Source organism: Talpa occidentalis, unplaced genomic scaffold, assembly GCF_014898055.3.
Source record: "Talpa occidentalis isolate TD23 unplaced genomic scaffold, MPIMG_talOcc4v2.1 talOcc4.5, whole genome shotgun sequence".
In the NCBI taxonomy this organism is placed as follows: Eukaryota; Metazoa; Chordata; class Mammalia; order Eulipotyphla; family Talpidae; genus Talpa; species Talpa occidentalis.
The window spans coordinates 71,860,354-72,004,532 of NW_023604861.1; the positions used below are offsets into that span (position 1 = coordinate 71,860,354).

At 36.6% G+C, this 144,179-nt stretch overlaps 1 long non-coding RNA gene across 1 annotated transcript; it reads right to left on the reverse strand.

Annotated features, from left to right (window-relative positions):
* Positions 1 to 3,956: 3,956 nt before the first annotated feature.
* Positions 3,957 to 52,211, reverse strand: LOC129146945 (uncharacterized). Its single transcript, XR_008554349.1, has 3 exons — positions 52,161 to 52,211; positions 41,530 to 41,669; positions 3,957 to 3,986 (listed from the first exon to the last, which is right to left on the reverse strand). It is a non-coding gene; the product is annotated as an uncharacterized LOC129146945 (long non-coding RNA).
* Positions 52,212 to 144,179: the final 91,968 nt, after the last annotated feature.

Genomic DNA, 144,179 nt, shown 5'->3' on the forward strand with positions numbered 1-144,179 from the left:
TCCTATGCTTCTGAGTTCTGTTCTCATTGAACCATATGTTTATCCCCGGTAGTCATGGGAATTTCTTGCTTCAGGAAAGGGAGAATTACCATTCATTAGTCATAGATTTTTACATATATCCAGAATGTTGAATTGTAACACTTGTAGTAGTTGTTTTTAGAATTATCTTTCTAACTCTTTTAAAGACTAGTATAATTATTCCGTAATATGACTATCAAGGAAAAGGATGACTGACTTCAAGCTATTTATTGAATTCTTCTTATGTATTACTATAGAATGATATATATCACAGAGTTTTCTGAAGTAGGCCAGTATCTACTATATACATTTCTCTACCACAAATATTAGTAATAAATTCATACTAACCACTGCTGTTCATCATTCTATTTTAAGAGCATCTATTCCTTGCTATCAAAAGGTGTGTTAGATAGGTAATAGCTAAAGATAAAGGGCAAATAGATGTCAGATATTTTCTAGCATTATTTTATTTTAATTGAAAAGCATGTAATGAACAATATCCTACTTGTTATTGTATGAGTAAATAAAAGGAACATACCAATCATGTAATAAAAATAAATGGCAAGTATACTAGGTGCATCACAGTGCTTTCATACAATAAGTTAATTTTATTTGTAAACTTCAGCTGTCTTAAAAGTCCCTTGCAAATTTATTAGCAAAAATAAACAAACAAGCTGAGAAACTTAAAAAAGTATGTAATAACAACTCAGATTCTTTATAAATGTTTCCTTGATTCATATCACTACAAATATGATATGGTTAAATGGCATTTTAAATCATGGAGGGCTGTCATTATGCCACTTTGTTTAATGCTGTGTTTGTATATTAGAGAATAATGGACTTATGTTAACATCACTATTCAATGGTAATGTTCAAGTAATATCCCTTTGCTTATATTCTTTGCTTGAGTAAAAGGATTTGTTAGATTTCAACAGGGTGTGGAGGGTATGGATAAAACCCCCTGCTTCCATTAGCAGGTTTCTCTATTAGGGCTATGTCTTTCAGGAAATATTTATAATCCCAGTTTTAGAGCCACTGGAAGGTAGTCAGCTCTAAAACAGTTATTTTAAAAATTTTGATTTTTGAATTGGCTATGATATTAGAAATTATTGAAATCCCACTGAGAAAATGAATTTGAAATGGAAATTTCCAAATCAAATTTGAGGTTTGGCTGTGTTGTTGTAAGAAACTATATAATTAGCTATGTTCCTTGTGGCCATGATAAAATGAGAAAAGAAATATGTTTAAAAGTGGAAAATTAGAGTATCAGTTAGCCCCTACAATGCTGCAAATAACAGAAGCCCAACTCAAGATAGCCCAAATGATAAAGGAGGTTAATTGAACAAGCAATAAAATGAAGAGATGGGACAGACTTAGGGCTACTTCAGCTGGAGACTTCAGCCGCAGTGCCTTCTGTGTCTATAGTCAGTTCTCTGCAAGGTCCAGTAATTGCCTCATCCCAAGACAGCCTCCCACTGTGGTAAGATGGAGTTCCATACTTCCTCTTTAAGTACGTGGGAGAGAACATTTTCAAGCAAGTCTATGAGACTATAGGAACTATAGGTTGAAAGTATGGTCAATTTTCCCAGAAAATATAGACTATGTAGGGAAGGAGTAGATATATACCCATGCCTATTTGCACACAGGTATCCTTTTTTCTGAAAAGACTGGGAATGTGAGTAGGTAGTTGCCCACATTTTGCCATTATAGTATCAGAATTTTCAGTTTAGACTTGATATATACCAGTCAAATATATTAGCCTGATGTTTATTATTTTATATAGGGAAGTTATCAGGAAATTGAAAACTTTAGCATATGAAAGGACTTCTATTTTAACAGTAATAAGAAGAGATACTTAAGTTGTCCCTTATACAGCATGAGGTTTTTGGGAAATGTAGAGCTACATCTTTATTAATAATATTAAGGAGAAGTATGTAAGATACTTTATATTTCTTGCTGTGTCACTCTAATTTTTCACATGCAATAACCCTTCTCACTGCTTTATTCCTTTTCTTTTTTTTTAGGCTATAAAAAATTAAACAACAAAGAAAAATCTCTCAAGGACTAACAATCAGATCTGCCTGGCTGAGGAGGAGATTTTGGTTGCAAGAAGACGCTGAAACAAGCATTCTAAATCAAAGATTCTGGGGCAATCTGAGTTTGCATTTAAGATCCTTCTGCCCATAGCAGTAGCTTCTAAGTTATGTTCAAATGTGAAGAAATATTCTGTTATAACCCATGATGACATTAGCAATGTATATTCATAATGTAGTGGTGGATAGAAATTTAGGCTACTTAATTCAAATTGAAACTCTTCATTAAAAGCAGGACTGAAAATTAAATCTGTCCACATAATTGACTCAAGTATTTATTGCATACCCATTCCATACTAAGCAGTGAAAAGGGTTTTATAAAATAAAACATATAGAAAAATTAGTCACTTTCCATAGGTTAATTATTCCTTATTTCAAGTAAGATATATAGTATGATGCCCTCAATAGTTGTTCAATTTATATTGCAAATATCTTTACTATGAGATGATTTTACCAATATATATTGAAACTATGAGTAACTGTCATGAAATAAAAAACACTAAATGACTATAATCCTCATCGCAAAATATGAGAATTGATTTGACTTAATCTGTGGAAAATATGTCCTTTGGAATCTGTATTTCCCAAGATATTGCAGTTGGTTTTGAATGTAGTGGTTACTTTCTCTAATAAAATGAACTTGTGTATTCAAACCAGTAGCTAGGGGAAAGCAAATTTCTCTTCGGCCAAACAAAAGTCTGATGATAGGAAAGAAAAGTCAAGGGAATTTTTAAGTTTCCTTTTCTCTTTGTGCTTAAGGGATGTATGTGCATTTCTGCAGCACAGGAAAACATTCTCTTCAATAATCTTTTTTTGAATTTCAAACATAGACCTAGAAAGCACTATCACTAGCATGATTTACTCTGAATAATAATTTTCAGTTGTATGTAATGTTATGCTTTATTATGGAGAAGGACTGCTAATTTAGGTAAATCTTTAAAGAAAAAATGATTATGGTAACGTCTACTTCTGAACCAGATTTCTTGTTTGTGTGGTCAAATATTATATGGCTGGAGTTTTTTTTCCACTCTTAACTTTTCCTTTCTAATGTCTTTACAAAACCAGTACACTTTTGAAAAACTCTTTTATTTGTAAATCTAACTAGGTAACTAAAGTGTAACATGTTAGTGTTTTAATTTCTATTGATTTTCCTTGTGATGACACATGGACATTCTTGTTTAATTAGTGGTATGAGTAGTAGAATCTAAGGTTTCAAATTATTTGCCAAAGTCACTGGGTTATCTCCTTAAAGCCGATCATATGGGCTTTTCTTTCTACTATCCTATTACAGGAGGTTTTTGTAAACTAGTGTTATAAACGATTATTTTTAGTTAAGAGAAGCCCCAGGAAAGATTAAAAAAAGGGATATAAAGACATTTCAGTTCTTGATCTTATCTTTTTCTCATCTCAACCTTTAGAGAGTCTTGCTGGAAGAACACAAGGAAAGGCAGGAAGGCTTCTTACAGATCTTTGAGACCTCCTTCCACTCAAATCCCAGGGGAGCTAGAACGCTATACCTCTGTGGTTCAAAAAGTCTTTGGACCAGAAGAGGGGCCTTTATCTGCCAACATTTCAAACATATTCAATCAAATATTGATCTAGAAAATCAGCTACTTTTTCCTCTAGCAAAGAAATTAAATTAGTACTACCTACTGAAGGCCTATACATGGTCCTCAGGAAGATAATGATGGTACCCTAGGCTATTCCTAGGATCAAAAGTTTATATGGACACCAAACTGATTTAACATTTTCTGTAATGCATGGAGACAAAAGGGTGAAAGATCTGCTTGCCAATAGTAATGTGCTGGAGATTATCTCATGTGGCGAGTCCTTGCATCAAGAAGCCAGGTTATGGTTTTCAAATCCATCTCATCTCTGAAAATAAAAGGAATGGAATGTGGCCTGTTTCACCTCACTGAAAGGTTTTCATCACCAGAAATATCTGATGGCTCTTATTCAAGTTGACAGTAGCACATGTGTCTCTGACACATAAACAGTCCCTCTCTATTGTGTCCTGTGTCCAAGAAGGACTGATGTCATGTTATTAAAGAACAGGAGGTTTGTCTGCCTATTCTCCTATAAATATGAGGATATCAAAAAATGATAAAAAGCTGCCCAATTTCTAAAATCATTTGGAATTTTAAACATAATTTATGAAAAAATGTGTTCAAGTTGGTGAATATAAAAGATCCCCTTTAGACTTCACATAATAGAAAATTGTGATAGCCCAACTTTTTTTTTTATTTATATAAGAACCGGGGTACAGGCCAGATTCGCGGGACTTTGAGAGAATTCACCAGAGCCAGAGAGGGGAACAGAACAGGCAGACGGACCGAGGGCACTGCTGAGGGGAGCAGCGGACGAGGCAGGAGAGGTCTGCTGCACCATGTGGGGTTTTCCGTGGCCGGCGGGGATTCAAACCAAGCTGCAGAGGCTGAGCGCAGCTTCGAAGCGCGGTGCTCAACTGCTGCGCCACTGGGGAGGCCCAGGTAGTCCAAGTTTAATGAGAAATTTCAGGTTGCAGAGAACTTTTTCTCTTCCATTATAGTTTGCCCATAATTTAATTATGAGTTATCTTTTATTCAAAAAGTTATTTTTTCTTGAGATGACTGTGAGTTTATTGTTACTTAATCAAGAAAAAAATGGATTATAGACCTACACATTGTATATGCTCCAATCAATGTATTCATGAGTTGGTAAACCAGGAAAATAAAATAGCACTCTTCCTTCTTTGAACTTTGTACATAGTAGTAACGGGTCATCAGTATTGGGAACCTATTCATTACAAGGCAGGATTGTAGAGGTGAGGCAAGTGAACAGTCATTTTACTTGGTAAAAATCATGCTTTGCAAGCTAAAGGATTACCAATTGCTTTCTTAGGGAAGATGGAGTACGTTTTGGAAATCTGGCAGTAATTTTGGGTTTTTAATGGCATTGACCCTTTATTAGGGAGATTGCTTCAAAGATTATCAACATAAAGTCCCTGGCTTAACAGTTTGACTGATGATGTCAATAAACTAATTCTTTGAGTTGACTTGTTTCAGCAACATGCCAATGCATTCAAAGAATTATGGAAAGAAATAATGTTCTCAAGAAACTATAGTTTGTTAACCACTTTACTAAGTGATGAGAATATATTGATAGTAATGACCAAAAATATACACAGGGCTGGCTCTTTAAATAAGTACATAATAAATATAATACTACTTCTGTGCTAAGAGATGTGAGAGATACAGACATTTGGTAAATACCTACTTTGTGCAAAGCATTTTATTTTTATATAAGTCCGTGTAGAACATTGTATAATGGTTGAAAAGATTAATTGCAAGTTTAAATAATAAGGAGCTCTGATATAACAGGATTCACACATAAAAAGAATATATAAGAGTTTTGCTTATAGTACACTTAAGAGACTATGGTGTGATGTGAGTTTCAAAATAACTCATGCAGTTTTGAAACAATTAATAGAAGCCCAGGGTACAGTTTAAGTAAGGAAAAGGAATCTGAATATTTAACATTAGTCACAAGTGTCAAGCTCCTTTTCAAGGAAATACAACTTGAAAAAGCTATTGAAAATCGGATGGGGTCCCAAGATGCTGATTCCATGCAGTGAAAAGTCCAGGAACTGTATCTATGAGAAACATTTGAATGAAGTAAGATGCTTGGCAAAGAAAAGACAAGGGAAATTATGATAGTATCTTTAAATAATTAATATGTTGTCATGGAAGATGAATTAGATAATGTTGTATAGTTATATGTGACAGATCTTAGACCAACCAGAGGGTGGAAGTTACAAGATTAGGCTTAACATTAATGATGAACCCTTCAACAATAAAAGCTAGTTGGAAATGTAATAAGCCCCTTTGTGAGGTATGGATCCTGTGACATAAGAAACGTTCAACTAGTGACCTGAATAATGTGCTTTCCAGGAAAGCTATGGAAAATGTCCTTCTATTTATTGAAACATTACACCAAATATTTTCAAAGATCTCTCAACTCTGAATTTCTATGATTTCATATTATAATTGCTGGAAAATTTCATCTTCTAGATTGACCAAATATAAAATTTCATCCTTTTGCAGAAATTTAATGAAGGTCTACTCTGTGGGAAAAGAAGAATAAATAACAATCTACTGTCAAGGTGTTGTTCTCTACTAGTAACAACAAACATTTGAAAACAGAGAAATGACTCAGCATGAACTCAATGCAATGATGCAGTTATACGCAAAATTATCTGAGAAAACATGAAAGTACTCAGTCCTCACAGATGATGATGAGAAAGAAGTAGAAAAGCTTATCAGAGGAGTCCAGAGATAATTCTTTCCATTTTTAAATTTTGTTTTTGTGGGGAGGCATATGACTGAAAAGCAAAAGGGGTCAATAACTTAAAGCACATTTTTGACCTTCCATCAAGGTATTTCAGTTTACTGTGAAATATATTCATATTAGATTAGTAAAATATGTTCTGTGGCTTTCCAACATTGTCTTATATTCAATACAAAGAATAGAGAATATAGGCTGTGTTATAGAGCTCCATATATAAGTTACAGTACACACACACACACACACATACACACACACATAAATATACAGCCATCCATTGTTTCAGCCATTCATGTTTCATGAATGCATAAACACAATTGTAAATCCTAACCTTATTATATAATTGCACCAAAAATATATTTTTTCACAAAATATGTCTGTTTGGAGATGTATGTGATTTCCTTCTCAAGAGTTGCTTTATTTTTTTTTAATTTAGTTCCTATACCATACAATTCACCCTTTTAAAGTGTTTGATTTCATTCATTATAGTATATTCAGTTATGTGCAACAATTAATTTTATTGTAGAACATTTTTTTTAAAGATTTATTTATACCAGAGCTAGGGTGCAGGTCAGATGTGCGGGAGAGTGAGAGGGTTCACCAGAGACAGAGCGGGGAGCAGAACAGGCAGACTGACAAAATACACTGCTGAGGGGAGCAGCGGGCATGACAGGTGAGGTCTGCTGCACCATATGGGACCATTGCCAGCTGGCCGGGATTGAACTGGCACTGCAGAGGCTGCCGACAGCTTCACAGTGCGGCGCTCAACTGCCTGCGCCACCAGGGGAGGCCCTGTATTGTAGAACATTTTAATTATCTAAAACCCCATTCTCTTTAGCTATGACTCCCTATCCTCCCATCCCCCTGAGCCCTAAGGAACCACTAACCTATTTTTTAAAAATATTTTTTACATATTCTGATATTTCATGTAAAAGGAATCATATAATATGTTGTATTTTATGACTGACTTTCCACTTAGCAAAAAGACTTCAAGTTTCATTCATGTTGAAGAAAATATTGATACTTTGTTCATTTTCATGGCTAAATAATATTTTACTGTATTAATACATGTGTTTATCCATTCATCATTGACAGGCATATGGGCAGTCTTGAACTTTTGGCTATTATGTTACTATAAATATTTGTGTACATATTTTTGTACACTTTATTTTAGGTATATAACTAGGGGTGGAATTGCTGGATAATATGGTAATTCAATATTTAACTGTTTGAGAAACTGCCAGACTATTTACCAAAGTCTTCCATTTTACTTACCCACTGGTGAGATAGGGAGAGTTCTAATTTATCCACATCTTCAACATGTTATTATCTGACTTTTAAAATAAAACCATTCTATCCTTATCTATAACTAGCCTAGTCTTGCATGATATCTAGAGGTGGCTTTGATTTCCACTTCCCTATTGACAAGTGACATCAGGCATCTTTTCCTTTTGTGTATGTACTCTGCCAAATTATCTATTCACACCCTTTGTTCATTAAATGAATTCAGGATGGTGGAATAGGGAGAACATATGCTAACCTTCTCCCATGTTCACAACACATCTACAACTAAATATAGACCTATCTACTCAGAAGCAGACCTGAAGCCTGCATAAATAGAGACTCCACAAGTGATGATAAAAAGACAACATCTGCAATGATAGAAGAGACAGTTGTTCTTAGCCAAAAGAATCCCTACTATCATGGCAGTCAGGCACAATTGGGAAGATATCTCTAATGGCTTTTCCCTGGGGTGCAGGGGAAGACTATGCCTAGCACCTGGCACCCCAACCTGGCACTCCAACATAATGGAGACCCTGGGACCTCTGCATTGAGGGCCAGAGGGAAGTGAGCACTGTAAAGCCAAGGAAAAAGTAGAAAATAAGAACCAGACCTTAATAGGCCTGCAAGCAGACTCGCTTGCCTGGGAACACAAAGCAATTTCCTTAGAATTTTAAAATTTTGTTAATTTCTACAAAGAAATTCAATGAGATCCTGTGTGTAGATTCTGTAGATCAATACTGGGAATCTTTCCATCTCAACATCATTAACTCTTTCAGTGCATGAATATTTCATGTTTTCCCATGATTTAGACCTTCTCTAATTTCTTTTTTATTTTATTTTATTTATTTTTTAAAGATTTATTTTAATTTTTTTAATTTAAATTTTATTTTTATATTCCCCATACAATTACAACCCCCTTATTTTTACCCCAAGCCCTCCTTTCCCCGCCCCCCACCTCCCATAGAGTGTCTCTTGTTCATAGTTATTTGTTGATTTTGATATTTTCTTTCTTATAGTTATTCTTTTTCCTGGTCCCTTATTTAAGTTTTCTAGATTCCTGCTATGAGTGAGACCATCCGGTATTTTTCTTTTTCTTTCTGGCTTATTTTGCTGAGCATGATCCCTTCCAGCTCCATCCATGTTGCTGCAAATTGCATGTGTTTATCTTCTTTGAATGCTGAGTAATATTCCATGGTGTATATGTACCACATCTTTTTGATCCAGTCATCAATTTTTGGGCATTTGGGTTGTTTCCAAATCTTAGCTATTGTAAACAGTGCTGCTATAAACATAGGGGTGCAGGTGCTCTTTGGAATTGATGTTTCTGTGTCCTCTGGGTAAATACCTAGGAGTGGAATGGCTGGATCTAAATTTCTTTCAATAATGCTGTGTAGTTTTTAGAGTGTAAGCTTTGCAAATCACTTGTTCTATTATTTGCAAGTATCTTTTTTTTTTTGATGCTATCTTAAATGGAATTGTTTCCTTAGTTATATTTTCAAATAGTTGTTTTAGGTTATAGAGGCACAATGAATTGTTTTGTATATTGATCTTGTATCCTACAACCTTGCTAAATTCATTTATTATAATTTTTTGTTAGTTTCTTAAGATTTTCTACACATAAGATCATGTCATCTGTGAAAAGATGCTATTTTGCTTCCTCTTTTCCAATCTGGATGCTATTGTGATATGTTAAAAAAAAAAATCAATAGCAGAGGGAAAAGAAAAAGGCACCAGGCAGAAACACAAATATTTAGGTTACCATGAACTCACATAGGAAGAATAATATACCACCTAAAAATGGATAACAGTTTTATAATAGTTACTTTTCATGTGATGCTTTATCCTTGTTAACTTATTTAATGATCACAACATCCCTATGAGATTGATGTCTTTTTTTATTTTATAGAAATTTAAATTGTCCCACAGGCCATAGGTGACAAAGCTAGAGATAAGGACTTAACAATAGCAGCTGACAGTTGGATGATTACTTCACAACTTACAAAAGGATTTTCAATGACTCAAATGTCAATTAATCCTCCATATAACTAAACAGGATACATGCCCATATTTTACAAATGACAAAGCTGATATGCAGGTATATTAGATTGCCAAAATCCTGAATTAATAAGATGAAACCTGAATTAATCAGATGAAGATTTTAACTTTTGATTGCAGCTTTTTAAAGTCTTTGGAGTGGAAACTTCTGGAGCAGCCCAATCGCTTACATAAGGATAAAAAATAAAGCTGCTTCAGATAGGGTTCTTTGGAGACATGGAACATAAAAATACTATGAATAATCTAAGCAAAAAAAAAAAGGGAATTTCTGTATGAATTTGGGGCAGCTAATGGAAGTAAAGGCCAAACGTGACTATAAAAGTAGGGATATGGGGCCTCCCTGGTGGCGCAAGGAGTTAAGACACAATCTGTGAAGCTCACTGCAGTGCTGCAGCATGAGTTCGATTCCTGGTCAGGGAGGTACCCATGTGGCACAGCAGACCTCTCCTGACTTGCCTGCTGCTCCCCTCAGCAGTGCATTTCAGTCAGTCTGCCTGTTTTGTTCCCCACTCTGTCTCTGGTGAATCCTCTCACCCCCTGTGCCTCTGGCCTATACCCCAGTTCTTGTATGCATAAATAAATCTTTTTTAAAAATGTGGGTATATGGTTTCTATGGAAGGGTGGACATTTTTTCTAGTGCTCTGTGATCAAGAGGAGTCAAATCAAACTGTTTTCTATTCTGGTCAAGACTCTAATTCCAAGAAGCCTAATTTGATTGCTCTAGCTTAAGTCATAGCCCTGCTTGTCCACTTCCAAGTTCCATGGAGACTAGGTTCAATGGAGGGTAGCAAAAATTGAGATGTTGCTTTCAAGAGAAAATGGACATTGCAGCAGCCTAGCTTTTTTACTCACTATGTAAATGTGCATCATATGCTCTATCATAGGTCATAGATCTCTAAAATAAGGAAACTAAAAAGTGGGCATATTTTGGAAATTAATTTTTTCAAGATTTATTTTTATTTATACAAGAACTGGGGTACAGGCCAGAGGTGCAAAAGGGTGAGAGGATTCACCAGAGACAGAGTGGGGAGCAAAACAGGCAGGCAGACAGTCCAAAAGCACTGCTGAGGGGAGCAGCAGGAGAGACAGGAGAAGTCTGCCACGCCATGTGGTTATCTCCCTACCCAGCCAGGAATTGAACCCGCGCTGCAGAGGCTGTGGAAAGCTTCACAGTGCTGCACTCACCAGCTGCGCCACGGGGGAGGCCCCTGGAAATTAATGTTTTAAAGAATTCCTTGAGATTCATGTAGTGAAAGTACTCCATGAAAATGAAACGTATACCTACGGCATCTTAGAGTTGTCCCTAAATTTTTATGCATATGTAAAGTGTAAAAATATATATCTAGTCTATAAATATGTTTGTGGATATAGATATTACATGTTTATAGAGGTGTCACACATGTAAACACATATAGACATATATGCATGTACTATATGTACACAATAAAGAAATAAAATGATCTGTATAGTATCCACAAAGGAGTACATGAATTTTTTGACTTCAGTGGGAAAAATTATACCATTATCAACTGACTTATTTTTATTTTTCATTTTTATCTCCACCTCAAGACATAGAATATAGTTCTATTATGGGCAAACCATTATGAAAACATTCTAGGTTCAATCCTTTCTCAGAATAAAAATGGGCCTTAGTACAACAAAAACTCTTCCTACTGATATGACCAATGTTATAAATTGCTTCCATTGCTTCATGCAGAAATGTACCATGGACTGCTTAATTATAATTTTTCCCATTAGTGTTGTTTTTCTTCATTATTGTGCCCTTACTGTAAGGTTCTGCAAAGCAACTTACAAAAGAAAAACCACAAGATGCTGGAGATAAAATGAGAAAAATTAAGAGGAGATAGAGAGACAGGTAAATGAAATTATTAGTGTGAAAGATGAATTGCAAGACATCTGCACTTGTACTTTAATATATAAAGGGATAGAGCAATTAAAATATCTGAATTTAAACTGTGGTAAAAGAACATTTTAAGTGGTTGTAAGTAAGAGCACATGACAAATGCAGTTGGCTTGCCCCTGGTGAAAATATTTGCTATTCTAGCATTTCTTAAGGAAGACCTCTGTTTTCCTGGGTGGGCATTTCTATTAGTTTATCAGTGAAAATATTTGTGAATTTGGCTGCAGAGGATGAAGAGCGGTCAGTGAGCAAGGTGCAAAAAATGCAGGTTTTAATAAATAGGAATTCCAAAGGATTTTGCAGGTTTAGTAGAGTGGAGACACCTGCTCTCTTCCCTGCTGCCACAGTATGGAATAGGATTTTTGCACTGCCATGTCACATTGGCCCATGATAAACAAAACTATTTATTTTATAAGAAGCAATAGCAACATGATATGACAACTTGAGCTGGCCCAATGCAATTCAATTGTGTTATTTTCTGATAACAGGAGTATAGCTCGTGTCATCGCTGTATATCACTTTCTCCGTGCAAATTTGGTGTTTTTTTTTCCCAAGCCTAAAGGACAAATCCAGTTTTTATTGCTTTTATTATCTTTGATAAAAGTTACGTAGCAAGAGCTGCTGCTCCTTGCATTAAACTTACATTAAAAACTGATATAAAGAGACTTCACAACAGTTTATAATAAATAATTAGGCTGTTTTCGAAGATAAAATTATCTACACATGGCTTCTTTGAGAGGTGGGGAAGAGGGAGGGACAGACTTACATTCAAAGAAATGGTACTTTCCAAGTCTATTCTTTCTTTTAGAGCCCTTATTGGTTGAGATGCTTCTGTTTTGGATAACCTACAGCACACTTTGGTTATATAAAAAATACAGAAAGCTTTTATTTTGCCATAGAAGTCATAAATAAGCACACCTAGATTGCAAATAAAAAATGGATGTATTGATACTTACATAGCACACAAATGTTAGAAGTTATTTGTTTGTGAAGCTTCCATGGTTGAAAAGTAGAATTTATCAGAAAAGAACTTCTGCTGTTGTAATTTTTTCCTTCATGCAGAAAAGTGCAAGCATGTGTGCTAGTACTATACTATGCGTTTCATTTTCAAATTCTGCGTTAAGTTCTCATTGCCCCTGTATTGATAAATCCCAGGTGCCCATAAAAACCAGGAAATATCTGTCTTGGATATTAACAATTATTATATATTATGTACACAAAAACAGTTACATAAACTTGATGAACAAGAAGAAAACTGAAAGTAATTCCTTGGTTTTGCCGATTGGTTAACAATGAACAATTCTTTGCAATCATCATGACTAGTCAAGAGTGGAAATGAAATTTATGACTGAGTTTTGAGCATGATACTGCCTTTTAAATTTGTGTTGTCTTTTTTTAATACTTCAGGGCTTCAGACTTCTTGTTCGTTTGTTTCTTTTCTTTTTTCATTTTGTACCAACACAGGATCACTTCCATTGACTTATGAAGGGCTGAATCTTTTTACTCTGCCTGCCACACCCTGTGTGACTGAGCTAGAGTCATAGTGACAGAGCGCAAGGAACATGCAACAAGAAGCAAAAGGTAAAACAAAGCAATAACATCAACAGTTAGCCATTATGGTAACATAATGGCTTTTTATTCTAGGAGGGTTACTTGACTGTCTTTGACCTAGGTAGACTGATGACCAGGGCCTGCTTGATAAGTCAGCTCTCACTGGCCTCCCTGGCCTACTAACGACAGGTCAACCATCTGATCTGGGCTCCTCAGTGACAGGGTCAGAGGGCTGTCTCTACCAGCTCAGTCACGACATTGAAAGATGGGGCTATAAAATCTGCCAAGTATGACTTCTCACTCCGGAAGGGAGGATGCCACAATGCAAGGAATTTACATTCTTGTGAAGTGCTTTTTATGTGCTACTTGCAATTGTGGAGAAGTAACACTGGTGACAAGGAAACCAGTTGCTTAGAATAATTGAGATGATATAGATGGTGTATATTATGGTAGGAAAATAAATAATTGCTTTCATTATAAGGGCATAAGGGGGGAGACTGCAGTATTTCTAAGGTTCTTTCTAGTTTTGTCTTACAGAGTTATGACTTAGTTCCACATAAGTGTGTGTGTATGTGTGTGTGTGTGTGTGTGTGTGTGTGTGTTTGGCTGGTGGTAAAAAAGTATACAAGCTTTAAAAAGAAGAGCAGAATGAAAATCAGAAAAATGTAGGATATATTATTATTTCTAGGCACCACAATTCTAGTTCCATCTCTGATACTAGCCAACACTATCAACACTATTACCTTTAACTTCTCTGTGCCTAGTTACTAACCCATCAAGTATAAAATGGAAATATCTGCTCTGCTTCTGTCAATAGTTATTGCAATGCTTAAGGAAAAAAATAGAATGTACTACATCAAGGTACGGTACTGTAAAGAACTATCATATATATAAGCCTCTTGGGTTTGTATTCAAGGAAATCTCTACTATTTTCCTTCAGCAAGACATCTGTTACTGGAACATCTTTCCTCAAGGTTTGAGCTGAAATAGTGCTCAAAAACTTCATTCATTGTTTACTCATTCACTTAATAACTGTCATTAGGCAATCACTGTTTTGAGAGGTTTTGTGATAGATTACAGGGATACATAGAAGAAAAAGACAATACTCCTGCCCTGTAGAAACTGATATCTAAATGAGGTAAAATGTGAAAACTAACAAATTTACATTATGTGACACTTACTAGAAGGTAGGTGGCCAGGAGCTGCAAAGAGAAAGAAGTGCCTAAGTTTGAATGAGAATATCCGAAAAATTTTCACCAAGGAGACAACATGAGCCTTAAAAGAGGCATTGAAATTTGTCATGTCAGAGGTGCAGAAATTTCAAGGAACAGAACCAGAGGTCCTGTTAAGACTAAGAGGTGTTAAGACTTCAATGTGTGAAAAGCCAAGACCACTTATGGATTAGCCCTTATATACTAAGGCTAAAAAATTGGAGGGAGTGAGGAATATATGGTAATAGTCAACACTAGAGACTTTAGCAAAACCTTACTCAAGGAGGACCTTCACAGAGAGGAATTTGAACCTTATCCAGTAGATAATGGTTGCCAGTTAGGTAGTAACATGATTACATTTGCATTTTGGACTAAATTTGGGGAAACAACTACTAGAAGTAGAACAAAGTACAAAATTCTGTATGAAAAAAAGTATTCAAGCAATGTAGGAAGTTTTTGATAAGGAAGAAAATAATATTGTCTTAACATAGTTGTTTAGAGGTTGTTCTAGAATGAGAAAAAATAAAGTGAAGGATGAAAACCAGAATGGATCTAGAAAGTTGTAAAGGACCAGTGAGGGAAAGAAAGAATAGGGAGAGAGATAGGGGAAGTTGAGAGAGATGGAGAGAGAGAGAGAGAGAGAGAGGGAGAGAGAGAGAGAGAGAGAGAATTGGATGACTGATGAAGTGGCGCCAGACTGTGAGCAGAGCATGAGTTCACTAGTTCTTATCCACATGTTGCAGACTCTCCTGGCTCGCCCCTGGTCCCCTCAGCAGTGTATTTTGTCAGTCTGCCTGTTCTGTTCCCCACTCTTTCTCTGGTGAATCCTCTCACCCCCTGTACCTCTGGCCTACACTCCAGTTCTTGCATGAATAAATAAATAAATCTTTTAAAAAAAAAAAAGAGTTCATTTTTCTCTCTTAAAAAAATACAGTTTCTTGGGCCTCCCCTAGTGAAGCAGCGGTTGAGCGCTGGGCTGTGAAGCTGCCCAAAGCTTCTGCAGCACCAGTTCAATCCCCAGCCGCCGGCAAGTGTCCCACATGGCACGCAGACCGCTCCTGCCATGCCCACTGCTCCCCTCAGCAATGTGCTTCGGTCCTTCTGCCTGTTCTGCTCCCCGCTCTGGCTCTGGTGAATTCTCTCATCCTCCTGCTCTTCTGACTGTACCCAGTGCTTGTATAAATAAATAAATAAATCTTTTAAAAAAAAGTACAGTTTCTTATATAATTGATCTCTTAATAAGGGATTGTAAAAGGTTTTTATTTGCCCTTTGAAGAACTTACAGGGAAACCAAGATTCTGTGTCTTTATGCAATGCCTTGTGTTGCCCTTATCAAATTCTCCATTAAGAGAAATGAATGTTCTTAATGTTAAGCTAAGTTTTCTTTGTGTTTTTGTTTGTTTGTTTTTAGCTGTCTTGCTACCACCTGTCTTTATTTTTAGCTGTCTTGCTACCAACTTTTAAAGTTGTCTTGTATTATCATTTTGGTACAATAGATAAGTAAGTTTTGTTTCACAGTGACCTATGATCCTGTTTAATCAAGTGTTCAAGCTTTCATTAGAATGGCATATTTGAAAATGAGGTGCATAGAATTGCATATGATGAGACAGATTTAAGAATTAAGGTTGACATTGTGGAATGGATACTTACAAAAATCTCTTGGAAAGGAAAAATATGCCTGTTACCTAACTTACAGGATTCCAGTATTACAGATAGGTAAGGACAGTTACTTTTTTTTAAAGATTTATTTATTTACCCATAAAAGAACTGGGGTACAGGCCAGAGGTGCAGGGGGTGAGAGGATTCACCAGAGACAAAGTGGGGAACAAAACAGGCAGACTGACTGAAATACACTGCTGAGGGGAGCAGCAGGTGAGACAGGAGAGGTCTGCTGTGCCATGTGGGTAGATCCCTGGGCAGGGATTGAACTTGTGCTGCAATGGCTACAGACAGCCTCATAAGTTGTGTCTTAACCCCTTGCACCACCAGGGAGGACCAGGAAGGTTACTTTCTGGCAGGGCTAGGAAGCTGAAGCTATTTTGGAGACCATGAGAAGGGGTAAATGTATGTAAATCTATAGATGCTACAGGTAAAGTCTGATGAGAAAGTCTAGCCTTGACCTTTTGTTTTAAATTAAACACATTTCTATTTTTTAAAATTCAGATAAAATTGACATTACATTTCATAGTTTCAAGTGTACAAAATAATGATTTGATATTTGTATATATTATGAAATGATTACCGCAAGTTAATATTGGTTACCATATTTACATATGGTGTTACAAAATTACTTAGTTAAAAAATTACTTTTCTTTTAATAAGAACTTGTAATATTTACTCTTTCAACAACTTTCAAATATACAGCACAGTATTATGAGTGACAGTCACCATGCTATATATTACATTCACCAGATATTTATTTTTAGTTGGAAATTTACACTTTTGACCCCCTTCACCCATTTTACCTACTCTGGCAATTACCAATTAGTTCTCTGTAACTATGAGTTTGTTGTTGTTTCAGTTCCACATGTAAGGGAACTTTTGGAGACTCAAGTTTCATCCGGGGTTCCTTAGGAAAGCAAACTTTAAAGAAATTGTATGGGGAATATAAAAATAAAATTTATTATTAAAAAAAAGATTTATATGATCAGTTATCAATCTTGCCACACTTATGTAAATAACTAGAACAAATTTAATGAGACCTGGATTATTTTGCAGGCAAGAGTCATTTTCCTTTGATTAAAATGAGGAGAGATTTCAGAAAAAAAAATTGTATTTCAATGGAAAACCATAACCCATTTATGCAAGTTATCCAATTCTAGAATTACTGTTTTTTTTCACCTCTTAGTAAACTGGATCCTGCATTTTGACATCTTGCATTTTGACAGTAATTAATGTTTCAAATTTTTTTCCTACCCTCCTGACTCTCCATCCCTTAGAGCTAAAACTGATTTTATTCTATATCCCTGAAGCTGAACTGGATGATTTAACATAACTTCAAAGACGCTATCTTTACCACAACAGTGTGGACTATTCAGACAGTTCACTACAACACTTTCATCTTCTGCTCCTTGGTCTAGGACATGACTGTGACTGTGACATTACCACCACCACTTGCTAAAGACACTTGGGGGCCTCCTCTGGTGGCGCTGCAGCACTGGTTAGATCCCCGGGCCCTGGCTAGTGTCCCACAAGGCGCGACAGACCTCTCCTGCAGTGCATTTTGTCAGTCTGCCTGTTTTGTTCCCTGCTCTGGCTCTGGTGAGTTCTCTCACCCTCCCACACTTGTGACTGTACCCAGCGCTTGTATAAATAAATAAATAAATCTTAAAAAAAAAAAAAAAGACATTAAAAAAAATAAAGACATTTGAGACCAATATCTGGAAATTTTTCTTGACTGGTTGCTCTCTAAACTTAAAGGCTAGTCTGCACCAATTATTAATTAACCATTAAGTTTGTTTTTCTCCCCTACTCTAAACCAACCTCAAATTTCTAATATGAATCTCTCTTCACAACAATCAACCTTTTTTTTCTGGTCAAAATTCTAGAGACTCTTTAACTTAGGAGAACTATGGAGAACCACTCAAACACCCAGAATTAATATAAGGATTGTTTTAAAATAAACACATTTGTCCTGAAGGAGAAGAAGAAAGATGCTTTTGTACTGCTTCCATTAACCCCCCACTGAAGGGGTTTCCTGTGAATTCAGCTTCTATGGAGACATTGCCTGTTTCCTTTAGCCAAAAAGAAAGAAAAAGCTCTAGGAAACCTTTCTATTGAAACCTTCAACTTCCCTTTCCTCTTTGTTAAATTTGGTGTCTAAGCCTCTTTTTCTGTCTAATGAGTGAGTTACTCATCCTTAAGCACTGTCACACATATGCAGTGTACATTCATAAATAAGCCTTGTCTTTCATTAATCTGCCTATTGTCACTTAATTTGCAGTCTAATATTTGGATCACCAATTACTGGACCGAAATTGGAAAAGAATAAGTTTTCTTGTCAACAGTGTCATGGTGAATATCAGGATGTAGGTCGATGAATGAACAGTTGTGGTGCCTAGTACTTCAAATGAAAAAAAAAAAAAAAAGATCCACAGTGAGGCAGGGAACTAATATAGTGTGGAGGTTGGCTAGTATCCAGAAGGCTCCTCCCTGGAGCTTCCATGATCAATTCTTCACAACTCATGATTGCTTTTCATTCCTTGAAGCCCTATTTGTTATCATGCATAAAGGATAGCTAGCTTTCACAGCTGAATTTAAACTTAAACTCATTATATTGATTTATAAAACATTAAGATCATAGATAATTTATCTTAAGAACCTAGGAATCAGCAATCCAACCTCACGACACCAATAGATGTACATATAAATATTTATAACATGTTTAAACCTGAGAGCAAAAAACCCTCAAAATAACCCAAATATTATATAGTATAATCATGCAGTGGAATACTATTCATCAATAAAAAGGATGAACCACTGATACAAACTATTACATGGATAAATCTCAAGGGTATTAGACTGAGCTAAAGAAGTCAGACAAAAATGATGCAACATAGTTGCATTACATGAAGTATTAGATAAGGCAAAACTAGTCTATGGTGCTAGAAATTTTGAAATGATTGGTTAGAGGGAAGCAACTGACTGGGAAGGTCCTGGTGGGAATTTCCGGAATGATGAAAATGTTCTACATCTTGATTAGAAAAATAATTGAAATAAATGTAGCTCATAGAACTACACATTTAAAATTTGGAACTTCCACAGGATTTTACCTCAACAAGGAGAGTATTACAAACACAAGGGGAGGTGACACCACCATGGACTAAAAGTGAGAAAGTTAGTAATAAAGAAGAGTTGCTTTGTAACTGAATTTAAAATTTTAAAGAACAAATCCAAGGAATAGATAAGAGAAAAAGTAAGCAAATTTGAGTAGGAAAACAACAAAGGAGAGGGAATGCAAACCTGTTAAAAAATTTACTTTTCTTGTGATAAGAACTTGGTGTCTAGAGGGAATTGGCATATTTTTAACTGTCCTAAGACTATATGCATTACCTTATAATTACATTATTGCATATCACTTATATATCGGAGCGATGGGATGGAATTTACTGGTGCCAGAAGTGGTTGAGGATTCCTGGCAGTGTCCATTTGTTCATTTGGGGTCTCTGTTGATTTGTGTTTAATGTCCTGATGACGACATACACAATGATAGTACTGCTTAGAATGAAGGATTCAATCTGGGATGTGTTCCAGGACTATAGGGGCCTGGCTCCAGGGTAGAGGAGCTGGGAGTCTCAGCTTTCCAGAGGAAGTGCTCTAGTCACACTACCACAGACAACCTTCTTTAAAGTGTAAAATGTCACTTTTCATTCAGAGTCATGGCTGACTTGGCCAGAAGATTCACAAGTCTTAAGGGCATTTGAATGAATAAAATTCATATTCTTATTCAAGATCCTATCAAAACACTCGAAACATTTTATGCCTGCTATGCTCAGTCAGGAATCCCTTGAGATGTTCTCTATTTCTGGTTCTCAATTAAGCTGAAACAAGAACTGCTTTTTGCATTGTATTGTGGCATATTCATTCAACTTAGGTAAGGCATACATTAATGAAAATAGAAACTGAAAAAGAAATGAGATTGTATTATATTCCAAAAAATAGTGGGAAATTTGTTTTTGCAGTACTGGGAAAATGTTTGTGGGGTTCTGATGTTTCTAAATGGATGGTATGATTTTTACTTTCATTTTTCTGCTGCACAGCTCCCATCCTAGATAACCCCTCTTTGCATAGCACATGAGTGCGTATGATTTTAATTCTGATATTTTCTGTCACCTTACTCTGAATTCTGAAGCCATTATTTTTTTAAAAAAAGGTCTACTCAACACAAACACAGCATTCTTTTCAAATTCCCTGGAAATCTCTTAAGAACTATATTATTGCCTATTTCAATTTACAAAATGAATTTCACATTAGCTAGTTTTTTCCTAATATTTTTTCACATATACTGCTACCTATGTAATACATATTATCACAATTCACCACATGGCAGAATTTGGGATTTGAGTTGTTGTACTACTATAGTTTGTGATGCTTGAAAAACATGATAAACAAAATTCATATTACTGTTGACACTTATATAATGGGTTTCAGCTTATAAAAAGTTAATGGCTAAAATTTGTAAATTATATAAATTCTTCACAATTTTTATGCCTATACTTCCCTAACCTTTATTTAACATTTAATTTCAATTAATTTTACATATGGACATTTGTTACTCAACTTAAATTATATATTTTGTATCCTTGGTGTCACTTCTAGTGTGCTCTAGCTTTGACATTACTCATTTTCACCACTTTAAAATACATTATACTTTCTGATGTCATTACTTTATTGCATATCACTTTTTATCTGAAATTTTAACATTACATCTACAGTTTTGAAGGCGTATTGATGACTTACATGAATGCAATCAGATAATCTATGTAAGAATTCAGTTTTAATGTTACTTTCCATGTAAATATGTATTTATATTTGAATTCTCTTTGAATATGTACATCTATATGGTTTTTTGTGTGTAATGTATGTACTAAGTACAAGGGGTAATTATAAATAACACGGCTAACTGCACTTTGAAAAAATGGTAAGATACACTAGCAATTATGACCTCTGTTGTTTTTTTCACTTATTTGCTATTATTGTCACTAAATAATCATCATAGGTAGTCTGATTAATTTTTTCCTTTCATCACTGGAAGAGAGTTTCCTACTTACAAATTTACATTTAAGTTTTATTTATAAATTGGCAATTAGAAACTGAAACCATTGAGAAACAAAACAGAATACAAATCTAAATACTGGTCTGACTCAATTTGAGGGTACTATCCAGGCACAGCCCTTTCTCTGAGAATTGTGCCTTACTGCACACAGGTGACCTACCTTGTCCCTTAATGTCCTCTACTGCAGAGCTGACCTACCTTGATGTTTCAAGATGGTTGCCAGCCTATGATTGCAAAGTTGATTCAACAAGGCTAGAGCTATCTGGTTACTGCGCTATCAATCCAGAGGCTCAGCTTGGCAAGATCTAGAGCTTTACCACTCACTAACCATGCCCTTGAATGGTTTACTTAATATTTCCTGATCTGTGAAGGATAATATTGTCTAAGCTGGTGGCTATGGATGTTTTTTCTAAGAGGGACCAAGGGATGACAACCTTGTTAGTAAAGGATGAAGGGATATGTCTTGAAGATGCATCTGGAGATTCAGCACACTGTTTTTACTTAAAATTATTTGAAGTAATGGGAGTTATAAGGAAGTCAAAGATCACATCCATACTCTAGTCATTCATGACACCACCATGGAATATAAAATGAGTGGGAAGATTGTTTTGGGTAACCTAAGCATCACTAGGTACTCAGTGAGTACTAGTTCTCTTCACTGTAACTCTCCTGTAAGTTTAGATTTTATGCAGGTAGATTTAGAATAAAAACTCTAATACTCAGAGGAAAATACCAGGTAAACTGCACTTCTGATAGGCTGGTGCTTAGAGCAGAATTGTTTTCTCTTGCTTAGTCACATACACAAAAGCTCCACTTACTCCACTTACATGTTGAATTACAGAAGAGAACAGAATGGTTTCCAATATTAGACTATCTTTTTTCTCCCCCATTGTCTCCTCTGACTGTGAGTTTATGAAAATAACAAAAGTACATCATGCTGCAGAAAATTTGAAAGATTTTAACATTTATCACTTTTTAAACTTTTAAACAATATTTGCTTCCCCCCACCCCCTCAGATAGAGTCCCCATAAATGTTAAAATTAAAAAAAAATAGGGCCTCCCCGGTGGCGCAGCGGTTGAGCGCTGGGTTGCGAAGCTGCCCGCAGCCTCTGCAGCGCTGGTTCGATCCCCGGCTGCTCCCTGGCCTCTGGAGGAGGGTCCCGCATGGCACGCAGACCTCTCCTGCTGCCCGCTGCTCCCCTCAGCAGTGTCTTCGGTCCTTCTGCCTGCTCTGCTCCCCGCTCTGGCTCTGGTGAATTCTCTCACCCTCCCGCGCTTCTGACTGTACCCAGTGCTTGTATAAATAAATAAATAAATAAATAAATAAATAGATCCTTTAAAAAAAAAAATTAAAAAAAATAAACAAATCTTTAAAAAAAAGAAAGAAAATTTGAAAGAGACTAAATTGAAAAAAAAAGGAAATAACATTCATAAATAATCCCACAACCCAAATATTACCAGTATTAACATTTTATTCTTTTGGAAATTCCTAGGAAGGCCTACTCTATGCATTTACTCTTCTGGTGGTGTGGATACAAAATGAATAATAAAATATGTCTTGCAGGAGAGGTAAAGAAAAGGGATATTGCCAGCCTTGTACCTTTAATATGTAATGAGCAGATTCAGAATTCATTTTATAGTCTCTCTGTGGTTTCAAGTCTTTTTATAAAGCATAGCATTAACACTGTTTGTAAAATGTGGGGGGGAGGGAGTAATGGTGTTTCTTGGTCTCCCTGTTATTCCTGTAGGTACCAGGGAGGAACGTAAAAGTAACATAGCTCAACCAGTGGCATTAGAAAGGGTGGGCCTGAGAAGAAGTTTACTAACAGAGACCTTTCCCTGCCTTGAAAACCTGGCATTTCTCATATGAGTTCATCTTTAAAGATGTCAGAGTGCTTTTGCAATGTTTTACGGTATTTTCCATTTAAAATGTGTCATGTAAATCAATCATAGCTTCAATTTTTCTGTCAGACTCCTATAACCTTAAACCAAAGCTTTCAAAATTAATCAAAAGAGTAAGTCAATTTAATATTTCATGAGAGGATAACAGTATGGGGTTTGTCTTCAACTATCTCAATTATAAATATTTATTGATGAAATTTGGTTAATACATTTTTACAAAAGGAAGTTAAAACATGGATGACTTAAAAATATAGTCCTAATTTCTGAGTCAGGTTTTAAAACACATTTCCCCCATTTCTGTGTAAAATACAGAAAATCTTCCTAAAAATTGGAAGCGAAGCATTCTATATTCTTGCTGTATCTATGGTTAAGATCCATTCATTTAGTCACCTAACCACCCACCAAAGCAGGCTATAAATATTTATGGAATATCTATCCAATGTTAGATCTTTGGGCATTAGGTATACATAGCCAAATAAGAACCAGTAGTCTCTTACAAAGAGCTCACAGAATCCTGCTGGAGGAAGTTAAAGAAGATAATTAAAATACTATCTGTTAGAGAAGCAATAACCACAAACCTCATAGACAATTAAAGGAAGGACTAGCACTAACTCGGGGAACAAGGAAGACAGGATCATAGGAAGGTTTCTTGGAGGAGGTGTGCCAGGGCTGAATTATAAAAGGGAAGTATAATGAAGCTACAACTTGAGAGAATGTGGAGACATTTCAGTCAGGAAACTACATAAGGCAAGTAAGTAGATGAGAAAGTGGAATGTGCTCAGAAGTTAGTTCCACTTAACTGAGCCATAGAGGTGGATAGGAGCTGGACTATCAATAACACTAGTTTGAATAGTTATATATTCTGTCAGTGAACTGTCATGTATATACCTATTTCCCTGATATTCAGCATCTTGATAATTTACTGTTATAAAATATTTTTGATGACATCATTGTGCATGAGTCTTTGCCTACACTCCTGGCTATTTACTTAAAAAATATATTAACAGGATACCTTCACTTGCAACTAACAGAAAAAGCAATTCAAATTAACTAAAATAATAAAGGGAGTTTATTGCATCCTATAACTGAAAATACTGAATAGGGGAGGTTTAAGGGTTTGTTGATCCACCGACTCGGTGATTTCATCAAATACCCAGTTTCTTTCCATTTCTCTGCCCTGAATCCTCAGACTCAGCTTCACCTGAAGTCTAAGGCCCTAATGGTTATTGAATGGCCTCTGTCAGTAAACAAAGCTGTGTAATTTACTCAATGTAGCCAATGGAAGAGTCAAACAACTGTCAGATAAGAGGCTAATAAGGCTCACCCACATGGAACAAATTCCTGAGGTACACATACAATGCCATATACGGATCATCAGCTCAGGTTGGGTTATCTAAACCAGCATTGGTTTCTGTCTCATCAACTCTTAATGTTCCAACAGATAGCCATAACATATGAAGAAATAATTTATATATGAGCCAATGAAATGAAACAGTAAATATGGATAAGAAGAAATGCCTCATAACAAGCTGAATACTTTCATTTCTTCTTACCTCCTCCCTCTCTCCCTTCCTCCTTTCCCTTCCCCTCCTCTCTCTCTCTCTCTCTCTCTCTCTCTCTCTCTCTCATGTGTGCATGCAATCTCTCTCCTTCACTGCTGCTTTCAAACAAGTTAATAATAAAGTAATTATATATTCCTTGATAGTAGTAGTACTTTTCTGGGACTCTTTAGTGTTTGTACAATGAAAACACTTACTGAGATAATAAGAATAATACAAATAGTGACTGTTTCCTTCCTCCAAAGAGCTATATAACTATGTAGATAATTTTTGATGGATACACAAATATATATATATTTTTTCTTAAAAAGACATAACAAAGTGTTTCATATTACAATAACATATTACAACAATTTCATATTACAATAACAAATTACAATAACATAACAACATATTTTATTGTCAGTTCATAGAGAATTGTCTCATGCTTTGTAATGACAATATAATATTCCATTATACTGATATGACATAATTTATTTAGCTATTCCCCTTTTGATTTTTAGATTGTTTTAAAACTTAATTAATTTCTTCCTCAGATTTACTGTTTGTGTATAGAAAGACTAATGATTTTTGTGTGTTGATTTTGTATCCTGCTACTTTACTGAACTGATTGATTAGTTATTTAGTTTTTCTGTGGAGTTTTTGGGGTTCTCTATGTATATTATCATATCATCTGTGAATAGTGATAGTTTGATTTCTTCCTTGCCTATTTGGATTCCTTGTATGTCTTTCTCTTTGTCTTACTGCTCTGGCTAGGACTTCCAGTATTATATTGAAAAGCAGTGGTGAGAGTGGACATCCTTGTCTTCTTCCAGAACTTAATGGAAATGCTTTCAGCTTTTCACCATTGAGAATAATATTGGCTATGGGATTGTTGTATATGGTCTTTATGATGTTGATATGTTCCTTGTATCCCGAGGATTTCAAGGGTCTTTATCATAAATGGGTGTTGTACTTTGTCAAAAGCTTTCTCAGTATCTATTTCTATTATCATATGTTTTTTTTTGTTTGTTTTGGTATAATTTTTTTTATTTTTTTTATAATAAATTTTATTTTTATATTCCCATACAATGGCAACCCCCCCATTTTGACCCCAATCCATCCCCTCCCTCCCCCTAGCCCCCATAGAGTGTCTCTGGTTCATAGTATTTTGTTGATTTTGATTTTCACTTTCTCATAGTTATTCATTTTCCTGGTCCCTTATTTAAGTTTTCTAGATTTCTGCTATGAGTGAGACCATCCGGTATTTTTATTTTTCTTTCTGGCTTATTTCGCTGAGCATGATCCCATCCAGCGCCATCCATGTTGCTGCAAATTGCACGTGTTTATCTTATTTGAATGCTGAGTAATATTCCATGGTATATATGTACCACATCTTCTTGATCCAGTCATCTATTTTTGGGCATTTGGGTTGTTTCCAAAGCTTAGCTATTGTGAATAGTGCTGCTATAAACATAGGGGTGCAGGTGCTCTTTGGAATTGATGTTTCTGTGTCCTTTGGGTAAATACCTAGGAGTGGAATTGCTGGATCATATGGAAGCTCTATGTTTAGTAGGTCCAGAAATCTACACACAGCTCTCCATAGTGGTTGGACCAGTTTGCACTCCCACCAGCAGTGCAGAAGAGTTCCTTTTTCTCCACAACCTCGCCAACATTTGTTGTTGCTAGTTTTTTTTTTTTTTTTTTTTTTTTTTTTTGTTGCTAGTTTTTTTAATATGTGCCATTCTCACCGGTGGAAGATGGTATCTCATGGTAGTTTTGATTTGCATTTCCCTGATGACAAGTGATGTTGAACATTTTTTCATATGCCTGTTGGCCATTTGCATTTCCTCTTCAGAGAAGTTTCTTTTTAGCTCTTCTGCCCATTTTTTGACTGGATTATTTTCTTTGTTGTTGTTGAGTCTCATCAGATCTTTGCAGATTTCTGTGATCAGTCCTTTATCATTAGTGTTGGGTGCAAAAAATATCTCTCAGTTGGTGGGGTTTCTCTTTGTTTTTGTTATTGTCTCTTTTGCTGTGCAGAAGCTCTTTAATTTGATGTAGTCCCAGCTGTTTATCTTTGCCTTCATCATCACTGCTTTGGGTGATGTGTCTGTAAAGATGTCTTTGATGTGCAAATCACGTAGTGTTTCGCCTATATTTCCTTCTATGTATTTATGGTTTCAGTCTTATGTCTAGTTCTTCAATCCATTTAAGTTGATTTTTGTGTATGGTGTGAGGTAGTGGTCAAGCTTCATTCTTTTGCATGTAGCGACCCAGTTTTCACAGCACCATTTATTGAACAAACTTTCTTTGCTCCAATGCATAGTCTTTGCTCCTTTGTCAAAGATTAGTTGACCATAAATCTGTGGGTTTATTTCTGGATTTTCTATTCGATTCCATTGGTCTGTATGTCTGTTCTTGTTCCAATACCATGCAGTTTTGATGATTATGGCTTTGTAGTATAGTTAGAAGTCTAGGAGTATGATGCCTCTAGTCCCTTCTTTTTTTTTCAGGAGAGCTTTGGCTATTCGGGGTTTTTTGTGATTCCATATGAATTTCATAAATAATTGTTCTATTTCTTTGAAGAATGACATTGAAATTTTGATTGGAATAGCATTGAATCTGTAGATTGCTTTTGGTAGGATGGCCATTTTAATAATGTTTATTCTTCCAATCCATGAGCAGGGGATGTCTTTCCATTTCTTTGTGTTTTCTTCTATTTCTTTTTACAGTGTTTTATAGTTTTCTTTGTATAGGTCCTTTACCTCTTTTGTTAGATTAATTCCCAAATATTTGATTTTTTTGTTTCGATAATAAAAAGGATGGTTTTTTTTTATTTCTACTTCTTCAGATTTATTGTTTGTATGTAGGAAGGCAACTGACTTTTGCGTGTTGATTTTGTATCCTGCCACTTTACTGAACTGATTACTGACTTGAATTAGTTTTCCTGTGGAGTTTTTGGGGTTCTCTATGTATATTATCATATCATCTGCAAATAGTGATAGTTTGATTTCTTCTTTTCCTATTTGGATTCCTTGTATGTCTTTCTCTTGTCTTATTGCTCTGGCTAGGACTTCCAGTATTATATTGAAAAGCAGTGGTGAGAGTGGACATCCTTGCCTTGTTCCAGATCTTAATGGAACTGATTTCAGCTTTTCAACATCGAGTTGATACTGGCTGTTGGCTTGTCATAGATGGCCTTTATGATGTTGAGGTATGTTCCTTGTATCCCAAGAATTTCAAGAGCTTTTATCATGAATGGGTGTTGCACTTTGTCGAAAGCTTTCTCAGCATCTATTGATATTATCATATGGTTTTTATATTTCTTTTTTTTGATGTGTTGGATAACATTGATTGATTTTCGGATGTCAAACCATCCTTGTGTCCCTGGAATGAATCCTACTTGGTCGTGGTGAATTATCTTATGTATACATTGTTGGATTCTGATAGCTAAAATTTTTTGAGGATTTTTGCATCAGTGTTCATTAGGGAGATTGGCCTGTAGTTTTCCTTTTTTGTTTTGTCCTTGTTCGGTTTTGGTATTAGTGTAATGTTGGCTTCATAGAACGTGTTTGGTATTGTCCCTTCCTTCTCAATTTTTTGGAAGAGTTTGTGAAGGATAGGCACTAATTCGTCTCTGAATGTTTGGTAGAATTCATTTGTAATCCATCAGGCCCTGGGCTTTTGTTTTTGGGGAGGTTTTTGATTACCATTTCAATTTTTCTGCTTGTAATTGGGCTGTTTAGGTGTTCTATTTCTTCTTTATCTAGCTTTGGGTGATTGTAGAGTTTTAGGAATTTGTCCATCTCCTCTAGATTGTTGAACTTGTTTCCATATAACTGTTCATAGTAGTTACTGATTATTCTTTTGATTCCTGCTGTGTCCATTGTGATTTCTCTTCTTTCATTAATGATCCTGTGTATTTGTGCTTTCTCCCTTTTTTCCTTTGTGAGCCTGGCTAGGGGTTTGTCTCTTTTATTGATTTTTTTCAAAGAACCAGCTCTTGGTTTCATTGATCTTTTGGATTATTTTTTTAGTTTCAATTTCATTTATTTCTGCTTTGGTTTTTATTATTTCTTTTCTTCTACTGGTTTTGGGGTTTTTTGTTGTTCATTTTCTAGATCTTTGAGCTTCGAGATTAGGTTGTTTCTTTGAGTTCTTTCTTGTTTCTTGATGTGAGCTTCTATTGCTATATATTTTCCTCTTATTACTGCTTTTGTTGCATCCCATACATTTAGGATATTGGTGTCCTCCTTGTCATTCAATTCAAAGAATATTTAATTTCTTCTTTGATCTCCTCATTAGTCCAGTGGTCGTCCAGTAGTGTGGTTTTTAATCTCCATGAGGTAGGATAGTTCCTTGCCTTCTTTGTATGGTTTATTTCTTGTTTGATGCCTTCATGGTCAGAAAAGATCGTTGGTATGATTTCAGTTTTGGTGTATCTGTTGATGTTTGTCTCTTGCCCCAGTATGTGATCGATCCTGGAGAATGATCCGTTTGCACCTGAGAAAAATGTGTACTCCATTTTTTGGGGTTTAGTGTTCTATAGATGTCTGTTAAGCCCAAATGCTCTAGGTCCTTATTTAGAGCTTTAGTTTCTTTACTTATTTTTTGTCTTGTTGATCTATCCATTGTTGGTAGTGGTGTGTTGAAGTCTCCCACTATGTATGTGTTTTCTCTGATGTCTGTTTTCAGAGATGACAATAGTTGTCTGACATATTTTGGTGCTCCTTCGTTTGGTGAATATATGTTAATAGTGTTATTTCTTCTTGAAGTATTGTCCCCTTGATCATAATGTAGTGACCATTGGGGTCTCTTTTTATCTTTTTGAGTTTGAAATCTGTTTTATCTGATATAAGTATAGCTGTTCCTGCTTTCTTTTTTGGTCCATTTGCTTGTAGGATTGTTTTCCATCCTTTAACTTTGAGTCTATTTTTATCTTTTGTAGCTAAATGTGTTTCCTGGAGACAGCAAAAGGTTGGATTTTGTTTCTTAATCCAGCTTGCGACTCTGTGTCTTTTTATTGAAGAGTTTAGTCCATTTACATTTAGAGTTATTATTGATATGTTATCATCTGTATTTGCCATTGTGTTTGTCTTTCCTTTGATTTTATTTATTTATTCTTTTAATAAGCTTTTTTTTTCTTTGGCCTTCTTTCGTTGTTATTCGTCCCTCTGAGGGTCTGGCTTTAGGATTTCTTGTAGTATTTTTTGCAGTGGGGGTTTAGTTGTAATGAAATTCCAGAGTTTCTGTTTGTCTGGGAAGTTCCTTAGTCTTTCTTCATAGTGGAAGGAGAGCTTTGCGGGATAGAGTATTCTTGGTTGGCATCTGTTTTCTTGGAGTCTGTTGACTATGTCCCTCCACTCTCTCCTTGCCCGTAGTGTTTCTTTGGAGAAGTCTGATGTCAGCCTGATTGGTTTCCCTTTGAATGTTATCTGTTTCTTCCCTCTTATCAGCTTCATTATTTTTTCCTTGTCCTGGATTCTTGGGAGTTTACTATTATGTGTCTTGCTGTATTTGTCCTTTCGTCGTGGAAGTTTGGTGTTCTTCTTGTTTCTTGTATATCAATTTTCAGCTCCTTCTTCACATTTGGGAAGTTCTCTTCAATTATCTCTTTGAATATTTTCTCTATTCCTACATCTCTCTCCTCTCCTTCTGGTATTCCTATAACTCTTATATTTCCTTTCCTCATGGAGCCAGATAGTTCCCGAAGTCTTTCTTCGGTCTTTTTCCTTTGTACTTCTCTTTCCTTTTCTGTTTTGGTTCTTTTTATTTCTGTATCTTTAAGAATACTTATTCGTTCTTCCATTACATCTGTTCTCCTTTCATTGCTTTTTGCAGAGTTCTTTAGTGCCTCCATTAATCTTTGATCTCCTGCATTTCTTTTACTTCCCTCTTTAGGGATTCAATTTCATTCTTCTTATCGTTGATTATTGTTCTCATATCATTGTTTTCCTTTATGATTCTGTCGCTTTTTTAATCATGGCAATTTTAAATTCTCTTTCTGGAAGGCTCAGAAGTTCTTCCAAGTTACTATCGTTGCAATCTGGGGGGGTGGTTTTTGTTTTGTGTTGTGCTTTTTTCCTGAGGAGTTGTTAGGTTGTGTGTGGTTCTTCTACTCCCTACTGTCTGTTTTCTAATTTGTCGTATGCATTGGGACACTGTCTTGCTGGGACTGGCCGGCATCTTGTGTGAACTTCTCCCCTCCCCTCTGGCTCCTCTGGTAGCCATCTGTCAGTTTCAAGCAGTCTTTACTGAAAAAGGTCCCTGTTTTAAAATGCCGATGTGGGGACATAATCCCCTGTGCGCCTGGTCTGCCCCGGCGGTGGGTTCCCGCTCCCCCTCTGGGCTTGGACTGCAGGCCAGAAGGGATCTGGCATGGGCGAACTTCCCCGCTCACCTCTGGCTCCCGAGGGAGCTTTCTGCTGGTTTCAGGCAGTCTTTACTGAAGAAATGTCCCTATTCTAAAATGGCGATGCGGGACACACTTCCTGCGCGTCTGGTCTCAGGCTCACTCTTCTGCGCACCCAGTCTGCCCCGGCTGTGGGTGCCCGCTCCCCCTGTGGGCTCAGACTACTGGTCGGAAGTGTCCCCTGGCGTGGGCTAACTTCCCAGCTGGCCACTGGCTCCTCCAGGAGCCTTCTGCTGGTTTCAAGTTGCTAGGTGGCGCAAGAGATCTCTCCTAGAGCCCTTTGGGAGCTGTTTTTTTCACCCCATGGGACAGGGAACAGAGCGGGAATGGTAGGGTAAACCTCAATGGCTTTGGGGTGCTGTGTCTGCCTTGTGCCCCACCGTCGTGGAGAACCCACGCCCTGAATTTTGTGCCCTGGGTCTCAGTTCCAAAGCCCTCAGGTCCAGGACACGGGCTGTAGCCCAGTTCAGTGACCGCAAAAATGCCGTCTTTTGCACCCCGCTCCAGTGCCCGGGTGCCTGGTTCCTGATTACTCAGTGAGGGACTTTCACCTCAGTGAGGACCCCCGCGCATCTCCCTGCAAGCCTAGGTTGCAGGCGCGGGGACCTGGGCAGCCGTGATCCGCCTTTGCTTTTCAAGCGTGCCTTTCCGTGCAAGCTTACCGGCTGGCCCGGGGCTGTGTGTGGATCTCCGAGAGTCTCTGTTGTTCTCTAATGGCACCTGGAGCTGTTTGCTCACCTCAGCGGTGAATCCTGCAGGGTTCTCCACAGCTCCAGTTCATGGGGTGTGGTGGCTGAAATAGTTCCTTTCCACTCACAGTCCCACTTGATGCGTAGTTTGATCTTGTTGGTTGTTTTAGTTTGTTTTTTTCCTCCTTTCTGTTGGTTGGAGAATGCCGACTTTGTGGGTGGGGGAGGGTAGCAGGGTTCTGAGCTTTCCTCCCTTCTAGTCCTCTTTTGTGGCAACTTTCTTCTTCGGGTAGTTTGCTGGAGTTGTCCATTTATCTTCCGTGTCCCAGTTCTCGCTGGGACCTGCCGCTTTTCCTCCCTATTATCTTTTTTTTAATGGGAGATCTTACTCGCAGCGTCTCCTTGCCGCCATGTTGATCTGCCTCTTTCTATCATATGATTTTTATATTTCTTTTTGTTGATGTGTTGGATTACATTGATTGATTTTCGGATGTTGAACCATCCTTGTGTCCCTGGAATAAATCCTACTTGGTCGTGTGAATTATTTTATGGGTGCATTGTTGGATTCTGATAGCTAAGATTTTTTTTTTCAAAGATTTATTTATTTATTTATTTATTTATTTACTTATACAAACACTGGGTACAGTCAGAAGCGTGGCAGGGTGAGAGAATTCACCAGAGCCAGAGCGGGGAACAGAACAGACAGATTGACGAAGAAATACACTGCTGAGAGGAGCAGCGTGGGCCACGAGAGGTCTGTGTGCGATGTGGGACCCTAGCTGGCGGCCTGGGATCAACCTGCGCTGCAGAGGCTGCGGGTAGCTCTGCAGCCCAGTGCTCAACTGCTGCGCCACCAATGGAGGCCCCTCTGATAGCTAAGATTTTAAGCAGAAAGAAAAAGAAAAATAATGGATGGTCTCACTCATAGCAGGAATTTAGAAAAACTAAATAAGAGACCAGGAAAAAGACTAATTATAATATAGTAAAAATCAAAATCACCAAGCAACTATAAACCAAAAGCACACTGGGGGGCGGGTGGAGGGAGGGAAAGAGCGATTAGGGTCAAAATGAGGGGGGTGGGAATTGTATGGGGAATATAACCAAGATGAAAATGTATACATTGTGCAAAAAATGAAAAATGATGTAAAAAATATATAAAATAAAAAATGAAATAAAAAATGCAAAAAAAACTTAATTAAGTGCTCAGAAGAAGCACTTTCAAATTTAGTCCTGATTTATATGTAGCTAAAGAAAATAATATGCATTTGATATAAAAACAAGCTTTATTTTCTACATTGATAAGCTTGGTCTAAAGCAAAGAAACCACTGGAGGATGCAATATTCTATAGACTGCCTTGTGGAGAAAAGGATAACATCTATTCTTAAAAAGGGATCATGATTTTCCAAAATGGAGATGGAGATATATATCAGGATTAGGAGAAGAGTTTCCATTGTGGTTACAAGCTTGAAGACAAAGAAGAAGAAAACCTTTAGGAGGAGAGAGTTGAGCAGTATCGTGATGTCAAATTCCTCTTTCACTCTAAACTTTTGTGAGGCTGACCACATGCCAAGGACTATGTGAATGGTATTTTCATAATCCTCCCCCCCAAAAAAGACAGTGTTCCCATGTGGGATGACATATAAAATAGGGATAATTTGTAAGCAAAAAACCTATTTGCATGGAAGCAAGAGCTTGGAACCAGAGAAAACTAGGAAACTTCTATGTTATCTTATCACAGTTCCCATAGGCTCTAGAGGAAATATAGGATACATTTATAACAAAATTAAAATCTCAAAGAATGGGGAGCTGTCATGACATTTGTGTATACTTAATTTTTTCAAGAAGGTTTCTAGAAGTGGGGTTGTTGAGACAAATTATATAAATTGTGGCAATGGTGGCCTGGGTCTAAGTTTAGTGGGTGATTCATGTGCAACTCTGAGCACTCTTAGAAAGTGACTGACAAAATGTGTGCCCAGGGGTAAGTGTGTGACTATGTAAGTGCCCTCCTTTTGAGGTTTCTCAGGCTTTTTAAAATAGATCTATCATATGATCCAACAGTTCCACTTCTTACCATCTGAGGAATGCAGAAACCCTATGTTCATGCTAGAATGCTTACAATAGCCAAGTTATGGAAACAACCTAATGCTCAAGAACACATGAATTGATAAACAATGTGTGGTATAAATACACACTGGAATAATACTCAGCTATAAAAAGAAAGATGAACTGTTGCCATTTGCAACAATATGGATGGAATGGTGGAGTTTATGCTAAGTGAAATATGTCAGAAGGAAAAAGACAAATATTGGATGATTTCATTCATCTGTGAAATATAAGGAATGTAAAAAAGAATGAGATAAAATGAAACAAACAAAAATCCTAGAAATCTCACTGTAGAATTGAGACTATCAGAGGCGAGTGGGGCTGGAGACTAAAGGGGAGAGGGAGTACAGTGGACTCTGATGGAGGTTGTGGGGTGCTTAGGTGGCAGGTGTTGCACAATAACATACATCTGGCATGTTAACCATATACCCCTAAATTATATATAGTGTTGTAAACCAATGTTACCTCAATAAAAATCATACAATTCAAATGTCCTTTTTTTGGGAAAATTTCCTTTTTACTCCATAACTTGTAAGTATTTTATAATTGATGTATCTAAAATAATATCCTGCATTCATGGACTTAAACAACTAGCACTATTAAAGTGCTCATTATTCTGAAAGTAATTTACATACACAATGTAAACCCTATCAAAATTCCAATGGCTTTTTTTTCCAGAATAACATAACCCTAAAATCCGTTTGGATTCACAAAAGACTTTGTATAGCTAGAGCAATCTTGAGCAAGAAATAAAAGCAGAATCATCATACTTCTTTACTACAAACCATATCACATAACTACAGTAATAAAAACCACATGGTACTGGCATAAAAACAGACACATAGAATAATGGAACAGAATAGAGAATTCAGAAATAAACCCAGGCATATACAGTCAACCAATTTTCTATCAAGACTCCAAGAATATACAATGGGGAAAGAATAATCTTTTCAATAAATGGTGGTGGGAAACCTGAAAAATGACCTACTGAGAAATGAAGTTGAATAAGACATGAACGAAAGATCTGAAACTGTAAAACTCCTGAGGGAAAAATAGAAGAAAATCTCCTTGACATTGGTCTTGGCAATGACTTTTTGAAATTGAAATCAAAAGTTAGGTAACCATAACACCATGCACAAAAACCAACTCAAAATGGATTAAAGAACTAGACATAAGATCTGAAACTATAAAATACATAGAAGGAAATAGAGGCAAAACATGACATGATATGCACATCAAAGACATCTTTACAGACACATCACACAAAACAGTGATAGTGAAGGCAAAGATAAACAGCTGGGACTATATCAAATTAAAGAGCTTCTGCACAGCAAAAGAGACAATAACAAAAACAAAGAGAAACCCCACTGACTGGGAGAACATTTTTGCACACAACACTAATGATAAAGGACTGATCACAGAAATCTGCAAAGAGCTGATGAGACTCAACAACAACAAAGAAAATAATCCAGTCAAAAATCGGGCAGAAGAGCTAAAAAGAAACTTCTCTGAAGAGGAAATGCAAATGGCCAACAGGCATATGAAAAAATGTTCAACATCACTTGTAATCAGGGAAATGCAAATCAAAACTACCATGAGATACCATCTTACACCAGTGAGAATGGCACATATTAAAATAACTAGCAACAACAAATGTTGGCGAGGTTGTGGAGAAAAAGGAACTCTCCTGCACTGTTGGTGGGAGTGCAAACTGGTCCAACCACTATGGAGAGCTGTGTGGAGATTTCTTGACCTACTAAAGATAGAGCTTCCATATGATCCAGCAATTCCACTCCTAGGTATTTACCCAGAGGACACAGAAACATCAATTCCAAAGAGCACCTGCACCCCTATGTTTATAGCAGCACTGTTTACAATAGCTAAGATTTGGAAACAACCCATGCCCAAAAATAGATGACTGGATCAAAAAGATGTGGTACATATATACCATGGAATATTACTCAGCATTCAAAAAAGATAAATTCGTGCAATTTGCAACAACATGGATAGCGCTGGAAGGGATCATGCTCAGCGAAATAAGCCAGAAAGAAAAACAAAAATACCGGATGGTCTCACTCATAGCAGGAATCTAGAAAACTTAAACAAGGGACCAGGAAAAAGAATAACTATAAGAAAGAAAATATGAAAATCAACAAATAACTATGAAGAAGAGACACTCTATGGGGGGTGGGGGGCGGGGAAAGGAGGGCTTGGGGTCAAAATAAGGGGGTTGCAATTGTATGGAGAATATAATAATAAAATTTAAATTGAAAAATAAAAAAATAAAATTCAATACAAAACAAAAACAAAAACAAAACAAAAGTTAGATAATCAAAGCAAAAATAAACAAGTGGGACCAAATCAAGTTAAAACATTTCTGTACAGCAATGGAAACAAACAATAGAATTAAAAGGCAACCCATGGACTGAAAAAAAAATTGTAAATCATTTATCTGATGAGGGGCTAACACCTACAAAATATAAGGAATTCACACAACTCAATTACAAAATAACACAAATAAATAACTTGATTTAAAAATGGACAAAGGAGCTGAATAGACATTTTCCAAAACAAGATATACAAAAGACCAACAAGTATATATTTAATACCATTAAACATTAAGAAAATACATAACAAGCTTCACACATTCGTATGTGTATTATTCAAAAAGTCAAAAGATAATGAGCATTAGTGAGGATGTGGAGAAAGGGGATGGTGGCAATGTAAATTGGTATAATCATATGGAAAACATAATGAAGATGTCTCAAAAGACTACTACGTGATCCAGCAATTCCACTTTTGTGTATATATATCTAAAGAAAATAAGATTACTACTTTGAAGTGATAGCTGAATTCCTATGTTCACTGCAATATTATTCACAGTAGCTAAGATATATAAACAACCTAAGCATCTGTCAACAGATGAATGGATAAAGAAAATGTGGTATATATAAACAATGAAATATTATTCACCCCCCAAAAAGAAGGAAATCCTGCCTCTTGAGACAACATGGATGAAACTCGAGAACATTAAACTAAGTGAAATAAACCAAACATAGAAAGACAAAATATCTCCTCATCTCATTTATGTGTGAATCTAAAAAAAAAAAATTAAACTCACAATAACAGAGAATAGAATGATCTTTCCCAGAGGCATAAAGGTGAAGAAAAAAGGGGGGGGGATAAAATGGCTTTAAATTATAGGAGGAGTAAATTTATTTTCAGTTACAGTATGAGTAAATTCTGGAGATCTAATGTACAACATGGTGACTATTGCTGATAATACTATGTTGTATATTGAAATTTACTAACCATGTAAAATCAAGTATTCTCACTTTAAAAAAGACGCCAACTATGGAGGTAATGAACATGTTAATTAGTTTGATTGTGGTAATCATCTCACACTGTTACATATATCAAAGCATCACATTGTATAGCTTAAATATACATAATTTTTGTTTGTCAAAATAAGTAAAACTAAAATATTAATGTTTCTGAAAACAAAGTCCTCACTTTCCTCACCTTCCATGTTATTGTAAAAATGTAAAAGTGACTAACAAAATATATGCCATACTGTGTCCAAAGATGATCCCTGTATTGGTCAGCCATTGCTTGGTTTATATGTTTGTTCTCAAATTAATGGATTTGCTGATCTCTTAAACTAATAACTGCTAATTAGCAGTTTCTAATTATACTATAAAGCATATAGTAGGTAAAGTGTTGTTATACTATTTTCCCTCTTTAGAAATCACTGGCTTAGTCTATAGATTCAAAATTGTCCTTAAATGGGTAGAAATCAAAATTGTAATAAAGGATAAAATATTTTTTGGAATATTGCTACTATTGCAGATAGGACATGTTTTAGTTGACTCTTGTATTTTTGTAATGACAAATTAAAATTAATTTTAGGTATTTTAGCTGACACTGATATCTCAGTGGAAGAATGTTTTAAAATTTTTTTGTTATAATTTTAACTAGCAGAGTATAGGAAAGAACACTTTGAATTCTAAAGAAAAGGAGAAAGTCAGATTTATAAGAAACTCTTTCCCAGGTTACAGACTGAGAACATAGGTTATTGCTTTATCATTTCCATCAGAATATTTCATGAATATTAAAACTTCCTACTAAATATTTTTCTGGATACATTGTTTGAAAGGCAGTCAGAAGTAGCTAGCCAGAAGTCTAAAGTAGCTTTGGGTAAGTGCTGAATGACTGTATAGACAGCACAAGTTTTGAGCAAAAAAAAAAAAAGAAAGAAATAAAGAAAAGGCTGTGACAAGGCTGACTGCAAAAATGTGGGGAAATTGAATAGCTTCAGAAAATTTCAGTTCAGATAATAAAGAAAGTTGGGGTAGGGTGGTGGATGTTGTCTGTTTGTTTTGGGGATTCCATGAAGAAAGAAAACTACAGCAATTTTCCAAGGAGCTACAAATTGGCTGGAACTTTACCAACAGTGCTGGGTGGCCATAAATTGGCTCAAGTATGTCAAGGTCATATTGTGTCAATCCCAAAATCAAGGCCCAGGATGTCTTCACTTTGTTCATATGGCAAATTAAAATATTCTGCCATGGGCAGCACTTTTGGTAATTGCAAAAAACAATGAATCAGTAGAGATAACATATCTTGAATTGTATTTCAGTGTTATTGTTACACATACCATGAGTTTAAGTAAGTTTTTAAGCAACCCTTTTATATGTACATAAGTTCATAAATTCCTCATTACTCTGCATATTAAAAATCAATTCAAAAATTTAAGAACTTATCTCCCATCTTCAAAAAGTCAACATAATTCATCATATGCAGCTGGGTGTGATAGCCCTCCAAGCATTACTTTTAACATTATGAAGATGACTATCCTGTAAAATTGCTGAAATTAGATGCCCTTTTAATCCTTCAAAGAAAAGTACCATTTCTGATCTCTTCAAACATTATTTTAGAAGCTCAAATCTTTAGCAACACTGAGTGACCAGTAATTTATCAAATTTGTCTTATCTGCCACCTCTGATGGCATTGATGATGAGCATATATATGAACAAAAGATAAGTCAATTTTCAAAAAAAGAAAAGGAACAGAAACCTGAAAATCAGAGTTTGGATCAAGCAAATCTTATTGAGTTTAGAAATCTGTTAGCACATGGTATAAAGACTTGGTTATTTTATATGTCCTAATTATTATGTTTTCCGGTAGCGTAACAATGTAACTGGATAAATACCATACAAATATGAATATGCTAATTTTGCAATATATCTTATCAAACAGAGTATTAAGACACACATTTTATTGAGATATTTGGCATGTTGCCCTAATTTTAAATTTGCTTCTTCCTTTCAGGTATTGAACTAGATGAAGGGTATCAGTGTAAATAAAATGCTGATTAACTACTTGCAACTTCTTTGAAAGAAACCAGGTGTGTTGAATGTTGTTTACCCCTGAATCTGTTGGCATCACTGCTCCCGCCAATTCATATTCCTATTTTGTGATTCAAAGACTTGTTTAGGTCATTCTTGTGATTATATTTCTATTGTAGACTAGTTTATCCCATGAACGCATTATAAGTAGTTATCATATCCTAAAACACCAGATACTGTTTAATTGTAATGGTGCCTACTTTTTTTATCGAAACTATTCCTACTTTATTACTGTAAACAACTTTGATCATAATGATGCCATTCAAAAAAGCTGATCAAGCTGAGAAAAACGACACTACAATCGTAAAGTCACTCTACATGTAGCTATTAACATTTTATAGTGCATATAAGGAAGTGTTGTAAGTTGCAACCATAGACAAATGAGAAAATTAATTTTAAACACAGAACTATCACTTTGAAGATTAGAAATATGCTACTTAAAAAATTATTGCCAAAATATACCTTTAGATTTTAGCAGATGACCTTCATTACAACCAACAGCATATACTTGCGTTTTGCACTAGAGAGATTCAAATGATCTTTTTCCATGATAGAAAATGAGGGCTTTCATTCCGGGGAAGAAGTAAGAAAGAAACATATCATAACCTCACTTCAAAGCTAGTCTCTAGTTAATACCAGAAGAGACAAAGTTGCTGATGAGGGTTTTATAAGACCCATTTATATGGTACTTCCAGGATTTAACACACTTTTCAAAAGAAGTCAGACCTAATTATTGGGCACCTACTATATTTGTTGCATGTTTCAAAGTGTGGCAGAGAACATGGCCTTTGACATAGTAAGCCCATAAATCAATTTAGGAAAGATGAGATGAAAACATGACCAATCAAAGACTAAAATCTCAATTCCACAAGTATGTAAATAACAGTGTGACAATAATAGAAACAACACAAGGCTATTTGTGTACATAATAAAAAAAAAAAAATGAGAGAGAAATAACCACTACTGGAATTCAGAGGAGTTAAGCTTGGGGTGGTGGGATAGGTTCTATGAAGGAGTTCTTCGGCTGGGTCTTAAAAAACCCTTGATGACATCTTACATTTAAAATTTTGTAGGATGTCAGGAAGTATCTGAAGCCATGGGACAAATGTGACTTGCCTTCCGTGGTAGCAATTGCACCTAATAGAAAGCTAACTCAAAATATTTCTATATAAAAGTAAACAGGGATTTATTACTGTTATTATTTAAAGCATAAAAAAATAATGCAAAATTGTGAACCACTTTAGTCTTCTTGATGCTTAAGTGCTTCACATGTTATTGCTTGGAGTGGAATTTATCACAACATGGCATTCAAAGTTTGTTTGCTTTTCATAGATAAATCATAGGCATGGGTGTGGTTTTACTTTTTGAGGACATTATATATATGCTCTTACTTCTTGTCATGTAGAGAGGACAGGTCCTAGACATAGGCAAAGTAAAATGAGCTCAGTGGTCAACTGAGGTTTGTTTAGTCCTTGTCATTATAAGAACAGAGCTTTTTCTCTCATACCCCTCAGGGCCTGGGTAAGTGACACACAGATTACAGTGGATTGAGGATGAAACAGTAGGTAGAGACTGTGGTGAACAGGGGAGTGTGCCCTTAAATGCATTCAATTCAACAAGCAAATAAGCATGGTGTTAAACACTGGGGACTGGGTTGGGTAGAGGTAAAGTGTATCTTTGAGTTTTATGTAAATTGTCTGTTGAAAATTCACTGACATAGGACATCCCTGGTGGCCTAGGGGTTAAGTTTCAGCACTGTCACCACTACAGCCTGAGTTAATCCCCAGCCAGGGAGCTAACCCAGTGGTGCAGCAGACCTCTCCTGTCTCACCCGCTACTCCCCTCAGCAGTGTATTTTAGTAGATCCACCTGTTCTGCTCCCCACTTTGTCTCTGGTGAATCCTCTCACCCCCCCCACCCACCACACCTCTGGCCTACACCCTAGTTCTTCTGTGCATAAATAAATAAATAAATCTTTAAAAAAATTCACTGATATATATGATTTTTAGATAATTAAAAAAGGTTCAAAGGAAAACAAACCTCTTAAAAATAATCAAACAGAAAAACAACATCCAAGAATGATAAACAAATCCCTCTGACTTGTAGGTGGCCAGTTAGCAATCTTTGCCACTCGTTACCTCTCTGTGATAGGGCATGGGAGGGGTCAATGGAGGTGAGAAGACATTGCAGACAGGATTACATGAGGACAGTTTTGAGGCCTTGAACTATACACCAGACTTACCCCTGCTTTCCATGCATGTCTCATGTCCTCCTTGGCTGGACAGCTCTCTGCTCTCCCACATGTGTTCTGATCATTTAACAACATTTGCAACCACATCTCCACCTCATAGTCCCCTCAAAGTCTTCTGGACATGGATTTCACTATGTTAAATAATAACAGGCAGAGTTAAATAACATGGGCTTAGATTGTCTTGCAAGGGTTGCTGTTATTTCATTCATGATAATCACATTTCCCCAACAATTCATTCTTTTATTAATTCATTCATTCAACAAGCTCTTACTAAATGCCTTTTGTGTCAGACAGTGTAGTACATACTGAAATTATGAAGATGAAATAAATCCTGTATTGTAGCTCAATATGTGAGTAGCCAGAAGGAGTTCTCTAATACTTGATGGAGAATACAGGGTTTCTTAACCTCAACACTATTAAAATTTTGGGTTGTATAGTTCTGCACGGCAGACAGCTGTTCTTATAATGTAGGATGTTTAGTACCATCTCTAGCCTCTACTCACTAGATATTAGTAGCAATTATCTAACCAACCCTAGCCAAGCTGTGACAAAGAAAATTGTCTCTAGGCTTTGGCAATTATCCTCTTTAGGCAAAACTCACCCATTGAGAACCACTATACTAATATTTTTGAAAGGCTCCAAGTGAAAAATAGCTTAAGATCAAAAACTTTTAATAACAAGTTGTATTATAACAATATTCAGATGTGGGAAATTCAGCCCTAAGAGAGGTATTTGTATCAGCAAAAATACATTATTATTTGAAGAAAAAGTTCATTTTAAATAAGTTTGAAGAGATTTGGGAGGTTTAGAATGTTTTTAAACATTAAAAATTGATAATTTCTCAGGGGAGAAATCCTGTCTAACCTAGTTATCCTAAACTTTTTTGTCTAACTAATACCTTTTATCTTTAACACACTGTACTTATTAAGAGTGTTTGAATTATGATCCATTAGACACTGAGAAATTCCATATTGTACTTTCATTCTGTATTTATTCTTGGTTGATACAATATAGCATTGATATCCTGTTACCTACTCCTGATCAGATATTCTCTATAGAATATCATTGATGTTTGTTGTGATGGCTAGTGACTAGGAAGGAAAAATAAGTGCATTGTTTTAGGTCAATAGTCTTTGTTCATCAGAATCATTTGTAGGGCTTGTGAAACTATAGTTTCTGACTTAGTATGTTGGGGTAGAGTCTTAAAATGTGTATTTCCAACTGGTTCTTGAGTAAGGCTGTGCTGTTTCTCCAGAGATTTCACTTTGAGAATCACTGTATAGTGTAATGAGAGCATCAGAATAAGTTCTAGTTTGTGTTTAGAAGAATACCTTATGATGTGGCTGAAGTCTGACTGCTATCTGTGCTTGAAAGGTAGAGAGTAGGGATCAAAGACAGCACGAGCCTTCATAGCAGGGGTGACAGTAAGTAGCTTATGGGCAAATGTTAGTGTCATCTCTTTTTCATGCCATTGCAGGCTAGATACTTCTCAATAATTGATAGTCCACTGCATTCTGATGTTCAGGGCATTATGTAAAGAGCAGGCTGATTGTAAGTATCAGATACCTTCTCTGTCCTCAGTGAGTTTATAAGACAGTGGAAAGCCTCTTAATACAACACAGCATATGGTAAAGGTAAAATTAGTAGAAGAGAAAATTAAGAGGAGGGGGAAATAAATAAACATCATTGATACTATATAAATTATTTCATTACAAAAGAGCCTCACGGGGAAGGGATTTATATTCGTGTGTTCTGGAGACAAAAATCGAGACTAGAGGACAAACTATATGCTCCAGCTCACAGTCTCTTCCCACAGCAGAGCAGGGAGTCAAACCCAGGTCTGTGTGACACACAGCACAATGCTCTTTCCTTTCCTCTGATACAGTGAATCCAAATAACTTTTGCATACCATATGTTGCCGTTCTGAACAACACAGATGAATGAAAACCACAGGAGGGAAATCCCTAAATAAATAAGTAGCACTAAATGACTTCATGAAAAATAATTCTATACGAGTAATACTAAAGATCGAAAATAAATTTTTTGCCTTAGTAAGAGTTTGTGTCTAATTTATAAAAGCAATCAGATCAATTTTCTTAGTTAGATCAGATAGAACAAAGACGTCCCTGGTAAAGGAAGTTTTTTCCTATTCAGAAGATTCTTGTGTCCAAAGGAGTTTTATAGACTTTTCTTCTTGGTTCTCACACTTTAGGCTATATCATAATTACTGGATAGACTGGTTAAAAGGTAGATTGGTGGGTTGTCTTTAAACTAAGATTTAGTAGGTTCAGTCAAGAATCTGTATTTTTAGCAATTTATCAGGTAATGCTGGTGCTGTTCATCTGAGGTCACGTTTTGAGAATTTGGATGTGCGAGTTCCTTCTATCCTGTTCATGTACCACTCCATCTCATAACTTTTCAGAACAGACAATCTGTGTGGGGTCTGTTCTTTGCATCACCTACCTTTCCTAATTCTATATTCTTCTCCTTCTCTCCCTGAAAGTCAGGCAACCCCTTTTAGTTTTCTAATCCTTGTAGAAGCCTAATAAAGTGAAAATAGAACTGGATTGGGAATTGGGTGACTTGGGTTTGAGCCCTGGATCTGCCATTAATTATCTTGGGTATCAGTTACCTCATGATGAAATTAATATTGAGACAAGTTGATCCTTCAGGTATATTTTGCCCCTAAATTCTATATTGGTCCTTCTCTCCTCCCCCAATAGAACCTAATTCTCAGTGGGCACAGGAAAATTCTTAATTTTCAATTGCATATCAAAGAGCTTGAAGATATTCATATTCCATCCTGTGTTAAAGATCCCTATCTCACCCAGGGTGGTGGCTCCAGAATTGCTCAGGCAGCCACAGCCTTTGTTCTTCAGTCCTGGTTCTGTATTTGAGTTTCAAATCCCTCCTCTAAAAATGTATGTATGTGGCAGACCAGGTGCACAAGGAGTGCGTCCCACATCACCATTTTAGAACAAGGACATTTCTTCAGTAAAGAATGATCGAAACCGGCAGAAGGCTCCCTGAGGAGCCAGAGGTGAGCAGAGAAGTTTGCCTAAGATGCCGGCCAGTACCAGCAACACAGTGTCCCAATGCATACGGCAAATTAGAAAACTGACAAGAGGGAGTGGAAAAACCACACGCAACCCAGCAACTCCTCAGGTAAAAAGCACACCACAAAAAGAAAACCAAACCCAGATTGCAACAACAGTAACTTGGAAGAACTTCTGAGCCTTCCAGAAAGAGAATTTAAAATTGCCATGATTAAAAAACTGACAAAAGTCATAAAGGAAAACAAGAATAAGGGAAAAATAATCAACGATCAGAAGAATGAAATTGAGTCCCTAAAGAGGGAAGTAAAAGAAATGCAGGAGATCAAAGATTAATGGAGGCGCTAAAGAACTCTGCAAAAAGCAATGAAAGCAGAATAGATGAAATGGAAGAACGAATAAGTACTCTTGAAGACACAGAAATAAAAAGAACCAAACCAGAAAATGAAAGAGAAGTACGAAGGGAAAAGACTGAAGAAAGACATCGGGAACTATCTGACTCCATGAGGAAAGGAAATATAAGAGATATAGGAATACCAGAAGGAGAGGAGAGAGATGTAGGAACAGAGAAAATATTCAAGGAGATAATTGAAGAGAACTTCCCAAACATGAACGAGGAGCTGAAAATTGATATACAAGAAGCAAGAAGAACACCAAACTTCCACGATGAAAGGAAAAATACAGCAAGACACATAATAGTAAAGCTCCCAAGAATCCAGGACAAGGAAAAAATAATGAAGCTGATAAGAGGGAAGAAACAGATAACATTCAAAGGAAAACTAAACAGACTGACATCAGACTTCTCTGAAGAAACACTACGGGCAAGGAGAGAGTGGAGGGACATAGTCAACAGACTCCAAGAAAACAGATGCCAACCAAGAATTCTCTATTCCACAAAGCTCTCCTTCCACTATGAAGAAAGACTAAGGAACTTCCAGACAAACAGAAACTCTGGAATTTCATTACAACTAAACCCCCACTCCAAAAAATACTACAAGGAATCCTAAAGCCAGACCCTCAGAGGGACGAATAACAATGAAAGAAGGCCAAAAAAAAAGGTATTAAAAGAATAAATAAATAAAATCAAAGGAAAGACGAACACAATGGCAAATACAGATGATAACATATCAATATTAACTCTAAATGTAAATGGACTAAACTCTTCAATAAAAAGACAGAGTCGCAGGCTGGATTAAGAAACAAAATCCAACCTTTTGCTGTCTCCAGGAAACACATTTAGCTACAAAAGATAAAAATAGACTCAAAGTTAAAGGATGGAAGACAATCCTATAAGCAAATGGACCAAAAAAGAAAGCAGGAACAACTATACTTATATCAGATAAAACAGATTTCAAACTCAAAAAGATAAAAAGAGACCCCAACGGTCACTACATTATGATCAAGGGGACAATACTTCAAGAAGAAATAACACTCATTAAAACATATTCACCAAACGAAGGAGCACCAAAATATGTCAGACAACTATTGTCATCTCTGAAAACAGACATCAGATAAAAAACATAAGTAGTGGGAGATTTCAACACACCACTATCAACAATGGATAGATCAATGAGACAAAAAATAAGTAAAGACACTAAAGCTCTAAATAAGGATCTAGAGCACTTGGGCTTAACAGATCTCTATAGAACACTAACCCCCCAAAAATCTGAGTACACAATTTTCTCAAGCACACATGGATCATTCTCCAGGATCAATCACATACTGGGACACAAGACAAACATCAACAGATACACCAAGATTGAAATCATACCAACCGTCTTTTCTGACCATGAAGGCATCAAACTAGAAATAAACCATAAAAAGTAGGCAAGGAACTCTCCTACCTCATGGAGATTGAAAACCACACTACTGGACGACCACTGGACTAATGAGGAGATCAAAGAAGAAATTAAAAAATTCTTTGAATTGAATGACAAGAAGGACACCAATATCCTAAATGTATGGGATGCAGCAAAAGCAGTAATAAGAGGAAAATATATAGCAATAGAGGCTCACATCAAGAAACAAGAAAGAACTCAAAGATGCAACCTAATCTCGAAGCTCAAAGATCTAGAAAAACAACAACAAAAAAACGCCAAAACCAGTAGAAGAAAAGAAATAATAAAAACCAAAGCAGATAAATGAAATAGAAACTAAAAGTATAATCCAAAAGATCAATGAAACCAGAGCTAGTTCTTTGAAAAAATAAATAAAATAGACAAACCCCTATCCTGGCTCACATAGGAAAAAGGGGAGAAAGCACAAATAAACAGGATCATCAATGAAAGAGGAGAAATCACAACGGACACAGCAGAAATCAAAAGAATAATCAGTAACTACTATGAACAGTTATATGGAAACAAGTTCAACAATCTAGAGGAGATGGACAAATTCCTACAACTCTACAATCACCCAAAGCTAGATTAAGAAGAAATAGAACACATAAACAGACCAATTACAAGAAGCAAAATTGAAATGGTAATCAAAATCCTCCAAAAAAACAAAAGCCCAGGACCTGAGGGATTTACAAAGGAATTCTACCAAACATTCAGAGACGAATTAGTGCCTATCCTTCACAAATTCTTCCAAAAAATTGAGAAGGAAGGCATAATACCAAACACGTTCTAATAAGCCAACATTACACGAATACCAAAACCGAACAAGGACAGCACACAAAAAGAAAACTACAGGCCAATCTCCCTAATGAACACTGAAAATAATGAACACAAAAATCCTCAATAAAATTTTAGCTATCAGAATCCAACAATGTATCCATAAGATAATTCACCACTACCAACAGGATTCATTCCAGGAACACAAGGATGGTTCAACATCTGAAGATCAATCAATGTTATCCAACACATCAACAAAAAGAGATATAAAAACCATATGATCATATCAATAGATGCTGAGAAAGCTTTCAACAAAGTGCAACACTCATTCATGATAAAAGCCCTTGAAACTCTTGGGATACAAGGAACATACCTCAACATCATAAAGGCCATATATGACAATACAACAGCCAGTATCATTCTCAATGGTGAAAAGCTGAAAGCATTTCCATTAAGATCTGGAACAAGACAAGGATGTCCACTCTCACCACTGCTTTTCAATATAATACTGGAAGTCCTTGCCAGAGCAATAAGACAAGAGAAAGACATACAAGGGATCCAAACAGGAAAAGAAGAAGTCAAACTATCACTATTTGCAGATGATATGATAATATACATAGAGAACCCCAAAAAGTCCACAGAAAAACTAATTCAACTCATCAATCAGTTCAGTAAAGTGGCAGGATACAAAATCAACACGCAAAAGTCATTAGCCTTCCTATACACAAACAATAAATCTGAAGAAGAAGAAATCAAAGAAACCATCCCTTTTATTATCAAAAAAGAAATCAAATACTTGGGAATAAATCTACCAAAGAGGTAAAGGACCTATACAAAGAAAACTATAAAACACTGTTAAAAGAAATAGAAGACACAAAGAAATGGAAAGACATCCCCTGCTCATGGATTGGAAGAATAAACATTATTAAAATGGCCATCCTACCAAAAGAAATATACAGATTCAATTCTATTCCCATCAAAATTTCAATGTCATTCTTCAAAGAAATAGAACAATTATTGATGAAATTCATATGGAATCACCAAAAACCCCGAATTGCCAAAGCTCTCCTGAAAAAGAAAGAAGGGAATGGAGGCATCACACTCCCAGACTTCAAACTATACTACAAAGCCATAATCATCAAAACTGCATGGTATTGGAACAAGAATAGACATACAGACCAATGGAATCGAATAGAAAATCCAGAAATAAACCCACAGATTTATGGTCAACTAATCTTTGACAAAGGAGCAAAGACTATGCATTGGAGCAAAGAAAGTTTCTTCAATAAATGGTGCTGGGAAAACTGGGTTGCTACATGCAAAACAATGAAGCTTGACCACTACCTCACACCATATACAAAAATCAACTCAAAATGAATTAAAGAACTAGACATAAGACCTGAAACCATAAAATATATAGAAGGAAATATAGGCGAAACACTACGTGATTTGCACATCAAAGACATCTTTACAGATACATCACCCAAAGCAGTGATAGTGAAGGCAAAGATAAACAGCTGGGACTACATCAAATTAAAGAGCTTCTGCACAGCAAAAGAGACAATAACAAAAACAAAGAGAAACCCCACTGACTGGGAGAACATTTTTGCACACAACACTAATGATAAAGGACTGATCACAAAAATCTGCAAAGAGCTGATAAGACTCAACAACAATAAAGAAAATAACCCAGTCAAAAAATGGGCAGAAGAGCTAAAAAGAAACTTCTCTGAAGAGGAAATGCAAATGGCCAACAGGCATATGAAAAAATGTTCAACATCACTTGTAATCAGGGAAATGCAAATCAAAACTACCATGAGATACCATCTTACACCAGTGAGAATGGCACATATTAAAAAAACTAGCAACAACAAATGTTGGCGAGGTTGTGGAGAAAAAGGAACTCTCCTGCACTGTTGGTGGGAGTGCAAACTGGTCCAACCACTTTGGAGAGCTGTGTGGAGATTTCTTGACCTACTAAAGATAGAGCTTCCATATGATCCAGCAATCCACTCCTAGGTATTTACCCAAAGGACACAGAAACATCAATTCCAAAGAGCACCTGCAGCCCTATGTTTATAGCAGCACTGTTTACAATAGCTAAGCTTTGGAATCAGCCCAAATGCCCAAAAATAGATGACTGGATCAAGAAGATGTGGTGTATATACACCATGGAATATTACTCAGCATTCAAAAAAGATAAACACATGCAATTTGCAGCAACATGGATGGCGCTGGAAGGGATCATGCTCAGCAAAATAAGCCAAAAAGAAAAAGAAAAATACCGGATGGTCTCACTCATAGCAGGAATCTAGAAAACTTAAATAAGGGATCAGGAGAACGAATAACTATAAGAAAGTGAAAATCAAAATCATCAAACAACTATGAACCAGAGCCACTCTATGGGGGGTGGGGGCCGGGGATTGGAGGGATTGGGGTCAAAATAAGGGGGTCGCAATTGTATGGGGAATATAAAAATAAAATTTATAAAAAAAATTAAAAAATGTAATTTCAGTCAAAAAAACTGTATGCATGTGATTTGATAATTTTTCAGCTATAATATGTATATTATATTGATTGGAAATTATACGACTCTGGTCCTATTTTCTGCCAACCCCCCCCCAAAATTAATACTTGCCTTTTATATCCCCAAATGACATATATATTGGTAATTGTGAACAAATAGTGACAAAGCTAAATGTGATCTCCCATTTAGGGTATTTCATCAGTGAACAATTCCTTAATGATCAAAGAGAATAAAGGAATCATGTCATCATTTCAGGTATTAATGGTTGATCAGGCTGTGGTGATGCTCCTTTGGAATCAAAGCATGCTCTTTAAGCTTTCTTGCATGCTCTTTAAGAAATAGAATAAACCATCTTCACTGCATATGAGAAAAACCAAGTCCTATTATTTAAACAATAACAGAGGTTGGATACAAGTCACCCATCTTCTTTTTTTCTCCAATCTCTATATTTCTGAAATAAAAATGGAGTTAAAACAGATCCATATTAGCCGTTTTTAGGAGCCATCAGTCGATATCTGTATCACCTTATTTATCTTAGTTAGAGAATTAAGAATGGATTGAGCAAAAATGGAAACTAAAAAATGAAATGTCAACTTTAACGTTGGTCCACAACCAGTTATGAGCTATGACTTCTCTGTATGGAAAATAAGTTGGATGGTCCCTACTGTGTGTATATCACTCTTGTTACAATGATGTGAATGCATTTCTATTACTACATACTTGCTTTGGTGAATGTGAGTAAAGGACTGCACCATCATTCTTCAGAAAAGCAGCAGAAGTGGCAGAAGTCTTTGGAAGGAGTACTGGCAGTAGATGTGAAAAGAAGCAGAAACTCAGCAGTTAGCTTGGTACTGGGGCAAGTTGTCCTTTTAAAGAATTATCCTGAGGTTGTATCGTATCTTTAAGTAATTAGAAAATTAGAATTGAGCCCAGAGAAGAGAATAGTCCTTTGAGACCAAAGCAGTAACTCAGATTTTTTCAGAGGTGAAAATAAGGAGGAATATAGCATTGAGTTTAAAAATATTTAAGGTGAATGAATATACTGTACCTGTGTGAAAAAAGGAAATCAGCAAGGTTCATTGACACTGACTGAGAACACAACAAGGAAAGAGTACCCTAAAAGAGGGTCAGACACAAAATCTTCAGGTAGGTAAAGAAAGTCTCCCATTGACATGAGAGATGGATAGAAATAGGGGCAAAAGGACTGAAAACAGCAATCCCGGTGTCAATAGAAGGCTGCTTCAAAGTAGTCATTCAATTGTCTTTCCTAAAGGCCCTTCATCTAGGCATTACAAGGTACCTGAGGAAGTCCACTGCAGATTTTAGCCAAGCCAGGAGGCTAATGGTCAGAGCCACCTTGTACTCATTCTGCTGATATCCAATTCCTGATGTAAGAAAAGATGTGAGTTCGGGCTTGATTGGTCTGCAGCTTTTTTTAACTTCTAACAGCCATGAAACTGGACTTTTAGAAATCTTTGTATTATAACAGTGACTATACCTTCACCAGGTGAGTATCTTTGCAAACTACATGACAAAATAAAAATAGGTTGCTGCTGATAAAGCTTAATTTGCTCACGTTTCTATTTTTTGACACATCTTGTAAAATATACACATATGTAATAGATGAACAAATCAGCTTAAAAAATGGGTCAGCAATTACTCATCAGCATTGGAGCATTAATTTTATAAAATAAAATTATAAATATCATTATATCAATTTTATTTTCAACTTATAAACAATTAAACATTAAAATAATCTAACACAAGCATTCAATTTATAGGAAACCATCCAACCTATTGAGAGACTATTGAAAGTACAAAGGATGTGCAATGTTTAGCATACAATGTATAAAGCAACTTTTGAACCCTGCAATTTTTACAGTTAGTGACTAAGAAGTGTTGATGGTTTCAAAAAGAAGTCATTTAAGCTTATTTCCACTTCAGAATTTTAATGTATTTATCAGGGTTATGATTCTTCCTATGAATTCATCTTTAGTTATTCAAATTTAAAATTTGCCAGGAACAGTATTTCATGGGCAATGCTGAGCCAAAACTGCTAAGAAACTGGGGAAAATCCTAGCATCAAGGAAAAGGTGGATATTGGGATTTATCAGTCTTTTTTTAAAAAAAAGATTTATTTTATTCATTTATGCATACAAGAGCTGGGGTGTAGGTCAGAGGTGCAGGGTGGGGGTGAGAGGATTCACCAGAGAAAGAATGGGGAGAACAGGTAAATCTACTGAAATACACTGCTGAGGGGAGCAGCAGGTCAGGAGAGGTCTGCTGTGCCATGTGGACCAGCAGTTCTCTGGCCAGGGATCAAACCAGTGCCTTGGTGGCTGCCGAAAGCTTCATAGCTCTGGGACTTAACCCAGTGCACCACCACGGAGGCCTGGGATTTATCTGTCTTCCTTGAGATCTCCCACTCACCTAATAATTGCGAAGGTTCATCAGCCCTTTGACCAGTGGACAGTAGGCTTCTATTCATAGAACGAAATTAGATGCTGACGCCAGTCCTTTAAGGAAAAGAAATGTAGAGGAAGAACCCATTGACAGGTGTCCATGAACCTAGACAGAGAATAAGTAACATGGATACCAGAGAGAAACTCAGAATTTATGTGGAAATTATGGTAAAAGAATTTGGGTATCGGTTACAAGAAAGAGCAAGATCATCCAAACATGCACCCGCTGCCTGGAGTCTCACTCATCCCAGTGCTTGTTGGGGTTTCGGCCTGAGGTGGGGCAGATATTTATAGTTTATTCAACCTATTGTTTTTTTGCTCTTATAAACTTGTCAGGGCTCAGAGAATGTACATCTTCCCTGGAGATGTACAGGAGAATGAAGAATGGAAGAAACTTAAGTGGACTGAGTTTGAATCTTGAATTTGACATTGGAACATGTTTTTAAAAGACATTCTTTTCATAAATACAGAATGATCATGGAGTGGGGAGATGAAGAATTTTCCACCATCACTGTAAAAGGTGAGCGTGTGTGTGTGTGTGTGTGTGTGTGTGTGTGTGTGTGTGTGTATGTGAGTAGTAGAAGTAGTAGAGGAGCTCAGGAGCTAAACTGACTTTAGATCTACAAAGAAAAAAAAATAAATACACCAAGCTTTGCATATTTCAATCATGATTTTTACAATTCAACCTACCAATACCAATATCTGAGTGCCCTAATTACATACTACTCCTTTTTATTTTTTTCTTTCAATCAATTAATCCCAGCAAGGGTTCACCCTCAAAATCCCAACATAATAGGTAAAGATTGAGGTTTTAAATATGATTTCATTAATAGAATCAGCATGAATGACAGAACATATGATTTTTCTTTCTCTGTATTTCCTTCAGCCCATCTGGGTCCATAACATTCCTCATAGGATAGGAAATATGCTGTAACTAGTATTCTTAGCTTTTCCTCATGATTTTGGGTTATATATCCTGAAAAGGAGTCCTTTATGCAATATTTGAACAAATAAAGATGACTGCTGCTAATCCTCTTATTCACAATTCCAGAGGTTACTTAGGAAGGTGAGTTCCAAATTTATTTTGGCTGACCCAGAACAGCCTGTTTGGGAGAAAATTTCTGCAAAAATACTTGCTAAAGATTATTCCTGAAATATTGTTTACTTACAAATATCTAGAAACTTGGGTTGCTTTTTTATCACTTTAATACAAGGTTTTTTGACAGCAGCACCACTGGCATTTGGGGCTAACTATTCAGAGTGGTGTGCATGATAGGATGTTCAGCAGCTTCCTTGATTTTTCTACACGGTAGATGCCCTTTTGCCCCAGTTCCACAACTCTCAAAAGTGACTCCAGGCACGCCAATGTCTTCTAGTGCAAAACCCTTCCCATTTGAAAAACAATCATTTAATATCTTGAAAATACTTTGATTCTTTAGAGAAGATGACTAATTAGATTGGTTCCTTATTGCCAAAGAGATATCTGCACACAATATGTCTTACAACTTTAAGGAAACATTATACACATGTACAACACAAATATGATGAATATTGCCTATCATACATTGCTCTTGCCATCCAACCAACAAAATGTAATATTGTCTTGATTGTGGATTGTTGAGTAATTGAGAGCAGAATAATGATAAAGATAAAAAATTATTAGATGACCCATTAACCAGTATTAGAATAACTAAGAACTGAAATAACCACTAATTCTGTTTCTATAGCATGAACATTTTTGTATTTTATCCCCCTTTTGAGGAGCTATTTTTCATTCATAGCGCTGTTGTAAATTATGCACAGCAGACTTCTTCATTTAATAGGTTCAGGTCAGAGAGTGATTGTATTTCAGCAGTTGGTATTCAGGGATTTTGTAATTTATGAGGTTTATTAATTTAACAGATTATTTGCTTAAGATGCCACTATCCTTTCAGGAAGCTTTCACTGTAAGCATTTCTGGTCAAGTTAATAGATTTTAGAGAAGCTCCAATGTTTAGAGCATTCTCATATTTTCAAAATTATATAAATTCCATAAAATTTAGCCCATAGGAAGTGACTAGAAGGAAGAAAAAGAACTGCTTGTTCCTTTTGTGAGTGTGAACAAGCGTAGTGGGGAGACTGGAAGTTACAGGTGGAGGGCAGTGCCTTATGGTTCTCATGGAAGACTCAATAGGGAATGATAATGCAAAAAAAAAAGGTAAATATTGGCAAAGCAGGTGCTTACAGATCAGGGCCCCTAAAGAGAGCAATCCTCAGCATTTCTGAGAGGATCTCAAAATGGTGTACTGCTTCTTTAGTCACATTGCAAAATAGGCAAGAACAGAATGAACATGGAGATCTTCCTGCTAATGCAGCTGGGAAAAGTTCTCAGTAATGGGGGACTGGGAAAGACAGGCAAGTACTTTTGCCTATATTTATATATATGATCTTTTGTTACTAGGTTAGATTTTTTTTTAAAAGATCAATTATGAAGGGGATTCCCTGGTGGCTCAGAGGTTAAAGTCAGCACTATCAAGATAGCACCAGCCACTGCGACATGATTTCGAATCTTGGCTAGGGAGGTAAACCACATAGTGCAGCAGACCTCTCCTGTCTTGCCCGCTGCTCCTTGGCAGTGTGTTTCAGAGAATCTGCCTGTTCTGCTCCCCACTCTGTCTCTGGTGAATCCTCTCACCCCGTGTACCACTGGCCTACTCCCCAGTTCTTGTATGCATAAATAAATAAAAGTAAATCTTAAAAAAATTATTATGAGAAAATTAAAGCAGGGGCTCTAAATATGACCCTTGGCTCCTCTCAGTGTTCAGCAGGATCATTTTGTTGGCAGGTCTCTAAATGCAGAGTCCATCTGCTGGAGGACTTATCATAATATAAACGTGCTACAGATTGTCTTTCTACACAGAAGGGACCTTGTCTAGGTAATAAGCAGTTAATCAAACTGACAAAAATAGATCACATATTTTTCCTTTGAAGTAGATTACTCATTTTCTATATGGAAAAAGCCCATGACTTCTCATGCTAGCTTCTTTGTCACAGGCAACCTTCTAAGAATCTTCCTCCCAGTATCAAATAATGGTCTCCTCCCTGACCCCTGTACATTTTGCTAGCATTTCCTCCATCTACACCTTACTCACATCTTTCCACTCTGGCGGAACGACTTCCCATTCATGTCTATCTGCATCCTATCATTCTTGAATCTCTGGTTCAAGATTTATCTTGTTCTCAATCCTTATTTGAACTTCACCCTCCACACCCACCTTGAAATAATATCATTAATCTCCAGACATTTATGGTCTTCAGTGCAAGGACCGGTCATTTGTCATTGCCAGTTAGTTTGTATATTTTAATATTTTTGATGTACATGTTTTATATTCTTACTCATAGAGAACTTAAATATGGAGATGATTAATACTCCAGCATATCCTTTGCACAAAATTGATATTTTTAATATATTTAAGTGAAATTAATTGAGAGTGAGGTGTTTCCTGACATTCAGGCATCCCACTTCATTCTTTGTGGACTGCCCCTCCAATGCCAAGCATCTTGCTACCTTTATTACGACCATGGCTGGTTCTCTCTTTCCACTTCCTCCTGCAACCTCTACAATTGAATTGTTCCCCAGTAGGTAATAATAAAGAGTTATTCAGGCAGGTTTATTCCTGCCTATGAGAGAGTCAGATTTTTAATGTCAAATTAATATAAACAAGGACATATTCATGCACGCGCGCACACACACATGTGCACGCACACACACACGTGTGCTGTATAAGAAAACAGAATGAAGACTTTTTTTTCAATAGTCTCAGATTATGTCCTCTGGTTGCTGTCTTACAGCTATAGTCTATAAGTAAATGGGGAAATAAGATTATATAAGCTAACAAGTATAATGCTAATGATTTTAACACACATTTATTAAGCTTCTGGAAGGATACATGATGTATGTTTATTTTCAATAAGACTTTTGAAACATTTAGCTTTTAAAGAAGTTCACCCTGTTATCCCAGCTCTCATATGTTGATACTTGGTTTTTCCTCCATTTTCATTGAATTGGCATCAAAATCCCTGCAGGCAAGGCCTGAAAATCTACCAGGATATCCCCTGTTATAAAATTAACCTAAAGTCACAGTTTCAATGTGGTACCATTGAAATTTAATATTAATTTCATACCATCAAAGGATTTATTTTCTACCTTTACATAACAGAATGATTGTAACTTCCCCATCTCCCTTTTGCTTTTTCTGTGTAGTTATTTTTAATGTTCACTGGTTTTCTTGAAACTTAGCAATCAGATAAAGCTACCTTGATTGATGTTACAGAATCCTGGATTTCCCCTCCAAACCAAAGGAAGCCTTCCTCATTATCTCTGGTCTCTTCAGCTAGGCCAGACTCATCTTCAGGTAAATGTACTTATTCCCTTATCTCCTCAAATCAGCTATCCACTTTTCTCCAGCCAGGCTTGGCTGTAAATTGACAAGATCTCCAGTTGTCTTTGTGATTTCCCTGCAGAGTACAGCAGGGTCCCTTTCAGTTTAAAAGAAACAGGTGTGGGGGTAACTCTGCTCAACCTTTAAAAAATTGCTGTCATAAAAGACAGAGATGGAGTGGTAACTTAAATCTGCTTTTTTGCTTTTTATTTTTTTAAATAGCAAAAGCTTCATACTCTTATGGAATAGGAAATTTAGGCAAGATAAAATAGGCTAATAACACAGCACCAGGATGACGTGTTCCTACTATTTGTTCTTCATTTTTTGAACAAGATGAAACTATGATATTCAAGCTCACAGTTTTCAAAAGCCTGAAAGTAAACTTAGAAAAACTAGAACCAATGAGTTCGGAAGGAAGATTTGACTTTGAATCCTTCCAAACTTGGTAAACAACGGAAGAGATTTGTCATAACAAGAGGAGTGATGAAGTTGGAATATAAAAACTTGAGGTAGTCTAGCCCCATCTGACATTAACTATCTGAGAGATCTTTGATAGGTCATGAAAGCTCTCTGGGTCTCAGGAGTCAGTCACATATGTAAAAAGCAAAAATTGAACTAGATAATTTCTAGCTCTATAATATAAAGGCCCAACCTGATATCTGTACTATTTTATTTCCACTGGTACATAATAAATGTAGTTCTTAATTTTTCCTAGAGAAGATGAGGTAATAATTTTAGACTTAGGATCAGAAACGCTAACAAGAATGTTGAGTTTGGTAGAGATAATGATTGGAAAGCAGCTACCTATTAATATTCCATTCAAGAGCATATGTGAAATTACCTTTGTGTTAACCATCCTCCATTCCTTAGCATTATTATTACTTAAAAAATCATCTATCATTGCCTGTAGATTTGCAGGTTGACTTGGATTTGACTGATCTAGGGCTGGGCTTGGTTGGTTGTTCTGCTACAGGAAGTGACTAGAAGGAAGAAAAAGAACTGCTTGTTCCTTTTGTGAGTGTGAACAAGGGTAGTGGGGAGACTAGAAGTTACAGGCGGAGGGCAGTGTCTTATGGTTCTCATGGAAGACTCAATAGGGAATGATAATGCAAAAAAAAAAGGTAAATATTGGCAAAGCAGGTGCTTACAGATCAGGGCCCCTAAAGAGAGCAATCCTCAGCATTTCTGAGAGGATCTCAAATTGGTCTACTGCTTCTTTAGTCACATTGCAAAATAGGCAAGAACAGAATGAACAGGGAGATCTCCCTGAGTTAGGATGAGTCTTTGTTGTGCTAGACAGTATAGTCCAGGCAGTGTGTAAGAACATGCCCATGTCCTTACGTTGATGGTAGAAGTTTAAGGGCAATGCCTTAGTTTATAGATAGGAAAACTGAAATGCAGATGAGTTAAGTAACAAAATTCATCTTAAAGTAAGTAAAAGGACAAAGAAGTGGGGGTTGAGGACATGATTCATTGGTTTATGTAACTAGAACATCCATTGGGATGGTAAAACTTCAAAGTATAGCTGAATTTATTGGTTAAAATGGTGTTCTTATATCTCGGTGTTTCTCCATCACTTGGCCCTGCTTCCACCATATTGGTTTAATTCTTAAGCAGAATTGCTCCAAGATAGCTGCTGGAAGCACTGATCATTGGTGTTCATATTACAGAAGACACATACTTTACCTCATTGCCCATGTAATATTTGCAAATATTTAATTGCCCATGTAATATTTGCAAATATTAAATTGACTGAATTAGGGACAAGAGCCAGCCACCAAATATGACATAAGAGAAGTGAGACAAGGCCACTTGATGCCAACATGGAGGGGGGGGAGAAAATCCCTGAAGGGAAAAGAGGCTGAATTGGCAAAAACTTACAGATGCCTACTTGAGAATTTATCAAAAGTTCTAGAAAATTGAAGAGCCAGGACTGAATGATGTATTTATTAAGTTCTTGACTAGTACTCTTCAATATACCTTATGAAAATTGATGATGTCTTTCTGTCCTGTTTCAGGACAGAAATCAGGACTGCTTAATGATTAATCATTGACAAGTCCAAGGCTCACACAGGCAGAAATGATGTCCAGGTCATGTTCATTGCACATGTGTAAATTCTGGAAAGATATTCAGGCTGCTTTTTGAATGATCCATCACACTGGAGCTGATCAGACTGCCCACCCAACTGACTCGGTGCGTAAATGCCTGAAATGAATGACTTCTTGTGCCAATAAGCATAACTGTACATAATTACATATGCAATTCCTCTATGCAAGTGAGAAAAAATTCACATTAATGTTTTTAATTGAGGTAACAGTATTTTATAAATACTATATAGGTTTCAGATGTACAAATTCTCACATCAATGCCTATATATATCAAACCACATTCACCACCAAATATACAGTCACCATCTACCACCTTGTTTGCTGCATCTACCTACCTCCTCCCACACACAAAAACACATACACTCTCTTCACCTCTGGTAACCACCATTCTGTTGTCTAAATCTAAGGAGTTTTCATTTTGTTTGTTTAGTTACTTTTTTCCTTTATATTCCACAGATGAGGGAAATCAGGCAATATTTGTTTTTCTCCTTCTAACTTATTTCAATCAGCATAATCCCCTCAAGGACTATCCATGTTATTGAAAATAACAAGATATCACCTTTTTATAGCTGAATACTATGCTATCATGTATATCTACTACATCATTCTTTGCCCACTCGTTCATTGTCTGGAACTTAGGTTGTTATCTCTATATCTTGCCCATTGTTACTAGTGTTGCAAGAACATATATCTTCTTTGGTGAAATGACTGTTTAGATCCTCCACCCAATTTTATTTTTTAAAGATTTATTTATTTTTATACAAGCTGGGATACAGGCCAGAGGCTCAGGAGGGTGAGAGGATTCACCAGAGACAGAGCAGGGAGCAGAACAGGCAGACGACAGAAATACACTGCTGAGGGGAGCAGCGGGCATGACAGGAGAGGTCTGCTGCACCATGTGGGACGCTCCCTGGCTGACCTGGAATTGAACCCACACTGCAGAGGCTGCAGACAGCTTCACAGAGCTGTGCTCAACCCGCTGCGCCACCCGGGAGGCCCTCCACCCAATTTTTAACTGTATTATATTTGTTGCTGTCATTTAGCTGTTTTAAATATTAACACCTTCTCTGGGCCTCCCATGGTGGCGCAGCAGTTGAGCACTGGGCTGCGAAGCTGCCCGCAGCCTCTGCAGCACCGGTTCCATCCCCCGCCACCGGTGAGGGTCCCACATGGCACGCAGACCTCTCCTGCCATGCCTGAGGCTCCCTTCAGCAGTGTATTTCGTAGGTCTGCCTGTTCTGTTCCCCGCTCTGGCTCTGGTGAATTCTCTCACCCTCCCGCACTTCTGACTGTACCCAGTGCTTGTATAAATAAATAAATAAATCTTAAAAAAAAAAAAAAAACACACACACACCTTGTATGATATATGGTTTGCAAACATCTCCCATTGAGTATACTACCTTTTGATTTTAGCAAAAATTTCTTTCACTTCGCAGAAGCTTTTCATTTGTTTATATGTTTATATAAAGCCTCATTTGTTTATATTCTCATTTGTTTCCTTGCTGTTGGTGACAAATCCACAAAGATAGCACTAACACTGATGTCAAAGAGCTGTTCACCTATGTTTTCTTCTGTGAACTTTATGATTTCAAATCTAATATTCAAGTCTTTTATCAATGTTGAATTCATATTAATATTAAATGTAAGACTGGTCTATTTTCATTCCTTTCTATGTGGCTGTCCAGTTTTTCCAGCCCTATTTATAGAAGAAAATTTCCATTCTCCATTTATATACCCTTGGCTTCTTTGTCATAAATTAGTTGACCATATATGTATAACTTTACTTCTGGTATTTCAATTCTAACTCATTTATCTGTGTGCCTGTTTTAATTCCAGTATCAGACTGTTTTGTTTACTGAAGCTTTGTAATATAATTTGAAGTAATGGAAAATGACATATTTTGTCTGTTTTTTTTTTTTCATGAGGATTATTTTGCTATTTGACATTTTTGTGGTCCATACAAATTTTAGGATATTTTTCTTTATTTCTATGAAGAATATCATTGAGATATTAACAGGGATTGTGTTGAATCTGTATATTGCTTTAGGGTAGAATGACCACTTTGACAATATTCTTCAAATCCACAAGCACTGAATGTCTTTCCATTTTTGTGTCTTCTTTAATTTCTTTCAAGAGTGTCATAATTTTCAGTGTACATGTCCTTCACTTTCTTGGTTAAATTTATTTCTCAGTACTTTATTCTTTTGATGTGATTGTAAATGGTGTTATTTTCATCATTTCTTTATCTGCTAGTTCATTTTAATGCAACAATGTTTTATATATTGATTTTGTAGCCTGCAACTTTATTCATTTATTTTATCAATATCTAACAGTTTTTTGGTGGAGTACATTTAGTATTTTCCTGACATAACTTACCCCCACTATTGTGGTTGTTTAGCTCATCTGCTTTGCAACAGTCAATGGGCTCTATTAAAGACTTTTCTAAACAGAAACTCATTAGTTTCATCTAAGTTTTCTAGGGCCGATGTAACAAATTCCCATAAGCCCACAATACGAATTTGTTTTCTGACAGTTCTGGAAGCCAGAGTCTAAAATCAAAGTGCAGGATAGATCATGTTCCATCTGAAACCTGTAAGGGAAAATCTTTCTCTGCTTCTTCTAACTTTGGTGGTTTGCTTGCGATCTTTGCCATACTTGACTTGCATAATTCCAGTATCAGCTTTTATCTTCATATGGACTTCTGTCCATATGTGTCTTCAAACAGCTGTCCAGATAGAAAGAACCAGTCATTTTAAGGTTCTGTTTTTCTCCAGCATGACCTCATCTTAACTAATCATATCTGCAATTATTCTAACTCTAAAAAGGTACTTCATTTATCTCTTGGGGAGGGGGTGCAACTCAACCCACAATAGTCCTGAGATCTTTCCTCAAGCACATGCCCCTATTTCAACTACAAAGTGGCATCTTCACCTGAAGGTCTCTAAAGAATGGCAAGTCAGTGTTTGCTGCCTTTGTAAATCTGTCCTCTCCTTGATTTTCCCCATTGCTGTTAATAGCCACACCAAATAGTAGCCCAAGCCTGAAACTCGGTACTTCTTTCTTCTCTTCCTTCAATGCACATATCTAACTCTTACTAGGTTATATTAAACTTACTCCTGTACTCTCTCAAATCTGTATCTTTCTTTCTATCAATTTACTATACCTTCAGTTCACTCCCTCATCAGTTTTGACTGGAATGTGGTTTTCCTTTCCCCAGACTCTTACAGTTCCAACCCACCTTCCACATTCAATGCTGCTGGGGGCCATGTATCATGACAGCCAGTTGAAAGCTCTTCAACAGCTGTGAGAGACAAACTATGTAAAATACATTGATGGACAAGAAACTGGAAACATCAGGAGGAATTAAGTGAGTGAGTAGGGTAAGACGAAAGTCATACCACTAAAACTACACAAAGAAAGCCTCAGCTTTATAAGTTGCCTAGGAATACTAAATACTCAAAGTAGAGTTTAGATAAATAACAATTGTTGGTGAGTGGGGAAGAGAAATATATAACAACTATCTGTACTATCTGCTCAATTTTTGTCTTTATTTTTTTTTTTTTTTTTTATAGAGGCATGTTTTTATTTATTTATTTATTATATTTGTTTGTTTGTTTTTGTTTATACATGCACTGGGTATAGTCAGAAGCGCGGGAGGGTGAGAGAATTCACCAGAGCCAGAGCGAGGAGCAGAACAGGCAGAAGGACCGAAGCACACTGCTGAGGGGAGCAGCGGGTGGCAGGAGAGGTCTGCGCACCATGTGGGATCCTCCTCCGGGGCCGGGGAGCAGCCGGGGATCGAACCGGCGCCGAAGAGGCTGTGGGCAGCTTCGCAACCCAGCGCTCAACCGCTGCGCCACCGGGGAGGCCCCAATTTTTGTCTTTAAACCTAAAACCGCACTAAGAGCCCTCCCTGATCGCACAGGCGATTGAGCGCTGCTGTGAAGCTGTCTACAACCTCTGCAGCGCGGGTTCGATCCCCCCCGGCCCCCGGCCAGCAAGACTCCCACATGATGCAGCAGACCTCTCCTGTCTCACCTGCAGGTCCCCTCAGCAGTGTATTTCATCAGTCTGCCCGTTCTCTTCCCCACTCTGTCTCTGGTGAATCCTCTCACCCTCCCACGCATCTGGCCTGTACCCCGGTTCTTGTATAAATAAATAAATCTTTAAAAAAAAGAACTGCACTAAGAATAAAATCTATTAAAAGATATAAAAATAGTTGAGAGTGGATTGTAATTATTACAAATCATTACAAAAATAATATAAATAAAATTAAACATTTACTTTTTGATATTACATCTGATCTGTATCCATGTTTAGGGTTAAAAGGACTGAAAGGAAGACTATTTGCTCAATCATATTAAAACCTAACTTGCTGATATGCTGCCTTGCTCTAAATTGTGAGTTTCATAAGCACTAAAAATTGGCTGACCTACTTCACCATAGTAATTGAAAGGGATTATTACTGACAATTAGCAAGCAAGCAGTAGTAATAGATAATTTACTTTCCAAATATTTTGCAAGCAAGCACATTTTTTTTAAAAAAGAAAACACATCAGACAGTTGTTTCTTGGCAAATTACAATGTATCTTTTACTTCTTGACAAATAAGTCATGCTACAATATTTTTTTTAAAGCTTGTAATTCCAATGTAGCTGTTACATTTGTTATGTCTGTACACACTTTGTCATGATAAGTATTCAGTACAATGCATGGGGACTTAGTCACATCATCCTCATTATATCTGATAGTCCCATAATTGTGGCCTGGACAAACCTCAGGGAAGAAAACTTTTATAGCCAGATTTTGCCCTTAGAGGAAAAATAGTGCCATTTTCAATGTATTTGTTAAAACTCCTCCAGCCTCAGATATACTGTCCAAGATATTACTTAGGGATTTTGTTTGTTTTTCTTTTTTTAACCTAGTGAAAAATTACAATATAGCTATAGCATATATGACTGCCTATTTTGCCTTCCCCTATAATAGACCAACATCACTCTATCTTTAGCAAAAGCTAAGGTGAGGGTAGAAGTCTCTAGTGATCCAAGATATATTACTGGATATTATCTTGATTTATTTCTAAGAAAATGTATTTTTAGTTTAACTTAATCCATGCACATTACATTATATTTCTGGTCCATCAGCCTTTGTTTAGCACTAGACTTTTCTCTAATCATAAGCTTGTAGAAACAGTTCCCATGACCTTTTTTGTGTTACTATTACATTAAATTTAATGCCCAATACATTTCAGGTGCTCAAAAATAATTGATTGAATTTAATCCTCTTTGAATTTTCCTGTAAAACTACTGCATTAGTGGGTTCCTCTATGCCAATGAGTAATTTTATTTCTTTATTCTCAGTGAAACACATTGTTTAGGGTATGGAATAGATAAAGAGAATTAATATTTACAAATCAGAATCTCTGGAAGCAGTATGCTGCCCTTCATTCTAATGAAAAAGCTAGGACTATTCTAAGGTTACTGATCTATGTGACTATAGTTCCTTTTTCCTGGAATAGTCCTCAAAAATGTTTGTTGTATGATTTAAAGAATGAATGTCCTCTACATTCTCCTTCGAGTATCCAACATATTCTTAGAGTTCAGCCTCATTGCTGTGACATATATCATCAACCACAGGCTGTAATTATATTTTTGTACATGTTTTCTATCCACTAATTCCAGGTTTTTGCTCAGAATGTATTCAATAAATATCTAATGAATTAATGACTCAGTTGATAATAATTTACTTGCTATCTTAACAGCAGCATTTGACACTATTGATACTCTGCCCTTCTTAAACTATAGTCTTGGTTGACTTTTCTCCTACATTTTAGCTCAAACCCCTTTAGGAATTTGTCCTGAGCTCTATTCTCTTTCTATCTTCCTGCTTAATATAATCCATCATTTTTCACTTTATACTATTGAAATGTTGAAAACTCTACAAATTTTATTTCTTTCCATATCAACCTCAACCTTCTGATCTCTAGAATTCATTCATCAAAAATAATAATAGGTTGCCGAGTTCAAGATCAAAGTGACTGCTAATTCACTTCTCCTTTGACAGTTCTCTTATTGCTTTGCAAATGACCACTTTCTCACTGTGTCTTCAAATGGGCATGTTGGGGGAGAGACAGAAAGAGGGTAAGTTCTCTGGTGTCTCTTCTTATAAGGGAGTAACCTTATCATGAAGACGCTGCCCTCATAACTTCATCTACACATGATTACCTCCTCAAGACCCCATCTCCAAATACCACCATGCTTTGGGGTTTAGGATTTCAACATATGATTTTGGAGGCAATCAATTCAGTCTATAGTGTAGCACCAAGTAACTACTTGGATATTGGAGTGAAAAAAATTGATAAAGAATCTTTTCTTAAAGGGCTTACTTAAGGGAAGTAAACAGGAAACTAGTAAATAATATACCAGTAAACCAAAAAGTAAAAACAGTAACTTCATATCATGACAAATCCTATGAGGAGAAGGAGCAGGTAATATGACAGAGTGAAACTAGGATGAGGTCAGGAGTTTGAAGAAAAGAAGCAGAACTCAGTGATAGTCTTTCTGAGAAGGTAAATATTTGAGCCACAGAGATGCATGATGAAAAAGACACAAGTGAGGTCTAGAAGAACATTTTCTAAGTACAACTTTGAATTTGGCTATTTTAAGAAACATAATTTTATAGCCAAGACTATAATTGGCATCTCTAGTTGGCTACCTTAAGGGTATCTCCTAAGGATAATCTTAAAACCAGGCCTTTTATTTTAATCTTCTCTTCCTCATTAATTTATTTTTTAAAATATTTATTTATTTATGCATACAAGAACTGGGATACAGACCAGCAGTCCAGGGGGTGGGGGAGGGTGAGAGGATTCACCAGAGGCAGAGTGGGAAACAGAACCAGTGGATTAACTGAAATACACTGCTGAGGGGAGCAGTGGGCAAGACAGAGGAGGTCTGCTGAGCTATGTGGATCAGCTCCCTGGCCAGGGATCAAACCTGTGCTGCAGATAGCTTCATAGCACTGAAACTTAACCCCTTGCATCACCAGGGAGGTCCTCTGCCTCATTAATTTGTTCCACCATGTACCTTGTTGGTTGAGCAAGGTGACCAGGAGTTCCCTCTCTCTCTCTCTGCCTCTGTCTCTGTCCTGCTCTCTCTCTCATTCTCAACATGCACAATATGAAAATCTTCTCCAAGACTTATTTCCAATATATATCTGTCCTCTGTAATGACTCCAAGAGAAGTCAACATAATTTCTGCACAAGACCTATCATAAACATCTATAATCATTCTCATTGTTTTCACTCCTAGCTCTCTTCAAGCCATTTCACACAAGACTGAAGAGGTGATTATTTAAAAGTATAAATTATACCATCAGGAAAGTGAAAAGACAATCTCAGAATGGGAGGAGATACTGTAAATCACACACACACACGTATATGACTTGTATCTAGAATATATAAAGACTTGTTATAATGAAATTATAATAAGCTAATGAATCTAAAAAATTGACACAGGATTTCAACTGATATTTCTCCAAAGAATATATATAAATGACTGATAAACGCATGAAAAGAGGTCAACATTTTAGTCGTTAGGAAAATGAAAATCAAAGCTACAATGACATACCACATCATACCCACTGGGGTTGCTATAATAAATGACAATAATGGTTTGGCAAGGATGTAAAGAAATTGGAACCCTTATGCTTGGTTGGTGGAAATGTAAAATTATGCAGAGACTTTGGAAAACAGTTTTGCAGTTCTCCAAGTGTTAAACAAAGAATTGAACCCTTGTGTCCTCAGTCACAGGTTTGCTCTGCCCTGCCACTCTGGCTGTTTTTCCAGCTCTTCTGATGACTCCGGAACACTCATTCTTGCATCCTTTCTTTGATTCTCTCTTCATATTTTGGGTCTCAGCCCAAATGTAACTTTTAGAGAGTCATGTGACCCAGCAATTTCACTCCTAGGTTTTTTTCCAATAGAAATAAAAATGTGTCTTCATAAAAACTTGTGCTTGAATGTTCATGGCAGCATAATTCATAATATCTAAAAAGTGGACACAACTCAACAGTTATGGTATATCCATATAACATTAAAATTTGACAATAAAAAGAACTGAAATACTGATAGATGCATGACATGGATAAACCTTGAAAACATTATGCTAAATGAAAGAAGTCAGTCATGAAATATCATATATTGTGTGATTCCATTGATAAAAGATGATGGAAATAGAACAGAGGCAACCCCACAGAGTCAGGAGTAGATTAGTCATTGCATTTGGCTTGAGTGAACTGGAGAAGGGAAATGGGAAGTAACTACTAATGCCTATAAGAATTCTTTTGGAAGGGACAAAAATATTATCAAATTAGAGATATTCTGTATATTGATGGTAGTGTGGGTTACATGAAAAATCCATTTGTCAAAATTTCATAGTCAAGTTTTGTGAATCTCAGAATATATAAATTTTACTTACAAGTGTCAAGTAATAATCAAGTGGGATAGGGAATGGGAGAAATAACAGGTAATACAAAAATAAAAGAATGTTAGTAATAGTTGAATATAGCTAAGGCAAAAATAGTGATCATTATACTACTCTAGTTTCCTTGTAGATGTTTGAATTTTCCATAATAAACACTTAAAAGTATATGTCTATAATGTAAAATAATGATTTTCACCTAATTTTCTTCAAAGAGTTTCATCTCTGGGTCTACTGTGCCCTGGTAATTTTGCCTCCACCTCTCTTTCCATGAACGCTTGTGTCCTGAGTCACAGGTTTGCTCTGCCCTGCTACTCTGGCTGTTTTTCCAGCTCCTCTGATAACTCCGGAACACTCATTCTTGCATCCTTTCTTTGATTCTCTCTCATATTTGGGTCTCAGCCCAAATGTAACTTTTAGAGAGGCATTTGATTTCCATCAGAGTCTTCCTGATTTTTGTTTATTTGCTTGTTTTTTCTAAGAACATATCATAACATAGAAACTAAATATTTGTTTATGTTTCTTCTTTCTCTCAATAGACTCTAAATTCCATGAGGGCAGGCAGGTTGTTGTATTTCATTTTACCCTAGGTATGTTATACGTAGACTTCTGTCTACCACATAATGAATATATAATATATATATATATATATATATATATATACAGATTTAAAGAATGAATAAATGATTACAGATTACATGTAGATTTTCTCAAACCAGAGCAGACTATGGATAAACTAACACTTCAGAAAATAATTCCTCATTTTAAAATGGTTTAGTGAAACTTTCCATATCAGCACCTTTCTACATAAAGACTCATTTGTCAGGCTTTTAAATGTTAACTTGAAACATTTTACAGAGAGGTTGAAGTTTCATGGAAATATTCAAGTATAATATTCAGGTATAATAATAATAAAATATCAGGTATAATACATTCCTTTTGTGCTAGAGGGAAATCTAAAAAATTATATATATAAATATATATATATAAACATGCTGTTGTCTTACAGCTTTCATAACTGAAGTGAAGAAATATGAACATAGCTGCTGGCATTTAAAATCTATCAATAGATAAAGCAAGCAAATAAGTAGTGAAAGTTGCTTTCATTTTGATTGCCAATAGTAAAATTAAGACTGTTAAGAAAAAGACTGAGCAAAATGCTGGAGTTCTGCTAATAAAAAACCAAGCTAGCATGTAGGTTTAAAACATGGCAAAAATAGTGAACTTGCTAAATAGCTAAATCTACATTTCCACTATCAGTGAAAATTCTGAACACATATTTAAATGTACTCTGTTTTTAGAAGAACAAAAATTAAATGGTTTATACTTCAGTAAACTACATTAAAAGAGATATTTTCCTTAACAATATTGTTTTATATATACAATATTTCAATATATTAAGTACATATATACATATATAGCATTTTATAGAATATGGATAAGCTATATTTCACAGTTATATGTAAATAACTATATACTTTATATGAGTAGCTATATTATTCCATCTCTTAAACTTTATTGTGCACCCATATCACTGGAGGGCTCTTACAAAATGCAGATTCTGATTCAATAGATCTTGGGTTGGGTTTGAAATTGTGCATTTCTAGTCAGTTTCCAGGTAATGCCAATGCAGCTGGTCTAGGGATCACACAGTGCTCTATACATTCCCAACTTTGTTAGCAGAAAGAAGTTCCAGTACTGAAATATGCAACTGGAATGTACTTTTGGAGCTCATTTAACACAGTAGTACTTTTAGGAGATGAATATCTATCATGCAGAGCACATGGTTCACCTCTTTATGAAGACCTCTAAGAAAACACCAATCTGTTTAATTTGCATCCCATTTTGATATTTAATCACTTAGGTCCTTGAAGAGCCCATATTTTAGTAATGGTGGCAAATGCATAGGCATACAATTTGAAATTAATGCAAGACAGTAGATGACCAAAGGTAGCTGCCTTACTTGGATCTGAAATTCAAATATATATTCTCAATGTCGTTTTTTAAAAAACTTAGTTTTATCTTATTTTCATTATTCTGTTCATATTATTGTATACATTGTAGGTTACATCAAATAATCTTCTGTATCATAATAATTTAGGGAAAGTTGCATGAATGTTTTATTCAGTATGTCTGGGAAAAACTCAGAGAAAAGGAAACATCTAGATTTCTAGGCATTGTTTTGGATGGCTTCTTTCAGGAGGTGGTTTTAAGCTGGGTCTGCTGCAACAAGTAGGAGCAGAGCACAGAGAAGGGTTGCATAAAGCTTGACAGGTCAAGAATAAGTGCAACAACTTGGTTAGAGCAAAGGGTTCACAAGAAGATGGTGAAAAATGAAACAGTAAAATTGCAGTTAGGCGGTGAACAGTTTTAAGGAGTAAGACTTGTATTTGCTGCTCTTGCAAAGGCAGTGGGAGTCACTGGAGGCATTTTGTGGTGAATGATAATATGAAAGGGCTGCAAGTGGGGCAGGCAGTGAAAACAGGAAGCCAGTGATGAGGAGAGTCCATGAGGGCCATCGACAAGCCACATGGGCATCGGCGTAGACAGGGAAAAGCAGGGAGGAGAAGGTGGTTTGGAGAAAGTACATTTGGAAAAAAAAATCTGAATTTGGTCAAATGTGAATGTTTCTAGCTTAAATGAAATCAATTATGCTTGTTCGTTTTCTGAAAATATGGAAGATGATGATTAGAATCTTTGGATAAACCCAAACCTCAAATTCTTTATACGTTAAAAAATAGTGGATATATTACACTTTATTAATCATTCTTTTTTTAATTTTCAAAAATTTCATAATATTTTATGTTCTTTCTTAAAACACATAAAACACAAATAATATAAATATATATAAATAAATCCACACACTACACATACACATACTTTTTTTTTTATAAATTTTATTTTTATATGCCCCATACAATTGCGACCCCCTTATATTGACCCCAATGACTCCCCTTCCTGCCCCAAACCCCATAGAGTGTCTCTGGTTCAAAGCTGTTTGTTGATTTTGATTTTACTTTCCTATAGTTGATCATTCTCCTGGTCCCTTATTTAAGTTTTCTAGATTCCTGCTATGAGTGAGACCATCCGGTATTTTTCTTTTTCTTTTTGTCTTATTTTGCTGAGAATGATCCCTTCCAGCTCCATCCATGTTGTTGCAAATTGCACGAGTTTATCTTTTTTGAATGCTGAGTAATATTCCATGGTGTATATACACCACATCTTTTTTTTTTTTGTTATTTCTCTGAATTTATTAATTAATTAATTTTTTTAAATAATAAATTTATTTTTATATTCCCCATACAATTGCAGCCCCCCATTCCGACCCCAATCCCTCCCCTCCCGCCCCCACCCCCCTAAAAGTGTCTCTGGTTCATAGTTTTTTGTTGATTTTGATTTTCACTTTCTTATAGTTATTCATTTTCCTGGTCCCTTATTTAAGTTTTCTAGATTCCTGCTATGAGTGAGACCATCCGGTATTTTTTCTTTTTCTTTTTGGCTTATTTCGCTGAGCATGATCCCTTCCAGTGCCATCCATGTTGCTGCAAATTGCATGTGTTTATCTTTTTTGAATGCTGAGTAATATTCCATGGTATATATGTACCACATCTTCTTGATCCAGTCATCTATTTTTGGGCATTTGGGTTGTTTCCAAAGCTTAGCTATTGTAAACAGTGCTGCTATAAACATAGGGGTGCAGGTGTTCTTTGGAATTGATGTTTCTGTGTCCTTTGGGTAAATACCTAGGAGTGGAATTGCTGGATCATATGGAAGCTCTATGTTTAGTAGGTCCAGAAATCTCCACACAGCTCTCCACAGTGGTTGGACCAGTTTGCACTCCCACCAACAGTGCAGAAGAGTTCCTTTTTCTCCACACCCTCGCCAACATTTGTTGTTGCTAGTTTTTTTAATATGTGCCATTCTCACTGGTGTAAGATGGTATCTCATGGTAGTTTTGATTTGCATTTCCCTGATTACAAGTGATGTTGAACATTTTTTCATATGCCTGTTGGCCATTTGCATTTCCTCTTCAGAGAAGTTTCTTTTTAGCTCTTCTGCCCATTTTTTGACTGGATTATTTTCTTTGTTGTTGTTGAGTCTCATCAGCTCTTTGCAGATTTTTGTGATCACTCCTTTATCATTAGTGTTGGGTACAAAAATGTTCTCCCAGTAGGTGGGGTTTCTCTTTGTTTTTGTTATTGTCTCTTTTGCTGTGCAGAAGCTCTTTAATTTGATGTAGTCCCAGCTGTTTATCTTTGCCTTCACTATCACTGCTTTGGGTGATGTGTCTGTAAAGATGTCTTTGATGTGCAAATCACGTAGTGTTTCGCCTATATTTCCTTCTATATATTTTATGGTTTCAGGTCTTATGTCTAGTTCTTTAATCCATTTTGAGTTGATTTTTGTGTATGGTGTGAGGTAGTGGTCAAGCTTCATTCTTTTGCATGTAGCGACCCAGTTTTCCCAGCACCATTTATTGAACAAACTTTCTTTGCTCCAATGCATAGTCTTTGCTCCTTTGTCAAAGATTAGTTGACCATAAATCTGTGGGTTTATTCCTGGATTTTCTATTCGATTCCATTGGTCTGTATGTCTGTTCTTGTTTCAATACCATGCAGTTTGATGATTATGGCTTTGTAGTATAGTTTGAAGTCTGGGAGTATGATGCCTCCATTCCCTTCTTTTTTTTTTCAGGAGAGCTTTGGCTATTCGGGGTTTTTTGTGATTCCATATGAATTTCATCAATAATTGTTCTGTTTCTTTGAAGAATGACATTGAAATTTTGATTGGAATAGCATTGAATTGTATATTGCTTTTGGAAGGATGGCCATTTTAATAATGTTTATTCTTCCAATCCATGAGCAGGGGATGTCTTCCCATTTCTTTGTGTCTTCTTCTATTTCTTTTAACAGTGTTTTATAGTTTTCTTTGTATAGGTCCTTTACCTCTTTTGTTAGATTTATTCCCAAATATTTGATTTTTTTTGTTTCAATAAAAAAAGGGATGGTTTTTTTGATTTCTTCTTCTTCAGATTTATTGTTTATATATAGGAAGGCTACTGACTTTTGCGTGTTGATTTTGTATCCTGCCACTTTACTGAACTGATTGATGAGTTGAATTAGTTTTTCTGTGGAGTTTTTGGGTTCTTTATGTATATTATCATATCATCTGCAAATAGTGATAGTTTGACTTCTTCTTTTCCTGTTTGGATCACTTGTATGTCTTTCTCTTGTCTTATTGCTCTGGCTAGGACTTCCAATATTATATTAAGAAGCAGTGGTGAGAGTGGACATCCTTGTCTTGTTCCAGATCTTAATGGAATTGCTTTCAGCTTTTCACCATTGAGAATGATACTGGCTGTTGGCTTGTCATAGATGGCCTTTATGATGTTGAGGTATGTTCCTTGTATCCCAAGAATTTCAAGGGCTTTTATCTTGAATGGGTGTTGCACTTTGTCGAAAGCTTTCTCAGCATCTATTGATATTATCATATGTTTTTATATTTCTTTTTGTTGATGTGTTGGATAACGTTGATTGATTTTCGGATGTTAAACCATCCTTGTGTCCCTGGAATGAATCCTACTTGGTCGTGGTGAATTATCTTATGGATACATTGTTGGATTCTGATAGCTAAAAGTTTATTGAGGATTTTTGCATCAGTGTTCATTAGGGAGATTGGCCTGTAGTTTTCCTTTTTGTTTTGTCCTTGTTCGGTTTTGGTATTAGTGTAATGTTGGCTTCATAGAACGTGTTTGGTATTGTCCCTTCCTTCTCAATTTTTGGAAGAGTTTGTGAAGGATAGGTACTAATTCGTCTCTGAATATTGGTAGAATTCATTTGTAAATCCATCAGGTCCTGGGCTTTTGTTTTTGGGGAAGTTTTTGATTACCATTTCAATTTCCTGCTTGTAATTGGTCTGTTTAGGTGTTCAATTTCTTCTTTATCTAGCTTGGGTGATTGTAGAGTTGTAGGAATTTGTCCATCTCCTCTAGGTTGTTAAACTTGTTTCCATATAACTGTTCATAGTAGTTATTGATTATTCTTTTGATTTCTGCTGTGTCCGTTGTGATTTCTCCTCTTTCATTGATGATCCTGTTTATTTGTGCTTTCTCCCTTTTTTCCTATGTGAGCCAGGATAGGGGTTTGTCTATTTTATTTATTTTTTCAAAGAACCAGCTCTTGGTTTCATTGATCTTTTGGATTGTTTTTTTAGTTTCAATTTCATTTATTTCTGCTTTGGTTTTTATTATTTCTTTTCTTCTACTGGTTTTGTGATTTTTTTGTTGTTTTTTTTCTAGATCTTTGAGTTTCGAGATTAGGTTGTTTCTTTGAGTTCTTTCTTGTTTCTTGATGTGAGCTTCTATTGCTATATATTTTCCTCTTATTACTGCTTTTGGTGCATCCCGTACATTTAGGATATTGGTGTCCTCCTTGTCATTCAATTCAAAGAATTTTTTAATTTCTTCTTTGATCTCCTCATTAGTCCAGTGGTATTCCAGTAGTGTGGTTTTTAATCTCCATGAGGTAGGGGAGTTCCTTGCCTTCTTTTTATGGTTTATTTCTACTTTGATGCCTTCATGGTCAGAAAAGACGGCTGATATGATTTCAATCTTGGTGTATCTGTTAATGTTTGTCTTGTGCCCCAGTATGTGATCGATCCTGGAGAATGATCCGTGTGCGCTTGAGAAAAATGTGTACTCCATTTTTTGGGGTTTAGTGTTCTATAGATGTCTGTTAAGCCCAATTGCTCTAGCTCCTTATTTAGAGCTTTGGTTTCTTTACTTATTTTTTGTCTTGTTGATCTATCCATTGTTATCTTCTTGATCCAGTCATCTATTTTGGGCATTTGGGCTGTTTCCAAAGCTTAGCTATTGTAAACAGTGCTGCTATAAACATAGGGCTGCAGGTGCTCTTTGGAATTGATGTTTCTTTGTCCTTTGGGTAAATGCCTAGGAGTGGATTGCTGGATCATATGGAAGCTCTATCTTTAGTAGGTCAAGAAATCTCCACACAGCTCTGCATAGTGGTTGGACCAGTTTGCACTCCCACCAACAGTGCAGAAGAGTTCCTTTTTCTCCACACCCTCGCCAACATTTGTTGTTGCTAGTTTTTTTAATATGTGCCATTCTCACTGGTGAAAGAGGGCATCTCATGGTAGTTTTGATTTGCATTTCCCTGATTACAAGTGATGTTGAACAGTTTTTCATATGCCTGTTGGCCATTTGCATTTCCTCTTCAGAGAAGTTTCTTGTTAGCTCTTCGGCCCAATTTTGACTGGATTATTTTCTTTTTTTTGTTGAGTCTCATCAGCTCTTTGCAGATTTTTGTGATCACTACTTTATCATTAGTGTTATGTGCAAAAATGTTCTCCCAGTAGGTGGGGTTTCTCTTTGTTTTTGTTATTGTCTCTTTTGCTGTGCAGAAGCTCTTTAATTTGATGTAGTCCCAGCTGTTTATCTTTGCCTTCACTATCACTGCTTTGGGTGATATGTCTGTAAAGATGTCTTTGATGTGCATATCATGTAGTGTTTCGCCTGTATTTCCTTCTATGTATTTTATGGTTTCAGGTCTTATGTCTAGTTCTTTAATCCATTTGGAGTTGGTTTTTGTGTATGGTGTGAGGTAGTAGTCAAGCGTCATTCTTTTGCATGTAGCGACCCAGTTTTCCCAACACCTTTTATTGAACAAACATTCTTTGCTCCAATGCATATTCTTTGCTCCTTTGTCAAGATTAGTTGACCATAAATCTGTGGGTTTATTTCTGGATTTTCTATTCGATTCCATTGGTCTGTGTGTCTGTTCTTGTTCCAATACCATGCAGTTTTGATGATTATGGCTTTGTAGTGTAGTTTGAAGTCTGGGAGTGTGATGCCTCCATTCCCTTCTTTTTTTTTTTCAGAAGAGCTTTGGCTATTTGGGTTTTTTGGCGATTTCATATGAATTTCATCAATAATTGTTCTATTTCTTTGAAGAATGACATTGAAATTTTATTGGAATAGCATTGAATCTGTATATTGCCTTTGGTAGGATGGCCATTTTAATAATGTTTTTTCTTCCAATCCATGAGCAGGGGATGTCTTTCCATTTCTTTGTGTCTTCTTCTATTTCTTTTAACAGTGTTTTATAGTTTTCTTTGTATAGGTCCTTTACCTCTTTTGTTAGATTTATTCCCAAGTATTTGATTTTTTTTTTATAATAAAAGGGATGGTTTCTTTGATTTCTTCTTCTTCAGATTTATTGTTTGTGTATAGGAAGGCTAATGACTTTTGCGTGTTGATTTTGTATCCTGCCACTTTACTGAACTGATTGATGAGTTGAATAAGTTTTTCTGTGGAGTTTTTGGGGTTCTTTATGTATATTATCATATCATCTGCAAATAGTGATAGTTTGACTTCTTCTTTTCCTGTTTGGATCCCTTGTATGTCTTTCTCTTGTCTTATTGCTCTGGCTAGGACTTCCAGTATTATGTTGAAAAGCAGTGGTGAGAGTGGACATCCTTGTCTTGTTCCAGATCTTAATGGAAATGCTTTCAGCTTTTCACCATAGAGAATGATACTGGCTGTTGGCTTCTCATAGATGGCCTTTATGATGTTGAGGTATGTTCCTTGTATCCCAAGAATTTCAAGGGCTTTTATCTTGAATGGGTGTTGCACTTTGTTGAAAGCTTTCTCAGCATCTATTGATATTATCATATGGTTTTTATATCTCTTTTTGTTGATGTGTTGGATAACGCTGATTGAATTTCGGGTGTTGAACCATCCTTGTATTCCTGAAATGAATCCTACTTGGTAGTGGTGAATTATCTTATGGATACATTGTTGGATTCTGATAGCTAAAAGTTTATTGAGGATTTTTGTGTTCATTATTTTCAGCGTTCATTTGGGAGATTGGCCTGTAGTTTTCTTTTTGTGTGTTGTCCTTGTTCGGTTTTGGTGTTCGTGTAATGTTGGCTTCATAGAACGTGTTTGGTATTATGCCTTCCTTCTCAAGTTTTTGGAAGAGTTTGTGAAGGATAGGCACTAATTCCTCTCTGAATGTTTGGTAGAATTCATTGTAAATCCCTCAGGTCCTGGGCTTTTGTTTTTTGGAGGATTTTGATGACCATTTCAATTTTGCTGCTTGTAATTGGTCTGTTTAGGTGTTCTATTTCTTCTTTATCTAGCTTTGGGTGATTGTAGAGTTGTAGGAATTTGTCCATCTCCTCTAGATTGTTGAACTTGTTTCCATATAACTGTTCATAGAAGTTACTGATTATTCTTTTGATTTCTGCTGTGTCCGTTGTGATTTCTCCTCTTTCATTTATGATCCTGTTTATTTGTGCCCTCTCCCCTTTTTCCTTTGTGAGCCTGGCTAGGGGTTTGTCTATTTTATTTATTTTTTCAAAGAACCAGCTCTTGGTTTCATTGATCTTTTGGATTGTTTTTTTAGTTTCTATTTCATTTATTTCTGCTTTGGTTTTTATTATTTCTTTTATTCTACTGGTTTTGGGGGTTTTTTTTGTTATTCTTTTTCTAGATCTTTGAGCTTTGAGATTTGGTTGTTTTTTTGAGTTCTTTCTTGTTTCTTGATGTGAGCTTCTATTGCTCACATTTTCCTCTTATTACTGCTTTTGCTGCATCCCATACATTTATGAAATTGATGTCCTTCTTGTCATTCAATTCAAAGAATTTTTTAATTTCTCCTTTGATCTCCTCATTAGTCCAGTGGTCTTCCAGAAGTGTGGTTTTCAATCTCCATGAGGTAGGAGAATTCCTTGCCTACTTTTATGGTATATTTCTAGTCTGATGCCTTCAGGTCAGAAAAGATGGTTGGTATGATTTCAATCTTGGTGTATCTGTTGATGTTTGTCTTGTGTCCCAGTATGTGATCAATCCTGGAGAATGATCCGTGTGTGCTTGAGAAAAATGTGTACTCAGATTTTTTTGGGTTTAGTGTTCTATAGATGTCTGTTAAGCCCAAGTGCTCCAGATCCTTATTTAGAGTTTTTAGTGTCTTTACTTATTTTTTGTCTCGTTGATCTATCCATTGTTGATAGTGTTGTGTTGAAGTCTCCCCTACCTATGTGTTTTGTCTGATGTCTCTTTTCAAAGATGAAAATAGTTGTGCGATATATTTTAGTGCTCCTTCGTTTGGTGAATATATGTTAATGAGTGTTATTTCTTCTTGAAGTATTGTCCCCTTGATCATAATGTAGTGAGCTTTGAGGTCTCTTTTTATCTTTTTGAGATTGAAATCTTTTTTATCTGATACGAGTATAGCTGTTCCTGCTTTCTTTTTTGGTCCATTTGCTTGTAGGATTGTTTTCCATCCTTTAACTTTGAGTCTATTTTTATCTTTTGTAGCTAAATGTGTTTCCTGGAGACAGCAAAAGGTTGGGTTTTGTTTCTTAATCCAGCCTGCGACTCTGTGTCTTTTTATTGAAGAGTTTAGTCCATTTACATTTAGAGTTAGTATTGATATGTTAGCATCTGTATTTGCCATTGTGTTTGTCTTTCCTTTGATTTTTTTTATTTATTCTTTTAATAACTTTTTTTTTTGGCCTTCTTTCATGGTTATTCGTCCCTCTGAGGTTCTGACTTTAGAACTCCTTGTAGTATTTTTTGGAGTGGAGGTTTAGATGTAATGAAATTCCAGAGTTTCTGTTTGTCTGGGAAGTTCTTATTCTTTCTTCATAGAGGAAGGAGAGCTTTGTGGGATAGAGTATTCTTGGTTGGCATCTCCTTTCTTGAGTCTGTTGACTATGTCCCTCCATTCTCTCCTTGCCCGTAGTGTTTCTTCAGAGAAGTCTGATGTCGTCTGATTGGTTTTCCTTTGAATATTAACTGTTTCTTCCCTCTTATCAGCTTCATTATTTTTTCCTTGTCTTGGATTCTTGGGAGCTTTACTATTTTGTGTCTTGCTGTATTTTTCCTTTAGTCATGGAAGTTTGGTGTTCTTCTTTCTTCTTGTGTATCAATTTTCAGCTCCTTGTTCATGTTTGGGAATTTCTCTTCAATTATTTCCTTGAATATTTTCTTTGTTCCTACATCTCTCTCCTCTCCTTCTGGTATTCCTGTAACTCTTATATTTCCTTTCCTCATGGAGTCAGATAGTTCCCGAAGTCTTTTTTCGGTCTTTTTTCTTCTTACTTCTCTTTCCTTTGCTGTTTCGGTTCTTTTTATTTCTGTGTCTTCAAGAGTACTTATTCGTTCTTCCATTTCATCTATTCTGCTTTCATTGCTTTTTGCAGAGTTCCTTAGCGCCTCCATTAATTCTTTGATCTCCTGCATTTCTTTTACTTCCCTCTTCATAGACTCAATTTCATTCTTCTGATAGTTGATTATTTTTCCCTTATCATTGTTTTCCTTTATGAGTTCTGTCATTTTTTTTAATCATGGCAATTTTAAATTCTCTTTCTCGAAGGCTCAGAAGTTCTTCCAAGTTACTGTCATTGCAATCTGATGGGTGGTTTTCTTTTTGTGGTGTGCTTTTTCCCTGAGGAGTTGCTGGGCTGCATGTGGTTTTTCTACTCCCTACTGCCTGTTTTCTCTTTGCCATATGCCTTGGGACACTGTGTTGCTGGTACTGGCCAGCATCTTGGGCGAATTTCCCAGTTCCTCTGGGAGCCTTCTGCTGGTTTCAAGCAGTCTTTACTGAAGAAAGTTCCCTGTTCTAAAAGGCTGATGTGGGGATGTGCTCCCCTGTGCACCCGGTCTGCCCCTGCGGTGGGTTCCCTCTTCCCCTCTGAGCTCAGAAAGCAGGCCAGAAGGGGTCTGGCATGGGCGAACTTCCCAGTTCACCCCTGGCTACTCCAGGAGCCTTCTGCCGGTTTCAAGCAGACTTTACTGAAGAAATGTTCCTGTTCTAAAATGGCGATGCAGGGACACACTCCCTGCGCACCCGGTCTGCCCCAGCGGTGGATGATTACTCCCCTCTTATCTCAGACTGCAGGCCAGAAGGGGCCTGGCTTGGGAGAACTTCCCAGCTCACCTCTGGCTCCTTTGGGTACACATACATCTTTTCTCTTTTTCTAACTGTTCTGAGTATAAACACATCTAAATCTATTGCCCATCCTTCTTCATTGCCTATTTGCTCCATAAACATTGTAGTTTTGCTTCTGCTTTGCCATCTAATTGGAATTTCTCTGAAGGATCACCCACTAATTTTTAAATGCAGTAGCCTCAACATATTTTTCATTATTATATAGACAAATAACAATCTCTGTCACCTACATTCAATAACTAACAACTTTCTTGTTGTTAGTTCAAATGTTGAAACCATATTTGCTTCATTTATCCTTTTTCTTTGCTGAATTATTTGAAAACAAACCCCAAACATCATGTCATTTTTACTGCTATGCATCTCGTACATTTTCCTAAATAAATATGGACATTTTCCTCTATAATTATAATGTCATTATCACACCTAACAAAATTAACAATTACTTCTTAATATAATCTAATACCCGGGACTATAATCAAATTTTCCCCAATTATCTAAAAAATGTTTTTTTATAATTGTTTTATTTGAGTCAGGATCCAAACAAGGTCCAAACACTACATTTTCTTAATATGTCCCTGAAGCCTCCATAATCAAAGGCACTTCCACCCATCTTCTCCCCGCCCCCCTCCTGCTTTTCACTTGTTAAAGAAACTGGGTCAATTGATTTGAAGAACACTTCAAATGTGCCTATTTGCTTTCTTGTGGTTTCATTTAGTTTGCTTCTTTCCCCCTTTTGTTTGCTCTATACAGAGATTATCTATAGATGCTCACTTAGATTCAAGGTCAGCATTTTAAAGCAAGGCTAATTTGTAGGAGATGTTGTGTACTTTATATCAGGAGACACATAATGTCTTAAGGTCACTTATTGCTCTGCTGAGAATAATCAATGATTTCAAGTGTTGACAGCCTGATCCCTCCATGAATTTTCTACCTATTTGTCCATCCATTGATGGTTTTGCCTGAATCACTTGTTATATTATAGTTTGAAAATAGAAGCCCCCCCCCCAGTTCTATTATCCACTATGAATTTATGGAATTTACTTGTAAAGAGGAATATTTCTTACTCATAAGCTGTCAATAGAGTTATTGGATTGGTCTTCAGGTCATTTATGAGGAAAGATAGAATAAATGATTGCTTCTTTCCTTTTAGGCAATAGTCATTAGAGTATGATGCTAGTGTTTTAGCTACTTTGTGGTGTCCAATGAGATGGTGTCTCCACCCCTTCACCTTGGAGTTCTTTCTTTTATCTCTCTTTCAAAAGATCATTTGGGAATCCATAAAGCAGCACTTATTGGTTTCAACCAATTGCATTCACTGTTCTTATGAATTCTCAAATTGTCTCATCTTTGGCCAATTAGAAGTCCTTCATGTTGAGCATAGGGTCCATTTGATACATCACAGGATTTGATGGAGACCCTGGGTCCAATTCAGGACCCTGGGTCCTGAACAGATGAAGCTCATTTATATAATTTCTGTCATTTATTCGGAATTAGTTTTTTTTCTATGAAACCTCGGCCTGGTGTTTGAATGCCACAAACTTGCTCTAGATGTGCTCATTTTTCTTATATTGTTATTGATCTAGGCTTTTTCAGAGAACAAGCTTAAGAAGAACTTGCTTTGGCAGTGATAGTGAAGGCAAAGATAAATAGCTGGGGCTACATCAATTTAAAGAGCTTCTGTATAGCAAAAGAGACAATAACCAAAACAAAGAGAAACCCCACCGACTGGGAGAAAATTTTTGCACTCAACACTAATGATGAAGTACTGATCACAAAAATCTGCAAAGAGCTGATGAGACCCAACAAAAACAAAGTAAATAATCCAGTCAAAAAATGGGCAGAGGAGCTAAAAAGAATCTTCTCCAAAGAGGATATGCAAATGGCTAACAGGCATATGAAAAAATGTTCAACATCATTTGTAATCAGGAAAATGCAAATCAAAAATACAATGAGGTACCACCTTACACCAGTGAGAATGGCACATATTAAAAAAAAAAAAAACTAGCAACAACAAATGTTGGCAAGTATTTGGAGAAAAAGGAACTCTCCTGCACTGCTGGTGGGAGTGCAAAATGGTCCAACCATTATGGAAAGCTGTGTGGAGATTCCTTAACCTAGTAAAGATAGAGCTTCCATATGATCCAGCAATTCCACTCCTAGGTATTTACCCAAAAGACACAGACACATTAATTCCAAAGGGCACCTGCACTTCTATGTTTATTGCAGCACTACTTACAATAGCTAAGCTATGGAAACAACCCACATTCCCAAAAATAGATAACTGGATCAAGAAGATGTGGTATATATACACAATGGAATATTATTTAGCAATCAAAAAAGATAAACTCATGCCACTTGCAGCAACATGGATGGAGCTAGAAGGGATCATGCTCAGTGAAATGAGCCAGAAAGAAAAAGGAAAATACAGATGGTCTCACTCATAGCAGGAATTTAGAAAACCTAAATAAGGGACCAGGAAAAAGACTAATTATAATAAAGAAAAAATCAAAATCAACAAACAACTATAAACCAGAGACACACTAGGAGGGTGTGGGGAGAGAAGGGATTAGGGTCAAAATAAGGGGAGGGGTAGGAATTGTATGGGGAATATAACCAAAATGAAAATGCATATATTGTGCAAAAGTTAAAAATGAAGTAAGAATTATATAAAATAAAATAATTAAAAAAAAGAAGAACTTGCTTTGGGAAAAAAAGCAGTTACATTAAATGAATTTCTAGGTCAAATATAATACAAATAAATAAAATAGGACTTTAACTTAATTTACTATATTTCATATTTGTATCATTTTACTTTTATACTGAAAATCTTTGTTCCTAACAGTAATTACATAATTATTTATCTGCATTATTCTATCATAGTTGTAAAACAATTTCAATATATTAATATTGCCAAAATAGTTTCAAAATAACAATATCAATATTATTACTACAGACTACTAAAGAAAAACTCAACATTTCTTGGTAGCTCTATTTGTCTTAGGATATATTTCACTAAGAACCTTTTTAAGTGACAACTATTATCTTTGTGTGTTTTTGTCATCAACTGCAATGTATTTAGCATCAATAATTGTTTATTTTCTCTTATTTCAGGATTATCCTTTTAAATTAATTTTTGAGATGGCAAAAAAAAATTCTGTTGTTTCTGAAAAAGTACACAACATAAAATATTCAGGAAAGTTTTGCCTTCATTCTTGTTTCCTCTGTCATATTTTCCCACCTTCTTCTATCAATTGATACATTTTTAAAAATAGCATTTAGGGCAGAAGAACTTAAAAGACATTTCTCCAAAGAGGAAATGCAAATGGCCAAAAGGCATATGAAAAAATGTTCAACATCCCTTAAAATCAGGGAAATGCAAATCAAAACCACATTGAGGGCCTCCCTGGTGCCTCAGAATTTAAACATAGGGCTATCAAGCCACTGCAGGACTAGTTTGATCCCTAGGCAGCCAGGGATCAGCCCACATGGCGCAGCAGACCTCTCCTGCCTTGCCTGCTGCTCCCCTCCACAGTGTATTTCAATAGATCTGACTGTTCTTCATTGCACTCTCTCTGGTGAATCCTCTCACCCCCACACCTCTGTCTTACACCCAGTTTTTGAATATATAAATAAATAAATCTTTAAACAAACAAACAAACAAACAAACGAACGAACAAAAAAACCCCACATTGAGATACCACCTTACACCAGTAAGAATGGCACATATCAGAAAGCTAGCAACAAGTGTTGGTGAGGATGTGGTGAAAAAGGAACTCTCCTACACTGTTGGTGGGAGTGCAAACTGGCCCAACCATTATGGAAAGTTGTCTGGAGGTTCCTCAGTCTACTAAAAATGGAGCTACCATATGACCCAGCAATTCCACTCCTAGAGATCTACCCAAAGGCCACACAAACATTGATTCAAATGAATACCTGTACCCCTATATTTATTGCACCACTATTTATAATAGGTAAAACCTGGAAACAACCCAAATGCCCAAAAATAGATGACTGGATCAGGAAGATGTGGTATATAGACACAGTGGAATACTATTCAGCAATCCAAAAAGATAAACTCATGCCATTCATAGCAACATGGATGGAGCTAAAAGGAATTATGCTCAGTGAAATAAGTCAGAAGGAAAACAAAAAATATGGGATGGTTTCACTCATAGGAGGAATATAGAGCAACTAAATAAGACATCAGTGTAAAAAATAATAACAATACAAATCACAGACAATTATAAACCAGAGACATCCTGCAGGGGAGGAAGTGGGAGAGGGATCAGAGGGAGGGAGGGAGGAGCACAGGGGACTGTGGTGATGGTGCATGGTTCATTGGTGAATGAAATTCTATGGGGACTACAACTAAGGGGGTGGGGGGAAGCAAATATTATTTAAAAATGAACAATGATGTGAAACATAAAAAAAGTTAGAACAAAAAACAATAAAAATAGCATTTAATTTATTTTTCCTGGGTTTATTCTTGCTAAAGTAGCAGGATAGTTTTAACAATGTCAATGTGAGCACCATATCTTTTATTTTTCATTTTTGGAATTACCATCTTGGCCTTATAATTTTGATCTTTGTGTCCTATACATTGTTACTGAAATTTGTCCTAGTTTTGCATTAATTTTTTTTTAATTGCCAAGGTCATTTTGAATATTTTTTTTCAGTATAAAATTATAAGCATACTTTAAGGCCATGGCATATTTAAAAGGTACTGTCCCTAACTAAATAGAATGCAATGTAACACTTATTCTCTAAGGTTTTACTAGTTATAATAAATCATTCACTATTTTGGGTAAGAGAATTATAGCAACAAAGTAAACAACAAAATCCTATTTATCAGGGAACTTACATTTTAGTTGGGATAGACAGGTAACATACAAAAGCAATGTGTGATATGCCAGGCATATCCATTTCCCATGGTTGCCATAACAAAGTAGTACAATTTGAATGACTTGAAACAACAGATACTTACTTTCTCATAATTTTGGAGGTTAAAAGTATGAAAGCAAGGTGCTGAACAGGCCATGCTTTCTTTAAAGCCTTTAGGAGAGGATTCTTCCTTTATTCTTCCAGCTTCAAGAATTGTCCCAAGTGTTGTTTGGCTTCTGGCAACTTAACTCTAATCTCTGCCTCCACTCTCAGACACTTTCTCCCTATGTGTCTGTGTCTTTGCATGGCCATCTTTATATAAAGACACCAATCATAGTAGATTTGGACACCACTCTACTCTGACCTTAAGCTTAAAAAACTGAAGAGTGGTCTGAGAGATAGGAAAAGTTTCAAGCACTCTTGAGTCTCAAGTGAATAAGTAGTCCAAGAACAATCCTCTGTGTTTATGGATGCTGAAAGACCAAGTAAAATGAGTATAGCAATTAACCATTGAATATGGCAATGTGAAGGTCATTTGTGACTTTGACAAGAGCTGATGACAAAAGTAGTAAAACAAACCTGACTGTTGTACATTTGCAAAGTGCTGTCTGAAAAAGAATTGGACATTGTAAGAGTAGATGAGTATCATAAGACAAGAAAGGAAGCAGAGAAAGAGAAGTAGAGGGTATGAAAGTTGGGTTCAAAGAGTTACTTTCTCAATGTCCAGTAGAGAGGAAAACATAAATGATACAGGACACCAAGGGAAAATTGCAAATGGATTTGAGTAGATATGAGGGGAGAGGATCTAGGGAGGCACTCTTATATCGAGTATATGACTCCTATTACAGTTCATCTCTAGTAACAGCAGGGAAACCAGAATATAAATGTGGATTTAGATGTAGATAAGTTTGCTGTTTTTTGTGGTAGATGCATGTGAATTGCTTCTATTTTCTCAGAGAAATAAGAAACAGTCATCAACAGAAAGTGAATCCTCCAAATTAAGGGCAAGATGAAGACTTCATAATACACAATTACTCACTTTAGAATCGTACAATGAAGATTTACTTTCATCACTTACTTTTATACTCATCATGCACAAAATCTATATTACAATATTTTTTAAAGACTCTGAGATTTTTCACTTAGAAAGTTTATTTCTGAGTTTCCTTAAGAAATCAAGGAAGGCATTATAAGGAAATGATTTATAACATCATATAAAATTTAAATGTTTTTTTTTAATTTAAAAAGGAAAATGCTCATTACAGATATGTTGGGCTATAAGCCAAATTTTATAAAACTTAGATAATGCCTGCCATCATAAAAATGATCTATTTCAAAATAAAAGAGTGTCACTCATTTCTACGCATCTCGGCAAAAATTACTAAAGTAACTGAATAAAGCATAAAAAAAGAAGCAATGGGAAACATCTTATTTTATTTACTAATTTAGTTAAGAGAAATGAACAATAAAAATTATTTAAACTAAATTTTCCTACAAGGAAGTATCTATTGTATTCTGTTGATAGGTTCAGAGAGCATCTAAAAGGCTTGGATAGTTTTATTATTTCGAGACAAATATACAATCTATAATTTATCAAATAAAAACTCTCCAAAGAAACATGCACACTTTAATGCTCTTGGATAAAAAATCTGTAACAACATCACAGTTTATGTTTAAAGTTAATTTGTAATCATTCGTCCTGCTAAACTTTTGTGGGTCAAATCCCTGTTGATGATCTCCAGTGTCCTTACCAAGTATGTGTGTGTGTGTGTGTGTGTTCAAAAAAGAGACAGGAAGAGTAGAATTTAAAAAAAAAAATTGCTTGAAGGAGAAAAAGATATGGTTTTGGCTTTGAAGTATTTATAGAGTCTGGTTGAGGAGGACATACACAGAGGGAAGAGATGGAAAGATGTTATGTAAATGTGCATGATTTAAGACATACACAAGAGCAAATCAAAAGAGCAAAGTGAGTTCATAAGTGCCCATTACTGAAGAAAGGACTGTTGAATGCCAGTAAAGGAATTACACAAAACTGAGTCTTATTAAGCTCCTGGGTTTGATTTTCTCAATAGCATTTAAAGCTTCTGACCACTACCTCTTTACTATTTTATTTTTCTTACATTGCGTGAAGCCGTTGTTTCCTAAGATTCAAGCTTCTTGTCATTCTATTCTTTTTTGACATCTTTTCCCCGTTTTCCTTCCTCTCAAGAAACAACTGACCTCAATTATTGACTTTTTCCTTTTGGCAACAATAGATAACTGACACTGCTATATCAATCACTGTTGTAAACACATTTTGTTATTTAATCCATACAATATCCCATGAGGCACATAGGCATATTATTACTATTATTATAGAGACTATTATTACTGTCAACTGGCAATGGAGAAAATGAAAATCAAGTTCTTGCTCAAGCTATGTCCAAGACTTTTTCAATGTTTTTTAATGTATTTGTCTACATGTTAGGTGAAAAATGTGCTTATTTTTCCAATTTCTTCTTTCGTTAGAATCTGTTTTTATTTTTTGATAAAACTTTATTGATTTAACATATTAAATAAGTTTCAGGGGTACATCTTCACCTCTATACATATGTAAGCCTCACCTCATCTATCACCAAACGTCCAATGCCATTTCCACTGTCAGGTTGACACCCTCTACTCTTCTCTCCCACCATCTTTATTGTTCCTCCCTAGTAATCACTATATTTTCATAGATCTAGAAGTTATTTTTGTTGTGTTTTGCCAGTTTGTTTGCTTTGGTTTTTTTGTTCCACATGTAAGAGGAAACATCTGATAATTATCTTTTACTTTCTTTTTATTTTTTTTCAGAGATTTACCTATTTATGCATACAAGAGCTGGGGCACAGGCCAGAGATCCAGAGACAGGTTGGGTAGCAGAACACGCAGACTGAGTGAAACACACTGCTGAGGAGAGTAGTGGGCAAGTCAGGAGAGGTCTGCTTCTCAATGTGGGTTTCTCTCTGGCTGGCTGGGGATGGAACTCATGCTGCAGTGGCTGTGGATTGCTTCATAATGTGGTGCTTAACTGCTGTGCCACCAGGGAGGCCCTTACTTTATTTTTCTTAGCACAATCATCTCAAATAACATTCATGTTGTTGCAGAAGACAAAATTTCATCCTTTTTAATAGCTGAGTAGTATTCCATTTGGTATATGTACCTAAACTTCCTTATCCAGTCACCCATTGATGAGCATTTAGGTTGTTTTTACGTCTTAACTAATATGAATAATGCTACTATAAATATAGGGGTACATAAACCTTTTTAAATTATTACCTTAATATTTTTTTGGATGAATGCCTGGAAAAGTATTGCTGGTCATAAGGTATTTTCAGTTTTATATTTTTTAAAATTTTTTTTATAAAGAACTGGGGTGTAGGTCAGAGTTGCAAAGGGGTGAGAGGAATCACCAGAGACAGAGAGGGGAGCAGAACAGGCTGATTTACTGAAATATACTGTTAAGGAGAGCAATGGGTGAGACAGGAGATGTCTGTTTCATCATATATGGTTTAGTTCCCTGGTGGGGGATCAACTTAGGCCATAGCAGTGATAGTGCTGAGACTTAACTCCTATGCCACCAAGGTGGCCCCAGTTTTTGATTTTTTAAGGAAACTCCATTCTGTTTTCCAGAGGGCCTATACCAATTTATTTTTCTACCAATAATGAGTTCTATTTTTATCACACCCTCACCAACTTATACACAAAATCAGTATACAAGAATCTGTTGCATTTCTATATGCAAGTGATGAATTAGAAGAATGGAAAATTAAATCAACAGTCTCATTATAATCACATCAAAAAGTATGAAATAACTGGGAGTAAACTTAACAGAAGGGGTGAAAGATTTATGCATCAAAAATTATAAGACATTGGGCCTCCCAGGTGGCACAAGGGTATAAGACACAAGCTATGAAGCTATCTGCAGCTACTGCAGCACAAATTTGATGCCCACCCAGGGAGCTACCTACATGGCACAGCAGACCTTTCCTGACTCCCCTCGCAGTGTATTTCAGTCAGTTTTCCTATTCTGTTCCCCATGCTGTCTCTGGTGAATCCTCTCACCCCTACACCTCTGGTCTGTACCCCAGTTTTTGTATGCATAAATAAATAAATCTTTATAAAAATATATGACATTGCTAAAAGAAACTGAACATGGCACAAAGAAATGGAAAAACATTCCATGTTCAGGAATTGGAAAAATAAGCATTATTAAAATGGCCACATTACCCACAGAAATTTATAGATTCAATACAATCCCTATCAAAATCCTAATGCAAATAGAGCAAAATTAAAATTTTTAATAATAAAAACCAAAGCAGAAATAAATGAAATTGAAACTAAAAAAACAATCCAAAAGATCAATGAAACCAAGAGCTGGTTCTTTGAAAAAATCAATAAAATAGACAAACCCCTAGCCAGGCTCACAAAGGAAAAAAGGGAGAAAGCACAAATAAACAGGATCATCAATGAAAGAGGAGAAATCACAACGGACACAGCAGAAATCAAAAGAATAATCAGTAACCACTATGAAGAGTTATATGGAAACAAGTTTAACAATCTAGAGGAGATGGACAAATTCCTACAACTCTACAATCACCCAAAGCTAGATAAAGAAGAAATAGAACACCTAAACAGACCAATTACAAGCAGCGAAATTGAAATGGTAATCAAAAACCTCCCCAAAAACAAAAGCCCAGGACCTGATGGATTTACAAATGAATTCTACCAAACATTCAGAGACGAATTAGTGCCTATCCTTCACAAACTCTTCCAAAAAATTGAGAAGGAAGGGACAATACCAAACACGTTCTATGAAGCCAACATTACACTAATACCAAAACCGAACAAGGACAAAACAAAAAAGGAAAACTACAGGCCAATCTTCCTAATGAACACTGATGCAAAAATCCTCAATAAAATTTTAGCTATCAGAATCCAACAATGTATCCATAAGATAATTCACCACGACCAAGTAGGATTCATTCCAGGGACACAAGGATGGTTTAACATCCGAAAATCAATCAACGTTATCCAACACATCAACAAAAAGAAATATAAAAACCATATGATAATATCAATAGATGCTGAGAAAGCTTTCGACAAAGTGCAAGACCCATTCATGATAAAAGCCCTTGAAATTCTTGGGATACAAGGAACATACCTCAACATCATAAAGGCCATCTATGACAAGCCAAAAGCCAGTATCATTCTCAATGGTGAAAAGATGAAAGCAATTCCATTAAGATCTGGAACAAGACAAGGATGTCCACTCTCACCACTGCTTTTCAATATAATACTGGAAGTCCTTGCCAGAGCAATAAGACAAGAGAAAGACATACAAGGGATCCAAACAGGAAAAGAAGAAGTCAAACTATCACTATTTGCAGATGATATGATAATATACATAGAGAAACCCAAAAAGTCCACAGAAAAACTAATTCAACTCATCAATCAGTTCAGTAAAGTGGCAGGATACAAAATCAACACGCAAAAGTCAGTAGCCTTCCTATACACAAACAATAAATCTGAGAAGAAGAAATAAAAAAAAACACCCCTTTTTTTATTGAAACAAAAAAATAAAATATTTGGGAATAAATCTAACAAAAGAGGTAAAGGACCTATACAAAGAAAACTATAAAACACTGTTAAAAGAAATAGAAGAAGACACAAAGAAATGGAAAGACATCCCCTGCTCATGGATTGGAAGAATAAACATTATTAAAGTGTCCATCCTCCCAAAAGCAATATACAGATTCAATGCTATTCCAATCAAAATTTCAATGTCATTCTTCAAAGAAATAGAACAATTATTGATGAAATTCATATGGAATCACAAAAACCCGAATAGCCAAAGCTCTCCTGAATAAAAAGAAGGGAATGGAGGCATCACACTCCCAGACTTCAAACTCTACTACAAAGCCATAATCATCAAAACTGCATGGTATTGGAACAAAACAGACATACAGAGCAATGGAATCGAATAGAAAATCCAGGAATAAACCCACAGATTTATGGTCAACTAATCTTTGACAAAGAGCAAAGACTATGCATTGGAGCAAAGAAAGTTTGTTCAATAAATGGTGCTGGGAAAACTGGGTCACTACATGCAAAACAATGAAGCTTGACCACTACCTCACACCATAGACAAAAATCAACTCAAAATGGATTAAAGAACTAGACATAAGACCTGAAACCATAAAATATATAGAAGGAAATATAGGCGAAACACTATGTGATTTGCACATCAAAGACATCTTTACAGACACATCACCCAAAGCAGTGATAGTAAAGGCAAAGATAAACAGCTGGGACTACATCAAATTAAAGAGCTTCTGCACAGCAAAGAGACAATAACAAAAACAAAGAGAAACCCCACCAACTGGGAGAACATTTTTGCACCCAACACTAATGATAAAGGACTGATCACAAAAATCTGCAAAGAGCTGATGAGACTCAACAACAACAAAGAAAATAATCCAGTCAAAAAATGGGCAGAAGAGCTAAAAAGAAACTTCTCTGAAGAGGAAACGCAAATGGCCAACAGGCATATGAAAAAATGTTCAACATCACTTGTCATCAGGGAATTGCAAATCAAAACTACCAAGAGATACCATCTTACACCAGTGAGAATGGCACATATTAAAAAAACTAGCAACAACAAATGTTGGCAAGGGTGTGGAGAAAAAGGAACTCTTCTGCACTGTTGGTGGGAGTGCAAACTGGTCCAACCACTGTGGAGAGCTGTGTGGAGATTTCTGGACCTACTAAACATAGAGCTTCCATATGATCCAGCAATTCCACTCCTAGTTATTTACCCAAATGACACAGAAACATCAATTCCAAAGAGCACCTGCAGCCCTATGTTTATAGCAGCACTGTTTACAATAGCTAAGCTTTGGAAACAACCCAAATGCCCAAAAATAGATGACTGGATCAAGAAGATGTGGTACATATATACCATGGAATATTACTCAGCATTCAAAAAAGATAAACACATGCAATTTGCAGCAACATGGATGGCACTGGAAGGGATCATGCTCAGCGAAATAAGCCAAAAGGAAAAAGAAAAATACCGGATGGTCTCACTCATAGCAGGAATCTAGAAAACTTAAATAAGGGACCAGGAAAACGAATAACTATAAGAAAGTGAAAATCAAAATCAACAAAAAACTATGAACCAGAGACACTTTTAAGGGGGCGGGGGTGGGAGGGGAGAGATCAGGGTCAGAATGGGGGGGCTGCAATTGTATGGGGAATATAAAAATAAAATTTATAAAAAAAAAAAATAAAAAAAAAAACTTTGGGAAAGGCAAAAAAAAAAAAAATTGGATGAAAACACAAAAAACCCAAATAGCCCAAGCAATACTGAAAAAAATGGAGGTATCTTGCTCCATGACTTCAAATTATACTACCAAGTAATAATAATCCAAATGGTATGGTATTATTGGAATAAAACAGACACACAGAAAAAATGAATAGAATTGACAGTCCAGAATTAAACTGCTACATATATTGAACAGTTAATCTTAGACTAAAGAACAAGATTGTATTAAATGAAGAAAGGAAAGCTTTTTTAACAAATGGTGGTGGAAAGTCTAGTTAAACATATGCAAAAAATTGAAACTAGATCATTATTTAATATCATCCACAAAACATTAGCTGTAAGTAGATTAAAGCCTTCAATGTAAGATTTGAAACAAACAAAAAAAAAACATAAAAGAAAACAAAGGTAATACACTCCTGGCCATCAACCTCAGAGATACCTTTGGAGACTCAATTCCACAGCAGGGAAACAAAATAAAAAATAAATAAATGGGACTATAGTAAACTAAAAAGCTTTTGTACAGAAAAAGAAATCATCACAAAAACAGAAAGAAAACCTACTGACTGGGAAAAGATTTTTGCTTGTCATACATCCGATAAGGGCTTAATTTCCAAAATATATAAAGAAATCACACAACACAATAACAAACCAAATGTCCCAATCAAGAAATGGGCAGAGGACTTGAATAAATATTTCTCCAAAGAAGATATACAGATGGCGAACAGGCATATGAAAAAATGTTCAACTTCACTTATTAAGTCAAAACCACAATAAGATTATCACCTTACACTTGTGAAAATGGCCTATGTCAAAAAGACTAGAAACAACCTGTTTCTTGTTCTTAACATCAGTGCATGCATGTCTGTATTACTCAGAGTTGCTCTCTCTTTCTCTTTTTCTGTCTTTCCAAGTATATATAATTTATTATAAGGAATTGACTTGTGCTCTAAAGTCCCATAATCTGTAGCTCACAAACTGGAGACCCCAAAGAGGTGATGACATAGTTCTAGTTTAAGGTTCGGTGCCTAAATGCCCAAGCAGGAGATCCAATGATGTAAGCTCAAGTTTGAATCTGAGTCCAAAAGCAGAAAAGCATTTTTCCAACTTTAAGACAGGCAGAAAAAGCAGATTCTCCTTGACTCAACCACACTGGGGAGGACAATTTGCTTTAATCAGTCTACTGATCGAATGTTAATAGCATCCAGAAACACCCTCATAGATATACCCAGAATAATGCTTAACCTAATCTAAGCTCCACTTGGCCCAGTCAAGTTGATACAGTAAACTATGACATGTATGAAAATATTTTTTTTTAAATTGGTAATTCCTTCCCTTCTATCATTTTTGCCATAATTTTACTCTGCTCCTATTCCACTAACCTGCTTTCTGTGCTTACACAAGCCAAGCACTGACTCAATAGGAAGCCTTGTCCAGGCTGTTTTCTCTGCCCAGAACAGTTATTCTTCCTTTTATTTATTTTATTTATTTTTTTAAAATAAATTTTATTTTTATATTCCCCATACAATTGCAACCCCCTTATTTTGACCCCAATCCCTCCCCTCCCTGCCCCCTACCCGCTATAGAGTGTCTCTGGCTCATAGTTTTTTGTTGATTTTGATTTTCACTTTCTTATAGTTATTCATTCTCCTGGTCCCTTACTTAAGTTTTCTAGATTCCTGCTATGAGCGAGACCATCCGGTATTTTTCTTTTTTCTTTCTGGCTTATTTTGCTGAGCATGATCCCTTCCAGCTCCATCCATGTTGCTGCAAATTGCATGCGTTTATCTTTTTTGAATGCTGAATAATATTTCATGGTATATATGTACCACATCTTCTTGATCCAGTCATCTTTTTTGGGCATTTGGGTTGTTTTCAAAGCTTAGCTATCTTTACAGACACATCACCCAAAGCAGTGATAGTGAAGGCAAAGATAAACAGCTGGGACTACATCAAATTAAAGAGCTTCTGCACAGCAAAAAAGACAATAACAAAAACAAAGAGAAACCCCACCAACTGGGAGAACATTTTGCACATATTCTTCCTTTTATAACCCAAAAATCCCCACCCATACGTGGCACAACTTGATCACTTCATCTAAGAAAGCATTCAACCTAACCTCCCAATATTAGACTGAGAAGCTCCCAGTCTTTATTTTGCTATCTTGTTCCAGTTTCTTTATGGATGTTATCTGAAATTATTTATATTTTCTACTTATCTTTCTTTAAAACTAGGATGTAAGCACCACAAAAACAAATACTGAGTCTATTTTGTTTATTACTTTTATCTTCGAAATCTAGCCAGGTACCAGGCATACAGTAAATGCTTAATAAATTCTGAAAGATGAATGAATACCTCCTAGCAGGCTTATCCCCTCCATGTTTCAAATCATGAGGAAAGGGAGCCTCTCTTTCAGAATAATTGTAGAATAAAAGGATAGGGAGTAAGTCTAGTAGTTGGATTTGGGTCCTTAACCATCCTGAAGCAACTGATGTGGCTAGTCGATAGAATAATTTTCCAAAGACATCATGTCTCACCTCCAAAGTCTTTAATGCTTTCCTTTTGCTTTCTAAATATATAACATTTGGGTTGCTATTCAAGACTCTAGACTACCAAGAACTGATATCAGCTCTAACCATCTCACCCCAATTTTAACCTTCAGTTGAACATTAGTCACAAAATCCTAGATTTCCTAGCTTTCCTACTTCTTTACGTTTGTTTTCTAGTTCATACAACTGACACGCTCCACTTCCCATCTGTTTCAAATTAAGTAAATTAAGGCCTCCCCAGTGGTGCAGCAGTTGAGCTCTGGGCTGCGAAGCTGCCCGCAACCTCTGCAGTGCCGGTTCCATGCCCTGCGGCAGGGCGAGGGTCCCACATGGTGAACAGACCTCCCCTGCCACGCCCGCTGCTCCCCTTAGCAGTGTACTCCATCTGTCTGCCTGCTCTGCTCCCTGCTCTGCCTCTGGTGAGTTCTCTCACCCTCCCGCGCTTCTGACTGTACCCAGTGCTTGTATAAATAAATTTAAAAAAAAAAAAAAACTTAAAAAGAAATTAAGTAAATTAAGTTCCAATGCCACTTCTTCCATTAATAACTCCCTGGGTCAGTAGAGTTTATCTTCTCATCTGGATTCTGATGGTCCTTGCTTTATGTCCCATTATTAGAATTTGGATGTAAACAGTTATATAAACTTTTTCTAACATATGCATTCTTTTCTGTTATCAGAATGAAAGCATACTGAGAACAAAATGAAGCAAGCTGGTATTGTAGAAATAATGTAGACTTTGACATATGGCACAGTTTACTTAATTGTGCTCCCCCCCTAAATTAAAATTAGAAAAAATGGGGATTAGCAAAAGCTTTTTCTAAGGATTTGTTGAGTTCAATCTCTTAGAAGAACTGGCTAAATCATAATGCAGAATCTTGAAATGTTAGCGCAGGTCCAACTATTAGCACTGTTTAGACTAATGGATTAATGAATGAATGGATGGATGGATGGATGGATGGAGGGATGGGTGGATGGATCGATGGATGCTGGGTGACTGGCTGAGTAAGTAATAGACCTACTCTCTGATCTCATGTATTAATTCCCCAAATTGAATTTGATATATGGTTCTTTTTGACTATTTCAAAAAAAGCAAGGACTATCCCAAACAAAATTTTTTACCAAAATATAAATATCATTAAAATCTTTATCTTTTAAGACAAAGTTTGGGTGTGTTTAGAAGAATTTTAAAAGTGAGCCAACAGGGGCCTCCCCAGTGGCGCAGTGGTTGAGCGCTGGGTTGCGAAGCTGCCCACAGCCTCCGAGGTGCCAGTTCTATCCCCGGCTGCTAACTTTTTAGGTAGATCTGGGAGACATGAATGAAACTGACAATATTCTAATCAGGAAGTAACTGGGTCTCAACACGGGAATAATAGAGCAAAGGAAAAGCTAAAGTTGATAAATGAGTGTATGTGGAAGAAGAAAGATTTGAAAGTAAAGATAACACCAGAGATTTGGGATTAAATACCAGAATAGCAGCTAGTGATTCCCTTGGTGTTTAGGAAGTAGGGCAGTTGGGGAAATTTTAAATGAAACAAAGACATTTGTCTAAGGCCCACTGATTTAAGGTGGCAATGACCTTGAATTTGATTAAAATGTTTAATCAAATGAATAATCTTACCTTATGGAATATTGATGAATAGTTACTTCTATCTCAGTTATTATTATTGTCTGAATTCTAAATTCCATAAAAAGAATTTTCTTATTTTTTTTAATTTTAAAGAACATTCTTTGAAAAGAATTTGTTCAACTGTAAATTGAACAGTGTTTTTTTTTTTATTTTTATTTTGGGAAATTAGAACAGTATGACCTTAGTCAAGTCACTTGCCTTCTTTTGACCTGTGTGTGTTCATGTTTAAATAAGGAATGCATGCTTCCATTTCCATCAATATTGTACAGTAAGTATTCTAACTTAGCCCTCTGATAAAAACAGCTATGAATGTTGACTAATTTTTTTCTGTTGCCTTTAGTGCACTGATGGATGACTAGAAGGCAAATCAAAAACAGTGAAGCCAAAAAGTGTTCCCATGGAAGGGGTAACAAGCCAGATTCTTCCTTCCCTGAATCCCGCCCCCCCCCCCAAAATGCAAGGAAATTTCTTGCCTTAAACCATGGTGTTCAATAACAAAGCAAAAATTTCTCCCATGAAAACTGTTAGGGAAAAAAAACACAAAACTCCTACCCTCAGGATTATCCCATAATATTATAGATCACTCTATAATATTAATATTACAAGGTGACTTAAAAATTAGAATAGAAATCAATGGAATTAGAGAATAAAGCAATAAATGGACCAAATACTGGTTCTTAATTATCAATATCAGATGAAAGAGATGTCATCACTACTGGCCCTATGGACACTTAAAGGATATTAAGGAATATTACAAACAACTCTATAACCACAATTTTTGATAATTTTAATGAAATGGATCAATTCTTTGAAAGTCAAAAACTACCAAAATACATACAAGGAGAAATTAATCATCGAATAAGCCTATGTTTATACAAAAAATTTGAATCAGGGCCTCCCCTGGTGGTGCAGGCGGTTGAGTGCAGCACTGTGAAGCTGTCCCTAGCCTCTGAAGAGCCGGTTCTATCATGGCCAGCCCACGAGTGTCCCACATGGTGCAGCAGACTTGTCCTGTCTCACCTGCTGCTCCCCTCAGCAGTATATTTCGTCAATCTGCCTGTTCTGTTCCCCACTCTGTCTCTGGTGAATCCTTTCACCCTCCTGCACATCTGGTCTGTTCCCCGGTTCTTGTATAAATAAATAAATAAATCTTTAAAAAAATTTGGATCAATAAATATACTCATGTGGTTACGTTCTGGGGGTTTGGAAGTAGTGAAAGTCACATGGTAATCCCTGCTGTGGTCTATGGGCTCCAAGGATTGTCTGTGCCCACTTTGGGGTGCCAGAGAAGATAACTACTTCTCCCACTGACCCATACAACCTCTGCCCTGCACCTACAAAGAAACTGCAAGAGACCACAGTGAACTTGATCTGTCCAGAAATTTTTTCAGGAATGCCTTGGGATGGCAACCAAAGGGTTGGCTTGGTGATGGTGCCACTTCTGTTGCCTGTCTCACCCTATAGTGGAGCAAAGTACAAATGGGTTCCAGAAAAAGGAAGAGACAGCCATACTTTCATCAGATAAGATAGACTTCCAGCTAAAAAAGGCATCAAGAGACAGAGATAGACACTGTAATGATTAAAGGACCAATACATTGGGAAGACATAATATTCATCAATATTTACATGTAAAAAGAAGGATCATCAAAATATATAAGGCAGCTATTATCAAATCTGAAGTCATACACTGGCAGCAACATGCTAGTGGTAGAACATTCACACCTCACTTTCCTCAATGGACCATCAACCAGACAGCAAATAAACTAAGAAACAGTAGCCTTAAATAAGGAATAAGTTCACATGGGCTTGCTGGATATTTATAGGACACTGCACACCTAAAACATGGAGTACATATTCTTTTCAAGTACACACATAACTTCTCCAGTTTCACTAGTGAGTCCAACAAAACCTTTAGAGATGAACTAATACCTATCTTTCCAAAAATGGAGAAAGGGGGAAAGGTCAACATCACTCTAATACTAAAACCTGACATCGCAGCTCTATTTACAACAGCCCGCTTATGAAACAACCTAAGTGGCTAAAGAGAGATGAGTGGATCAGATAAATGTGGTTTATCTATACGATGGAATACTACCTAGCTATAAAAAAAGAAAAAGATGCAATGTAGCCATTTGCAACAACATGGATTGAACTGCAGAGGATAATGCTAAGTGAAATAAGTCAGAAGGAGGAAAGTAAACACGGAGAAACAAAACAAAGGGTCAGACAAAACCAAACCAACAACAAACCCTTAACATCAGACTGCAAAACTGATGAAGCAAATAGAAGGGGAGGATAGTGGAGTGGGAGTAGGGGAGAGGGCCCAATGGAACATGAGACTCTTGGGACTGATGGGCAATTGGTGATGTGCATGGTGTGAAAACATATATTTATAGCTGTTTGAACCCATAACCCACCAAATATCAATAAGGACAATGATGCAAACCAACTTTAACTCAATAAATATATTTTTTTAAAAAGCATCCTACTGCTAGCCCTGAATTTAATTCCCCTCACCACATACCCTTATATAGTTAGGACATGGACATCTTTAATGGGAGGGAAAGGGACATTATCTTGCATATCACTACAATTCAATGGAGAAAGAGTAGTCTTTTCCACAAATGGTATTGGAAAAATAACATACCTGTATACAAAAATGTGAATCTAGGAAAGATCTTGCAATTTTCACATTAATAAATATAAAATGGGTCATAGGCATAAGTCTAAAATACAAAATTTTACAACATCTTAAAGAAAACATAAGTAAAGTCTAGATGACCTGGGCTTTCTGGTGAGTTTCTAGAAACAACACCAGTAGCATGAATCGTGAAAGCAAACACTGGTGAGTTGTAATTATTAAAATTAAAATCTTCTGTTGTACAAAAGACACTGTCAAGAGAATGAAAAGACAAATTACAATCTAAAAGAAAATATTTGAAAATACCTATATGATACAGAACTTGTACCCAAAATGCACAAAAAACCTCTTAATACTCAACTATAAGAAAAGACCCAATCTTAAAAATAGACAAAAGACCTGAACAGTTACCTCACAAATGGAGATACACAGATTGCCAACAAGCAAATGAAATATGGTCAGCATTGTCTGTCATTTAAAAATTACAAATTAAAACCACAAGGAGATATTACTACATATCTATTAAAAACACGTAAAAACAAAACAAGCAAATATAATAACTCAAACCTAACAATACCAATTATCATCATGGATGGGCACCAAAATTTCTCATTCTTTGCTGGTGGGAATGTAAAATGCTGTTGATAGTTTAGAAGTTTGCTTGACAAATTCTTAGAAATTTAAACATAACAATACCATACAATTTACATTGTACACCCACATCTTACATGTCCACAGAAGGATGTGAATGATTATGGTGACTTATTAGTGGTCACCAGCAATTGCAATAGAAGCGCACTAAATGTCTTTCAATGAGTGAAATAATATACAAACCATGGTACAGCCATGCTATGGATTATTATTCCAGGCTAAAAAAAAAAAAGAATCATCAAGCCATGTAAAGGTATAGACAGATATTAAATGTCCATTATTACATGAAAGAAACCAGTCTGAAAAATTTACATATTGTTTGTTTCCAATTAAACACACCTAGACAAGGCAAAACTAGAGACATTTAAAGTATCAGCTGTTGTCCTATGGAGAAGGGAGAGGAATTGATTAAGGGAAGCACATGGTAGTGATATTTTAAAACTTTGAAACTATTCTGAATATTATAGCTTATGACAAATACATGACAGTTTGCCTTGTCAGAACTTTAGAGCATAAGGAGTAAATTTTAATGCATGCAAAATAAAAATTATTTATTTAGGGCCTCCCCAGTGGCGCAGCGGTTGAGTGCTGGGTTGCGAAGCTGCCTGCAGCCTTTGCAGCACCGGTTCGATCCCCGGCTGCTCCCCGGCCACCAGAGGAGGGTCCCACATGGCGCGCAGACCTCTCCTGCCGCCCGCTGTTCCCCTCAGCAGTGTACTTCGGTCCTTCTGCCTGCTCTGCTCCCTGCTCTGGCTCTGGTGAATTCTCTCACCCTCCCGCGCTTCTGACTGTACCCAGTGCTTGTATAAATAAATAAATAAATCTTAAAAAAAAATAAAAAAAAATATTTATTTAGGATGTTGTGCAACCCCAGTAGGGAATGCAGTGTGTTATAAAGCAACATATCTTTATTACAAAAGTTAAAATAACTTCGCTGAAAAGAGTATGGGAAAAAAATTGCAGACCTAAGTAACTTTGGAAATGAGTAGAGTCTATAATCACAGTAGGCAAAAGAATCTCTACATAAGCATGATATTTCAGTTGATAATATTTCCTATCAGGAATTATGATACTGCTATACACATATACTGAAATGGAACCATTAAGTAACTGGATGAAGGATGGTGGAGGTGGAGATTACATATAACAGGGCAAGAGATTGGAATGATCACGTAGTAATGGATTAGAGTTGCAGATAGTAGTATGAACTTATGTTTAGCTTAGTGTGTATACTTATATATATTAAGTTACATATAGAAATATTATGAATGTGTCTATGTGACATCAATTCAAAACAAGGAAAGTTTGAGAAAGTTATAATCAAGAATTATAATGTAATGTATCCTAGATGGAATCATGGATCATAAAATGGATATGAGGTAAATACTAGGGAAAACTAAGTATGGACTTTAATTTGTAACAGTAATATAAATCACAACAACAACAAAAATAATTACATTAGAGATTGTCAAACTGGATAAAAAAGCAGGACCCATCTGTTCTCTAAAACGAATACATTGCAAACATGCAGATGCAAGTAGGTTGAAAGAAAAAAGACAGAAAAAGAATACCATACAAGCTGTAAGGGTAGGAAGGCTAGACTGCTTATACTTATATCAAATAAACCACATATGAAGAGAAGGGACTTTACCAAAGGTAAAGACAGTTTGAATGACACTATTGTCTATTTGAATGCCTGCTAATTTCTATGTTTTCTTTTAAATGGGAGGGTTGGGTTACATGATTTTTAAAGTCTTTCCTTATCTAAGTACTGTGATGCTAGGGTTGGCCAGTGGCAAGCCTCATCTCTGAAAGTGAGCACATTTTGCTTTGCTTCTACAAGTCCATAAAGGGATGTTGGATTCACATGGATAAATTCTGATGGGCTCTTTCAAAACAGATTTGTCTATGTAGAAAATAACGCAGAATATTTTGCTTGAATTCAAATGAAATTTGCATTAACCTTTGTAAGTGGGGAAGCATAAAGAAATAGCACAAGAGGTTTGTAGATATACCAGACTATAAGATTGTTTGCTTATGAAAGCTGTTGAACTATTTATTTGATCCACACCACACACATTTTGGAGGCATTGAACTGAAAGCATAATAGACCCTAGGGTGTGCATGTATTCTAGAGAAAGAGAGAGACTTGCATTCAAATGAATGCATTTTGTTTAATGTATGTTTTAGAACCATACTTGAAAAGTACTCTATGAAATTTCAATTTGATTTTGCTGGGTCATTTTCATTTAGAACTTAGTAAAAGTTAAACTGCCTAATGAATATTTAGTATACCTTAGAGAGTTCGGCATTTTCAAACCTGCATCAAATTGAAACATCAAAACAAAAATATATTATTTTTCAAATTCTTCTTGGTCTTTTCCTTTTGTGCCTCCTAAATAAAGATAGTCTAATAGCTGGAAATACTGATATAAAATGAAGAGGGTAATGAGTAGTAGAATAGAGGTTAGGAAGCTATAATCAGTTGTAAGCTTCAATGCAATCATAAACCATGAGAACTAAATAAGTCCTCTCTCTACCTTTGCCCTTTCATTGTAATAATGCACACAGAGATTTTTAAGTAATATAAGCTTGAGATAAAACTGCAAAGTTCAATTATCTTAGCAATGAAACATTAGGAAGGAAAAATGAATATGTTTGAATAAGTGATAAGAGTGAAAATATGACAACATAATGACATTTTGGTAACAAAATTAATTTACTTCAGCTATAAGAGGGTACATTTTCCTATACTGATTGCTGCTGATTTTTTAGTTTAGTGAATTGTAAATCTTCCTTGTTGATATCTAGTAATTATCTTTTCATTTGAATTATGAAGATGATTTCAAAATATTTCAGCCCCTGGAGAGATAAGGATTTTTCCCATCATTTAAACCAATTTCTCCATTTTAAAATCAGTATATTCATTTTTAAATTTTTATAGAAATATGAGTTTAAATTTGATTTGATTCTAATCTGCCATGTGAATATTTGTGTGTGTGTACGTGCACATACATATGTATGCATGTGGTTATCTGTGTTGTGTGTATGAAATAAACAGGTCATTTAGCTGGAATATACATTCTATATATCCTAATATATACAAACTTAAAGAACTTAGTTATTACATTGAGGAATAATATTTTTTTTTTAAGTTTTATTTATTTATTTATACAAGCACTGGGTAGTCAGAAATGCGGGAGGGTGAAAGAATTCACCAGAGCCAGAGCAGAGAACAGAACAGGCAGAGTGATGAAATACACTGCTGAGGGGAGCAGTGGGCACAGCAGGACAGGTCTGTCATGCCATGTGGGACCCTCACCGGTGGCCGGGGATGGAACTGGGGCTGCAGAGGCTGCGGGCAGCTTCACAGCCCAGTGCTCAACCGCTGTGCCACCAGGGAGGCCCTAGAGCCATCCTTAATTTAAACTTAATGAAGGTAGGTGGGGGTGGGAGGCACAGCATAAATGAAGAAGGATAATGCCCTGTCTTAGTTTGTATGCATATAATAAAAAAAGAGTTGATAAATTGTTAAGAGCAAAACTGTTACAGAGATTATCTTACAGTAAAAAGTTTAGGATTGAGAGAGAAAATTGGAAAACAAATGAAAGAGTGTCATTTCCTCTTTCTTTCCCTTTTGATTCTGTAAGTTGGTGTTAAATTTCTCTGACATGCAAAGATACTGTGCTAAATGTGAAGATGAAATGATGTAGGACATTGCTCCTCAATAGCTTTTGTTGCCTGATTTGAAGGCATGGTGGGAACTTGCCCATTGTGTTGTGCGGCAATCAGGAAGGACGTTTGGACGGAAATGAAGAGACTGAATACTTGCAGGATTTCCCCAGGCCAGTATTTCTATGAGATTTCATTTCCACTTTTCCCAGTCTCATCGTATTGGTAGAGTTTATGGGTGGATTGCATATAAACTTTAAGATTATTTCCATAATGAACTATTTGAACCACATGCTTCTTCCTACCAGTTTATCTCCTATGTCCAATAGAGAGATAAAAAATTTCTATAAAAATTTAAAAATGAATATGCTGATTTTAAAATGGAGAAATTGGTTTAAATGATGAAAAATCCGTATCTCTCCAGGGGCTGAAATATTTTGAAATCATCATAATTCAAATGAAAAGATAATTACTAGATATCAACAAGGAAGATTTACAATTTGCTAAACTATACTAAAAAATCAGTAGCAATCAGTATAGGAAAATGTACCCTCATGTAGCTGAAGTAAATTAATTTTGTTACCAAAATGTCATTAGTACGTGATTTTATTTTCAAGTATACTTTTTAACAGAACCCATAGTTTCATGAAAGTAACATCATTCATACTTTCAAAATGTACCAAAAATTGAGGATAAGGACTGGGGAAGTTCAATTGCTACCCACCCTTCTCACTCTTTCATAACACACTATTGCTATTAAAGTGGGCATTCAAATGATTTTGTCAACATTTTTCCAACTTGCCATCTTGAAGTGACCCTTCATGCAGATTGGAGTCCCCAAGTCTGGGGAAATACTTTAGGCTTTATTAGTGTTATCCTACTGTCCCTGAATTCAACAGCCCATGGAAGCAGATTAGAAGGTACGCTCAAACCTTGCAGCTTGGACATTTGGTCCCTCCTTGCCCCTCTAAAAAAACAACAGCCTGGTATGCAGGACCCAGGACCTGGCATGTTTCCTCTGTGAAGGATATCTTTTTTTTTTTTTAATTTATTTATTTTATGCAAGAACCGGGGTACAGGCCAGATTGCTGGAGGGTGAGAGGATTCACCAGAGACAGAATGGGGAACAGAATAGGCAGACTGACGAAATACACTGCTGAGGGGAGCAGAGGGCGAGACAGGAGAGGTCTGCTGCACTATGTGGGACCCTCGCCTGCCGGCCGGATCAAACCCTCACTGCAGAGGCTGTGAACAGCTTCACAGCACAGTGCTCAACCGCCTGCGCCACCAGTGGAGGTCCTGTAAAGAATATCTTGAAGTCCTCCAAGGGTGTCTCATGGGTACAGGAACAAGTCTGTGCCTGTTGGCAGTGGACCCACCCCCCACCTCCAGCCCCCACCCCCACCCCCACAACCACTGCAGCCTTGACCCACAGCCAGCAGTGATGCAGGTGTTTCACACTGCATTTTCAGGAGCTCCCCATGGTGCTGGGGGTAGACATTTAGTTTTACAAAATGTTATTCTTTTGCTTGCAGTTGTTTAATTTATATTAGTGGACAATAGTGGCATGTATTTCTAGAGAGTTAAGTTAGTTTTGGCTCTCTTAAATATGATCTTCCAGATTTGGAGAAATTTCAGCCCATACTCACCTTTGAAGGATATAATATGTATATATAAAATCTTTACCTTCAGCATGGTCAAGTAATTTTTTTTTTAATGAGGCTGATACAATAGCAAAAAGAAGAAAAAAGCCACTATCACTCATGAAAAAAAATTGTAGTGATTATTTATATATAATCTTGAATATCATGACTTTTCCCTGAAATGTCCATTTTTCCTTGAAATGTAAAATAGAATCTGCTTTATATTGTCTTTCTTATTAGTATAAAAATGCATTTAGTTTCTCTTGAGAAAAAAGGCCAATATCACTTTCTTTGTTAATTGTTATTGAAGATGAATTTTGACTGCCAAAAACTATAGCTAGATAGGGTCTAATGTTTCCAAATAATGCATTTATTCTAAAGTAGCTTTTAGTTGGCCAAAAAAAAAAAGTTGCACATTATAAAAAATAACTCAACATAAATTTCTTGGATGTACCTATTTTTAACTCAGTTTGTAACTTTAGGAAAAAGCTAAGTATCTGGGCCTAGGCTTACAGGTTTAAAATATATAAGAAGAGACAACAAGAAAAAATGAGCAGAGCTATCACTTTTGTACAGTGTAAAAATCGACTGCTTAAATCCTAATGTGTGGGAAAGAAAGGCTGCTTGTAGGATCTTTGATCCTTCCCAGATATTTTGAAGGTCAGAGTCAAAACTGATGTCCCACTTTCTTATTTCCAAAATTGTATATAGGCGAAACACTACATGACGTGTACCTCAAAGACATCTTTGCAGATGCATCACCCAAAGCAGTGATAGTGAAGGCAAAGATAAACAGCTGGGACTATATCAAATTAAAGAGCTTCTGAAGAGCAAAAGAGACAATAACCAAAACAAAAAGAAACCCCGCTGACTGGGAAAACATTTTTGCATCCACCACTAATGATAAAGGACCAATCACAAAAATCGACAAAGAGCTGATGAGACTCAACAAAAACAAAGAAAATAATCTAGTCAAAAAATGTGTAGAAGAGCTAAAAAGAAACTTCTCCAAAGAGGGAATACATGTGGTCACCAGGCATATGAAAAAATGTTCAACGTCACTTGCAATCAGGGAAATGCAAATCAAAACTACCATGAGATACCATCTTACACCAGTGAGAATGGCACATATTAAAAAAAAAAAACTAGCAACAATTGTTGGCGAGGATATGGAGAAAAGGAACTCTCCTGCACTGCTGGTGGGAGTGCAAACTGGTCCAACCACTATGGAAATTCCTCAACCTACTAAAATAGAGCTTCCATATGATCCAGCAATTCCACTCCTAGGTATTTACCCAAAGGACACAGAAACATTAATTCCAAAGGGCACCTGCACCCCTATTTATAGCAGCACTATTTACAATAGCTAAGCTATGGTGACAACCCAAATGCCCAAAAATAGATGACTGGATCAAGAAGATGTGGTCCACATACACCATGGAATATTACTCAGCATTCAAAAAAGATAAACACATGCAATTTGCAGAACATGGATGGAGCTGGAAGGGATCATGCTCAGCGAAATAAGCCAGAAAGAAAAAGAAAAACACTCACTCATAACAGGAATCTAGAAAACCTAAATAAGGGACCAGGAAAAAGAATAACTATAAGAAAGAAAAAAAATCAAAATCAACAAACAACTATGAACCAAAGACACACTTTGGGGGGGGGGTCGGGGAAAGGAAGGATTGGGGTCAAAATCAGGGGGTTGCAATTGTATGGGGAATATAAAAAAAAGTGACCATCTTATTTCTTTTTTGTGAAGAACATAAGAAAATGTGTATAATTTAGGGAACCCATAGAATTGAGGAAAGAATTCATGGCCACAATACAAAAACTTTGTTTGCAGCTCTTTTCAGGAGCGATTAAGGGAGATGCCCTATCTGGCACAACAAACCAGTTACTAAAGAGTCACACAGAATTTGCAATTATTTCACCAGCGCTCAAATCAATTTTTTTTTTTAAAGATTTCTTTATTTATTTATTCAAGCACTGGGTACAGTCAGAAGTGGGGGAGGGTGAGAGGATTCACCAGAGCCAGAGCGGGGAAGAGAACAGGCAGACTGACAAAATACACTACTGAGGGGAGCAGCGGGCAGCAGGAGAGGTCTGCCGCGCCATGTGGGACCCTCGCTGGTGGCGAATCGAACTGGCGCTGCAGAGGCTGCGGGCACCTTTGCAGCCCAGCGCTCAACCGCTGTGCCACCAGGGGAGGCCCTCTCAAATCAATTTTTAAAAACTAGAGACATTCTATTTTTAAAATATGCATATTTATTTGGAAGAAGGAACAAGCATTTTACCACTGTAGTACTACTATCCTTTTGATTTTTCATTAAACTAGTTAGATGCTGACTTTGTTAAGTGCAGCATCATTTTTACTGTAGATTAAGTAACACAAGTATAAGATTTTTGCAGTTTCTCTTGCTGAAATGGACACTCTTATTTGCCCATCCATCCCCACCACAGTGCTGGCATTAACAGTTGCTCTCCAAGCTCTGTGCAGGCCTTGTTTCTCTTGGAAGTCTGTCTTAGAAAAATGGAGACGGGAGAACACTCCACCTCAAACTGCAGTTGAGGAAACAGACCGGAAGCTGTTAAGCAAGTTGCCTGAGGTCATCCTGCTTGTTAGCATGAAAATTCAGATGGAGCTCAGGTCTCTGACAATGCAGGTCATTTTCTATCTGTGCCCACAAGGTTTTGCCTTTCTCAGGATTCTTACATTCTACTACATTATTTAACACGTAATTACAGATTGCTTATTGGCATACCCTTCTTGTGTCAGAACCTTGTGTTGAATGCTGACTGCATGGTAGATGTTCTAGAAAGACCATTAATTGGTAGGTATTGATATGCATTAATGTGTATCACGCCCTTGCATGGGCCTTCATGAGGTCAGAATGCAGAATCCTATTAAGATTTTCTACGTTCAGTCCTCCCTGGAGGCACAAGGGGTTCAGACGCAACCTATGAAGCTATCCACAGCCACTACAGCATGAGTTCAATCCCCGGCCAAGAAGCTACCCTTATGGCGCAGCAGACCTCTCCTGACTTGCCCACTGTTCCTCTCAGCAATGTGTTTCAGTCAATCTGCCTATTCTGTTCCCCACTCTGTCTCTGGTGAATCCTCTCACCACCCCTGCACCTCTGGCCTATACCCCAGGTCTTGTATGCATAAATAAATAAATCTAAAAAAAAAAAGATTTTTCCATGCTCACCATTGGGTTCTTGAAAATATTCCACCTAGACGAGTTGTAAGCATGCCTATATTAAAAATTGATTTATTTGATATCAGAGTTGTCAGATTTTAGCACACAAATCATTAAATGAAAAAAAAGTGGAATTATATGAATTTCCACTAAGGAAAAATATCATCTTTCACTACTGGGAAATTTTGTGTCTTCTGCAACTCAATGCTAAGCAATTGGAGTGAAAACTGAAAATTTCAGCCAATTATCTGGATATTTTAGCTTGTTTTATTAAAAAAAAGTGTAAGGAAGGTGTCCAGAATTCTATCATTGCTTAGTTGTCAAATAGTCATTGTTATACATAAATATGATGTCATATCAATGCATAATAAAGCTCCCTATCAATCAAAAGTATTGTTATGTATAGACTTTGTGTCAGACATTTTAGGCTTTGCATTGAGATATGAAGTGCTTGCAAATTAAGGAATATTTAAAGATGACATGGCCACAGGCAAATATATTTTAATAGAAGGTAAGACTTTACAACAAAATTGACACTGAGCAAAAACAAAATGCAAGTGAGTAAACACAGTTTTCTAAACCAAAGAACAAGTTTGTGAAGGAACATAAAGATATATAATTTCACTATTATGTTGACATTTTCTATTTGGACAAATCTGCTCATTACTATTCTGTCATTGGGAAAGGAAAATAAAGAGACAAGATATTAAGATAAGCTTATCTCATTTTCCATGTTTTTAAATATTTAAAAAGTGATTTAAGCTAAATATAGGTGATTTTCAATGGAATTAATTGTCGAGTTAATTTACATTTAAAATTAAAAAAATACTTCCCATCTAAAAAATTAGAAAATGTTCATTCAATTTTCTTTTTTCATCACTTGCAAAAATTCTTTTACTGAGACTCTGCCACATAGAGTAAGACCCCTGAATAGTAGGGATTATGTCCTGGGGTTGTCTCTTATCTTCCTCTCTGTCAGGGTGTACATAGTGTTATCCCTACTGTGACTACAATCAAAATCAAAAAAAAAAAAAAAGAATTAATGAAGAATTAACTATAATGTAAACTATGAACTCTGTGGGATCATGATGGATCAAGTAGGCTCATCAATTGTAACAAATGTACCTCTCTGTCCAGGGGGTGTTGAACTTAGGGGAAGCTATGCAAGTGCAGAACAGGGGGTACATGTGAGATATCTGAATCCTCTCTCAATTTTGTTGCAAATCTAAAACTGTTCTAAAATATTTTTTTTTAAGTAAGAATCAGGTAGGAGGCATAGGACTGATGTTGAAAACTCACATCCTGTCTAACCCACATAGTACTGAAACTTTCTGTGTAGGTGCTTGCCAACCTGGTGGTAATGCAATTCATTGCGTGACTTTAGGCAAATCATTGAACTAAACTTTGTGACTCAGGTTCTTATTCCATAAACATATAAAATTGAAAATAGAGTCATTCACTATATATACATATATATACATATATACATATATATATATATATATATATATATTACCTCTTGGCTGTCAATACTAGGATAGAGCAATGAGCTAGAGAATGGTTCAATCTAGAAGGGGAGTCAGATTTTAATAAATTCCCTGGTTTACTATTTAATTACAGGTGGGGTAAGTGTTCTGAATAAATGCACTTGAGAATGCACTGCAGGGAAATTGAATAGAATCAAAGGTAGTGTTAGAGGTGGGTGGGTGGATATCCAGGTAGTAAAATCTAGCAATTACAATTGGTCTTTGAGAGGCTCACATATGATAATTAGAAAATGCCTTGCAAAGTATGAAGAGCTACATATGATCTTGTATTATTAATTTAGGGTAACTGATTATGGTTCTAGAGTATTTGCATATAACTCAAGAATAATTTAAATGCTAAAAATATGTTGAATCGACTCCCTTTATAGGCCCTTTCCCAGCTTGAATTTATCACAAAAAAGAAACCACACGTGATGTTGAATGTAAAGTGAAAATCACAGAAGGCAAAATTCATGACTGTCTTGTTTACCTTTGGTACAAGGTGTGGCATGTAGAAGATATTAAATAAACATGTAGTAATGGGATGAATTAACAAATGGACTTTAATGGTTTCATTTCACAGATCAGAAAATGAAGGACTAGGAAGGTTAAAGACTACAAAGTAGCACAATAAAAAATGATGCCAGGATTCTTAGCTTTTTTTTTAAATTTTTTTAAGATTTATTTATTTATTTATTTATACACGCGCTGGGTACAGTCAGAAGCGCGGGAGGGTGAGAGATTTCACCAGAGCCAGAGGGGCGAGCAGAACAGGCAGAGTGACGAAATACACTGCTGAGGGGAGCAGTGAGCCCAGCAGGAGAGGTCTGCACGCAGTGTGGGACCCTCCCAGCGGCCACGCATCTAACCGGCGCTGCAGAGGCTGCGGGCAGCTTCGCAGCCCAGCGCTCAACCACTGAACCACCAGGGGTGGCCTGGATCCTTAGCTCTTAATCCATTAATTACAATGAAATTTGTGTAGATAATGTAAAATACATGATAGTCACTGGTTAATAACTTAGCAGTTAAAACCAAAATGATCTCTAAAGGAGACATTTTCTTCAGAGAAAAAAATCAACTTTGCAGTAACATATTATGTATATTGCTTTTCCATTGCAGCAGGCTGAGATAAAATTTCTTCCATATTGATTACCTCGTCACTCCTCACAGAGGTTATGCAAAAGGGTGGCTCTGTTACAGTTAGAGTAGAACTTAATAAATAAGGGAAATGTGGGGCTTGGGCACCAATTACTTTCAGTTAACATTGAATACTTTGTAATGGTCAAAAGCAAGCAAATAGGAATATCACTTTCTCAAGTAAACAGAGTTTGAAGAGAAAATTCATTCTCATAGTGGAAAGACTTTTTAAGAAGTTGATACTTGAAGGCCAACTCAGCAGCAGCTGCAAGTAGAAGCCCCCTCCCTATTAGTATCTATTGTTACACAGCAAATTACCCTAAAACTTAGAGCCTTTAGGATAAACAATAAAAAAAAATAACTTACAGTGTCTCTAGGGACTAAAAACATTTATTGTCTTACACAGTTTGTTGTGGATCAGGAAGTCAGGAATAGTTTAAAATCTGTGGTTATGAATCAGGGTTTCTGAGATGTTTGTTGTCAAGATATAAAATGAGGTTGTAGTCATTTGAAGGTTTGATTAGAGCTGGGGAACCAACTTCCACACATGCCTAGTGGTGGCTGTCAGGAATTCTTAGTACCTCATGATTTAGAACTTTCAGAAGGGCTGATTAGGTATCTTGATGGCATGACTGGCATCCCCCAAGTGAATTATTTCCATAAAATCGAGGTAGAAGCCACAATATTTTTTTATAACCTAACCTTAAAAAGCTGCACTCCATCATTTCTGCAACATTAGATGTTACTCACTGTAGAAGGGTTTAACTACCAGAAGACAAGCCTCTTTGGGAGCCTTATTGGAGTTTGGCTACCAGATCATCCTCAAATACATGCCCTTCCAGGAAAGCACTCAGACATTGAGACCAGAGTGCAAGAAATGCTTAACTACCTAGTTGATAAATTACAACAATGATTCTACCAGCTCTCCATATGAATAAAACTCTGTACTTGATTGTATTTTTGTAAAGCAAAGACGCTATTAAAATTCCTCAACTTGCATTCAAACAAGCAAACCCAAGCACAATAACGAAGCATAAAATGCTGGTTTGGGGGGCGGGGCTTATGTTGTGCATGAGCTTTGAAGGAATTGCTAACTGGAAAAGACTATATATTCCACACAAAGTGTTCTGTGAATATTTCCATTCTGCTGACCAATTCGGAGAGATTACTAACAGTCAGATGAAGTTACGAAGTTTCACTTGCTAGATATGGAAAAAAAGAAGTTCCATGAAGGCAGAGAAATAGAGAGATGTAGGAATTTTTTAAAAGTACAGACAATTTGAACCAAAAGGTGTATTGCAACTTACCTAGAGATACCTGAAGCTACTCAACACCAATCCAGAGAATAAGAATAATCTCATTTTGACTATCTGAAACCAATTCACCATCAAGTGCCTCTCTAACAAAATGATTTTAATCCCAAAGATGGGCATTTCTTACTGTCCTGGGGAAGTGTGCACTCTCACAGCTCCCAGTCAAAAAGGAAGTCTGCTTCATAGTAGGTCAAAGTCGAATGACAGCTCCCAGAAGCCTTGAGTGCACCATGACAGGAAAAGCAGAAAAATAAAATCGTCTGGAGGTGACTCTGAGTTTTCAAGTTTTAGGATGAATTTTCTAGCTGGAATGAAGTACAGAGTAATCCTTTTGCATCTATTGAATTAAACTGTTTGACCATGCATTTCATCCTCAAGCTTGATTTTCCTTCTTCATTCACTCATTTTTTTTTTTTTTTGGAGAACTTACATGTATGTTACTACCTCAGATGCAGTTATTAACCAGTACTTTATAGATTTTTGTCACAATGATCTTCCTAAAGATTGATCTGATTATACAACCTATTCACTTTTCAATTGTTCTCCATTACCAAGTAATGATTCCTTTTTTTTTTAAAGATTTATTTATTTATTTATTTATTTTTTTATTTATACAAGCACCTGGTACAGTTAGAAGTGTGGGAGGGTGAGAGAATTCACCAGAGACAGAGCGGGGAACAGAACAGGCAGACCGAAGAAATACAGTACTGGGGGGAGCAGCGGGTGCTGCAGGAGAGGTCTGTCGGCCATGTGGGACCCTTGCCGGTGGCCAGGGATCAAACCGGCGCTGCAGAGGCTGCAGGCAGCTTCACAGCCCAGTGCTCAACCGCTGAGCCACTGGGGAGGCCCCGAGTAATGGTTCTTAACCACAGAATAATTTGAGTCATCTATACATTTGATCCTAAACAGTTAAGATTATAGAAGTTAAGGAGATAAGGACATAAAGAGACAAAAGAGAGATAAGTGGCTTTCTTGAATGATAAAAAAGGGGAAATACTTAATGTTGTGTAAATTTAGGTGAATGATAGAGATGTAATTTTTATCCATTAAGGGTATCATAGGGAAATAGAGCCTGAGAGTCCCTGGGCTATAGTATAAAGTAGACCTTGTTACCTGCCTTCCACAATTTGGCTCCTATCTACCTTTTTGAATCAACTCTATTTGAGCTCCTTTCACTAATATCTAAAAGCTTTCCCTCTTCCAGACTTTTACTCATATTTTCTCTCAGCAATTCTGATTAGCTGTATGTGTCTAATCCTAGCCAAATTTAAAAAGCTTAGATGACACTTGCTGATGAATGTCAAGTCCAGTAAACTAATCCTTCTTTTCTCTGCACTCTTACAAATATCTTTCCTTTGGCACTTATCATTTCAACTCATGTTTTATGACACAGGGGAAGTTTAGACAGAGTGATTAATTAATTAAACAAACACTTATTGAGCATTTATTATATTCTTTGCATTGGGAATACAAAGATGATTAATCATAGACTCCCTAGCAAAAGCTCATATTCTACCAGAAATGACAGATGTGCAGATTATAGCTGAATGTAATGAATTCTATAATGGAAATATGGATGAAAGGCAGAAAAAGGAGTGACTTGGTATTCCTATATTTCATTGAACAGACATGAAGAAATCACCATTGTCCGGAAACTGTTCTAAGTGTTATAAAATATTTACTTATCCTTTAGTTATTTTAACAACTCTACAAGCTACATTTTCTTATTTGCCCCAGTTTACAGATGAAGAAACTTAGGCATGCTCACACACCTGGTAGATGGCAGAGCCAAAATCTGACCCAGATAGTCTGGGTCCTCAATACTATTAGACTATGTTCAATCAATGTATATCTAATAATGAGAAAAGTTTTGGTAATATTTAATTAAAAAAAATTGATAGCTCTAATGACTCTGTACACAATACATTCTATATGATAGGAATTACATGAATGTTTGTGGAATAAATGACTTGGTTCTTGAAGACACTATAGAAGTATGCCATACACCCATACACACACACACATACACACACACATACACACACAGAAGAATGCCATTCTTGGACTATATGTGCCAAGATGTAGAGACAAGAAAATATGGGATGGTTTGAGGACAGTGGGAAGTTCCATGCACAGGTACCAGGTGGACTTGCCCTATTTCCATTCTCACCCTTCCACCTGCTCTATTCTGGATCACAGCTAGAGCTGTCCTGTGGACTGTTATTCAGTTGTCTGCATTATGCCGTTTGCCAATGGGAGGTGCTGGCCAGACACGGAGGGGAAGCCAGAAGGAAGGCAGAGGCCGGAGCATTTCTACCAGACCCTCTTGTCTGTACCAGTGCCCCTGACAGTGATTAAGGCCTCCTACTCAGCTTCTACCAGGCGACTTGTTGCCCTCTTGTCTTGTGGATCCTCTAGCCCAGTGAGCTAGCTTCCTGCAAGCGCTAATCTCTGATCCTCTTCACCCTCTTTGCTCAACCCCTCCATCTCTTCCTTTTTCCATGGAAGCAGTGTTACAACTAAATTCCCTTTCCAAAAAATAATTTTTAGATAGGCTTCTATTGTCTCACTTAGATCTTGATGGATATATTCAGAATATCAGGAACAGAATATATTTTAACATCGAAGAATTGATAAGTGAAGTAAAATTTTAAAAAGTTAATACTATTGCTCATTTACCTTTGTCTTTAAAATTTTAGTTTATGGTTTGCAAAATGCATAATTTATTAGTACAGTGGCATGTAAATAAATACATATATTGTCTATTAAAGATAATGTAAAATTTCATTCTAGTTAATATATTTATTTTATACATTGTTCATAAATTATGAAAGATATATTATTTACAATGTAACAAATTTATAGGTATCATATAAATAAATCATAAAAATTATACAAAATAGGTATTATATTAATGTCTTTAAATTTGTATTTTGAGGTATTCTAAAAATATTTCTACATTATTTTGAAAACTATGTAGTCTATAAAAAAATACATTGAGTTAATGTCATTATAATAACAAAATTCTTAATACATCAGCATCTTTCTTCACAATTTTTTTGCGAACTCACGATAGAAACATGTTAAAACAATGTCAGGGAAAGACATATGTGAGTTATGTGAAATGGATTCATTTTTGCCCAAGCAGGGCTTAATTAAACACATTAACATAAACAAAACCATAAAGGTGGAAGACAGGAAGAGAGGAGGAGGAAGAGAGGAGGAAAACTTTTTCAGGAGGTAAATGGTCAAAAAGAAAAGAAAAGATTTAAAAAGGTCCCAAAGACTAAGCTTCCCATCCTCTCAATACTACTCTCAGAGAAGAAAACCCTAAAAACCCAGAAATTCTTCCTTTTGGATGGGGGCAGGGCAGGCAGAGGAAGAGTGTCTTCTCCTGATCATGGCTCACCCTCCTGAAATCTCATTTTTTCCTACTCCAAATCAGCGAAACAATAGGGCTGAATCCAGGATATCAGGTAGGTAGAAGAGCTAAAATTCCCACTGAAACAATGTCTTTAGACACATTTCTTCCATCAGGATTCAAGCATGCCATACTTGACAGGTGGCCATCAGTCAGACAGTTAACTGTGAGCACTGGTGTCCATTTGTTAAAGGTCAAGTACAGTTTATTTTTATTTTTAGATGAAAATAATAAAATATAGCAAAAATAATAAGAAGTAACTACAGACAGAAGAAGTTCCAATAATTTTTTTCTTGCACTCTGTAGACTATTTTATATTATTTTCCACTTTTTATTTTTGTCATTTTAAAATTGCTAACCACTTTTATTTGTGTTTCCAAGTGACCTGAGGGGAAGAACAGAAGGTGGGGGAGAGGAAACAGCTAAAATAGCTCAACACCTGAGCTTGCTCATATAGCTCTTTCTCAAGTTCATGCTTCTGCACCAGTTGGTTCAATCTGGACAGAACCCTGGGAAATGAGCAAAACCTATAGAATAATTTCTCTGTGTTGTGCTTCCTGTTTCAGAGTAGCTATTTTCAACTAGTATCACAGAGCGCTGCTACTAGCAACTGTTAAATTGCATAGGAATCTGACTTCACACTGTTTATTGAAGAAATGCTAGAGCATATTAAGTGAAATTTTATTGTGCTTATATATTTCTCAATGCAACTCTAATTCTGAGTGCCTTTGTGAGGGTGAAAAAGTTGAAATAGCATTTATAATATGTAAACATTTAAATTATATTTTACATTTTCAAATGATGTATGAATGAAAAGCAGATAAAGCAACAGTTAATGTTCAGGAAAAGAGACAGAAACCAGAAATAAAGTTAAAAATCTCCAATGTAGAAAATGCATACAATCTGTATGTGAGATTTTGGAAATTTATAAAAATATACATAGGTCATAAAATATATACTTTGCAGGATAATTTTATGAAATAAGAAAATCTAATCTCTTTACTCGGCAAAACCAGCACTTAATTTCCTTTGGGTTCTCCCTTTTCTATCTTGGAGAATTACAAATCTCTAAGCAGTATCTGTTATACATCTTCCCTAGTGTTTAGTTCTTGAATTTATGTTCTATTCTAGTACTGATTGTATTAAATAATGTTAATTCTCAGTAGCTATTAGTTAAAATTAGCTAAATTATTTGAAATCTCCTTATCATGATAAAAATACAATTTAAAATACCTTTGTTACTTTTTTTGGCAAGGGAGCATCATTATTATAATCACCATTTCTTAAAGATAGTATTTATTACTTCTGTATAGACTAGAGAGCACTATGAGACCCACCTTTAAAGAGCATACAATATAAGGCTATAAAAATAACAATCATTCTCTCTCTCTCCACCCCCATAGACTTACTACAAGAACAAGTGCTAAGCTTTGCTTTATAATCAAGTATATGCATCACTGAACAGACAACAGCTTGGTTGGTATATTCCAGAAACCTTGCAAAATATATGAAAAAGTGAACAATGAATTTCTCTATTTTTTTCTATGAAGACGCATGTTATAATAAAGTATGTTTTCATGCATATTTTAAATATACATATATGATGTATATACGTGTTACATATATGTATGTATGTATTCCAGATATTGGTTTATTTAAAGGAAAAACAACAGTTTTCCAAAGCACAGATTCCAAAGGGCATAATTAAAATTTAAAAACACTTTGGGCTAATTTTAATATTTCAGGCTAAAAAAAAAAGTGACTGAGGTGGTAGTGGTTGGGAAGATACTCATTTGGCTGCTCAAAGAGCTGTGTCTGTGTTCTGGGACCCCTCAAGTATAGCAGCAGCTGCGCCCGTAGATGATCCTGCACCCATTCCAAGAAGTGCCTGGCTAGAAGTGGGAAATTTGTATTTCCCCACTACCTGTGCCAAGTTCAGGGAGAAGCATTGTCAAGATTCTACACTTCTTCTCTTTGGGTTTGCCATGGCTGCTGAGTTTTCCAAAACACAAATGATAATGAAACTGTTACGATAACTTGATCTTTTCAGAACTCTGCTGCATATTAGAAGCTTAAAATCATTACAAAACTACAAAATGTATATTTTTCCAATTTCTGTTCTCCTTGGATTTGAAAAATAATCTTAAGCCAAAACATTTTCTGAGATGAAATTTTATTTCTTGAAAACCTAATGAACATTTGGAAACCATACTAGAAGAGTTGTTTTATTCATCACTAATGGACATATTTTGGAAGTAAACAGTATTATTTGGGGAGCCATGAAAATATTACTCCTATATATATCTAAATTTTTAGGAGAAGTAGTTAATAGAAATAAAATTGAGAGAGTGGAGAATTATATCAAAGAGTAAGAGAGGAGGATAAACCATAAGTCTAGGTGGAATGATAGGTTGGGTACTGCCTAGGAGACACCGGAAAACCACCTTGACTCAAAAAGTCCCTGTTCCTGCCACAATGCTGAGATGCCACCATAGAAAAAAAATCATGACTTTGATTTATGCCAAGAGCTCTTTGTAGCTCAAAGATCTCTCCTCTTGCCGAATCAAAATATCTAACAGCTCTAGTCAAGTTACACTGTGATTTACTGTCAAATCAATGATTCGAAGCCAGGTCTCCTTTCTGCTACCCCTGTGTTATTTACCTGATAGGAATACTTTTCAAAGTGGCATTTTTAATCCAATGCTAAAGCAAGTACATTCTTGACATTTTAATATTCATTTGCCTCTAGAGTTGGTGCTAAATAGCTTAACTTAAATTATCTTGAACTGAACTGATAAGAACTTAATGTATTCCAAGTGATGGCCAAAGGAGGTATGATAGCATTGTGTATAGGAAAGTTTTACAGAACTTCAAATACCAAAAATGTTGCATTCACTATGTAACTACATGGCACATTGTGTTACAGTAATCATCAGCTTCAGATTCATAAACCTAGAGGTAAATTAGTGTAGGCAAAATATGGTCACATTAATTGGTTAATTTAGCCCTTAATGTTTTATTGATTTGATTAATTATAAACTATGTTATTTCATGGTTCTACACAAATTTTGAGTATTTATGTGTCTAAGAGAATTCATTTATTGAAGATAAAACATTGTTCATGTTCTCAAGTTTAGCAAATTCTTTCCTTTGCCATGCTGAGATATGCTTACATATTCTTACCCATCCACTCCTATTTGTAATGTAAATAACTGAGGTAGGTGCATTTGTGTGTAAAGTAAATACAGAGAACCAAATCAAAGTAAATCAAAGGACTCAGGTCACTAGGTGCCTGATTCACAACAGAAGACTATTGTACTCATGACGTACAATATGGGTGGCGATACCTTGACATAAAGGGAAGCCAGACGACCAATTTCACGTTGTATACTTATTTCTGTGTCTAAAACTTCCAAGTGTAACTCATTATTTCTTCTCTTTCTTAGACTCACTAAAACAATTTCCTGGGAGAAATGTATATTTTAAAATATCCCTAATTTCTAGAAGTCCCAAGAATTGAGAAGGACCCATGTTCATTTGCTCTGCTTTGTCATTTAGGGCAGAGATGAGATTTGAATGCAGAACAACTGGACTCCAGACCCCATGTCCTTTGAACTCCATGCTTCATACCCTCAATGATTCATAAGTTGAAAATAATGATATAAAGACAGCCTGCTATCAGAATGGCTAACACATCACTGCAGTAACTGTTCTAATGAATGATGAATGAAGTTCTAGTTCTGTGAAGTTCTATCGGACATAATTTCCTTCCCCCACCCATCCTCACATTCTTTTGATAAATCCTTATTTCCAGTGGTAAGCTGACCATGTCTCTAGTCCTTGAAACTGGTGAGAGCTGTATCAGTTATCCATTGCTGCATAACAGACCACTCCAAAACTTAGTGGCTTGAAACAACAATGATTTATTGTCATGATTCTATGAATGGACGGACAGTTATTCTACTCTGTGGAGTTTTGGCCTGCATCACTAGGGGCTGCATTTAGCTGCTAGCTGAGAAGAGGTACTTTAGTTATTCTCCACATGGCCTCTTCCTAGTATGAGATTCTAGACTTCTTTAGAGTATAGTGGCTGGATTCCAAAAAAGAACATCCCCAAAGGACAAGCCCCAAAGCACAAGTGCTATTTGAGCTTCTAATAGTCAAAACTATTCAGAAGGACAAACTCAAGGTTAGTGTGGGAAAGAACTATACAAGGACAAGAATACAGGGAAGGTGTGATTAATTGGGGGGAGGGGGGTTGGTCATCCATAAAATAGTCTACTATTAAGAACTGAAATACAAAACCTAGCTATCAGTTTTCAATTTTTTCAACATTTTTGATAAGCATCTGGTATACAATTAACATTTTGTTACATGTGAAGACTTAGAGGACTCTACCAACGAAAACTAATATGTGAAGGAACTTCACAAACATCTGTAATGGATCTTGCCTGGCGTGAAATAATGAGAAATAATTATTTGCCCTTAGTTTTTGATAGGGCTCCTAAAGTCCTTGTAAATTCTTAAGTATTAGAGCATTAAGATCATCTTTTGTTCTACTGAGATGACTCTGGTGGACTTCTACAGGCTCTTGGAGAGAGGATGGCCACCAGAAAGATTGAATCATGATGAGAAGTTCAGCATTTTCAGAATTTTCCTCTCCCCATTCTCTTGAGAGTTGGAAATGGGGTTGATGATCAATCACACCTATGTGCTGAAGTGAAAATCCCAAAAGTACAGGTTCAGAGAACCTGCAGTTGCTGGGCACGTTAACACCAGGAGGATGACACAAACCAACTCCACACAGTCAGAAATGTTGGGATCAGGACCCTCCTAGACCTCATCCTAGGTATCACTCCATCTGGCTATTCATCTGTATACTTTATCTTTGTATCCTTTCATATATTAGTACAGGTAAGTACATATTTTTCCTCAGCTCTTAGAGCTACTCTAGCAAATCAATCAAATATAAAGAGGAAGGAGGTCATGACCATCTCCAATTTGTGGCCAAATCAGACAGAAGCTGTAGGACTTCAGGACTGTTGCTTGTGGTTCGCATCTGAAGTAGGGTAGGGGCAGTCTTATGGGGCTGAGAAACATTGGTAAAGAATGAGTTTTTCTAACACATCTGGTTAAGGAGAGAATTTGGGATGGGCTCACTGCCCTTCTTCCTCCAAGTTCCCAAACAAATCTCAGCTCATGACTAGTGACATGAAGTAAGTCCAGGGATGGACAGGAAAATGGTACAAATAAACAAAATTCAGCAGTATTAGAAACATTGTCAATATAGAGCAACAATTCTATTTCAGACTAGGTTTTAAAAAAGTTAATGCTATACTTGTTTTTCCATCTAGACTTTTAGAAGTAAAACTGGTTGCTTATGTCTAATTTCTGCACATCAAAAAAAAAAAAAAAACTTTTCTATGTACTTCGTGTACAGTCCCATATTTAAGGTTCTTGATCATACCATTCTGAAGAGCAGAGGTTTTGTGACATGAACCAGGTAGGGCACAATAATGAGAAAGGGTAAATATTGACATGGATTTCATAAGATCAGGATTTAGTTAGAAATTGGGAAAATGTGTAAAATTTAGCAAGGTTTAGAGAAGAATATCAGAATTGTGGAAAAAAGGAACATGATTCTAACTTCTGTTGAAATTTCCTGAGGGAATATGAAGCCTGTGTAAATAGGGCACTTGATCGGGGCCAATTCATTTGCTTGTCAATACAATTCTTTTCTCTTTCTATATAATGAGAAGACTTGAACACCTATTTATTAATTGACCCAGTGGTTGAAACAACCACAGTAACATAAATACTATATATTATAGCATAAATACTCCTTAGTTCAGTTCTTTTGACTGGGTGAGATGGTCCGTTTACACATGTAGTCAATATATTATGTGACCTATAAATGCTTGATCCAAACTTCTGAGAATGACATGGCTGTCATCAGTGATGTTCTCCCCACACAGAATTAAGCACAGGTAAGATAATTTCTTTAAAGAGATTAATTCTGATAAGAGGCTCATTTTTACTGAAATAGTTAATTTTCTATCCCCCCTTATAAATTAAAATATTGAATCACTTTCGGTGTCATCAACATGGTTGTAAATAGAAGTGAGATTGAGCGACGATTTTTTAAATCAATAAATGAGGCCATGATCACAGGTATTTTCTACCACGGACTATCCAAATCTCATCATAAATCCATCTAGAACAGGACTTACATGATGCTCGTTTCAACGGAGTGAAAAGTGGTCATTGGATGCATTTCTCGCTACAGATACACAATAAAGGGGTCCTGTGCCTTCCTTTCTCCCAGGAGCTAATAATATTTTCCCTTGAAGTTTTAAATACATAGACTCGATTCCACCCTCTTAATATTTGTCCAACAATAAGTACCGATATTTTACGCTGAAATGTCCCCTCTTCTGGTAGCTTTTCGCCGTGTTGGTGCTAGTTTGGACTCTGTGGGCGCCTTTACAACACGGAGTTTTTGTTTTCTAAAAGAAAACGTGGACTTGGCCGCACAAGTCGCCCCCGGCAGCAGGACTTTCTCCTCTAGCTGAGGTTTTCCAAGCAGACGCAGGGCCGGCGCTTCGGGCCCGTCCCAAGTCCACTCGCGGGCCTGGACGCCCGAGCGCGGCGGGCGGGGGACGGGGGGGGGGGCGGCGCGCTGGGCCAGCGCTTCCCGCGACGACGGCCCAGTGCAGGGACGGTCTGGGGGGTGGGGGGAGGGGGGAGGCGCCCTCCTCCTCTTCCAGAAAGCGCACCTCAGCCTGAGGTATGGGTATTATTTTACCTGTATTTATAAAAACCACCACCGCACTCCCTGCACCAACCACCCAACCGCCTCGACTTTCATTAAAAGCAGCTTCTAAGACCAAAGAGAGGGAAGCCCGAGGAGCAGGGGAAAGACAAATAAATAAATGAGACGCGCGAGGGGCAGGGAGGAAGGGGGAGAAGGAGCGCCGGGACCGGAGCCGCCGCGGGTCCCATTAGCTAAACAAAGAAATCATGGCGGATGTTTACACTCGCGGCGCCCGGCAGCGCGCACCCCGGCCCGAGCCGCCGAGGCCCCCGAGGACTCGCCCGAGCCGCCCCGCGCCCTGGCCGGGTAAGTGACGCCGGCCGCGGGCCCGGGGCGCGGCCTCCGAGCGCGCCGCCCCCGCCCCGCCCCGCCCCGCCGGCCCCGCGCCCCCCGCCACTCCCCCGCCCCGCCCCCTCCCGGCCCCGGCGCGCGGGGCTCCGCGCGGGTTTCGGCGGCGCCGTGGCCCTTCCCGCCGCCGCCGCTGCTGCTGCTGCGGCCGTGGGACGCGGGGAGAGCGCCGGGGAGACGGGCCCCGCGCCGGCTTGTCACCCCGAGGGGCTGCGCCCGCCCCCGCTGGCGCCCCGCTCGCCTCGCCGCGGCCTCCTGGACCAGGCCGAGGGCGCCGCCGCCGGGAGAGGGCCGGGCGGTGACCCCGCGGGGGTGCCTGCGCGGCGGGGCGGGCCCGATCGCCCCCCAGGGAACCCGGGGAGGGCCGCCGCCTTCCGTCCGGGGGCCGGGGCCCCCTTCGCGGTCTCCTCCACGTGTTCCCTCTCCCGCCTCCCCTAGCCACGACCTCTCCCCTCTCCACCCCCTTCCCCTCTCCGCGACGCCTCTCTCCGACCGGCCCTAAGCTGGAGAACCTGCGCGAAAGGGGGTCGCTGCGGGGGGCGGGCCTTGCCCCGCCACCCGAGTCTGTGCGAGCTTTTCCACAAAGGCTGACGCTCCTCCTTTTGGACCCGGTTCACTTTTTTTCCTTAGGGTTGAACTCTTATCCCTACGAGGCTTTTAGGTATCTTTGTGCTAAGATTGACACAGTGGCAATAGGAGATTGGCTGATTACAGGAAAGAAAAACAAAGGCAACAAATGGGGGGGGGGGGGGTACAGGGCATTGTCACAGCATCAGAGGGGCTCTGTATCTTTCTAGGAAAGATGATTTCCTTTGCGGGAATCCTTGGAGCATCACCGGCATGCATGAAAGTGACACCTTTGCCTTTGTAGAGAAAAAACCCAACTCCTTAGGTCCTTCAAGTTAATCTCGATTTTCTTTCAATAAAACTTTAAAAAAATGATTAGCGCATTTAGTAGTTTGCTCGCCTGCCTGCCTGCCTGCCTGCCTGACTTCCTTCCCCCGCCCCTTTCTTTCTTTCTCTTTCACGTACTGTCTTTTCTCTCCCTCTTGCGAGAATCTCACTTAATATCTTTTATCTGTGTGCTATTTGGGGGGAAATCACAGGCCAGTCTGTCTGAGGAGGACTGCAGTTGGTGGCATTTAAATGTGTTGGCACAGATCTGAAAGGGGGCCAGGGCAATAGAACCCAGTCCAGTTCCATCTCCTGCACACCTCCCTTTGAGTCTCTGACAGCACAAGGCTGACAGGCTGTTTATCGACATTGTAATATGTAGTTCAGTGAGTAGCTTAAACCACTGAAAGCTACAAAGAAAGAAAATGCTAATTAAAAAAAAAAAACTAGTGTTATCATAACAATTATATTTTCCATACAAATGTCTTAAATAAATGAATTTTGATTCGTAAATTTTATTGTACCCTCTTCAAAGGCCCTTCTGGAATATGGTATGCTCCTACTTTTTCTTTCCTTTCTCTTGAAAGCAGCAACACAGGGTAATTGATTTTCATTTTTGATTCAGCCAAATTATATCTATTATTTGTCTGTTAATCGTCAAAACAACTTTTTATACAACTCACGAAATATTTCTTAAAGCAAAACTTATTTTACAATTATTATTTGGCAATCTTAGCCCTACATCTTAACATCTCGCTGCTCAGTTCTTACTGACTTACTGATACCTGAAAAATAAAGATTTACTCTCACAGAGCATGATAGCAACGGCGGTGGGTGGCAAGTTTTACCCACTTCAAGAAACCAGAACTTACTGGAGTGGGAAGCTTCCACTGAAGATTTACATGTCTGTTTCCATGGTTGTATGGACTTGGTGTTTCCATAAAGAGCTTCTGCCTAGACATTCAACTCACCAGTTAGCATAAGATTCCATTACTCAGTAACCTCAAACACATTCTCATAAATGGATTTTATGTTGACTCCCTGCCCATGCTAGGTCAGAGATCATATCATGAAAGGAAGTGAAATGGCCTCCCAAGTGACTTAACAGAGGCAGAAAGATCAGTCTTTGGGTTATAGATCTTGCTGGCCCATTAAGGGTCAGTAAATTAGTAAACTGCACTTGAGTTGACACTTCTGATCTCAACTTAATGGGTTGATTAACTGATGGCTGCTATCTTCATTATGGGCTATTAGCACATTGTTAAACCTGAACTTATAGTAAGAAATTGTTTTTATGTTTACTTGTTGGTTTCCAAGGTTAATCCATATTCATCATAGTCTGATGTTTTTGTTTTTCACTAATAAAAAATAAAACTTTTTGTAAAGAGAAAAAAATTTGGTACTATAACTACATATGACTTTGGGGTGCAAAGTATTATGTATTTGAAGACTTTACAACATGCACAAAATTATCCATACAATACTATCTCTGCACAGAAAATTATTAATACATATCACTAACATTAGGGATTTAAAATTGACATCCTTCTGACTCTCTTATTCTTCTATGTGCATTTGAGTGAGTGTTAAATATAATGTAGGATATTTAGAATGTGTTAAATTGTGCAATTTTTTTTGGCTAGGAATAACTCTTTGTAGTCAATGTCTAAGCCTAGAATTTGCCTCCCAGAAAGTGTGAATCTCAGGTCCCACTGTGGTACACATTTGGAAACAACATGTTAGAAATACTAATAAATCCTTGGTGGATTTCTTCTTTCTTGGATTTCTTGAAATTTCTAGAGCATTACAAGGTAGTTGGAATCTTGGTGGAATGGGTATCATCAGTGATACCCTTTAATTTCACTACTTCACAATCAATATATCAATAATGTTGGGAAAACTGCTTTGGAAACTTATAAAATTTATATTCCCAATCATATGGTAGATACGATTTGTATGGATTGTTTTCTTCCTGTGGAACTTTATTCTGCACTCAGCTAGACCCCAAAAGGAACAGTAATTACTGGCTAGGGATTTTTTTCAATCGATTAATTAGTAAATATTTAGTAAGATGAAGGCAAAAATAATGTATACCGATGCCCAAGAATTATTCCACAGAAAAACAAAGGAGAATTAGGATATTTTTATATCACTAAAATCAAGGTTAAGAGTTTCAAGAAAGCATGACTGTTAGACACAAAGGAACGGTTCCCAAAATCATGAGAGGAACTGCATTTGGAAAAGAGGTGGTCACTGATCACCAGAGAGTGGGCAGTGTTGATTGAAGGGTTAATGCAAACAGTAAGATTGTGAGAGAGCAAAGAGGAAGAGGATCACATTCTGGAAAGTTACTAGTGTTGGCAAATCCTCAGTTCTCAAGACCAAGTCTCAGAGAAAATAGGATCTTAGTAGAAATAGAATTAAAACAGCATTAACTACATTAAAAACTCCATAGCAAATAAAAGCTGTGGAAGACACCTGCCTTCAAAACCAGCCCCATTTGTCAGCATTAAGAGCCTGCACCAACAGGTAATCCTCTTCTTTAGTGGTTCAGGGACACATGGCTACAGGATTGCGGTTTGTGGAGACAGACGGTCCCCAAGCTCTAGGGTACACAGATTATTTTTTATTTTAAAGTGTTTGCACCCATCCTTACTTGAAATTCAATGTCTTTTGCACTGCTTTGTCCGTTATTTCATTTTCTTAAACCCTGCCAAAATGCTTTGTAGCCATATAGCCTTTCTACAAATTATAGTGGTATTTAGGAAAAGTTGTTTTTTTTTTTTATTTTATTTTTTGGAGGGAGAGTATGCATCTGTTGTCATATCTACAGAGTTAGAGGTTAGCTGTGAGGAGCACCCTCTCTGAAGCAAGGGCTACAGAGTCCATCCGGGAGAGCAGCAACGTTTTCTATCCTGTCCTGTCAGTGATTGAACTGAATCTGTAATATGCAAAATGACTGCAGGCTGTCCACCTATAATGTATATGTATAAAGTGAGTCATTTAAAATTTATTTGGCAAGACCTTATCCTTAGTGATATGTTGTAAGAAAAGAAGTCAAAGTAAAACACTTGACCTCATTAGATGGTATTCTGCAAATAGTTTTCTTTGAAATAAGAATTTGATTTAATTAAAGTGGCTTTGTAGCATGCTCCATGTTTGCAGTGGGAGAGCAGGGGGCAGCAAGGGCTGATGTGAGTCACAACAGTGTGAAACAAAGTGGGACAGCAGAAGCAATGCTCCCTCCATCTTTACTACCACTCACCTTCAGAGGAAGAAGCAACATAAGCAACCAAGGCCACAGAGTAACACTAACCCAAATCGGTGGAATTTTCTCAAAGGGGATTAAGCAGGATTTCAAAGAAGATGCTCTCATCATCACTTGGTTTCCAGATACACATACTAGACAGTTCTGTATCCTTAAAAGAGCTAGTGAAACAGATTATTGTTGGATAAGAGGCTGACATATCTTGCTGAGGCCAAGGCCCCACCTAAATCACAATCGGGCTCCCTTACTATCAGCATATAAACTGAAAACCTGAAAACCAGGTTCTTCTGCCTGAAAACCAGGCAGAAGATGAATCAGAAAAGATAGGAAGGTTTCACACAAGAGATTAGGTGGCGATATGGGTATTTCCTCAGAACTCTTTGGGTAGAGAAAGCAGACCCAACCCTCTTGCCAAATCCAGGTCACCAAATGACTTAGAGTTTTAAATACTTTATATGCCTTTTTTGTGCATGTTCTGTGGGGAGGTGGGAAGATTGGATGTGGCTGAATAGACTGTATGGACCTAGTAGGAAAAGGTTGATAAAATGGCATAATTTGATGGTGGGTTAGAATATAATAAAAGAGTCATAATATAATATTCCAAAGGTACAGCGTTTGAAAACAAATAACCATATGCTCAAATAAAATGCACATGTGCAGGATTTATATGTTTTCAATAATGTACTGGGAGTTACTTTAACTTGCTCTGAATTAATGTGTCAAAATTCTTATATCAAGTCCTTGTATGTGTTGCCACAACTCAATGAAAATTTTAAATTCAAAGAATATAGTCATAGGGCAATATGTCTCAGAGCCATCTTTTCCAAATGAAAGCTTCTAAATATAACCCAGGTGAAAGTAAGCACTGAAAAGAGAAAGCTTGACAATGGTACTTTATTATCAATTGCCATAGTTTCCTCTATACCAATGCATTTAAAAATATCTATCTTCTTAAGGACATCATGCATGATTTAACAGAACTAATCAAATGACAGGAACTTCCTGACTAAAACAAAATAAAAAATACCAAACATTGTTCCCATCTTATAATGAGTTGAATAATGATGTCCCATATGTATGAGGCTCTGTGAATCTCCTAGAATATTACACAAATCAAGAACACACACTGAACTTAACTGATCATTCAGACCAACATAACCAAAACAAAGTAACCTGTCTTCTGTTTTCTTTTACTTTTAGATTACCCCAAGTTTTCAGTAGTCTGTACTTTAAGAATATTGTATTAGTTTTCATTATTATTATAAAAATTATGACAAATTCTGTGGCTTAAGATAGCACAGATTTATTCTCTTATAGTCCTGTTAGTCAAAACTCTGACATAGGTCTCACTGGACTAGAATCAAGGTGTCAGGAGACCTGAATTCCTTTTGAAAGATTCTAGGGGACAATCCATTTCCTTGCCTCATCCCTTGACCCATGGCCCCCTTCCTCCATCTTCAAAGCCATTGAGATTGCATCTTTTTAACTATTCTTCCATAGTCACATCTTCCTCTAACTACAAATGGGAAAGTTTCTGTGAATTTAAAGCTATCTGTGATTTGGTTTGGCACACATGGGTAATCTCCCCATCTCATGAGTGACATTTGCAAATTACATTTTGTCATAGAATGCATCATATGCAAATATTCCAAGGATTAGGATGTGGACATCTTTGCGAGGACCATTATTCTGCCTAATTTTTAATTCTACTTTTTTCTTAACCTAGGTTAGATTCCTCTAGCAGATATGAAAGTAAGGATCCCAGTGCCACAACTTTATTTGGGATTAATACCAAAAAAAAGAAATGCTGATAAAGGAGCAGGGAAAGGAGATAGGGAATGAAAGAAGGAAATGTTATATTATCTGGCAAATTACCAATGGGACACTGAAAGTTAATCCTATTGGAGTACCTGGAAGATCGTATAGAACCTAAGAGTTGTTCTGATGGAGGGGCGATATAGCATCTATTCTCCAAATCCTCATTCTTGTTGGTTCAGGCTGCTTCTAAGGGTGTGCTCTCTCACACTTCTGCTTGTCTTGCATAGGGTCTATCACGGTTACTGTGGAGTGGATAGGATAGGACAGGACAAGACAGGACAGAATAGGAGTTATATAGCAGAGGAGCATTATTTGCTTATATCTGACCTCATTAACATCAATCAGTTGAGTTAATAATCAACATGCACTGCAGGTATGTAGTCATTCTCAAGCCCAGGCATTTAAAAATATTGATGCCTGGGGAGATGCCAAGGTAATAGTTTTGGGCTGTGTCCTGGGCATCAGATTCTACAATTGACTCTAGTTTATCCTAACGAGCATCCCTAGTTGAGAAACACTGCTCTAATCCCTACCATCTTTTGCAGGCTGGCAGAATAACAATATCATGGACTGCAGAGTTTGCATATAATATAGAAATCATCATCTATTCTCCCAGGCAACTTAGAGCTGAGCAAGCAGATCTGGCAATATTAAGAGGAATAACTCATATTTATACAATGGGAGTCAGAGTTAAATTTTAGGTCTCCTGACTTCTGGACCTAAATCGCCATCCTTTTCTAGGAAAGGAATTGGACCAGCAGCAACACCGCATCATCTTCTACCATGCAGTCTATCAGGCCTTATCTCTGACCTCTTGAATCAGAATCTGCTTATCTAACCATGTCCCCAAATAGTTGAGAAGTCCTCATTTTAACCATTGACTAACTGGCATCTCCAAAGGTTTCATTTACCTCTGTATCTTCAACATGTAGCTCAATGCCTGGACTATCGAAGATAACTACTGAATTTTAGATTTATTTTTTGCTGTAAAATACATAAAACATAGTTTGAAAAAATTTATTCTTTGAATAAATGAACTTCAACATTTCATCTTTCTGAGTATCCCTGTCATCTGAGGCACTTTAACCACAAAAGTCAATGAGAATTTGTAGAAGCTTACTGTCTAACTGCAGAAGAGCCCATGTTTGCTATGGAAACTCAGTAAAGGAGCATTCAGTCTGGGTCTCTGGAATGGTCTTGTGGTTTTAAGGGCAAGCTGATTCCAGAGAGCAATCAGGGGACAGCCAGGTAAATGTAGCTGCGGGGATGCAGGTATCATAAAAAGGATATAATAAATAGAGAGTGCAACCCTGACAAGGTTCAGAATAGAGCTTCCTCTATCTTGTGTGTCAAAATAGAAAACACACTCAGGAATGACTATTCTTGATAATCCAATGGGAGAAAGTGTAGTAGAGTACAACAGATGAGAGAAGATGGGGTGTAGGGAAGTTAAGAGAGTTCCTGTATTGCTTATGTACTAGAATTTAGGTGTAAAGAAAAACATTTAGCAAGTCAGGAGACACCCTTAACATTTTATAATTTGGACATATTAATTGCATGCCAATTTAGGTATGCTTTATAGCCAGAGTTTGGAGATCTTGTAATTGTGCTCTTCAGTTTATAGCTTAATAGCAGACTAATAAGGAAACTACAGTACAATCCAATCCAATCCAGACAGAATCACCCAACTGCAACAATTCTTTCTCTTTTTCAAATGAAATCATTGTGTCTAGACCTATGCTGACCAATATGGTAACTGCTAGCCACCCATGTAGCTAAGAAGGCTTGAAATGTGATCAGTCAAAATTGAGTTGTGATGTAGATATAAAATATGCGCCAGATTTTTCAGCCTCATTAAAAGTATATAATGTAGCTCATCAATAATATTTTATATTGACTACATGTTGAAATACTAATATTTTGATATACCGACTTAAATAAATATTAATTTCACCTACTTCTCTTCACTATTTTTCAATGTAGCCACTAGAAAATTATAAAAATTATATACATAACTCATTATATTTCTGTGGGAAGAACTAGCATAAGCTATTTTAACCTGAAGATACGACTAAATAATTGCCTTTCTCTCCCACCTTGGAAACACAGTCGCAGTATCATATGTGACTACAGGTTTGGAAGTGGTTTTAGCTTTAAAGTTGTAGAGGCAATTGTTGTAACAAATTGAGGAAAAGTCAATGAGTTAACAGGTAAAGTTTGCCTTTATCAAGTATTTTTAAAATTTTCATTTCAGTATGTCCTATAAACTATAATTATTTTTATTCCATGACTATGTAGGTTTATGACTTGTCCAACCCTTTGCCTCTAAAACCCCAATAAAATATCATTGTCAAATACATACTCTCTAATCTGTATTATTTGACATACACTAGGTAGGACAGAGATTTAGGTTCTATTTTTACTTCAGTGCAGATGTGAAAATTCCAGTTAATGAGAGCATTGTGTAAGTGTTTGTGTTTCAGGAAGAAAAGTCTCCCTGAATCTGCCTTAAAGCTTTAGATATTCTGTACAGAGAATAAAGTGACATGCTCAAATTAACTGTGGCCAGACAGATCCACATGATATGAATATAAATGTTTGAGTCTTGCTCAAATTAAGGTTCTGGGTATCAGGGAATGCTCTTTCTCACCAGGCAAGTCAAACTCACTATATCTCACTCTTCTACTGGACCACAAGTGTTAAGATTTGTGTTGAACTCAACTATAGATTTTATTCAATATACTTATCTTAATATATTTAAAGGGAACTTATTCAATAACATAAATTTTTTACTACACATTTCCTTGCTTTGATTTTGAACAACTTAACAAATCTTCCTATACTTTATGTGCAATGGTTAAGGGGTAACTGGAAAACTCTATAGAGACCAGAATGTGAGGTTTTTGATTCAGCAGACAGGTTTTGATGCCTGGTGATCAGAAGTAGGTCAGTTCACCAAAAATACCATATTCTGAAGAATAATTCTTTGAATTACTATTTTTCGAAACAATTGCCTCTCTGAAAATCAGTTCACAAAAATCCAATTCCTCTATTGAGCAATTCATGGAATAATCAATTTGCCCAATTACTAATTTATCAAAATTTTCCTAAAGCATAGAGCAAATGCTGTTGTATAAGTTAAGTACAGCAGCTTTTAGGAATATTTTAGTTTAAGTTTTAGTTATATTTGGTTACTTAGTTTTCTTAGTTTTAATTTTTGTTCCATTTTATACTAACTAGTTGACAAATTCTAACTAAGGTGAGCTCCAGGTTTTCTCAGAGTACAGGATTTCTAGGAGTTATAATTAATTTATTTCAAATCAGTGTCATGCTTGTCTTAATATGAAGGACTTATAAATCATATGATAAGGTGACTTTCTATTATACAACTCATTTTTAATCTGTATATTGTATAGATTTAATGTATGATATACATTAAAATGTACATTGTACATTTTGATTCATAGATTAGCTATCTGGATAAATCAAATGTATTTATTCTGGATAAATGAAATGCAATATATTCTAAACATTTAAAAGTACCCAAAACACTTGAGAAACATATAGGAAATTATATTTTACTGATTTTGGACAAATGTGCTGCAGAACTGTTGGACTTTAGATATCCATGGCAAAATTGCAAAACTAAAAAAATTAAACTAAATTTCCAAAATATCTTTTAGGATTGTATAAACATCCCATGCAACTCAGGTTGCTAGAAATTTCAGAAATTTGGTGAGCTTTTATTTTTTTGTTATATTGACTTCATACTAATTTGCAGGAAGATTTGAGAGGAAAGGCAATTGTGTTATAAACAACGAAAAGAAGTAGTAAAGACCAGAATTGCTTTTATAAAGGACCATGTAATTGTGTCCTCACACTTTATGTTTATATATATTTAATGTAAAGTGAATTTAAATTCCTAAAAGGCCATGATAACAAAATAAAATGTTAATTAAAATTTTAAAAATAACCCTCAAAAGTTTTAACTATTATGGATAATATTGACAGCTATAAATATGATAGTTCAAAGAAATAAGTTCTTTGGTATTTAGCAAGTTGGTCATTCTGCAAATTCATCATTTGATAAATTGCTCATTTAGTGAATAGCTTTTCATTCAGCAAATTGTCCTAAAATTATGTAATTTGGGGGAAGTTAGTCAACTGTTCTAAATCTCTGGTAGTTGCTACATAATGAATGGGGGTGATAAGGGGAAAAGGGTATGAGGATTAAATGAGGTAACATATATACAGCACCTAACACTTTGCTTAATGTTAATTTCTTTTTCCTTGGAATGAAGGTCCACCTCAGGTTGGGCCACTAACCTAATGTCTTCTGTCAGGACACAAAAACAAAACAAAACAAAAATCATGCCATATACCACAGGGTTCTTCTCAGGCTGGACAAGGAATCAAAGAGTATCAGATGGATAAGCAAAGGAAAAACAATCAATAACATGTATGGAGAATTTACATGTAAATTCTTTTTTTTAAAGATTTATTTATTTATGCATACAAGAGCTGGGGTACAGGCTAGAGATGCAGAGGGTGAGAGGATTCACCAGAGACAGAGTAGGGAACAGAACAGGCAGATTGACTGAAGTGCACTGCTGAGAGAAGCAGCGGGCAAGTCAGGAGAGGTCTGCTGCATTATGTGGGTTGCTCCCTGGCTGGCCGGGGATTGAACTCATGCTGCAGGGCTGCAAATTGCTTCATAGTGCGGTGCTTAACCCCTTGAATCACCAGGGAGACCCTACATCTAAATTCTAAAGAATAGTGCATCAGACCAGGAATTTTAGCCTGTGTTTTGGGAGTGGGATCAAGGACAGAGACAGGGGTGCTTCACATGACAAATGAGGAGTGCCCAGGTTCCTCACCCCCCCACCACACCCCCGGTGGTGCAGCGGGTTGAGCGCCATGCTGTGAAGCTGTCCACAGCCTCTGCAGTGCAGGTTCGATTCCACGTTGGCCAGGGAGAAACCCTCATGGCATGGCAGACCTCTCCTGCCTCGCCCACTGCTCCCCTCAGCAGTGTCTTCGGTCAGTCTGCCTGTTCTGCTCCCCACTCTGTCTCGTGAATTCTCTCACCCTCCCGTGCCTCTGACCTGTACCCCAGTTCTCATATAAATAAATAAAATCTTAAAAAAAAAAGTAAAAAAAAAAAAAAAAAAAAAACGAGGAGTGACCTCATCCTTATCCAAGTAAAGATGAAATTCTTGGATAGAGAGAACATGTTTACTGATAAGCCTAGGTTTGGATGCGACCCCCAGCTGCAGTCTTCTAGGGATGATAAAAAGGAGAGCAGAGATTGCTCCTTTAGTTATGCCCTGTATGGAATCTGAGAACATATTGATCTCTTCTTCAGTTAGGGGGGAGTGAAGGACTTGGTCATGAACAGGAGCTTCTCCTAGCCTTCAGGGCCCTTACTACTCTCTGACAAATCAATCTGAATTCTTTAAGTAATGGTGATTGCTTTCCTGAGGGCCACACGAGGTTGACTGACTTCTAGTCTCCTTACCAAGGTGATAAGAAGCCTACTCTAGGACTATTGACAAAAGTCTATCAGACCTTTTGGGGGAACTGACTGTACACTGCCAAATCATGTCAATTTTCCGGGCCTGAGTTTATTCAACGTTTAAATGAAGGAATTTGACTACATTTGTCTAAGATCTCTTTCTCCCCCAAGAATATACAGTGGTACAACCAAAACCAAAATCTCTGGTCTGCTGAATCAAGACTGCTTAGACTCCAAACTTCTGAGGCCTGTGTTCCACATAAGGACAGAATTCATATCACTGGCACTAAAATGAAGAGCCTTACTGAGTTTGCTGGGATCCAGAACATTTTGCAGTTTCAGGAATCCCAAGGTGACTTGCTCTTCAAAAACCCAAGTGTGGCCTATGTAAGCCATAGGGTTGAAGAGGGGTGAAAGTTGAATATGTGGGTATCTCTGATGGCCTTTGGCATCAAACAGATGTCTGAAAATCAGCTCTGCTTCAAGAGGCCCCTCTCATTAATGAATTTAGAATATGAAAGGGGGGAGGTGTGTTTGTGGTTTCCTGAGACTGACTGTGTGCTATTGCCATGAGTACTAAGAGTGAGTGACCTGTTGATTTCTGTTCCTAGCCACTCTACCCTGGGCATTTGGTTATGTACAATATGAGTATTGTACATATTTGTTACTCTCAAATAATCTCTTTTAGAAAAATGAAATAGCATACACTGGACCGTATTATAGCATCTGAACGTCTCTATGCAAAACAAGTTTTTATTCTGGCTAAAGCATATCACACTTGTGAAATCAAATTTGTTAGGATCACCAAAAAAAAAAAAATAAATAAATAAACTTTTATAGAATATACTAACAAGCTTCTGTTGAAAGTAGCTACTACCTAATTTAAAATGCTATACAAAAACTCAATTCTTTCTCTTTGATATTTTATAATGTTAGAGGTTCTCCCCAAACACAGCAAAGTTTACAAATCCACTGATTGTGCAAACAGTCAAAGCTACATCCTTAGACCAAGTGCATTTCCCTACATGATTTTAAGTCTCTCTAGTTTCAGTACTTCCAAAGTAAAAAGCACATACCATCTTTACATTTCCATCCATAAAGTGCAACACAAATCTCACTGCATTTACTCAGGGGAAAAAGAAAGCCATCTCCAATGCTCTAGGAACCATTGACAGAGCATATTGCAATCTTTTCATTAAGTTCACACAAAATGAGGATTTAACGCATGGGCAAAACAGCCCATCCCTAGAGATTCCAATGCTTATAATCCCACCTTGAAAATAGCTCTATATTAATTGTTGCAGCCAAGTGGACACGCGGTTTTACTGCTTGGCACTCTCACTTCACACATAACCAATTGCAATCGTGGAACCTTTGTTTTTCATTTTCGAACAAATCTTTGTTCAAGGTAATGTTTTATATACTCATTCATTAAGTTAAACATTATTTTTTAACTATATTTTGATTTTAGCTATGATAAGTTTTAGAATATTAGTAAAGACATACAGTTGTAACTATATACACATAAATAAATATGTGTGTATCTATATATCTGCTTTAAAATTTGAGATCTGAAAATTCATCCCTCATAAGCCTAAAAACTGCAAATAGGTCATCCACATTACCCAAGAACCAGCTGAAACTTCCTTTAAGTAACCATATCCCTAGTTAATTTAAAATATGATCCAACTTAAAAAGTATTTTATTTTCACTTCACTTCTGGGATGCATTTGTTGTTTAAAGGGAGGTGCACCTGGATGAAATGAGCCTTTGTAAATTCTGGCTTACCTTTCCCATTTCTATCCCTCAGGTTTTTAACTATCGAAGTCTTACTTTATCTAAAATTATGTAGTTCAGCCTTGTAATAAACTCAGAATAAGTGAGCTCCCCCAAATAACTATTGGCACAAATATTATACTTATTTCTTCAAAACAAAGAGAATACAATTTCTTATATAGTAAGTCTCTTACCACCACAATTCTACCTCACAAATAAGAAGAGCTCAATTGTCATAGGGAACTATACACAGTATGCAACTCTGGCATGGTAAAAAAAAAATCCTGGCACATAAACAGCCAGTAGAGCAATGTGCCAATTTTGAATTGTTCACTGTTTTTATTATAGGTTCTAGGTTTCAGATGAACAGGAGCCTCCTAGTGCTTTTATAGCAGGATATTAAATTGCAGCCTCTGGCAGGCGGCACCTGCCCTCTTCCTGGCACGCTCTAGTCAGTCGTTGGCCATGTGATACTCATGTCATGTATATTGTGTGCTTTGCTCTACATGGGGATTTAAACATTAGGGAACATAATCTCTCCCTGAAGGTAGGCAACCCATGGTGTCAGGTCTTGATAAAGTCTCCACACAACTAAAATTTAGTGTGTATGGAAGGTCCTGCCTGGCACAGGGTGTTTTGAGTGCTAAAATGAAACCCTATGAGCCTCTTAGATAAATGTATGTAATATCTCACTCCCTTTGGATGACAATTCCCCAAAAGCTCTTTTACCTCAGCAGTCTGTTTATTGACCACCCAGTAGGATATGTCTAAAATTACTTATTGTTTAGAGAATTGATGATACATGAATGCATTGATCCCTTGTCAGTCTATAAGGAGATAAATATATTCACCCCAAAGTTGAAATTAGGAATAGTACTTGAAGTAATGACCACTGGATATACTATCCTTCTTTAAGATTTATCTTTGAATATTCAATCATAGATTTCAAAAACTGGAACAAAAATGCATCAAAGTTTTTTCTTAATTTAAGTTCAAAGCAATATTTAGGTGTGTTATTACAATAAAAAACACAATTTTAACATCCTTAGTTTTGGTCTTAGTAGTGTCTGTCAGTTCATTTTTATGCCATTTCTCTCTCTCTTTTTTAAAGATTTATTTTATTTATTTATACAAGAACCGGGGTACAGGCCAGATTTGCCGGAGGGTGGGAGGATTCACCAGAGACAGAACGGGGAACAGAAGAGGCAGACTGAGGAAATACACTGCTGAGGGGAGCAGCGGGGGAGACAGGAGAGGTCTGCCGCCCCATGTGAGACCCTCGCTGGTAGGCCAGGATTGAACCGGTGCTGTAGAGGCTGCCGATAGCTTCACATTACGGTGCTCAACTGCCTGCGCCACCAGGGGAGGCCCTTTATGCCACTTCTCTTAAATGTTCATCTTCTGGGGTTGCTTAGTATTAATTACAACTGATTATTCAAATAAAAGTGACAATTAAATCAGTTATTCACAACTGTAGAAATAGGAATGGATTCTTGAAATGTGATGTATTTAGCCTTTATCTCATTTGCTTATTAAATTACAAAAACAGCATCATAGGATTAGAATAGATCTTAAAGGCCAACCACTCATCTGAAACTCAAATCACCTCTAAACATTCTTGCCAAACCATTCTTATAGGTCAACTTCAGTTTTAATGGGTCACCTCAAGTCTCCTATCTAACACAACAAGGTCCTCACTACTCTCACCACAAGTGCTACTAATACACTTGGTTGAGGCATCCTCTGAAGCAGGGGAGGAGGTCACTACCTGGTCTCACATTGGCTCTTCATTGAGGGTGTGACACTGACATTTAAGCTTTAAACACCTGATGGACCCTTAGCAATTGGGCTTTTGTTTCTGACTCCCTCATAATTTCTGGCAAATGAGATTCAATTACAAGTTAGTAATTGAAATATGAAATGATATATAAGACAGTGGCATGCTGACACAGGTCCTACCAGCAGTTATGTAACACTCCAATTGATATTCTTCTGCTAACTTGAAATCGATTTTGGAGGGAGTATTACACCACAGAAATTGGTAAGTGATTTAAATCACTGTCCTAAAGAGATATTCATGATCAAATATGAAAGAAGATAGGTACAGTGTTTTCCAAATATACCCTATAAAGAAACCAAATACATTAAGAGATTCTAATTTTTTAAAATAAGTATTATAAAAATGTGGATAATTAAGAAAAATGAAATACAGCATCTAAAGGCAGAGACTATTATAGAAGCCACTTTTCTTTTCAAGTGACTAGTTCTTTTGGGGGTCAGTTCTTAACTTCTTTGGGAAATTTGAAAATGTGCTTGGGTAACTGGTAAAAACCAAACCAAACCCATAATTCTTTGCAAATTATCTATATGATGGACTCACTGCATAGTTTTGGAGAACTGATCCATGAACTGAAAATCTCTGAGTTGATCTGTGGATGCATTATACAAAGTAATGATAACCATTTTTAAAAATCTGTGATTACGTATGGATGTGATAATCTGTAGCTGCACTATCAGATAAATAATACATATTTAAAAAATTTCTGTAATTACATGTTTACCCGATAGGCCAGAACGACTCTGTCCCAAGGAGCTGTTACAGACTGAGTAAATAATACATGTTTTAAAGTCCATAATTACATATGTAAACGATAGACTATCGAGTAAATAATGCACATTTTAAAAAGTCCATAATTACATATTTACATGATAGTCTGTAAATTCTGTAATTACTTATTTACACAATAGACCATAACAGCTGTTACAGTCTATTATGTTAACTCTCATAGAATTATATTATGGATTTTTAAAAACACCATAAAGAACTTAAGGAATGGAATGCTCAAAATGAAATAAAATATAAACTTCACACTTAGTATAGCTCTCTCAAAAGATGACTATTTTAAGTTCAGGTAAACTGTGACTGATATTGTCTTGGTAACTACTGACTTTAAATGTATTCACATAAATATTAAGTTAAGGATCATTGTATGAGGAATAAATAGGTAGTGTGATATTAAGCTACATTTTTCACCATTTTATGGATAAAACTAATTCTTGATGGTATAAATTAAGCATCATATTTAATATTTACATTTCCTAAGTGATGTACAATCATTAGAATTGTGTTCATTTATTCTTTAAGTACAGTAGAATGTCATGTAGTTTGTACATACTAATAAGATGTTTACGTATGAGTACATCAGTTATATATAATAACATATAAATTTTTATGTTTTACATAAAGGATATACTTGCTTTATTATCATTTTTTAAGTGTCCTCCTGGGTTAAAGATTAATACAGTGCATTTTATGTCTCAACTTCTCAATTTATTCTGAAGATAAATACAGGAGCAATGTGACTAAATGAAACTCTGTTTATAAGTACTAATCTATAGCAAGGCTAAATGAAGCAAGGGAGAATGTGTTATTTAGTCACGCTGGACTTTATATTCTTAGTTACAAAACACAGTATGAGAGAAACCTTTGATCCTATTTGTTAGATTTTATTCTGTAAGATATTTGACAACTTGAAGTGAGTGAGTGCTTGGTTTTCAGAGATCTGTTGTACAAAAATAAATCTTCACATTTCATGAAATGTATTTTCACGTCATATTTGTACTATAAATCCCTGACGTTTCTCAACATCCATGGACAAGGTTATTTAAGCCAGTGGCTTTCGAATTTCTTTGAATGCAACTTGGTAAGAAATAATTTACATCAGGTAGGCCCTAGTACATACACATATACAAAACTGTCACAAAACCATACATACCCCTGTAAAATGTAATACAGTCTGATATTATCTGTTCTACTATTTCAATTTGTAAAAGTGCTAGTTGTGACTCACCAAATTGATTTCAGGATCTGCAAATGGGTCATATGTCTTCATCATTGGAAAATTTTTGATTTAGATCATGTTTTTATTGAGGAGGTTTCCTTACATTGCTCTAAGTAGACAATATCTGGTTGTATTAGAAATAGTGGAAACATTGGTAGATCGTGTTTGTGTAGTCTCAGGAAGGTTACCTATGAGTGTCAAAGTATGTAAGAGAGATACAAAGTTTTCATATCTCTGTCTCTGGTGTTAAAAGATGTTGAAATAGAGCATTTGAGTGTGTATTATTTGAGAGTTCTGGTATTGAAACTGTAAAAATTATTTAATAGACTCTGTGTCAAGTAATATGTCATAATTCTGACACAGAATGTCCTGATTGAGGAGGGATTCACTTCAAATGTATTGTTGATGTCCCCCTGTGCAGACTTGAAAGGAGAGAGAAAAAAATGAGGAGAGAGAAAAAATAAGGAAATACTAATGCAAAGTTATAAATGATCAGAAAGAGTTGTCATTTTATTTTAATGGTAAAAAGTCCTTGAATAACAAAGTTTTACAGGGTATTGAAATATATCTGAATCTTAATAAGTGAATTAATTTGAAGTTAAAATTATAAAAGTCACCACTATTAATTTGTGAATAAAGTCAGGTAATTATGGGATTATTGTTTTCTCATTCTCATATATATATATATATAAAATATCTCAGTATCAATATTCACTAAAAAGAGATTTTATGTGGGATATAGTCTAGAAAAAAATTGTTTGCAAGAAGAAGCCATGCTTCTAACTGTATAATGAAAGGTCTAAATTGGAAAATATTCACCAGACACAAATTTGTGAAATCCATACTGTCTGTTAGTCTCTGGCTTGCCAATACAGGTTACCCCCGATATCCAAAAGTAAAGCATTCTTATGAAATCTTTCATCAGCTGAAATGATACAAGAAACAAATATCATTTATTCTTCTGGCAAGATATTTTTAACAGTCTCAGATCCTCAAAATAATCTAGCAAATCATATCAAGTAACATATCAAATCTAAAATAACACTAACATATAATAAATGCAGGAATGCTATGATAAATACATACATGTATAAAGTTGTTCCCAGGCAAGGGGCTTGGTGGTACCTCACCTGATACACGGTGAGCCTGCTGCTTTTAGAATTGCTGCATAATAAACACCAAACACCAGTTTTGATTTTTATTTTTCACCTTTTGTCATAAAAGTGCAAATCCCCTTTGTATTTCTTTTAGCTAGGAAAAAACATTATTAACGGAGGCCTTTTGTAAAAGCAAAATGGCGTAACTCAAATTTCAAAAAAATGTACTTTACATTTGGAGACCAGAGAACGAAGAAAATTTGTGTTAAATATTCCTCAATGATCTATAATATTCATGACTTTGGATAAGATCAGTGGGTATTTGTATTTGTAAATTCAGTCATAATCTCAAATATGTATGATGCCAGATCTTTTATTTTGATTTTTACAATGAATTCTTTCAGCTCTTGGACAAATACCAGGTGGTATTACTCATGGGAGGGATACAGAAACACAAAACACAGGTCTGAAAAAGCCAGTTAATAACAAACCCGAGAAAACTGACTGTAGAACTGAGGCTACCAGAGGAGAAGGGGGAGGAGAGAGAATAACGTGGGGAGGAAGGTTTATGGACTTTGGTGAGGACTGTGGGTACTTTGGTGGTAGATGTGGTGTGGTAGCACCGGAAGGGGGAGGTCTCATACCTCTAAAACACAAATAAAATTGCAAATCAATGTTACCTCATTAAAAGAAAAAAAAATTCTGCGCCTGTTTTCTTTGCTTTTTCCTCCTAGATTCCTGTCCTTAGGGTACCACTCTCCATCCATTCAACTCCTTAAGTTGCAGAATTGACAGCTGTTCTGAGTTACTTACTCTCTTTCCTTCCCCCTGAGCAGTTAGGACCATGTATGCGTTTTTTCTTAAATGTATTTTGAACTTGCCCCTCCTTTCCATTCCTCCTGCCATTTTCTGGGTTCAGATCCTCATTATTTCCTATTTTAGTTCCTTTAAGCCTCTGGAATGAATATCCTGCACCTAAGCCACCTCTATCATTGTACACTGCTTCTGGGGGTCCCCACCTTGCATGGCCACTGTGGGTGACCACAGCACCCTGGCCTGGTCTGTCTGAGGACTGTCAAACTGACCCAATGCATGTTTGTCTCTCTTCCTCATAAAACTTTAACTTCTCAAATGTCTCTTTTTGCCAGGAGATATTAAGTGCTAAATAAATATTTGTGAAATGATTACATGGAAGAACCGTTGTCTCAAAACATTAACCTTCGATTCTAGCTGGTGTTTTTCAATAAGATTTATCCTAAATTGAACTCAAGCTCCTCAATGGTTACTAAAGAAAGTGGAAATAGAGGATGCATCTGAGAGAGAAAACTTTCCCTCCTTTACAGACTCACTAGGAACTGTATATGCCTAGAACCCACATTCTGACGTATCTTTAAGAGAGATACTAAAAACAGACTCCTTCCTGGCTTTTTCAAATGTACACTTAAATTATTTCCACATTGCATGCTGTAGCTTTTCTTGAACTCTATACCCAAGTTGGATATCATATTTTTTAGAAAGTAGACCACTTTATTTAAAAAGAAAAGTTCCTTAGCTATTTATTTCTTTCTTTCTTTTTTTTTTAAGATTTATCTATTTTTTTATACAAGTACTGGCAACAGTCAGAAGCACGGGAGGGTGAGAGAATTCACCAGAGCCAGAGTGGGAAGCAAAACAGGCAGACTGACGAAGTACACTGCTGAGGGGAGCAGCGGGCGGCAGGAGGGGTCTGCGCGCCATGTGCGACCCTCGCTGGTGGCCGGGGATGGAACTGGTGCTGCAGAGGCTGTGGGCAGCTTCGCAATGCAGTGCTCAACCACTGCGCCACCAGGGAGGCCCATCCTTAGCTATTTCTTTAACTATGAAGGGACATCATTTGAGTACTGTTTTTCTGAAAGAATTGCCTTCCTGCTAGATTGAAGTTTCAGAAATTTGTGATTTAGTAACAAATGATTGCATTATTTGCCTTTTGTAATGCCAAATATGTATGTATCAGGAAAGTCATTTTATATGCATGTGTTGCTTTCTTTTTTTGTTATTATAATGGAATTTGTACACAGAGATAGATTTCTTCCCTGCAGTGTTAACTACAGTAAGGGTTAGCATTATGGAAATGTCATTCAACTCACTCTAAAATGATAAATATTTCCATGACAAAAATCTATGGTGAACCTGTATTCTCCAGAATTTTCCCTCTTCCTTGGCTATTATTTAACCTTAAGTAGAAATCAGAGAAAATTCGGTAGCAGATTACTTTTAAAAACTTGTAAGCAGTTAAATAAAGCTAATGCTTATGAAAGACACCTTTCTCTTTATATTTTCTGCCATCAGTTACAGTTTTTATTTTTTTTCTATTCTTATTCAAAGTTAATGCTCTTGGTGGTGCTGTTGTCCATTCATAAATATATCTTGAAATACAGGGTTGTGTGCCAGAGATACTGATAAGCTGGATTCTTTGTCTAGTGATTGTTCATTCATTTAGTCATTAAAGATATAACTGAGTACCTGTATTTGAAAATGTAAGCATGAACATAACTCCTGGCTTCAAGGAGTATATAGTTTAGAAATGGTCAAGAGATGAGGACATAAATATGACAAAAGTTAAAAAGTCCTGTGTTTAGAAATTTCAGCCCCTTCTTGCCAGGTCCACGCTCTGCAGAGAAACTCACTGGTCATCATCTCTTGCTTAGGAGGCTGTCAGTGTCTTCTAGTGGTTCTCTCTACTCCTGTAGTAGACAATGACTCTAGTCATTCTGAACACTGAAACCAAGTGGTCCCTCTAAGCTGAAAGTTTGATCATTTCACTCTTTAGCTCAGAACCTTGCAGAGCCCCTCATTTCACTACCATAATCTGTGTTTCCAACCCCTGTCCGTGGAGTCTCTGACACTACCTCCTACTACTCTTCCCAACTTCACTTCCCTCAAAGTACTCTGGTCTCTTTTCTGGTCCTTAAAAATACCAGGCATGGGGCCTTCCCGGTGGCGCGGCGTTTGAGCGCTGGGTTGCGAGACTGCCGGCAGCCTCTGCAGCGCCGGTTCCATCCCCAACCGCTGGGCGAGGGTCCCACACGGCGCGCAGACCTCTCCTGCCGCCCGCTGCTCCCCTCAGCAGTGTACTTTGTCAGTCTCCCTATTCTGCTCCCCGCTCTGGCTCTGGTGAATTCTCTCACCCTCCCGCGTTTCTGCCTGTACCCAGTGCTTGTATAAATAAATAAATAAATCTTAAAAAAAAAAAAAAATACCAGGCATGTTTTGCTATTTAGTCTAGCTTTTTCAATGGGTTCTTCCTGCTGTCTGGAATTCTCTGCCCACTTACCCATGTGGTTAGCTTCCCCCCTCCTTCAAACCATCAAGTCTTTGCTCAGATTTCTCTTTTTCAGTAAATTCCACCTTAACAGTGATATTAAAAATGGGGATCCTAGCACCCATTTCCTCTACTCTATATTTCATTTAACTACATAACCAATCAGCTTTTAAATACTGGATCTGTTGTTTGTCATTTGCCCCTAATTAGAACTTCGGCTTCACAAGGCAGGATTTTTGTTTTGTTCACTGGTGCATTTGAAGCACCTAGAAGAGTGCCAGAGATAATAAGTATTCAGTGACTATTAATTGAAAATTGAAAAAAAAATGAGATTTAGATACAATATTATTTACATTTACAGGTAAAAGAAATTTATTCTAAGAGGAAGGTCTCACTAGAGATTTATCTAAGTAAATATATATAAGTAAAATTTGGATACATGCACATAATTTTATAAGTAAATTTGGATTTACTTATTTAAGTAAAATTTGGATACATGCATATAATTTTAGGAGAAATTGCTCTACTCGTTTTAAATAGTTTTTCTTTTAATATTGTCTTACAAATTTTATTCATAATATTTTTGTTGAAGTCAATAGGAGGCACATTGAAAAAAGAATAAAGTACATATATATGCACTTCATATATACGTAAACTGCATATGTGTGTGTGTGTGTGTGTGTGTATATATATATATATATATATATATATATATAAA